Genomic DNA, 144,179 nt, shown 5'->3' on the forward strand with positions numbered 1-144,179 from the left:
TATATATATATATATATATATATATATATACATACATACATTGCTAGGATCCAGAAAGAAAGGATTCAAGTATCAACGGACAACAATTGGGATCACACATGATTTAGCAGCCATCATTATATAGGAATGGAATACTTAGAATATAATATTCCAGAAGACAAAGGATATGGGCTAACAGCCAAGAATTTTCCTAGCAACATAATGCTATATGGGGGGAAATGGATTTTTTTAATGAAATAAAGGAATTCTAAATATTCTTTAAAAAAAGATCAGATTTGTAGAGAAACCTCAGTGTTATAAACAACTAGTAAAGAGAAATATAAAAGAGAATGAGCAATGATAAAAAACTAAATCAGCTGCTTACATTCAACTGTGGAGAGATGTGTTTTTTTCTGGTCCCTAGCATCAGTATTTATAAAGGTAGTCCAATTAGTTAAGGCCATATAGCCATTCTGTTATATCTGGATGATTTTAGGAATGGAAAGAGGAAAAGGAGTATACTAGGGAGAAGAAAAAGGAAGGTGAAGGCAAAATTATCTCACATAATAGGATGCATAAGAAGAATGCATAAGTAGATATTTATACTAACAAGGAGGGAATCGGAAAACAAGTTAACATTAGAACCTTATTCTCACCTGAATGGATCAAAAGAAGAAAGAGTAAACACACATTTGGGTATAGAAATACATTTCACTCAAAAGTGGAATAAGGAAAGAGGATAAGGGAGAGGAGGAATGGAGGGGGAGTTAACTTAAGGATTAGTCCTAAGCAAAATGAATTCTAACAATGTAAAAAAATGACTCTTTTTGAGGTGAAAAAATAGGAATCTGAGAGGCCACCCCAAAATTGGGAATAGATGAACAAGTTATTGTATATAAATAAAGGAATTATGGCATACATAAATATATGACATATAAATATAAGAATAATGGCACATACATATAAGAATTTTCTATTATGCTGAACTCATCAGGATGATGAGCAACTAGGATTCTAAAGGACTAATGATGAAAAGTATATACATCAAAAATATCAAATGCTCATGGGAAGGCCAAGCAAATATAAAACAATACTACCTAAATTAATCTACTTATTTAGTGCCATACCAGTAAAACTCCCAAATTATTTTACATATCTAGAAAAAATAACAAAGTTCATCTGGAAGAACAAAAGATGAAAAATTTCAAGGGAATTAATGAAAAAAAAATTCCATTTAGGCCATTCTCCAATTGATGAATGGTCAAAGGATACGAATAGACAATTTTCAGATGAAGAAATTACAACCATTTCTAGTCATATGAAAAAGTCAAGTCTCCAAGTCATTATTGATTAAAGAAATGCAAATTAAGACAACTCGGAGAAACTACTACACACCTCTCAGATTGGCTAAAATGACAGGAAAAAATAATGATGAATGTTGGAGGGGATGTGGGAAAACTGGGACATTGATACATTGTTGGTGGAACTATGAACGGATGCAACCATTCTGGAGACCAAATTGGAACTATGCTCAAAGAGCTATCAAATTGTGCATATACCCTTTGATCTAGCAGTGTTTCTGCTGGGTTTATATAATCTTAAAAAAATCTTAAAGAAGGGAAAGATTCCCACATGTGCAAAATGTAGCCCTTTTTGTAGTGGCTAGAAAGTGGAAACTAAATGGATGTCCATCAATTGGAGAATGGTTGAATAAATTGTGGCATATGAATGTTATGGAATATTATTGTTCTGTAAGAAACCATCAGCAGGATGCTTTCAGAGAGGCCTGGAGAGACTTACATGAACTGATGCTGACTGAAATGAGCAGGACCAGGATATCATTATACCAGGAGATGATCAATTCTGATGGACATGACTCTTTCCAATAGTGAGATGATTGAGGCCAGTTCCAATGATCTTGTGATGGAGAGAGCCATCTACATATAGAGAGAGGACTATGGGAACTGTATTTTCGTTCTTTTTGTTGTTTGCTTGCATTTTTCTTATTTTTTTTTTCTTTTTAATCAGATTTTTCTTGTGCAGCAAGATAACTGTATAAAACATATATTGGATATAACATGTATTTTAACATATATTGGATTACCTGCCATCTAGGAGAAGGGCTGGGGGGGGGGGAGGAAGGGAAAATTTGGCACACAAGCTTTTAGCAAGGGTCAGTGTTGAAAGATTATCCATGCATAGGTTTTGAAAATAAAAAACTTTAATAAAAAAATAAAAAATATATCCTTGTCCTCAATGAGAAGTTAAAGATTCAGATTGGGGAATGCAATGGAGTATTTTTAAAGACGTAACCAATGTGAGAATTTTTTTTTTTATTGACTATGTGTATGATGGATTTTGTTTTGCTTGTTGTGTTCTCTTCAAAGCAGAGGAAGGATTGTTATTATAGGGTTACACAGTGGATCTTGGCTAATTAAAACAATACATAAATATTAAAACACATACATATATACAAACAAAGGCAATTGGTAATTCTCATCAAAATGATGACCAAAAATTCCTGAGGAATTTATGCTGGAGCATTTTTTCGATCATTGTTGATGAGTTTTGCCAGAGCCAAATGCTAATGCTTCCTCTCTGCCATCTTGATTCTATCCTGTCTCTCAGGATTTAGAGCAAGGTTTTAACTTGGGATCCATGAATGTGTTCTTTAAAAAAAAACCAACAACTATATTTTAATATTTATTCCTTTTGTAATCTTTGTAATCTTACACACACACACACACACACACACACACACACACACACACATTTAAAAACATTATTTTGAGAAGGGGAACAGATTGCCATACATACATAACATACAAAAAAAGTTAAGAAACTGAGAATTAAAACAATTAAAATTAAAACCTTAATTTGAAATTTTTTTTTAATTGGGTGGGGAGCAGATAAGACTTACACTTCAGGAAAAGCATGGCAGCTGATTGAAGGATGGATAGTAATTGGGGAGACATGAGGCAGATAGAGCAATTAGAAGGCTATTCCAAGAGTCCAGATGAGAAGTGAATTAGGATGATAGCTATGTGAAAAGATAGAACACATGCAAGAGGAGGGGTGAGGTTTGGCAGGAGATCGATTATCAAAGGTAAATTAAGAAAAAGGGCACCAAGATTGTGAGTGTGACCAAGCAGTTGGTTATCCAGGGCTGAAGCTCAGGAGAGGGATTAGAGATGACAAGTAGATTTAGAAATCATCTGCATAAAGGTAATAATTGAACTGAACTCATGGAAGTTGATGAGAGCATTTCCTCACCTGAGAATATATTAAAAAAAAAAAAAAAGACAATAACTCAGGATCGAGCATCCTTCCTGTTAAGAGTAGGTTGTCAATAATCCAATAATGCAGAAATGACAAAAAAGGATAAGGCTTGAGAAAAGACCACTAGATTTGGCAATTAAAAAATCGTTGGTAACTTGGTAAAGAACACTTAAGTTGAAGGATGAGATTAGAAGATAGGTTATAGAGGGTTTTAGATGAGAGTGGGAAGAGAGGAATTAGTTACTAATTATCAATAGGGTTTTTCAAGAAGTTATCTGAGGAGAGGAAAGAGGTCTACAACTTTTAGGCATGGTAGGGTCAAGTGAAGATTTGATTTTTTGTTTTTAAGAATAAGTATGATAGACATATTTGTAAGTTGCTGGAAAATAAGACAGGGAAGATTGAGGAATGTGAAAAGAGTGAGGATAATAGTGCAGGTAATCCAATGGAGATATCAGGAGGAGATGGCTTCGATACTACCTGAGGATGGGTTGTTTTAGTAAGCAGAAGGGTCAATTTAGAGACTGGATTAAAGGTTGGATAATCTTTTCCCGTCAGAGAATTAAAAGATGAAGCAGAAAGGGTAAATGACTTAAATTTGGTATTGTTGAAGAAAAAGAGTTGAGTAAGCAAATGTTAACAAGGAAACTTGAAAATGTTTCGAACAACTGTTGTGAGTAGGGGAATAGGTTTTTTGTTTTATTTTTTGAGTAATGGAATAGTAATATTGCCTTGTGAGGACCCAGTTGAGATTAATTATTATAAATTTATAGTTAAATTCAGTAAAAATAGTTTGATTCAATTCCATTCTGCAGCAGTTGAGTAGGATCAAAGAAAGAGAACACTAATTGGGTTTGGCAAGGTGTGATTAATGACAGGACAAGAGAGCATAAGATTAAAGAGCTGAAGACAGTGTTGAATCAAACAGTGTAGAGAGGGGTGATAGCCTGGGAAAATTGTGAGGGATAGAGACTTTGGAGATCATGATGATGATGAAGAGTCAATTTAGGAGAAGTGAGGTAAGGAAGAGATAAGATTAAGATCAGATAAAGGAAATCCAGAGTTCTTGGAAGCACAATATTTTTAAGTGATATCAAGACCAAGAGTATGAAGGGTTATAACCCTTTATACCTGTGTGTGTACACGCTGAGGTAAAGTGAAGGAATAATAGGACATGTGTGTTGAGTAGATGATTAAATAACTGGGAAGTTATACATGAACTGATGCTGTGTGAAATGAGCAGGACCAGGAGATCATTATGTACTTCAACAACAATACTATATGATGATCAGTTCTGATGGACGTGGCTCTCTTCAACAATGAGAGGAACCAAATCAGTTCCAATAGTTCGGTAATGAATAAAACCAGCTACATCCAGTGAAAAAACTCTGGGAGATGAGTATGAACCACTACATAGAATTCTCAATCCCTCTATTTTTGTCTGCCTGTGGTTTTGATTTCCTTCACAGGTAACTTGTACACTATTTCAAAGTCTGATTTTTCTTGTTCAGCAAAACAACTGTATGGACATATATACATATATTGTATTTAACATATACTTTAACATATTTAACATGTATTGGTCTACCTGCCATCTGGGGGAGAGGGTGAGGGGAAGGAGGTGAAAAGTTGAAACAAAAGGTTTTGCAAGTGTCAATGCTGAAAAATTACCCATACATATATTTTGTAAATAAAAAGCTATAATAAAAAAAAAAAACTGGGAAGTTAGGGTCTTTGAAGGAGCATTAATGATTTAGTCTCCTAGAATGAAGAAAGGATTTGTGGTTCAGAATGGGGTTTTTGAGCCAGCCATTGAATTCATTGAGAAAGGAAAATTTTCTAGGAATTCAGTAGATAACTACAAGAATCTTGATTGAGTGATATTTTGGGATTAATAAACTTCAAAAGAGGAGAGGTTGCTATAGAATGGAATAGTGGTGATAGGGATCAAGGACAATTCTGACACTACCACTATGATCAATGAAAGGAAAAGGGAGGGTGAATAAAACAAGGTTTTATTGAACAAGGGAAGCAAAGTTGAGAGGGCCATATCTCAATGAGTGCAAAAGATGAAAGGAGAGAGAAGGTTTAAGATGAAATCTGTCTGGATTTAAGTTTCCTATTCTGTGAAATGAGGAGATTGGATTGGATTATTTTTAAGGTCTCTTCTAATTCTAAGTTTACAATTTTATTATATATGAATCATTTAGTTTTTAATCTGTTGTGTATAGGGATTGTATAATTTTCAAGGAGTTATAAAGGGACAGTGAATCTATATAATGTTTAGAATTTTAGGATTAGTTATGATAACTCTTTACATTTCTCTAGCATTTTGAAGTACTTTACACAGATACTGTTGTAATGTGAAAAAACTTTAAAGATGGGTCCAAAATCAATCATTTGTTTTTCATGTGAGTCAGGTTTCTTATCCATAAATGAGAATAAAAATATTTTTCATGATCTGCCTTACTAGGTTACTTTAAAAAAAAAAAAAAAGTAGTGTGATATATATAAATGCTGGGACTTAAAGCTGGAAGAGATTGTAGGTTCAAGCCCTGATCCTACCAATAACTATGGAAAGTAAGGCAAGTCATAAAATCATAAGATTTAGATGGGGAATGGGAATTTTAGAGAATTTCGTTCAGGTTTTTAACCTATGGTTCTTGAACCTCCTCAAAGGGCAATGACCTCTTGGCAAATAACAACTACTTCTGGGAGGGAAAAGAAGTGTGATACTTTTAAGAGTAATTTACATTGCTGACATCCTTGAACTCTTGGGGCACAACCTCTTCTTCCATTATCTGGAAGTTTTCAATCAGCTTTTATATAAGCAATGGACACCCCCCCCCCAGTCTTGTTAATCTCAGCTGGAGTAGAATCAGCACCAGGTGCTTTGCCACATGAAATGAACCTAATGGTATTCAAAACCTCTTCTTCAATTGGAACTTCAGTTAGGAAGTGACTAATTTTAATCTGAAGTAAACAGTCAGTGGCTTCAGCACTAATGACAGTCTGCTGAGAACACTATGGAACTGTTCAGCCCATTATCTCTAGGATTATAGTTTTGTCACTAATCAGTGTGGCTCCATCAGCACTCAGTAGCTGCGATACACAATAGATCTTTGGCCCATACATTTCCTTCAGTGCATCATAAAGTGCTTTGGATTGTTACTATTAGCATAAAACTGAATTTTATCTGTCTTCTCACTGAGCCAAGAATCCTGCATCTCACTAAGTTTGGACAGCACTTTATATTTGATGGAATTCAAAGCTACTTTCTGTCCTAGTGGAGTTCTTGTTTTCCATTTAGCAGTTTCTGAATTTCCCCATCATTTTCATCATCATGTTGGTCAGTGTTCTGACCCAGATGAGCAAATGCAGTGCAGCAAATCTCTGAAAGTTGCCAACTCCTTTTCTGCTCCACTTTTGCCAATTGTGTGTGGATCAATTTATCCTCCAAGTTAGCCACAAATTGTTTCCTCTCAGAGAAGTGTTCTAATAGGTACTTTTCCTGGTAGTCTTCTTCCCCTACAAGGCAAAACTAAAATGAATAAAGTATTGGTGCATGATTTTTTTGTTTGCAGATGACTGTACACTCACTGCATCTGAGAGAATACTGACTGTACTCTCTGAAGCTGAGATACAACAAAGTAGAGATCAATTCTCTGTTGCTTGTGCTAATTTTGGCCTAACAATTAACATTAAAAAAAACACAGGAATTCCATCATTCAGCACCACAACAAGCATATGTGAAACCATTAGTTACAGCAAATGGAGAAGTATTGAATGCTGTGGTAAATTCACTTATCTTGGCAGTTTACAATGGAGAAATTGATAATCAGGTTGGTACATGCACTGCTAACTTGATGTTTGGGAGGCTCTGAAGGAAAATGTGGGACAGAAGAAGCATTAGATTGAATACTAAACTAAAGGCCTCCAGAGCCACGGGGCTGACTTCATTGATGAATGCCTGTGAAACCTGGACAGTATACCAGCGGCATTCCAGGAAACGGAATCACTTCCATATGAATTATTTTAGGAAGCTTCTGAAGATCTCCTGGCAGGATAAGATACCAGACACTGAGGGCCTTTCCTGAACTAAACTGCCAAGCATTTTAACTTCACTGAAGAGCACAACTCTGTTGGGCTGGCCCCATCGTCGGAATGCCAAATGTACACTTGCCAAAAAGATTATTTAATGGAGAACTCACACAGGGTAAGCACTCCCAAGGTGGTCAGAAAAAACCATACCAAGGATATTCTCAAGGTCTCTCTTTAAGAATTTTATAATTGATTGTATGATATGCGAGTCACTGGCACAAGACTGCCCTCATCAGAGAAGGTGCTGTACTCTATAAGGGAAGCAGAATTGAATTAGTTCAGAAGAAATGCAAGATGCGCCAAGTTAGAGAAGCCATCCCAAATATTCATAGGGACTCTTTGTGTCCAACCTGTGCCAGAGCATTCTGAGCTTGTATTGATCTGATCAACCAGTCATACACTCTATAATTCACCTCTAACCTAGTGATGTCATTTTGGTCCTCTTTGAGAATGATGGACAACGAACAACATTACTGACAATTTTTCCATCTTTTAAGTCTCAATAATCAAAACTAAAAACCATGACTTGTAGTTTGCCGATTCTGAAGTATAAATGTGAACATTTAAAATTTAATGATCCAACTAACCAATAAGAAATAGCTTCTGTACACCACTAAGTCTGTGGACAGATTTCAGAGGACTTGTGAATTTATTTTAAAATACTTTGATAAGTATTTCAGTATAATTGATTTCCTTTGTAATTCTATGTATTTTATTTTATCCTAGAGACCATCCAAAACTATATGGCACCCCAGGGCCTAGTCAAACTTTATTTTACAGATTAAAAAAAAAACACAAAAAAACCATGGAAAGGTTAGTGATTTGTCTGAGATTACTTGGTTTCTTAATCTGTAAAAAAAAGGTCATAAGAATACCTGTTTTACTTCTCAGGACCATTATGAAGATAAAATAAAATAATGTATGCAAAAAGATCTATTATTTAAAAATATAAAATTATAACTTGAAAAAGTTAAAAATCATATTTAGAAATTAAGCTTATTTTAAAATAATTGCATCATTTTGTTAAATTCAGCTTTGGATTTATTCAATACTTGATTCTAGGAAAAAATGCTTAGTATATAAAAAAACTGATAGAAAAGCAGAAGAAAAAAATTTATATAGTGTTAAACAATAACCTAGTTTCTTTTTTTCCCCCAATCTGTATTTGATGACTTCCCTTTTCATCTATATGTCTGAAACAGAACATACTTTAGAAAAAGAATTTAACATTTTTTATTTTTTAATACTTCAGAGAAAATGTCAGTAATGATGATAATATATTCAATTCCACTTTAAAAGGAAACAGTCCAAAAATAGACAAGTTTTTTTTAAATTTACATACATATTATATTTATATTTACAAAGACATTGTTTCTACTATCTGTCTCCCCTCCCACTCCAATTAAACAGTTAAAAAAAAATAAACAAAGCTGTTACAACAAACAGATATAGTCCAGCAAATTAAATTCCCAAGTTAGCTATGAACAAAAATGCATAGATCTTTTTAGGCAATCACTTCAACTTTCTCCTTGTGCATATGTGCAAATCTAAGTATCTAGCTCACCTGCTATTAGTAAGTACTTCATACACTACTGGATTTAATTACATCTACTCTTCCTCACCCTTACACCCTGATAAAAATGCCAATGACAGTGAATTAATTGGGGATGAAAGACCCTAGAGAGTCAACAAATTATTGATGCATAACAAAAAGCTGAATGTAGACTCAATTGTTTTTTGGAAAATGACAGGAACATATGGAAGAAAGTCAAGTCAGAGTGATAAAGAAATGGGAAACTGATTTGAGGGTTAAAGAAAACTGATTATTGTTATTTTTCATACTTTCATGTTACCAGCTAGAGTTAGACTATGCAATATTTACGGACATGATACTCAATATAGAAAGATAGTGAATAGTGAAAGCAAGCATGTATGATAGGTGATGCCTACCTATCCTTGGTCTATAGGAACTTTCCCTTCAACATAGATCTCAACTTTTCTACATTATTTTCAAATCCAAGAAATTGCTTGAGGCAAGCAAGGGGTTAAGTTACTTGCCTAGTCACACAGCTAAAAAGTTTCAGGGGCAGTATTTCAAACTGGGGCTTTGAGGCCAACCTCACCACTCTTATCCACTATTACCACAATGGTATTACTACATATATTATTACTACTATATTGTTGGCATAGGATTATATAGTAATCCTATTTTATTCCTAATTCTAAATTACTGTGTAATCAAATTTAGTAGTAAACTTTTAATTATTCAGAGGCAAGTAATCTAGTTTATCCACTCTGATAGTAGATTTCATTATGTCTCTCACATGTACCTTAGACATATATTGTATAATTAACTCAAATAATTCTCACTAATTAGAACAATATTATAATTAGACTTTTTAGTTTTCCCTGAGTCAACTCCAACAATATAACAAACTTCTCAGTGTGTGAGATTTTTTTCATAATTCTAAGTTAAGATAATTCTGGATCCAGAAAAACATTTGGATTAGGTGGTTATTAAGATTCAGGACTATGAGTGAAAACTTAATACTGGTGAGAAGCACACTGGGAAGCAAAAGAGCAGGAAGGGATTGAACCAGGTCATTGAAAATTATATAGTTTAATTACATAATTTAAAAAGCATTCATAAACTTCATTTTTTATAATGAAGAAAAATGAGCTGTGATGGATAATGGTTTAGTTGTTTAAAAGGAAGGCTCAGATTAGTTATACTTTTTCTAAATTCAAATTTGGAAAAAAAGGAATGACAGACACAAGTAAATGATGAAGTAAGAGACACAGGCTCCACTAACATGAATAGTACCTATCTCAACAATCTTTGTTGCAGAATTAACCATAACATGTGAGACAGGTTCTGAGATGGCCGTATAATGGTTCTAAGACTAATAGACTCTGTATGCTATTTTTTGATGAATTTTGTATCTTAGTGCTCATCTGTGTCAATTTGGAAAATAGATTTTCCAAATCTATTTTTTCCAAAAAAAGGGGGAGCATTTCAGTTCTTTGCTTCTTTTGGCTATCTCCTTGGTTTCATTGGTTCAAGAATACTTTTTTTGCAGGTGACTCTATAATATCCAACACTAAGACATCATAAACTTCCACCATTCATTAAGCACTATGCTTGACAGTGGGGGAGATAGAAAGATGATGTCCAGTAGGTGTTAAATCTCTCTCTCTCTCTCTTTCTCTCTCTCTCTCTCTCTCTCTCTCTCTCTCTCTCTCTCTCTCTCTCTCTCTCTCTCTCTCTCTCTCTCACACATACACACACACACACACACACACACACACACACACACACACACACCTAGTTAGTTGTACAAGGAAAAAATCTGAAGTCTAAGGAAAGCCCTATTTCAGCTTCTTTGTTAACCAGAGTTGGTTAACTTCATTTTTAAATTTCTCCAATCAATTTGATAAATTTATTAGAAACTTAAGACTAAGCCTTTGTCTGAAAGAAATATAGATGTACTCTTTGGAGCCTTGTTAAAATGACAAACAATAACTTGCTGATTCAGACCTAGTCATTGAGACTAAATATTTTATCATCTTATGAGACGCCAATGAACATAGCCTTAATCTTGCTAATGAACTCTAGTCATTTATTAGATTGCCTTCTGAATTTTACCTTGTTATTCTCAGTGTTTGAGGCCAAACTCATATTTAAAATGGGCTAATAATTTCCTTAAAATTTCATCTTTTTTCCAAATTTCCCTATTATTTACTGATAGGACCACCATCCTACCTTACATCTCTAGTCCTTCACCATCCCAAGCTAATCAGTTGCTACAATTTGTTAATCTTATAGCCACAAAAGTTTACCATTTACACATCCTCTGCTCTAGTTCAGGTCTTCATCACCTTTCATTTAGGTTATTTCAGTGGTCTCTTTAGTGTACTCCCTAATTGTAGTCTCTATTTCTCTGCTCTTTTACATCCTCATACAATTGGTAAAATGATATTCCTAAAACACATTTCTTGCCACTTTAATCCCTATCCCTCAATTCAGAACTTCAACAGTTTTTTTTAGGAATTTTATAGAATTTTAGTTGGCATTTATTAAAGAGCTCCACAGTTCAGATTCCACCTAACTTTCAAGTCTTATTTCATATGATTCTCTTTCATGCACTCTCCATTCGAACAGCTCTGCTAGCTATTTCTTAAATGCACACTTCATCTCTTTCCTCCATGATTTTATACAAGTGCTCCCTCAGGTATAGGATGTGCTCTCCTTTTCACCCTTTACATCTTAGAATTTCTAACTTTTTTCAAAGTATAGTTCAGATGCTACATCTTACACAAATCTATTCTTGCCCTTCTAGTTACTACCATCTCTTAAAATTACTTTGTCAATTTTAAATTTATTTATTAACTTTATAACTTACACTTATCTCTATATGCTTTGTAACTCCCTTTCCCTCAATAATAAAAGCTTTTGAAAGGCAGGGAAGGGTTTTTTTTTTTTATCTCCAGAACATTGTCTTTAGCATAGAATAAAGTGTTTTAACAAATCTTTTTTTAATTGAATTCATGCTTAAGTTTACTATGTTCATAAGAGCTCTCTTGGGACAATGGGGATGAGGTACTGTATATGCTGTTTTCTGACTTTTTTTTTTTTTGTTCTATGAGCCAGCTCCTTGGATGGGAGAGGGAAAGTAATACACTTAGAAATAAAGTTATCAATAAAAGAAAAATTTAAAGAGAACTCCCATCTGTCTACTAAGGATGTATACATCATGTATGCTATGATGTAAGTCATAGCATACATATTCAGCAACTACAACAAAAGCAAAAGCCTCCCTTCTCGAATCATATGTGGATCCCAGTCTGGCTAGAGCCGGAGTGAGCAAAATGCAGTTATGTTGAAGAAATAGCTAATGTTTATTGCAAAAGAGATCATAGTCCAGACAGATAACTCTGAAATAGATTTAAGAACAAAGTAGAGGAGAGAATATAAAATCTGGTATAATGAATGATTTCTGTAGGGGAAAAGTTGTGAAGAAATAAGCTTTTTAGAGAAATTGTAAAGTCAAAAGGGATGAAGAAACTTATATAGCAGAAAATTGTTAGAGGAAGGCCATTAAGGAAGAGCTAGGAAAAGTGGTTGTGTGCCAATTTAGAAATGACTAACAATCCAGAAGAATCACTTGTTGGACACTTCAATCGATTTGAAGAACAGCATTAAGCACTATGCTTGACAGTGGGGAGATAGAAAGATGTCCAGTAGGTGTTAAATCTCTCTCTCACACACACACACACACACACACACACACACACACACACACACACACACACACAACTAGTTATACAAGGAAAAAATCTGAAGTCTAAGGCAAGCCCTATTTCAGCTTCTTTGTTAACCAGAGTTGGTTAATCTTGTTTTTAAACTAGGGTTGAGTTGAGCCTAACTAGAGTGGGATGTTTAAGGGTCTTATACTAGAAGGGACTTTAGAAATTGCATTGTCTAATCCTTTCATTTACAAATTAAAACACTACTAATACCTTGAAAAAATGAAGTTATTTGTCCAAGACAACATTGGTTACTATGTGGTAGAGTCAGGATTCAAACCCAAGTCTTCTGACTCTAAATTCATTCTTTCCAATTAAAAAGGAAAACTATAAATGACTGTAAAAACTTCAATAATCTGTAAGAAAAGATGAAGATGGAGAAGTGCAAGGATTCCGATTTTAAAATTTTTGACTTTTTATTATAGCTTTTTATTGCCAAAATATATGCAAGGGTATTTTTTCAACATTGACCCTTGCAAACACTTCTGTTCCAACTTTTTCCCCTCCTTCCCCCCATCCCCTCCCCTAGATGGCAAATAGTCTCATACATGTTAAACATGTTAAATATATAAATATACAATATATGTATACATATTTATACAGTTCTCTTGTTGCACAAGAAAAATCGGATTTAGAAAGAAGGTAAAAATAACCTGGGAAGAAAAGCAAAAATGCAGGCAAACAACAGAAAGAGTGCAAATAGTGCAAGGATTCCTGAAGGAGAAACCCTGATTCTCTGAGTGATGGAAGTTGACATTTACCCAACTAATGGCAGAAAACGCTTGGGCCCAATTCTGTTTTAGAAGTGGTCACATTTGTCAGCTGTCAAGGACCTTGCCTCCTTCTATCACTCCAGCCATCCTGTTGGTGTCCCTCTTCCCCCACCCAACGAATAATATCCATTACAGAAACGGCTCTCCTCCCCCCCAAAAAAAACAAAAAACCCCAACCCCACAAAACAACCTATTTAGTTTGCTATATTAAGGCAACATCAGACAACGTTTTTTGAATAGTTTCCACCCTGCCCTTTTGTAATATAAATGCCATTCTCTCTTGCCCGCCACCCCCCCCCCCCTCCCGTTCATTCAAATCTTATTCCTAAAAGCCCGAAGTAGCGGTCCGCCCGGCGCAGCCCTCCTGCTGGGCATGCTCAGTACAAGGGTAAACTTCCTGCTAGAATAGTAACCCAATCTGGCATTCTTTGGGATTAGAACTATCTACAAGAGTTTAGGGCAGCGGGAACTTCATTGCTGCTACTGCGCAGACTCTTCTTTTCACGCAGGCTTATTGGGAAGAAAGTGGCTAAAACTGACGGTAGACACGTGAACTAGAGTGGATTACCCCTCCCCCGTCCCAGCCCTACTGCTTCGGATTCTCAAATGTACAATCACGAAAGTTCTATTGTTTTAGGATTGGCCCTCAGTGACACATGACATCATAGAACTTGATTCATAATTCGTCTTCCTATTCGCCCATCGCGCCATTGTGACGTCACAATCAGCCCACGTTTTATTGTAGGTACCCAACTCCCTCCTCTCCTCATCTTCGTGGTTCCTCCCTGCCTCGTCCCTCCCTCTTATATCCTTTTCGGCTCTAGCGTGACAGCCTGAGAGAGCCGGCTGTCCGCTCCAGCTTTTGCAGCTGCTGTAGCTGTTTTCGCAGAGCTGCTGCCACTCGGTCTAAGGAGGTAAGCTGTTAGCGCTAGGAAACTTCGTTCTAGAGCTCTGTTCTGCCATCGCAAGGGAGGCGGGGGGGATGGAGGAAGCAGAAGGGCTTGCCTTCCAGCGTTACATTTTCTGTCCCTAGTCTCTCAGGGCTGGACCAGGCTGAGTCGTTTCTCTTATGTATGCTGCTGCTGTTCCTATTCACCACTGGGGCTGGAAGAGCTCTATTTTATTTCAGCCGCCTTCTTGGGCAGAGAAAAGTATGCCTTTTGAAAGGTGGATGAGCAAGGGGTAGATGTTGTAGGTTCTCTCTTCTCCCCCCTCCTCAGCCCCCCACTCTCCCTCCTGCATTTTTACTTAAGTCTTATTTGGAACCTAAAGCTGAGGAGTGTTCCCCGCAGCTGCCCATCGCACCTGTTAGGGTAGTGGGAACGAGTGCTGGCTGCGTTTCTCCACCTAACTGGTTCTGTGTGGATGCACGGAGCTCTGGATGTGGGGCGGGATAGGGTTCTCTGTGGTAGGTCTCTATGCTCCTCGGCTGGCTGGCTCTGGATGGATTCGCAGGTCGGGGGAGCTGCGGCTTCCGTTTGGGTGGATTTAAAATACTGAAGAAGGGGGGACGCTTGGAGTAGGGTTTCCCTTGATGTTGTCAGAAGCTTTAAAAAAAAAAAAAAAAAAAAGGAAGGAAGAAATTAACTGAGTCCATTTCTCCTCCGGGCGGACGTTAGATCCTCGTCTCCTTTCGCCCGGGGACTTAACCTCCCTAACAAACCGAGCCGGGCTCTAACGGGAGGGGGGGGGGGGCTGTTTGTCCGTGTTACTGTTGGCGCGTGCCTGTGATGCCGCCCTTCCCCGAGGACCCGGGTGGAAAGACTGCTTTCCTAGGACTGCTTTGGCGTTATTAAAACCAGATAGGAACGCCTTTAAAATTCTGTGATGAGTGGCGAGAAGGCTAACACCGACCGCAAAGGCAGGGTGTCCCCGAGGAAGCGGCGGCGAAGGCAGCCGTGTGAGGGAGGTAGAGCGCGAAGGCTTTTAGCTGCCGACCCCGTCTACCCCCCAACATCAGCCCATGCGAGCGGCGGGAGCTGGTTGGCTGGGTGTGTGAGCCTAGAGCGGACTACCTCTAGGGAGAGAGGGAGGGGGGGAAGGAAGGACTGCTCGGAAACTTGAGTACAAGTGAGGGGGCTAGGGAGGGCAGAAGCGAGGGAAGCAAAGCCAGGAGGAGGAGCGTATCTTTCTTAACTTTGCCAGGAAAAGAGATTCCTCAGCATTTCATACAAACCCCTTCCTTCTCTGTTATTCCCTTCAAGCCCTCCCCCCCCAAATCCTGCACATCTTCGAGAGCTTGTCGTGTACATGTTGCGTGCGATTGCAAATTAAGGGTGAGAATTTCCCCCTTCAGTCTTGAGTTCACTTCGCCCCCACTCAGCTCCAGATAACAAATGGAATATAGGGTGTCCTGTCCACACCGGGTCACAGAAATTCGGTGAGAGATTTATTAGCATAGAAGCAAAACTGCTCGTTGGGGACGGTGGTGGTGGTGGTGGTGGTGGTGAAAAAACAGACTTAACTGAATCAGTTACAGGAAGGGCTGAGAGCTGCAACCTGGGCCCTCCAACTTTGCAGAGGCCGTGTTTCAAGATGTTTTCCTATGCACGCTTTCTTCGGTTAACCAAAAATTTAAGATTTAACCACAAATTTTTCATTGACTTGTACACGAGTTAATTTTCTTTTTATTTCTTAAATGGATCCTATTTTAAAAGATCTCTTGATTTTAGTTTATTGAGTCAACACTGACAAGAGAAAAAAAAAAAAACAACTTTAGAGGAAATAATGTTCACTTAATGGAAGATAAAAGTCCAGTTTATGCTTTGCCCTGTTCGGACCACATCTGGATTTTTGTGTTCAGTTCTGGGTACCACAGTTTAGGTAAAACGAGCAGGTTCGTTTTCAGTGGAAAACTAACACGATGATGAGGGAAAGAAATGGAAACCATGAATATAGGAAGATAATTAAAGGAACTGGAGATATTTAGCTTCGAGAAAAGGCTTTGAAGAGGACACAATAGTTGAGTCACTTTATAAGCCTTTCATGTAAAAAAACCAGACCCTTGCCTGACCCAAAACCAATCTAAAAGAAAAAAGTTAGTTTATCAAACACTACTGTATTCTTCAGCACCACCAGAATCTGTTAGGTGTTTGCTCTTCCTTTCTCTTGTGTGGAATTTTGGGTCTTTGTGGTTTCTTTTTTTTGGGGGGGGGTGTTCAGTCTAAAAGAAAACTGAGAGTTATTGATAAAGAAAATTGTGGGGGGTTTTTGCCTGAAGGTGAAAAACAAAAAAAAAATGCTGATTATAACTAATACTCTTGCAAAATATACATCTCTAGTGACTTAACAGACTTTTTCTCTCTTTCATAGAAATAAAATTCTAAGACATTTAATTTGGGGAGCAGGGGGTTAGAGGAAGAAAATTAGATGAAAAATTTTCCAGGCTACAGTTGGAGGTTCAAGATTCATTCAGAGTATATATTTCCTCACCTCTGTGAATCTACTTTGGCAGATAAGATTAAAAAGATTCACCTTTATGTTTTCTTTTTGATGTTTGTAGAAAGCGAGTCATTCATCTTCTCTAATGCTAAGAACACTAGACTTAGGTGGGTTTCTAATTCCAGCTATACCACTTAGTGTATCCTGAGCCTGGTCACTTCACTGTGCTAGGTCATTTTCTTCATATGTAAAATGAAGAGGTTGGAACAATTATCTCTTAAATCCCTTCTGATTCTGAGATTAACTTTTCTGGCACGGTTTCTCTCCTCATCCCCTTTTGCTTACTAGCTGGAATTAGCTCAAAGTAGAAATGTTTATCTCTTTCTTCGTATTGCAACGTGATTGGTTCTGAGAATAGATAAAATTTCACCCATCAACCTCAAAAGGCAAAACTTTGTCGTTAGCTATGTTCTTTATCCTTTGTGTTGTAATATTCACTGCAAATTAAGTTCTCCCCCTTTGGGCAGTTTGAATATCTTCGTTTCCTAAGCAGATCCCTTCAGTGACAATGACAAAATCTTTTTTTTTTTTTTTTTTTAAATAAATCATCTCGGATAGTTCTTATAAAATTATTTTCTTGCCTGTTATTTTGAGGCTTATGCTTCATGATGTGTTATTGCTTCCCCCCCCAAAATATCTTTTATCTAGGAATACTTTTTTTTTTTTTTTTGGTTTGCTGCAGAAATGGAATCCCCAACCAATAGTTCAGCTTTCACTTAAGAGACCTGAAATCCTTGAGTGAAGCCTACCTCCAGAGGGAGCCCATTGTACTTTTGGATAGTTCATATCATTGTAGGCTGGAAACGGGTTCAAATTCTCTTTCCCACACACTGTTGTTTGAGAAAGCTCCTTAATTTCAGCCTCACTTTTCTTTGCTGTAAAATGGGAGTAATTAATATGTTCATCATCTTAACTTATAGGATGATGTTAGGACATATTTTTTTTCAGACCTTAAAAATGTTATAAATCTGAGTTTTCCATTATTTCTTTAATTAGACCTAAATATGCTTCTTGAAACTTCTATCTGATGCATCTTGCTCTGTTATCGGTACCAGGCAAACTATGTTTGTCTTTTTTATGATGACAATTTTTAAAGTGCCTCAGTAACAATTTATCTTTGAGGCAGCTAGATGGTGCAGTGGATTAAAGCAATGGCCCTGGTGTCAGAAAGAATTCAAATCCAGCCTCACACACTGCCTAACTGTGTGACCCTGGGCAAGTCACTTAATTCTTTTTGTCTGTTTCCTCATCTGTATAATAACCAGAAGGAGAAATGGTAAACATTACCCCTTATAACTCTGAGAATCTAGTATGACTGAAAAGTTGTTCAAAAACAACATACTCTGTTCCCTTTGAATCTTTTCTCATTTCCTTAAAATCATCCTCCTATCGTGAATTCCATTTTTTGCACCATCCTACTTGTTTTCCACTAAACATTCTCCAGCTTGTCAGCACCCTATCCATGGTACCTGGAACTTAACACAAAATTCTAGAAATGGTCTGATCAGAACATAGTACAATGGCCTGTCATCTTCCATGATCTCAATACTAATCTCTAGTAAGAAAGTTTAAAACTATCTAAGCGTTCTCAGTTTCAGCAGTCTGTAACTTAGCATTAAGTACCCACAAACTCCATGTAAGGAGGGAACAGGTCTTATATCTCCTCAGACATCGCCATACTTCATACTCAGCTGCATTCATTTTGAGCTATTTTGACTTCTCCACCATGCCCCTAAGCCAGTTACCTTCCCTTTCTTTTCCATCCTTCCCTCTTTACAGCTTTTTTTTTGCATGTTGTTTTTTCTTATTAAATTGTTAGCTCCTTGACAACAGGCTTTCCCCTCCCCCCCCACATCAGTATCCCTAGCACTTAGCACAGTGGCTGACACAAAGTAGGCTACCTACTTAATAAATATTGAATATTATCAGAATAACTGGTGGAGGGACTTGAATGTACACTTTGTAAAGGATGGATTGTATAGGGGAAAAACTTTTGGTAGGGAGACCAATTTAGGTGCCTGTTGCAGAGATAATGAGGCCCTGAACTACAGTGCTGGCAATGAGTAGAGAGAAGGGGATAGATCCAAGAGATGGAAGTACAAATGACTTGATTTGGCAAATAAATGGATATGTGGGCGTCTGGATTTCAAGCATTATGCAGATTGTGAATACAAGCGATTTAGAGATTGTTTTGTGGTTGTTGTTTTAATCTTGTCTAACTCATTGTGATTCTTGGCTAAGATTTTGGAGTGATTTGCCATTTTCTTCCCCAGCTTATTTTACAGATGAGGAACTGAGGTAAACAGGGTTAAATTATGTCCAGAATCACACATCTAGTAAAATGTGTGAGTCCAGATTTGAACTCATGAAGGTGAGTCTTCCCAATTCCAAGCCCAGGGATCTATCCACTGTTGTCACCTATCTGCACAAAAAAGATGGTAATGTCTTTAATAGAAACAGGGAAGTTCAGAAGGAGGGTTGGGGTTTGGGGAAAAAAAGGAGTTCGTTACTTTTGAAAAGCTGAAGTTGAAATAGTGATCTTAGATAATGAAAATTTAATCATTCTGTCTCAAACACAACTGTGTGTATCTCTTATTCTCTGTCAGCCTCAATTTCCTTATCTGTATAACTGATAATGATTATAGAACTTACCTCAAAAGATTGTGAGGATCCAACCTCTAAGTACTAATATAAATGCTAGTTTATATTATATTACATATTATATAAATACTAGTTGATGGGTTATCTGGTTCAGAATACCAGTAGTCCAGAAATCTAAGTCTGAGTCTTAGTATAGAGAAAAATAATTAACCTGTATGAATCATGTGATTACCAAGAAAAAGGAAAAAAAGGGCCCAGGACAAAGCTTTGGAGTCCACCTCATAGCCAGGGAGCATGTTATAGATGATGATTCATTTATTGTAATGTTCCAGGCCATTCTGATGAAAGCCTTGAACTGGGATTGGAACAGAGAAAAGAATGTTATGTAGTAACGCCAAAGATATTGTGAAAAAATAATCCACAGCTGATTGAGAGTAAGAGTAAAAGGGACAGGGGAGGGAATAAAGAAAAATATCCAGAGTTTAAGCTTAATGAAGTAAGAGGATGATGGTGCTGTGTGCAGATATAAAGGCCAGAGAACTCTGTTGAGCTTATAGGAGATTGGAAGTCTGATGTGGAGGTGATCAGAGTTTTGAATTTGGTGAGTGAGAGTTGCTGGATGGACATACAGATGTAAATATTTGGCTGGCATGTTGGAAATATAAGTTTTAAATTCAGGAAAACATGTGTGAACTATCAAATCTTTTCTCTTTTTCTACCTAATAGTACCTCTTTGTCATGTCTCTACTGCCTTTGTTCTGTGAATATTTTATTTTTATTTCTGTCATTATCACCTTTAAAATCATAGTTAATTTTTTCTGTAGTTCCATGCTGTTTAGTTGGAAGAATCCCACAAGCCTCAGTTCTTGGCTTTGTTTTCTTCTACCCTCAGAGCCCTCTTTTCTCTTTGATATGTCCTCTGCCCTGGATTCTGTTGCCTGGGAAAATTTTCTTTTGAAATTAAAAGAAAAAAAATTGCTTGTCCAAACAATCCTGTAATTTAGTTCACTCCAAAATCCAAAACATGTTAGAATTGAAAGGGACTTTAAAAATCATCCATTCTTAACATCCCCCAACATCCTCTCCCATTGTAAATAGAGAAGTTTAATATCCATTAAAATATAAGACCCTTCAGGCCAGTTTCAAATTTAGCTTCCAAGTCACACTGCCTACGAGGGTTGAATCCACAGATTACACATGGGCGACTGCTATGTTTTCTTTCAAAATTCTTGGGGTAACCCTGAGAGGTTGAGGATAATTAACAATGTTACTTCACAAAAGTTCCCTTTCAGTTTGTTCCCTTATTATTTGGCCAATTGTTATCCTGCTAATATCAATTTGAACGTTCGGTTGATTACTTCTTAGTATATCAGTCAGTTCATATTAATTAGCTTTTACAAAGGAATGTTTGCTTAGAAAGTCTAGTAAGGGCGGGAGTACAGAGATATACCTGTAAACTAAGGCACACACTCTTTTGAATCCCAACTTTGTCTCTGGTGGACTTCCACCAAGTGGTGACTAGCAAACATAGGCCCATCATATTCACTTCTCAGTGCAGACAAAGGTATTTGGGGGGGGGGGTTGCCAGACTCATTGCTGGGGTAGGTCAAGCAAGTGGCTCTTCCAGGCCAACGTCTCAGCTGTTGGGGCTACTTGCAGATTCTGTCAAGAATATCAGTTGTTGGGCTTCTAGTGGTTTTTCTGAACTGTTGAAACTCAAAAGGTTGTAACCTGGCTAAAATCAAGAATGAATAAGTGCAAGAGATTAAAAAAAAAAAAAAAAGCAGTGATGTGTTCATAGACATATAGTGAGAGACTGAAAGAGGCCCAGCTCCATCCTCAACTCAGATGCCCACGAGGACTCTTGTTCACTACTGGGTAACCTTCCTTTAGAGGCCTCCTCAGTCTGGGCTCTGCAGCCAATTCGAAGCTTTTTATCACCACATTAAGATTTGCACTTTCATGTAGGGAAACAGCTTAAGTCCTGTTAAGGTCTTTTTCCTGTTCTCCTTGTAGAATGCTCCCAAACAGAAGATGCTATAAAAATGGGTAAGCCTTGGCTCCTCCTTGCTTCGGTACCACTACTGCCACCTCCCCAAACCCTGTTTAATTTTGGGCTTCAACTATCCTCGTAGCATATTGATGATTGCAGCCTTTGGCACTTAAAGAAAACACAGTTGTTACAGAACATGTCTGAACATTGTCATGGCTTCTGGTGGTACTGTTCTGTAATGCCATCCTTTTCCAAAGCAGATCATCATTTCTGCAGCAAAGCTGTAGGATAGCACCAAAAAAAGAGGCCAACTATATTTCTTGAAGGTTCTAGATTAGTAGTAAATAAGATGTAAGTTAAACACCCTTTCTGATAACAAAGGATAAATTTTAAAATTTCATTGATTGTTAGTTTTAAACTGTTTTGTTTAATAACTGAGAGAATATACTTATTGTATTCTATTTATTTATACTAGTCATCTAGTTTAAAAGCAAAATCAATCAAAAAGAAACAAAAGAAACATTCCTGGAAAAGTAAATAACACTAGTAGGCTTCTAACAGGTTTTTTGAAAAGAAAATTTTCTGTCTTTGTGAAGTGTATTGTACATGAAAATGAAAAAGATCTGACCTAATTCAAAGTTTCCATTCTATAGTAGAGCACACCACCTGACTAGTCTCTAAATGTTATCATTCCCAAGCTGTTCAACTCCTACTGAACTATGGCATGTTCCCACTGTGGGAACATTTTTAGTTGATTTGTGTCTATTTGTTTTTATAATTACATGGGCCTTGTATCAAAAAGTATCTGGCTAGTACATTTTTAGAAACATTAAATAGCCAACCAAATTCCATGCCTCCTCTAGTTGAGCTTTAGTTGAGTGCTTTGAAAAAGAGCCGTTGTTGCTAGAGAAGAATATAATTAAACACAATAAAGACCTTTGGTTCTTGTTTTTGTTTGTTTGGTTTTGTTTTTGGCAGAGTTCTAAGCAGTTAGATTTAGGGGATGTATTTAATTATTTTTCAGTTATGTTCAAGTCTTCATGACTCCTTTTGGAGTTGGGGGTTTTTTTGGGCAAAGATACTGTAGTGGTTTGCTATTTCTTTCTCTTGCTCATTTTATAAAGAAGTTCAGGCAAACAGGGTTAATTGACATTGCACAGTCACATAAATGGAGGAGGGGAGATAGCATTTCCTTTTAGAGTGATACATAGACCCTAAAGGACTCAAAGCAGAGCTGTAATTATTTATCTACCTATGGAATTAAACTCCACCCATCCAGTCTAGCATAGTATCAATTAATTGTTTTCTCCCTATCTTCATGAATTTCTTCTCTCCCTTGCCTTCATCCTCAACATCACCATTTGGTAAAAAGTTGGTCCTCATCTTAATGTCATAGGATTATAGATTAGTAAGGGACCTTATTGATCATTCTCCAGATATTACACATGGCGAAACTGAGGTTCAGAATGGTAAAAATGATTTGTTCAAGAACACATAGCTTTTAAGTAGCAGAGCTGGTATTATTTAAACTCGGTTCTCCTAGCTCTATCTAGATCTGGTGTTCCTTCCACTCTTTAATGCCAGGAATTATTCCTGTGAAGTGATTGTTAAGAAATTCTCCTTCTCCAAGGAATAGTCCTCAGGATACCAAATTCAGTAATTATTCATTTGCTTCCCTAGGGTGTGATAGTTGTCTGGTGTTCTTATCCCTATGGGTAGGGATTCAGAGCACCTCTGCTCCTATCTTTGGCACTCTTTTGCGGTGCTCTACTATAGACAAAATTACTTTAACCTTAAAACAAAAACTTGCAAATACTGCCTTCTCTTTATTTTAATTGAGCTCAACTTTTCGTAAATCTCAGTTTAATACAAATGGGTTCTCAGCTGTGCTTCCCATCTTTTTAAATGATAGTCTTTAGGATGGAAGTTTTGTGAAGGTAGGGCAGTTTTTATGGTGTCTTAGTAACCTCGTCAGTTACGTAGCAATATGATCTAGTAAGAGTAGGAAACCTTAATTCAAGGCTAGAGTCTACCACTTTATGTGAGCTTTTGTGGTTTTAAAAATCTCTCAGATTTCTTTCTCCATAAAATGAGGATAATTCTTTTTTTATAAGGCTCTTGAGGATCTAATGAAATTATGATTATGAATATGTTTTACATATATAGACTGCTAAATGTTGGTGGTGATAACATAATAATCCTAAAGTAGCTTTGCTTTTTCTATCCTACTTGTCTTAGGATGGCTCTTGGTCCTGGTCTGCAATTGGGGTCAATGGTGTTGACTGAGCCATGGGATAATTGATGGAGATTTACAGGTTACTGAAGATATCCATGCCCTTTAGACATTTAGGGAAAGTCTTGTAGTTGTAGAGGACAGAGTGGCCTAGGATAAGGTGTCCTGAACAGGTTGAGTCTTATACTATTTGTAGGAGGGAGTCTTCAAATTAAAGACCACACATATCCATGGAATTATTTAAGCATATTTTAATGCAAAATTTTGAAGTCTTTTCTGTTCCCCCCCCCCCCAAATCCTATACCCGTACATGCAAGGGGGAGGTTGCTTGATTTTTAAGTGTTCTAGTTGTAAATTTTTTGTTTTTAGAACTTTTTATCTGTTTTCTGTGTTGTGAATTTTGCATTTATTGTCTTTCTTATTTTTTCCTCTCTTTCCCTGTTGAATCTATATAAGAAATAGAGACTTTCAATTATCTTTGGATAGTGCTAACTTTTGGAGTAGCTAGATGGTGCAGTGGAGAAAGCAGCATCAAGGATCTGAGTTTAAATGTAGTCTCAGACTAGCTGTGTGACCCTGAGCAAGCCACGCAAGTCTAGTTGGTTTAAATGGTGGCCTCTGAATGCTTTTTGTACCTTCCAAATTTTTCCAGAACCCTGATTCTTTCTTTTTGATTATGAAAATAGGGAAAATTCTGCCCAAATTGTTAGTGACAATTTTGTGGAGAAGCTCTTATGTCTAAAAAGTTTGCGTTCTTGGCACTAAACCTCTGCATATTTATAGAATTTTAGATTCTAAAAATCCTTTCTATTCTACCACATGTGCGCGCGCACGCACACACGCACACACACACAACCTCAAGGCTGACAATATTGTTGTGATGTATAAGACTGTATTCACTCAATTAATTCATAATTTGCTACTTATTTAATGGCTTAAATTTTAAAAGTTTATTTTATCCAATTATCAGGCTTTTTTTTTTCCTCTTTTTTTTCCCATATTTTTTTCCTCTTTTTTCTAGTAATCTGCTATGTGTTGGGCACTATGCTAAGCACTTTAACAAAACCTTTCAACAAATTTGTGAATCAAAAGAAATTATCATATTGGTTATGTACAAAAAAGTAAGTCCTATTGTACATATTAACCAATTCCCTCCATGTCAGGAAGTAGGCAGGACTCATCTGTTCTCTGGAATCACAGTTAATAATTACTTGTCACTTTTACAGTGTTAATGTCATATAAATTGTTTAACTCATTTCAAACAAATCATCTTTTTCATGACTTTTTTCTTCTAGCACATTAGTAGTATTCTTTTATATTCTATGAATGTGCTATACTTTTTTAAAGCTATTCCTCAATTGTTATATATCTATATATACTCCTTTAGTTTCTACTACGAAGAGTTACTATGTTTTTCTCATAGTATATCCTAATACTTGAAGAAGCTAACAGTATTGTTAAAATGGCCAGACTCAAAAAATTAATTACATGACTTAAGCAGATTTTCTGTAAATTTGATATCTGACTGGATATTAAAACAGCTATTGCTAAAATTGTGAGAGATTATTATATCAACATTTGACCTTATTTCTGTTAAGAACCATACAGCTCTTAAAAGGAAAACCAGTACATATATTTGAACAGCATTTAGTAAGTGAAATTGTTTGAAGAAAGTGAATTGGTGCCCTCAGTTCAATACAATAACTCTCTCTCCCCAGCCTCTTTCACTTCTCCCTCTAAGTATGAAGTGAGATAATCTAACATTTCCTTCAGGGAAAGTTTAAATGTAACATATATGTGACTTTCCCTCTTGGAGTTGTATTTGTTTAATTTTTTAGGTTGCTTCTGTTTTGCACTCTTGAGATAGAGGAACATGACTAATTTAATTGCATATTCAAGTAATCTCATCAAGCTGTAATCAACAAAGACTTATAAGTGATTTAGGCACTGCATAAAATGTTGATTAAAAGCCTTTGGCACATCTACCTCTCCCAGTTATTATTATCTGTAGTTTGCTCATTTAAAAAATTCTAAATGACTTTTTTTTTTTTTTTTTTTTTTAAAGAGCCTAGGTTTCTTTAGTCTGGAAATATCTAACTTAAAATGAGGAGCTATTTTGGGCAGATTTCACTATAGATATATGAATGCTTTTTTTCCCCCCTTAATATGTTTCAGTATTGAAGATGATTGTACTGAAATCGAGAGTGGTATATTTCTCAGAAATTCTCATCCAGTATTGTGAGATAATAAAGACCAAAAAGTTGTAGGGACACTTTAATAACACCCAGATTTACATAGCACCTTACCTTCGATTTGATTTGGTCTTTTCTTGTTTGCCTACCAAGGGGACATAGTTTGACATAGGCTCAGCTGCCTAAAGGAGAAACTATCTAGGTGGCTCAGTGGACAAAATGCCCATCCTGGAGTCAAGAAGTTTCATCTTCTGAGTCTGGCCTTAGATACTTCTATTTGACATTTAATGTCACTTAAACCTGTTTGTTTCAGTTTCCTTATCTGTAAAATGAACTGGAGAAGAAAATGGCAAACAACTTCCATTATTTTTGCCAAGAAAATCCCAAATGTGGCCACAAAGAGTGAAACATAACTAAAATGATTGAACAACAACTGCTTAAAAGAAATTTACTATCTCACATAACAACTATCTAATTAATTCCCCTACCTCCAATATGCTCCATCTCCAATCCATCTTCTACAAAAAATACCTGGCTTCCTTGTTTTGATTCTTTTCAATTAACATTTATTTTCTTTCCTTCCTGTCTATTGGAAAAAAAGAAAAACAAAGTTCTTGTAACAAATATGCATAGTAAAAATAAATTTATACTATGCCCATGTAATCCCCAAAATGCATGTATCATTCTTTGTATTTTGTCTGTCACCTCCTTTTCAGAGGAGATAAGGTAGAATCCTTTATCATCATACCTCTGGTATCTTGATTGGTCATTGCATTGATTAAAGTTCTCAAGTTTTGTTCACTTTTGCAATGTTATTTGTTCCAATATTTTGTTCCAAAGTTGATTTTCCTGAAGCACAGGTCTGACCATATCACTCCAGTGACTCAGTAATCCTGTGGGTCCTGACTACATACAGAGTCAAATACAAACTCTCTCTTCTATTTGTCATTCAAGTTCATGATTTGGTTCCAGATGACTTTACCAGATTTATATAATTTTTCTCTTTATACATTTTACAATCTAATCAAACTGGCCTCCTTGCTGTTCCATATACTGTATAATACATACATGTCCAGCCCTTGAGTTTGTGCCCACCTTCCAAACTTCAAAAGGTAAGATTTGCAGACATAGCAGGGGATGACTTGAACAAAGAAAGTAAAAATTTAGGAATTTTAATACCACTGTTTAGGGAAGGGTAAACAGTCCAATTTGATTAGAATATAGGGTATAGAAATGTGTTATAAATTAATGTGCCCTTCTTGGTTTCAAAAAATTAATGATAATTATAACTTGGTATTACAGACCTTTCATTTTGTTTAAATCCATGACCATTGTCATGTGGTGAGAGTAGAAAATTTGTTATAAAAACCACAACTGAAATCAAGAATTTGTAGTTTTGTAGTGTTTCAGCTATTTTTCAGTCACGTCCAACTCTTTGTGACCCCATTTGGAGTTTTCTTGGTTAAGGTAATAGAGTTGTTTGCCATTTCCTTCTCCAGTTCATGTTAACAGATAAGGAATTGAGGCAAATAGGGTTAAGTGATTTGCTCAGAAATTATCTCCATGGGCAATAATATCTTGAGGCTAGATTTGAACTCTGAAAGATGAATCTTCTTGACCTTGGGCTTGGCACTCGATGCACTTCACCATTTACGTTTAAATCTGACCCTATTACGAATGATATTGGGTTATGTCCCAATAAAATACTCTCTGGGTTTTCGTCTTCTCATCTGTAAAATGAAAGATTTGGAGTAAATGATGTTCTATGTTCCTTTTCTGCTCTAAATCCTATGAGAAAAGGGCAGAGGATATCATTAAAAGAGTCTTTGCCTGTTCTCACATTTGTTATTAAAAAAAACAAACAGCCTATTGATGTGTTTCCTTTGTTATAATCTGATCTTTCTTTGAATAACTATGTTGTGAATAAAAGAACTATTTAATCACTTCTTGTATCCTTCAATATGAATATATTTGTAACAAAATAAAATAACAGCAGTTCTTTTTTTGTGTTTTAATTACATTTTTAAAAATAAGCATTTCTTTTGTTTACTTCTGTTAAAAAAAAGATTAAACCTTTGTAACATGTGCATAGTTGAGGCAGCTAGGTGGCGCAGTGGATAGAGCACCAGCCTTGAATTTAGGAGGACCTGAGTTCAAATGTGATCTCAGACACTTAACACTTCCTAGCTGTGTGACCCTGGGCAAGTCATTTAACCCCAGCCTCAGGGGAAAAAAAAAAAGGAACATGTGCATAGTAAAACAAAACAAATCTCCTTATTTATTATATCCAAAAAATATGTTAAGTTTTGTATATTGAGACCTCTGTGTCAATATCAGTCCTCTAGAATCATAGTGGTTGGTCTTTGCATTGATCAAAATTTTTTTGTCTTTTAAAGTTTGTTTTTATAGCATTTTATTGTATTGTACAATAATAATTTATCATATAACTAATTCTGTTTTTTAAACTTTAATTTTTCAGAAACTCATCATTGCTCATGGCACAATGGGTATTCCATTCATAATATATTTTAAGCAATGCATTTTCATAAATAATAATCTTTGGTACGAACCTTCCACCACTTGATTATTAATCATTTATGGGATTATATGTATGGCATCCCAACACTTTACTCCGTACTCCATAGTTTTTGTCAAATGTAACTTGTCTTAGTTTTTTTAGACTTGTAAGGGATCTTCAGAGACCTAGTCTACTCTCCTCCTTGTATAGAGGACAAGTCTCCTGATTACCAGTAGGGAGGTTTTTCTACTTTGTGATTGTTTACTATTCTGCAAAATTTTATTTTAAAAAGAGATAAAGAAGAAAAAGCTAATGTAGAACATTTCAGGGGAGAAAAATTAGAAATGAGATGAATAGTTTAAAAGACAGCACAGTGACACTAGCATTTGGTTACTGGAGTCTGTCATCTTCGGAACTATATTAATAATCATCTGGTACAATTAAAAATGAAAAGAAATGAGTAAGCTCTACTTTTCTTTCCTGTCTTTTTCAGCTAAGCTGTCTTCTCTTTTTTGCCCTTTGATTGTATTGATTAAAAATAGGCAAACCACTGTTTAAAGTGAATTGAAATGTAATGGGCTAAATCCTATGATAACCATAAAAGATGATTGTTTTAACTTGGTCCACCCACCAGCTTCTACTGTGTTTCCTTGAACTGTGTGCTGACCTAGAATTTAGAATGTTAATGAGTTCTTTCTTGGTATCAAAAGGTTTCCCTAGTGAGATATAATGTGTTTCTTTGTAATAATTTTCAGTACTAAAAAGTCAAAACAAGAACCTTTCTCAAAAAGGAAAAATGCAGGTGTGTGCTGGGTAGTAGCGGTCTGATTTGGTTTTTATTTTTCATTACTTCACGATATGTATAAAACTCAAAAGAATTACTGTTTTAAAGTAAGGCTTGTTTTCCTTGGTGATGGAAAGGATTTCTAGCTAGAAAGGTGAAATGTCTCTTTTTGTAAATTGGTGTGTGTTGTCTAATCATTTGAGGGATCATAAGAAAAAGATTACATTCTCATAATACTGCATGAACTCTAATAAATGATATATATTTAAGGTGCTTTTTACATTGAAATTTGTAATCATTCCTACTCCTGGGTGGTAGGGAGTGGGGAATGGGAATGAGCCCTGTAAGAAGGGAAAGTGGGTCTAATAAGCTATATATATATATATATATATATATATATATATATATATATATATATATATATATATATATATATATATATATATATATATATATATATATATTATCGATGCTCTTTTTGTTCACATCTTTGTCAGTCACTCTTCCCTTGAACCAAACATACCACACTCCCACCGACATTCTGGGTAGATCCCTCCTTTGTAACTATGAAGCAAGAACAAATTGACACTCCTAGCAGTGTGTCTGATAACTTCTGAGTCATTTCTCACTGTAAAGAGCAGGGCAGTCATGTTTCATAGTTCCAAGATCTTTTCACTGTTTTCTTTTGTTCAGTAAAAAGCAGCTTCAGGGTTTTTTCATTGATTGGCCCCAGATTATGTCTGTTATCCCAGTTCTATCACTGAGCTTGAAGTCTGAGAGTCAGTCTCAAGTAAACATTTTGTATGAGAGATGGAGAAGGAGCCACAAAGGGTTCCATTTTATTTCCCAGCATGAAATCTGGGATTTTATATGTAGATGAAATGAGGCCAGAGGTAAAGTGACTGGTCATAGAAGTCTAGAAAATAAGAGGCCCACGTTTCAGCCTAGAATAATGGGGTAAAGAAAGTTTATATTTTTGTTTAAATTTATATATTTTATCACGAACTTGACAAATATTTTAAAAACTGAATATTTCAATTCTCAAAGAATGAGGGAAGAATTATATATAAAACTGAATTTTTATATAGTTTGCATTTTTTCAAAAAAGTATATATTAAACTTAACAAAACTTTGCCTTCCTCCTTTCCCCCCCAAAAAAATCTCCACGGTGCACCCCTTTGGATGTTAATGCTACTAGGCAATCCATATGGAGAAGTTTTTAAAAGGAAGCAAAATATATTTTTAAAACTTAGTAAATTTTTAAAAAATTTTATTTATTTTTATTATTATAGCTTTTTATTTACAAGGTATATGCATGGGTAATTTTACAACACTGACAATTGCCAAGCCTTTTGTTCCAATTTTCCCTCTTCTTCCCCCCATGCCCCTCCCCCAGATGGCAGGTTGACCAATACATGTTACATATGTTAAAGTATAAGTTAAGTATATGTATGCATGTCCAAACAGTTATTTTGCTGTACAAAAAGAATCGGACTTTGAAATAGTGTATCATTAACCCGTGAAGGAAATAAAAAATGCAGGCAGACAAAATTAGAGGGATTGGGAATTCTTATGTAGTGCTTCATAGTCATCTCCCAGAGTTCTTTCTCGCTGGGTGTAGCTGGTTCTGTTCATTACTGCTCTGTTGGAACTGATTTGGTTCATCTCATTGTTGATCAGAATTGTTGTCCATCAGAATTGATCATCATATAATATTGTTGTTTAAGTATATAACTCAGCATCAGTTCATGCAAGTCTCTCCAGGCCTTTCTGAAATCATCCTGCTGGTCATTCCTTACCAGAACAATAATATTCATACAATATTCATATACCACAATTTATTCAGCCATTCTCCAATTGATGGGCATCCACTCAGTTTCCAGTTTCTGGCCACTACAAAGAGAGCTGCCACAAACATTCTTGCACATACAGGTCCCTTTCCCTTCTTTAAAATCTCTTTGGGATATAAGCCCAGTAGTAACATTGCTGGATCAAAGGGCATGCACAGTTTTACAACTTTTTGAGCATAAAAACTTAGTAAATTCTTAACAGTTAATCCTGGCCATATATAGAACTATATAGATAATATAATAGTTAATACTAGTGTTTTAAGAGAATTGTACTCTCATTTCTCCCTTCCTCACCTGATTTAACAATTATGTCATTGCCTCCTCCTAAATTGCTTTCTAACCAAAGGTTAAATTTTTTTTTTTTTTGATAAAAAGAATTGTTAACCCTCACTAGCTAGCAAAGAATCTATAGCAACTAAATCAATCAGACCTGAAAGAATAAATCTGAAATAAGAGAGAAAGCTTCCAGGAGCTATAATGATTCATCCTTCTATACAGGAAGAAGAAATAGATGACTGCTAGAGAGACTGAATATTGGGTAGCTAGATGGTGCCATGATACAGTGCCAGACCTGGAATCAGGAATTCAGACACTAGCTAAGTGACCTTGGGCAAGTCACTTAATTATGTTGGCCTCAGTTCCTCATCTGTCAGATGAGCCAGGAGAAGGAAATGGCAAACCAGTTTAGGTGTCTTTGCAAAAAAGCCCCAAATGAGCTCAGGCATTGCTGAATAAACAAGAAAGGCTGAAAGGTTGATGTGGGTGGGGAAGGAGTCTTTGGAGGCTGAGGTTGGCAAAGATCCTTTTGTCTAGGGGGATAGGGAGGGGCAGGTTTTGGAAAAGTTCCTTATAATCTGAAATTTAAGAAAAAGACTTAAGTAGAGATGGGGAATGGTAGTGGCAGGTAGTATCTGTCTTCTGAGCTCAGGAGATTGGTTCCAATACCTCAGGCTATGGATACACAGGGAAGGGCTGATCAGCCTTACCCAATCTCCATGAGTGAGGTCTGGATTTTGTCCCAATGTTTAATACTGACAGTTTGCACAGTGGATTCTCGAACTAGGTTGGGGAGAAGTGCATCAGGCAAGGAAGGGAGAAATGAGAATATTGTTCTCTTAGAACACTAGTGTTGGGGGGGGGGTTTCCAGGCTTTATGATGCGTGAGACAAGGCGTGGGTGAAGTAAAATAATTTACTTAATTAAAAGAAAGTTTATTTTAAATCATTGAGAGGTCTCAGTGAACCAGAAGTCTCTGTTGGAATTAGAGTTCTGTCCGTTCTGCCCATTCTGCCCACCCTCATATAGTCAGAGTAAATAGTTATTTGATTTGAGATAATACAGAGCTTTTGGATTTGAATAGGCTTCAGTGAGGCTATAGAAAGTTTGATTAGTGATAGTTTAAATTTTATAGAGCTTAAGTGGTGGTACTTAACATTAATTCTGTTCTATTGAAAGTTAAGTAGGGGTACTTAGCTTTAGTTCAGCTCTATAGAAAACTTGGGTAGTGTCTGCTGAACTAAATTAGTGGTACTTAACAGAGGTGGGGTTAGCTGACTTCTAGGTCATAAGGTTAAAGTCAAAATAACTTTGGGGTCTCCGACCTCAATTTCCCTAGTCACTAGGACTATTATGTAGCTAATTTATATAGTTTTATGTATGATCTGGATTAATTTAAGAATTTAGTAACTTTTAAAGATATTTTTGCTTCCTTTAAAAAATTTGTTATAATTTATTGCCAAGTAGCAATAACATCCAAGGGGAGGCCATATGGAGTTTTTTTTTTTGCGGGAGGGAAGGGAGGAAGGTAGGAAGGCAGGAAGGCGCAAAGAAGAGGGAAAAAACCCTATTTGGGGCTTAGCATTGTGCCTGGCACTTAAATGCTTGTTGACCTGGAAACTTGTGTGTGGTACGGAAATGGTGAGGGGTCACCATTTAATAAAAAAGCTGGAGAGAGCTCTAGAAAAAAATCAGTTTACTTTACATTCTTGAGAGAGGGGCGTCCCACCCTTCGAGCAGACAAAATGGAAGAGAGGAAGTGCCTCCTGTGGGCAGGACAGTACCTTTAATCCCTAACGCAAAATGCCCCCTCCCACCACTGACCTCATTGGCTGAGAGTCTTACATTCTAACCTCGAGATCTACCCACGAAATTGAACTTGACCAATAAGTACATAGTTGCCCATATTTGGCTGAAATAGGGAGGAGATATCATGAGAGGGCAACGCAGTTATGCCCTTGACTGAAGTAGATGAAACCTTACTTGATTTTCACGACTGTCTTGAAAGATCTCACCTCGTCTCATTCAGAAGGAATGAATTAAAAATTAGATCGAGTGTCATTTATTCATTTTTTTTTTAGTATAAATAGTTGAAAAGTTTGATTGTCTTAATGTTTGATATTGTTGGTAATCTTTTTTCCCCTATAAGAGAAAAAAAACAACTTTGTTATGGTAAAAGAATCCTGGTTCAGCTGTGTGAGAGGTGATTTAATTCAGGGAAAAATAAAAAAAGGGAAGGGAGACACTAATTGGCTAAGCTTTGACTTCTGCCAATGGAAGAGAAATTTGCATTCTTTTGGTATAGTAGCCTTCAATTAAATATTCACTTATACTTCATTGCTGTTATTACCTCCTCCAAACTAGCCTCACATTAGTGAGCATGACAGCAGTTGGGCACTTGTTCCTATTCTGTATCAGGAGCCCTCCTATGGTTGACTCTGTTCTTAGAGGAAAGCAGAGAGGAAGGCTTGAGTGCCCAACAATAATTCTGGAAGTAGAGATGATTTTGTCAGCTTTATCAATCTGTCCGGATTGTAGTCTGCTGGTAGAAAATGTTGATTTTTTTTTTTTTTTTAAAGGGAACATATATGTTGAGGTCAAATAAGATAATGTTCCTGATCCTCCTTTAGTTCTGGTGTCCTTACCACATTATCTGCCCTCTTTATTATTATCTCTAATTTGTCTTGTGTCTTATTTGTATATGTGTTTTCACGTTGACAGGTAGATGGCTCAGTGGATAGCCTGGAATCAGGAAGACTTGAGTTCTGTTTTGGCCATACCAGCTGTGTAACACTGCTTTCCATAAATATTTTAGTGTTTGCAGGACATTTCTTTCTGTCTCTGATTTTCTTGGGGTAGATGTCTAATAATGGAATTCCTCAGTCAATAGGAACAAATAATTTAGTAACTTTTATGCATAATTCCAATTTGTTATCCATCATGGTTAAAAAAACATCATGGTTACAAAACTTCACTAACTGTATGTTACTTCCCACAACCTCCTTAACACTTTATGACCTTTCCATCTTTTGTCACGTTTGTCAGTTTGCTGGATGTGAGGCAAAATCTCTGCCTTGCTTTTAATAAACATTTGCCAGAGGTAAGCAGCATTAACTTTTCTTGCCACATAGATGTCTCACTCAGTGAGTCAGGGTCTCATGATCTGCTGCTGTCTAGTTGCTCAGTGTCTTAGGACTTAAGCAAAGTCTGACACCATTGTGGAGAATACTGTGCATATGTACTTAACCTCAGGGTAAGGCTGTGCTGTGACACACTTTTCCTGTTTCTTCCCACATCTTGAAGGAGGCAATAGAAAGCACAGATGAATTGGCCTTGTTGTCTCTTACTTCACTCTGCTTTTCTTCCATTTTCTGATCTTTCTCAGAATGGCTTATTAGGCCTTGAGTTAATGGCATATGTTCAGTTCTAGAAGAGTTTGGTGAAGATGGAACATGCCCATAATGGGGTGAAGAGATGGTGATTGACTTCCCAATTTTGTCTTTTGAAAATCAGTAGAAGGAAATAAAAGTTTTAACCTGAAAGAGAAAATGTAACAATTTTTTCAAGTCTTTGAAGGATTATCTTATGGAAAAATAGTTAAACTTATTTTGTTTGACCTTGGAGGAGGAATAAAGCTATAGGTAGACGTTAGAGGTGCTGATTTAGATTTGATTGTTGTAAGAAAATTTGGTGACAATGGCAGTTGTTAAATGGCTTGCCTCAGGGGTGGTGGTTTCCCTTTCCTATAAATATTTTGACTAGAGATTGGATTCTTCATTCATGTAAAGTTTGGGCTAAATGATCTAAGAGGTACCTTGCAACTGGTGGTACAACTGTGTCTTCACGTTGTGACCTTTAATAAGCAATGTGTTACAGAATCTAGGGTCTCCTTAATAAGATAGGAATTGCAGAAGAGCCCATCATATTCCAAAGAGCGCTCTGAGACTGCAAAAATTAAATAGTTAAAACATAAATTAGAGTTGACTGTTAAAGAAAATTGAAATAAAAAAATTTGGTTGAGTAGAACATGTTAAATTAAAAGCAATATATATATATATATATATATATATATATATATATATATATATATATATATATATATATATATATATATATATATATTTTTTTTTTTTTTTTTTTTTTTTTTTTTTTTAAATCTCTTCAAAGTTTTTCTCCTAAAGAGGCTCAAACTGGGCTTTCTTAGATATTTTATCTAAAAGAGGTTAGCCCGTTATGGACCTCCATCTTAGGAAGATTGTAAGGGTATTTTGCTGTTATCTTCTCAGTTACCCATAAGTGACATCCAGGTGTCCTCCTGGACTTTATCCTTTCTTCACACCTATCTCCTATATCCAGCCTATGACAGTCTTACCAATTCTATTTTTGTAACATGCCTTGTTCCCTCTTCTCTTTGCTCTGTATTTACTTCTAATTTCTCCTGATACTGCCACCAGCCAGGTACAGGCCATCATCTCTTCTTATTTGACCATGCTCATGCCTGTTGATCTCGGGAAGGCCTGACCACACCCCCTCTTCACCTTGTCCAGGATCAAAACTTTTAGTAAGTTGATCTCTGCTCTGCTCCTCTTTCTTGTCTTCTTCCATCCATATCCTTCAGTCCAGTGACATTAGACTCCTTTTGCTGTTTCTGTAGCATGGCGCTCCATTTTCTGACTTCGCATTTTTCACTAGCTCTCTCCCAAGCTTGAAATTTCTCCCTCATCATCTTGCTCATTTGCTGACTTCCTTCAAATCCTAGCTAAGTTTCATCTTCTAAGAGACACCTCTCCCAATATTCTTTGATACAACTGCCTTATCTCTGAGATCTTCTCCAATTTATGCTGTATGTGTCTTGTTTAAGGCTGTTTGTCTACATGTCTCCTCTATTAAACTGTTGAGTTCCTTGAGAATGGGGGTGAATTTTTACCTCCCTTTATATTCCTGGGACACTTAGCATAATTGTACATAGTTAATAAACACTTGTTTATTGACTGGATGAAAAAGTACTCTATGACAACAGAGTAAACTTTTAAGTTTATAGAACACTTCACAAATATCTCCTTTGATCCTCAACCTTGGGGGGAGGATAAGTGTTGTTATTATTATACATACACACAGCTCCTTTACTGATGAGGAATCTAAGACAGAGATCGACATTTATCTGGGTTCCATAGCTAATTATAAACTTGCCTGGTTCTGTAGCTAATTAAGTATCTGAGGCTGTATTTGAACTCAATTCCCCTCTAGTTATTCCAACTCTAGTGCCATGTACAAGGAGAGCTGTGATACACTGAGGTAAAAGGTGTCAGTGTAAGAAATCAGTCCTGAAAATCTGGACTTGAACAGTGAATGATAATGAATCCTTTCTACATGCAGCAAACTCACCATGGAGTGGGTCAAATTTATTAGGCCACCTCATTCTCTTGCTTCTCAGCAGTCATGTAAATAACCCCAAACAGTGTAATACAGAACAGCTGTCTTAAGTGGTTATGATAAATTTTCATTAAAGGCCATAATGACCTTGATTTTAAAACTTCGCTGGTATTGCTAACATACTTTCTTTTAAGAATTGGCTTTAAAAATATGATATGGTTACATTAAAATCATTTCATTTCAACTGCCCTTCTCTCCCTTAAGATAGAGAAAAAGAAAAAGATCTATATATTGTGATCTACTTAAGTAATGTATATTTTCTGTCATCATACTCAGCTACAAGGTAGGAGGGATCCATGTTCTGCTATCTGATATTGGGAATTCACTGGTTTTTCATTTTACTCTGATTCTGAATTTCTAATATGATCATGGAACCAGGTTTTGATTTTCAAGTGTTTTTTACATTTTCACAACAGGAGTTGGATAGATGGAAGTAATGGAAAAAAAAACAAACTTTATCAACCAAGCAGAACGATTGACCATCTGTCTCCAAGATGGCTATTTTCTCTTTATAAGTCCATGGAATCTATAAGTTACAAACTCCGAACCCTCAAATGAGTTGCCAATCTAATTTAATCTAAATGTAAGGGCAAAAATTAAAAATTTTTAATTGGAAAAAAAATATGATGAATGTAAAATACCTTTCCTTTCACATGACTAGAAGTAAAGAATCCTGGGATGTGGGCTATTAAAATTCCACTTAGGGGTTGTTCATGCTTTTAGAACCTTTGCTTCTGTATATTTGAGGAGAAGGGAGGAGACAGGGCACACCCTTGAAATTCAGTCTTATAGTGCAAATTTAAGGCTCTTTTGCAATTTATAACTTCCTGAGGTTGTTATGGCCAGTCTTATTTCTAGTATTTAATTTAATCCAAGTCTTTCCTGACTGTAAAGCTACCTCTTGTTTCTGGGTGTACTTGGTGGAGGACCTTAGAATGCCCTCTTCCTTTGCCTTTGTTCCTTTCCCTTTTCCCCCTTTCTTTGTGAAGGTATCATCTTCTCCATCCCCTTCAGATCACCTTTGCCTTCTTCAGGTTCCCTTTATGTTCTATTCTCTCCCATTAGAATATCAGAACTTTGAAGACTGGACTGTCTTTTTACTTGTAGTTGTATTCCCAGTGCTTGGCACACAGTAAACACTCCATAAATGCTTGTTGACTTGTGAGGGAAATCAAAGCTTGTCTTTTCAGTACTGTTTTTCACATAATGCTATAATTGTAGTGGCAGCATAGCACTCTGCATTTAAAAAAGAAAGACAGATTACTGTGATTGCTGCTGAATGGGCTTAACTGTCATATAAAACAGGAACATTTCCTCCACCTGATGGATTTTAGACTTTCAAAATAGATGTCTGAGTGCGAGTTCTTCTCTAAAATCTATCTTTTGAATAACAAAAAGATGTGGCTCTTTTAAAAGAGTTCCACATCTCCTATTCGATCCTGTCACTAAGTTGGTCATAGGAAATGTTAGACACATGACATTTCCTGTGTGCGGGACCACACAACCTTTCTGGGGCTTTGGCTTTCAGATTGGCTGTGTGTGTGTGTGTGTGTGTGTGTGTGTGTGTGTGTGTGTGTGTAGGGTAAACCCCAGGAAAAGATAGGCATTCCAGACAAACTTATGAGAGTGAATTGAATGAGTGTCAATTCAAGGGGGCAGCTGGGTAGTGGATAAAGGTGCTGGGCCTGGAAGTCAGAAAGACTCATTTTTCTGAGTTCAAATCTGGCTTCAGATGTTAGATGTGTGACCCTGGGCAAGTCACTTCACCCTGTTTGTCTGTTACCTCATCTTTAAAATGAGCTGGAGAAGGACATGGCAAACCAGTAGAGTATCTTTGCCAAGGAAACTCCAAATGGATATGACTAAGATAAGTTTTCAAACTGAAAACAACTCAATGACTACAAACTCAAGATGTTTGGTTTTTGGCTACAGATTACAGAAACAAAAGTCCTTCTGCTTTAGTCCTGGTCCTTTAGCATTAGGACAATTAAGTCTATCTTTATCTCTTTTCTCCCTGAATTTATTTTGTTCACCTTTAGAATTGATGGTTCTTCAATTCTGGTTGTGTTTTCTTTGAATTTTGACTGACCAATGCTATACATAGCCCTAAAAAAGCTGTTTCTCTAGCCTTTAGATCTTTCCCTAGATTTAAGCTATTAGAGGGGTGAATAGGTCTTACTTAACTTAAATTTGATATACTTCCTAGCTCTTAGAATTGTGCTGTGCACAATGTGATAGGTTCTTTTTATTTAATATATTTATTTTAAACTTAAATAGAAAATAGAAAAAGGGAAAAAAAAAGAAAAATTGTGTGCACAGCATAACATGAGAGGATTCAAATTATGTAACAATAAATTTCCATTTCAAGAAAGCATATATACTAATAGAAGACATATTCAGAACTGTTTTGCTTCCTTGTAAATGTCCTTTTGTTGTCACTTGTGTACTTATTATTTGTTCCCCCTTTTCCTCCCTCCCCTTTCACCTCCCCCAAGCAAACTATAGCTAAGCTGCACACATACTTATACATATGTAACTCCCCCTCCCCCATATATAGATAGATAGCTACACATCTAAAACAATATTAATATGACTGACATAATGTAAATTTCTCTCTGGATGGAATCATTAAGTGTGATTGAGATAAATGATTACTAGTCTTACTTTTTTTCCCCCCTAATAAATTCTACATCAGATCATTATTGTGATAGTTGCATATATCTCATTTTGCTATCCCTTCCAACTCTTCTGCTTTACTTCTACCACCTAGATTGCCTTACTATTACTTTACTTCCCCATCTGTCCTTTATCCTGTTTCCTTGCCCTTTCCCTTTATCTTATCCCATTCCCACTAATCTACACTTTATCTCATTGCAGTTAATCTACACATCCTTCTATACTCCTATTCCTTCCCCTTCTTATTTCTTTATAAATTTAGAAGAGTTTCTACCCTTCTGCATATAAATGTTTTGTTCCTCCTTTAACCCATTGCTAATGTAATAGGATTACAGAACTGCCAACCCTCCTCCTCCATCTAGTTAGTTCCTCTATGTTGGTGCTTGCTGTCTGGCACCTCATGGGTGGGGCATTAATCCTTGTTTTTGCCTTTTCCTAAACAGTTTTGCTTTTTAGAGCCATGTGGCACTCTGCTCTATTCCAAACTTTCTTTTGGATTGCTCAGCTACTAGCAACAATCTTAGACATGCAGTATGCAGATAGGCTACTTATAATAACTTGTTGAAATGAATGGATGGACCTGCAGAAGTCTGGGGCTTGCCCAGGGGTTTCTTATCCCTGGCTCCTGTACTTAGCCAGGCCTTCTGCTTTGCCATCCTGGTGCCTGGTGGGAAGTCTTCTTTATATGGGGCCTGTAGTTACTCTTAGGTTGTTGCACCTCCTCCTAAGCTGGACTTCTCCAGACTCTCACTCCATCAGCAGCTACTTGTCTGTTGTCACTGTTTTTTGTTGTAACTAGAGGCCTGAAGCTAGATCTTTTGACCAATTCAAAGAAATACTTCTTCCACCTAGAATCATTTAGGCCTTGAGAGTTGAGGCCAAGGTTATTAGATTTTTCTGGAGCTTCTCTGTATCTTTCTTCATTGTCCCATAAAAAATTGTTCTCTACTTCTGAAATTTTGTGTGCCTGTATGCTCTTGGCCACACTGATACATTACAGGAGCTCACAGAGAGTGTTTTCTTCCCTTTTTTCTCAGCTAGTAAGTTGGCTATATCCTGTCCCAGGATCACAAGTCCACAGTTCTGTTCCCTATCCCCCACCCAGGACAGTGAGGTGAATCCTGCTAACTTCCTGGTGTAGTGAAATAACATGAAGTTTAGCTTAGTTACTCTGAAGCAAGAGTTGTAGTCATACATAATTGATATATTCTGCCCTCCTACCATCATTCTCCCCTCCCCCATTCCCACAAATACAAAACTGGGCAGGCTTATTTCACCAATGTCCCTTCAGATCTGCCCTTTTTTGTATCCCTCTGTCACTCCCTCTTCCCTTCTTCCTTATATAAAATGAAATTGTTAAGGGATGTCTTAATATAATGGAATGGGCTCTAGAATCAGAGATTCTGGATTTAATCTGCTTATTGCCTGTGTGAATTTGGTCACGTTACTTTCATCTATCAAATTAGGGGCTTGGACCATTATAGAAGACCTTGGACGCCTTTGTTACTGTTGTTCAATTTTTAAAAAAATTTACTTAGTACTTAATTTTTCAGAGGCAGCTAGATGGCACAAGGATAGAATAGCAGCCCTAAAATTAGGAGGGCCTCACTTTAAAAAAATTTAGCTCTAATTGCCTTGTAAAAACAAAAACAGCATTTTATTTTCCCCAGTTACATGTAAAAAATGGTTTAAAATATTCATTTTTAAAACTTTTTGAGTTCCAAATTCTCTCCCTAATTCCTTCCCTACCCCTCAGCCCCTATGGAGAAAACAATTCAATATAGATTATACATATGTAGTAAGGCAGAACATTTCCATATAAATTATGTTGTGAAAGAAAACACTGACCAAAAAAAAAAAAATCAAGAAAAAGTTTAAAAAGTGTGATTCAGTCTGCATTCAGACATCATCAGTACTTTTTCTGAGTATGGATAGCTTTTTTCATCATTAGTCCTTTAGAGTTGTCTTAGGTCATTGTATTTTTGAGTACAGCTGATCATCTAGGCTATCATCTATTGCTATTACTTTATACACAGTACATTTCACCTTGCATTAGTTCATGGAAATCTTGCCAGGTTTTTTCATTATTTCTTACAGCACAATAGCATCATCATAATGACATACATTTTCCCAGTTGATGGACATCCCCTCAATTTCTAATTCTTTGCCACTAGAAAAGAGTTGCTAATAAATTGGGAAAACATTTAAGGGTTCTGATAAAGGCCTCATTTCTAAAATATATAATTGACTCATATTTATTAAGAAAGCAAGCCATTCTCCAATTGATAAATGGTCAAAGGATATGAATAGACAATTTTCAGATGAAGAAATTGAAACCATTTCTTGTTGTATGAAAAGGTACTCAAACACTATTGCTCAGAGAAATGCAGATTAAGACAACTCTGAGATACTACTACACACCTGTCAGATTATCTAGAATGACAGGGAAAAATAATGCAGAATGCCAATTGGAGGGGATGTGGGAAAACTGGGACACTGATGCATTGTTGGTTAAACTGCAAGTACATCCAGTCATTCTGGAGAATGATTTAGAACTATGCTCAAAAAGTTATCAAACTTTGCATACCCTTTGATCCAGCAGTATTACTACTGGACTTATATCCCAAAGAGATCTTGGAGGAAGAAAAGAGACCTACATGTGCAAGAATGTTTGTGGCAGCCCTCTGTGTAGTGGCCAGAAACTGGAAACTGAGTGGATGCCCATCAATTGGAGAATGGCTGAATAAATTGTGGTATATGAATATTATGGAATATTATTGTTCTGTAAGAAATGACCAGCAGGATGATTTCAGAAAGACCTGGAGAGACTTACATGAACTGATGCTGAGTGAAATGAGCAGGACCAGGAGATCATTATATACTTCAACAATAATACTGTATGATGATCAGTTCTGATGGAAGAGGCCCTCTTCAACAATGAGATGATTCAAACTAGTTCCAATTGTTCAGTGTTGAAGAAAGCCACAATATAACATTCTCACTCTTTCTATTGCTGTTTGCTTGCATTTGATCAAATTTTCCTTGTGCAGCACAATAATTGTATATGTATGTGTACATTGGATTCAACATATTTCTACTGTGTTTAACATATATTTGATTACTTGCCATCTAGGTAGGGGGTAGGAGAAGAGGGGAATTGGAACACAAAGTTTTGCAAAGGTCAATGTTGAAAAATTATCTTTGAATATGTTTTGAAAATAAAAAGCTTCAATAAAAAAAATCCCAACTAAAGTTTCCCTTCCTACAGGAAGCCTTCCTCAACCCATCTTAATTTTACAGCCTTCTCCAAGTTAATAATTTCCTACATATACATCTATATCTCTATCTCTTGCTTTGTATATATTTGTTTGCATGTTGTCTTCCCTATTAGACTGTAAGTTCTATGATGACTTATACTTCTTTTGCCTCTTCTTGTATCTGTAGTGATAAGCATACTGTCTGGTACAAAGTAGATGCTTAATAAATAAACAAATAAATAAATAAATATAAATATAAATATGTATATGTATATATATGTATATATGTATGTATGTATATATATATTTTGGTCCTTTTCTTCAAAGGTCTTTTAAAAGAGAATCCTTTAAATGCCTCAGAGATCTGGATTCCCTTATGGGAACTTTGTTCACTAATGCAGAGTTTAAACAGTCTTTGACTTAGTATCTAGGTTTAGTGAGCTGAAGCATATAGAGGTAAAAAGACTTGACACCAGGATCATAAAGCTAGAGTCAAAGGTAGGATTTGAACTCAGATTTTCTGATTCCCAAGCCTATTTACTGCCTCCTAAATGAAGAAAAAGGTAAGTCAATGGGTAATTTACCTAAATCCAGATAATCAACCCAACTCCAATTTTGATATCTATTCACAGCTTCTATTTCAAAACAAAATAAAAAAACCCAATAAACTTTCTCAGACTATCTCAATAGCCAAAAGGAAAGAAAAATTCCAAGCTTAGTCACAAAACTCACAAGAAGTTGTTCAATCATTCAGTTGGGTCCCACTCTTCCATGGGATTTTGTCAAAGATATTGGGATGGTTTGCTATTGCTTTCTAACTTCTGTATTCTGCTCCCAGTAATATATCCTAGGGATCGCATTCGGTTTTTGGCAATATTGCCAACTCTTTTAGGTTGGTGCCTTCTATTCTTCTCTGGGTCTTTCTAGTTCCCCCTTTCGTTTCTTTTGAATGACTGATACTTCTCTTTTGTTTCAAGTTACTAACTCTGGGGAAAAAAATAAAATCAGAGGATTAGGTTTACTTGGTTGTTTAGGAGTACTTATAGTATGGTAATCAGTGTAGCTTATTGTCAATCTGATTGTGCATGTTTTTGGTTAATATTGCAGAATATTGACCTACTTTTTTGGTGTTTATTTGAGATCTGGACGAGAGGTGTGGGAAATGGAACCAATATCATGTTGAGTAAATTTGCAAATAACACCAAATTTGATGCTCCTGCTGATCTTATAGGAGTATTTAAAATGACTGTTTTTGTCACATACTTTTGGGAAGAACACTCTAGTCAAATAGGTCCACCTCATAATAATAAAGTTCAGATAATGAAAACTTATATTTATATAGCACTTTATATGTTTTGTCTCATAAAAAGAGCTCAAGTGAGATGATGCATATAATTATCATATCACTTTACAGATTAAAGAAAAGCCTGAATCTGGGTAAATGCCTTAATCTCTCTCTCAGAACTCATTTGTAAAAATGGAACTATTTATAGCACTTAACCTAATAGATTCATTAAAATGAGATGAGATGATATATATAAAACGTGGTAGAAATGGGAGTTATGATTTCAGATATTCTAGAGACAGGTGGGATTTGAATACAGGCCTTTCTAATTGTTAACTTGCTTTGAGTCCTGTGTCTGAAACATTAGCTAAAAATGGTCAAGTCCCTTGACCTCTCATGACCTCCAGGCAATTGTTTTAAGAATGGATGATCCATTGTCTGTGGACAGTTTTTGTCCCCTCAGAAGTCTCCTCAGACATAAAAATCTTTTGTAGGCTTCCCAACATGTTCAGAGTAATTCCTTAGTTGAATGACTTTGCATTTTTGAATTGTTTGTTTTTATGTTATATACCCAGTATTTAGTTTCTCTTTCATGGGTATTTGGGTCGTGTTGGATTACCTTGTTCTATTTTTGAAGATAGAACTTACATTTTTGAATAGTTCAGTACTTTTCCATTTAATCCAGAAAAAGAAAATTAGGGGGTGGAAGGGAAATAAACATTTATATAGTATCCATTGTGTACCAGGCACTATGCTGTGTTTTTACAAATATCCCATTTGATTCTATATCATATATCATATGATATATATGTGTCTATATATGTCCAGCTAATATATGTCTGTGAATATAAGTTTAGTATTTGTATTTTATTTTCTAGAAAATAGAAGATCCTATTAATGCATTAGTTAGATAAATTTAGTATGTTTAGATAATCTGAGATCCCTTTCAAATCTTAGAACTATGATCCTATATATGATCCTAAGCATGTGAAATGGAATATACTAGGAATTCATATTCTGATCAACTGATAATTTTCTTAAGCTTCTACTGTGTGCAGTGTACCAGAGTAGGGACCAGTACAAAATCCAGAAGATCCTGTTGTCTAGGAGATCACATTCTTCCAGAGGAATGTAACACATGAAGGTACAAGGGGATCAAGGATAACTTCACAGAGAAGGTAACAATTGAGCTAAGCCAGGAAAGATAAGGATTCTAAAATGCAGAGACAAGGAGGATGGCTTGTGCAAATGTGCCAAGGGAGGAATGCCAGGCTCAAGGCACTCATTCAATATTTGGTTGTCCAATATGACTGAAACAGAATAAATGGTGTGCTATCAGCCTTGGAAAGTTGGTGGGAGCCATATTGTTGGAGAATCTCAAATGACAGACTGAATTTATATTTATTTTATCCCAGATGCAACAAGGAGACACTGAATGGTACAGGGGAATGACATATTCAGATCTATGTCTTAGGAAAATGGTTTTTGTCATTTGGGAAGATGATGGATTGGAAAGAGGAAACACTAGAATTAGGAGATCCAATTAATAATTAATATTAGCCAAGGCCAAAAGTATAAGGGATGGCTTAAACTAAAGTGAAAGCTGTATAAGTAGAAGAAAAAATATACAAAACAATTTATATAGAGAGAAAGACTTGGAAACTAATGTGATGAAGTAAGGTAGATGGAAAAGTCAAGAATGATTCAGAAGTTGAAAACCTATGTGCCTGGGATGTTGTAGGAAAAATTCTGCTAATTCCTTTGATAGAAATTGAGAAGTTTGGAGGAGATACTGATATAGGGGAAAAGATGGATTTGTGCTTTAGACATTTTAATTTTTAAAACTTTTATTTTTATTCTGTAAAGAAAAACTGTCTCTATATAGTTTTCATTTTATTTAATTCACATTATGCAAATTTAACTGTATATAAAGAATACTAAAATAAATTCACATTCCAAAAAAATGAACTGTGTTAACTTTACTGCACTTTGTCTTCTCTCTGCTCTTGTCCCTTAGCTCCTCACTCAGTGACTTCAGTTTCCCCCTCCCACCTCTCCAAGAGAAAGCAGAAAGACGCACTAATCAAGCCCTCCCTCTGAGAAGAGACCTTTGCCATTTCCACCTCCCTCTATCCCTTTGTCTGTCTTTAGTTAGTCTGTGTTGGGGCCCACCCCAAGTGTCATCCTTTCCTGTCCTGTGCTTCTCTGCATACAACCCTTACATGTAGGGTCTTTGAACTGGGTACTGACCCTTCCTTCCATTTCCTCCCTGTGTTTTCTAATATAGCAATTCGGTATTAGGTTAAAATTTACTTAAGGAAGGTGAGAATTATCTGTGTATATACATATGCGCATATAATATTCATACACACAAATAAATCAAAAGACCTCTTCAATGTTAGCTTTTCTATAGGCATAGTAAGTTTAAAATGTAAGTAGGACATTTAGGAGATGCTCAGCAGACAGTTGGCATTTTAGGCTTGGGAGAGTTTAGTGATAGGTATGTAAATTTGGAAGCGATCTGCATAGAGATAAGTGAACCTGCTCCTCCAAATTTTCCTATTTCTGCCAAAAGCATTATCCCCATATCATCCCAGACCCACTCCGGGAGTGAATTTAGGACAAGAGTAGCCACATTCTTTTGCTGATTCGTGACCTATTTAGTATAATTTGCAAAGTAATATAACTACCTAAAGTCTGTACTTCATTCTGAGCCCATCTGGCTTAATGCTTGCTTAGGCTTATAGTGGAGAGAAGAACACATCCCTAAGAAAGTTGAGATACCTCAGAGGTTGAGTGACTGACTTGCTCAGTCACAGCTTCTACTTATCCAAGGCTGGATTTCAAAAGTGCTGGTGTTTGTGATGCCAAGTGCTGCCTTTTACTGCCTTTTATTTATTAACCCTTTGTTTCCTTCACATGGGCATATTACAAGTTGGTTATTGAGACTCAGGAGCAGTTTTTGATAAAGGGAAAAATCTGACATAGGAGCAAAGATTTAGAGGTGAGGACAGATCTTAAAGGCCATCAAATCCACCCTCACACTCCCATCTTGCACATGAGTAAATTGTAAACTGTCTGAAGGGGTCAGAGGCCATCAAATCTAGTCTTGTCATTCTGAAACCGAAGGATACTCGTTCAGTGACTGACTTGCCCACAGTAGTAAAGGCCCCCCAGACTCCTGCCTACATAAAATGTCACTCCCTTGCCCTACCACATACTTACAAGAGGGCTGTGGAGTCATATACTTGTTGAAAGAGTGTACAAAAGGTCAACAAATTTGACCACTTATTAATCTTCTACCTGTTTTAAGGAAGAGAAAGCGATTTCCATCTTACATGGGAGACATTCCTCACCTCTCTCATGGTCAGAACTTGGCCTGGGATTTGTGCTATTGATACAGAATGCCATTCCAGGTGAAGCCCCAAGTGCCTTGGCCTTTTGGAATGACTCCAGATGTACTTTGAAGTCTAGCATCAGCATAAATGAGAAGCTTTGTGTGGGATAGATCTGGCCACTGTTAATGAGAAGAAAACTCTGAGCTGCTCTCTAAATGTTTAACTAAGTAAAACTGTCACATAGTCCATGGTGTGTTTTGGCTGTCCTGTGTTAGGGCAGTGGTTTTTCATTTCATCTTCAGTGCAATAAGGTGAATTGTTAAAAGCACTGCCTTAGAAAGTAGCACTTTTTGTTTTTCAAGAAACAAATTTTTTATTCAGAATCCAAGCAACTAGAAAATTAAAAAGTAGTAGGCTTTCTCCCCACCCTCACTGGTTTCTACTTTCATTTTGTCTAATTACCCACATTTCCCCTATACACCCACTCACCCCACTACTGTCTATTCATTTTCTCTAGTTATGGGCAGTTTTGCCCCCATTGTTCTTCTATCATTTTGCCTAATGCCAGGTTTCCTTCCTTCCCATCCCTATCCGCACTGTTTTAGTCAATGTTCTATCATTTTATCTGATTATCAGGGGTTTAACTACTATGTTCTATTTTCGTTTTATCTAATTTTTACTTGGAAATTATGATTTCATTATTGTGAGAAGATTTCATTATTCCTAGGGTCTGCACATATGCAATCTTTAGAGTGTTATGATTATCTTAAACTTTCCTCAGAGCAGTTAAGTGGTCAGGTCTTGATTGCAAGGCCACCCAGACTCTACTATACCATTCTAGTTTTATAACAGAGCAGGGACAAGTCAATATACCGTTATAGAAAATGTAATTAAGAAAGACATTTTGAGGGCATAGGATGGGACAGTCTAGTCTTAACCATTTTCTTCTATACATAAATAGAATTCACACTTAATGGTAATAGTAATGACTCATTCTCTTAAACATCTTTTCCCAGACTTTCAAAGTAGTTCTATGGCACACAGATCTGCTGTAGTGCTTTGAAGGTACTCTGTGCTTTCCTCACAACAAACCTATAAGGTAGAAAATACAAATATTATCATCCCTGTTTCCTAAATGAGGAAACTGAGGCTCAGAAACAATTTTCCTAGCCAGTGTTAGAATTATTCTAAAGGCCTGTACTGTCCCGAAGTGCCACTTTTTGATCCTCAACTAAAGACTACATTAAGTACAATGTGGTGTCCTTGTATTCTATTTTGTCCTTTTGCAATTTTCTTATGTTTAGTGCTCCATGTATGGTTACCTATAACCATGTTCAGCTAACAAAAATGTTGACAAGTACATTGTTCCTTTAGTAGGGTACTGTGAGTTCGTAATACTTTTCGGTAAATAAAATAATTGACATCAGTTGGCAAGGGATGTAAAACAATTGCTTTTGTCATAGATTAATATTTTGATGCTCAAAAGGAGTAAGAAAAGAACTTTGGTTTAATAAAAACTGCTCAATCTCTATATGAAAACTTAAAAAATATATATATGTATATACACATTTTAGCAGTTTTGTTGTTTAGGTAAAGGAGGAATAATTCTATAAGAACTGGAGGGTTGACTGGCTTATTCCTGACAGAGCATTTTGAACTAAAACTTTCACACTATGAATATTTTACATTAGCTAATATTTTAACATATATACCCACTTGGTATATCTATATAGATAGAAAAACATGCAGATTATTTCAGAAGAACAGAATTTAGAAACAGGGACAAGAAGATAAAAAAAGAATGTATCTTAAGGGGGAAAAAACCCTAATGTTTGGGAGTGTCCTTTTAACCCCAAACTTTCATTCCTTTATAGACTACACTCTATCAGTCATCAAACTAATTGAAACTAATAACAAAAAGTGAGAGCTATTTGGATTTCCCTTTAATATTTGAAGCATTTTTGTGCTTCTGAGATCATGATAAAATTCAGAAACAAATAATAGACCTTTCCTCATTTAAAATTGGCTTCAATTGGAGCACAAACACTGATGTTTGGAGTCATGATCCAAGATAGTGGTGTCATTGTAGGTTCCCCACCTCCACTGAATAGGACAATCTTTTTTTCTTGCCATCCAGTTGTCCTTTTCAAGGAATTATGTTAAAGTACTTCTACCCACGTGAGGACTGCCTCTGTTCTCTTCTGACATTATTGCTATTTAAAAATATAGTTTGTTGAATTTTTTCATCCCAAGGTACATTCTGCTCCAAGGTTACCTTCCATCTATTCTGTACTTAACTTCTAAATTTACTAGTCAAGGACATCTCCTTCATTAGATTGTGTGAATTTCTTAGAGGGCAGGGAATGTCTTTTACCTTTCTATCTCATTTGATTTTTACATGAATTCCAGGAGGGAGAAAGGTGCCCATATTATCATTATCCCCATATTACAGTCAAGGAAATTAAGGCAGACAGAAATAAGATTACTTGTTAGTAAGTGTCTGAGGCCATATTTAAATTCAGGTTTTCCTGACCCTCAGTCTAGGACTCTTATCTACTGTGCCATTTAGTTATCTTGTGGCTTTGACTGTTTTTCAGATACAATTTTTAAAAATCTAGTCAGATGCTTTTTTGTTGTTTATTGTTCATAGTAATCATGCCTTTAAAGAATGAAAAGATGGCTATTTTCTTTAATTTTTATGATAATACCTTTCAGTTTTTCAAAATACATGCAAAGATAGTTTTCAACACTTGCCCCTGCAAAATCTTGTTCCAAATTTTTCTTCCTCTTTCCCCCTCCCCTAAACAGCAAGCAATCCAATATAGTTTAAACATGTTCAGTTCTTTAAAACATATTTCCACATAGATGGCTACTCTTCTAACTGTCTTTGTTATTTTTTTTGGGGGGGGGGAGATTGTTTTCATTTTTTGGACCAAACCTATTTCATCTGGATAGAGAACTCCCCATGAAAAAACATCCTCTACTGAGTTAGATCTGACCCTCTGTGTAACTTTTGTTCCTTGAGAGTTGCTGAGAGGTTTAAGTGATTTACCCAGTTATACAGTTAAGTGTTCAGAAGAGCAACTTTGAATCCAGGTCTTGACTTGAAGTCAGCTGTCTACTTTGCTAAAACTGCCTCTCTTCTCTTTTTAAAGGGTAACGTAAAATTCACTACAAATCCTATCCCTATCACAATGAAATGTGGTCTAGTAGAAATTCATTTGGTATGTTTAAGCCTTAGCCAATGACTCAAAGCAGAGTAATATCAGTATGATCTCTTTACAATGAAATTTTACATATAATTAATTAAATAAAAGGAAAAGCAAACTATAAAGGGGAAGAGGTTTTCAGGGAGCACATAAATTGAGTGAGGACGCTGAGAGAAGAAAACTCTAGTAGGTTGTATTAGGTTCTTGAAGCTGTGATAGGTAGAGATGGGTGTGGAGATGAAAGATTTGGAAGTCATCCAAAATCATTACAAGTGATATAATTGATTCCATGGAAGTGGATGAACTCATCAAGTAAAGGGAGCATAGAATAAAAGAGCCAGAGTATCAAAGATACATAACCTTGACTAGCATTCTCCATCTTAATGTAACAAAAACGAAAAGATTTAGTTTGTTTTTTAAAATTACTTTGAAAATATATCTATAGTTGGGCCCTTTTTGATAGGTAACCACTGAAAGAAATGACAAAGAATAAAATTCTTAGCTTGAGATATTTTATTTTTGATATTCTTCAATCTCTAGTCACTTATAACTCCTTCCTTCCCAAGCCAAAATCCTAGAATGTCAGGGATTTTCATCTCAGGATATATTTATAGTTTTAAAAATTATTAAAGACTCCAAAGAACCTTTGTTTATATGAATTATATCAATATTTATATCATTAGAAATGAAAACTGATGAAATGTCATCATTTATTCATTAAAATTCATAAAAATAATATTCAATAAAATTAACAATAAGCTCATAATCTAAACAACATATTTTAATTAAAAAACTCAAACAAAAAAATTAATGAGAAAAGTAGCATGGTTTCACAAATTTTTACAAATCTCTTTTTTAATTGTTTGGTTTAACAGTAAACAATTGGATTTTCACTTGCTTCTACATTCAGTCAGTTGTGATAAGTTTTTTGGTTGGAGAGTATGTGAAGATTATTCAACCTCACACACATACATAGTTAGAAAAGGGGGTGGATAAATGTTTTAGCATTATATAAAAATAGTTTTCACTTTGAGGATTCCAAGAAGTCTTGAGACCTTGCTTTGAGTATTCTTGTTCAGTTCTAACAGAGTAAGGAACATGGTCAATGAGAGAATTGCTACAACTTTGAGCAGCAGTGGTAATAACCATTGAGCATGTCTGGTACATCTGTAGAGCATTCTTGAGAACTCTGGAAAGTAAACACTTGACATTTTTTTTATTATTATTTTTTTAAATAAGCATTTATTTTTCTCTCTCACTCTTCCCATATTGGGGAAAAAAATTAAACTCTTAAATAGATTTCCACATTGGCTCTCATTCTGCATCATGGCTGTAGCACCTGTGTCAGGAAAGAGGTATAGGGAAAATACAATATCATCAGTCAGTCTTCTTCAGTCCTGATTGGCTCTTCCATTGATCAGAGTTTTTAAGTCTTTCAAAGTTTTTTTTGTCTTCACATTGTTATTGTATAAATTATTCTTCTGGAGCATCTAGATGGTACAGTGGATAGAGCACCAGCCCTGAAGTCAGAAGGACCTGAGTTCAAATCTGGAATCAGACACATAATATTTCCTGGCTGTGTGACCCTGAGCAAGTCACTTAATCCCAGTTGCCTTGGGGGGTGGGGTGGAGAATAAATAAATAAGTCTTCCCTTCACTTTACTTAACTTATTATTTTTTTTTATTTCTTTTTTTTTTTTAATTTAATTTTTATTTTATTTTATAATTATAATTTTTTTTGACAATACATATGCATGGGTAATTTTTTACAACATTATCCCTTGCACTTAACTTCTATTCAGATTTTTTTCCCTTCCTCCCCCAACCCCCTCCCCCAGATGGCAGGCAGTCTTATACATGTTAAATATATTACAGTATGTTCTAGATACAATATATGTGTGTAGAACTGAATTTCTTGTTGCACAGGAAGAATTGGATTCAGAAGGTAAAAATAACAGTTTACACTCATTTCCCAGTGTTCCTTTTCTGGATGTAGCTGATTCTGTCCATCATTAATCAATTGGAATTGGATTAGCTCTTCTCTATGTTGAAGATATCCACTTCCATCAGCATACATCCTCATACAATATCATTGTTGAAGTATATAATGATCTTCTGGTTCTGCTCGTTTCACTTAGCATCAGTTGATGTAAGTCTCTCCAAGCCTCTCTGTATTTCTCCTGTTGGTCATTTCTTACAGAACAATAATATTCCATAACATTCATATACCATAATTTACCCAACCATTCTCCAATTGATGGACATCCATTCATCTTCCAGCTTCTAGCCACTATGAAAAGGGCTGCCACAAACATTTTGGCACTATTTTTTTTAAAAAACAACCTTGATACTTAACTTAAGAAATGTCACTCAGTGAAGAGAGCACTCTTCCATATTTTCTGACCATGTTAGAGTTAGAGAACATCCAAAACTTTTATGTTTAATTCATCCTTGACAGGGCAAATAAGTATAACATGTGGTACAAAGTAAAAACTTACTTTAATCTCTAGGTGATAGCACTAGAGATTATTACATAAAGATGCTGTTTACATATTCTCAGTCTCCAAATGAAATATGTATGTTTCACCAAAAAGGGACACAAAAGAAGATCCTTTGAATGTGAGAAAATATTAGAACTTCTAAGTTGATTTATTTATCTGATTTTTATTTGATAAAAGAAAAAATTAACTATTAATATTTAATCAGACAGGTTGAGAATGACAGACACCCCATTCAGACACATTTATCATGAGGCATAAATTTCACATCAGGGCGCAGTTGACGCATGCTCATCTTACTTGCTCATTTGCTTTTACCATGTTAAATTCCCAAGTTTAGTGATTTAAATTTTTATATGTATGTATATATATATATATTTTTTCCTTTTTTATTATTATTAAAGCTTTTACAAGATATATGTGTGGGTAATTTTACAGCATTGACAATTGCCAAGCCTTTTGTTCCAATTTTCCCCCTACTTCCCCCCATCCCCTCCCCCAGATGGCAGGTTGACAATATATGTTACATATGTTAAAGTATAATAAATTTATATATTTTTAACCAAACTAACCTTTACAGCATAGACTAATGACTTAAAAAAAGATGCCTGAAAAGAGTTTAAATCTTGGCGACAAGATTAATAGTGCAATCATAAGCAAATATGAAAATGTCTGAGCTGACAGCACTTCCTGTTCCAAATCTAGGGTCTTTGCCAGCTATGATATTTGGCAAGGAGAGAGCAAAAAAAAAAAAGTTTAAATTATCAAAGTCATTTGAAATGCATTTAAATTCCCTGTCATTGATTCTGAACTCCATACTAAGTATTTAGAAGATATTAGTTGATAATATGAAGTCATCAATAGGCAGGATATTTTTGTCTTGAATTTGATAAACCAAATAAAAGGAGTATTTCCAAAAATGTCATAGGGCAGAAGTTAAGGTTTTTGCGTGAAACAAGCAAAACATTTAAACATTTGTTGCAAATTATGTATATTACCTCTAAAGAATCACATGTGCACATTTTTAAAAGGGACTAATTGAGTTTATAATTTCATTGGTATAGAAAATTCCTAGATGAGGAAGTTTCCTCTATTAATCCAGAAGTAGAGCACCTTCTTTACAACTTTATAGTTACCTAGAATATTTCAAGGTTAAGTGACTTGCCTGGAGTTACACAAGCGCCGCCCCCCCCCCCTTTTTTTTTTTTTCCTACACACACATCTGAAGTAAGACTTGAAATATATACATATACATATATATATATATATATATATATATATATATATATATATCTGAGGTAAGACTTGACCAAAGCTTTTTTGCCTTTGAGACCTATTGCTACCTCTAGGCTTTAAAACAAACCTATAAAGCAAATTTTATAACATGTTTAAAAGTCTTCTAAATGAAAGTTTTCAGAGGGCTTTGAATTTGTTAAAATACATACAACTGTACCATCTTCTGATTAGTTTGAAAGAACAGCTGATTGACATCAAGGAGAATGGAAATGTACTAGCTGAATTTCAACAAAAGCCATTGGATACAATTGAAAAGGGAGTATCATGATTTAATTTAGTTAAATACAACCAGTGATGCATTTCTTCTATTATCTTTGTGAAGGATCCTCTTCAGCTGAGACATCCATGAAAACCATGTATTAAAATAAATGAAACTTCAAATCACATTTTCCAACAGTGTATTCAGTCATGTTGCCTCCAATAAAAATATTTTAAATAATATTTTTCATGAGAGCAAAAAGTGTTTTTCTTTTACTGTTTATAAAGCTGAATTACTATTCATATATTGCTTATTTTATCTTTAGCTCATCCTTTTCTGTTATTTTTGGTATGTATTTTATAGCATAGTAGTATAACTATATAAGCTATATTCATGTAGTGGTGCCATGTGTTCATAAACTTTTTCACTCGGTGTATATGGTCCAAAATTTTAGGAGACTTCTATTTTAACTAACAGTCTGTACAGATTTTCTTTGCCAATATATATTTAGGCCATTATGTTATAGGTATTCTATGTAATTGAGATGTGTTCAAATCCCATTATTAATATATCATTTGGCATATATTTGACATGGCTGTTCTTATGCATGTACATATATATATATAGAGAGAGAGAGAGAGAGCGCCTTTGTTTTACTGCTATTTTATCTTTTTATTTGTAGTTTTATTTAATAAGTTCTTAGGATTTAGAGCTGAAAAGATTGAGATCCATTTAATAATAATCTGGTTCTCAATTTAATTTTTAAATTTTAGAAAGAATTTCACACTAGCGCTATTAGTACAACTTTATTTGCTTAGTAATCATTTGCATTTAAATGAATTTCAATGAATAAATTATCATAGTACTATTTAATTTACTCCCAGAATAACTTCATCAAGAACAGGTCATGCCAGACTAAACTTATTTCTTTTTCTGACAAGATCACTCAACTACTGAATGAGGGGGGCAATGCTATCTATATGTAGTGTGATCTAAATTTTAGCAAAACTTTGATAAAGTGTCTTATTTTCTTGTAGAGGGGATAAAGAAATGGATATACTGATAAAATAATTTTTTGGATTCAGACCTGGTTGGATGAACAGGTTCAAGAAGTAAATGTTAATTATGTTTAAAGTCTCCAATGGAGCGGTGTTTAGCATTTTTGTCAATAACTTCAGTAAACATAGAATAGGTATGCTTATCAATTTCCAGATGACATCAAACTGGGAGGGATATCTAACATACTAGATGACACAGTTAGGATCCGAAATTATCTTATCAGACTAGAATACTGAAAACACTAATATTTTATTAGTGATATTCTACGTGCTAGATATTGTGCTGCTGTAAGGATGAAGAATGAAATGAAAATAATGAGTTTACATTCTTGAGGGGAAAGTGACATTGAGTGGGAATGATAATCACCCATCACAAATCCAGGATGGTGGAACATAGAAGGTCAGTCAGTGGGCAAACTCTGGGCTAGGTATAAGTCCTTTCAGCAAAGAGGGAACCTGCTGACAATCTGGTTCGGCTCTCTATCTCCCCTGAGGGCTCTCAGCCTTCCTGAGAAGTCAGGGGCAGTGACAACCTATGTTGAGATCGAAGCAAAGTGATACCAGGTGGCAAACTATGTATAATAGCAAGTTGTTTATGTGATCCTATGTGCATAGTGGTGGTGGTGTTACATTATAAAAAGGGGAAAGTCCTTGAAATAAATGGACTCCATCTTTTCACCATCCTCCCGCGTCCCACCTCATCACTTTTCCACTAGGAAGGTATATTTTAATCACCCCGGTGTGGGGGCTCTAGAAAGTAATGATATGTTTTGTCACCCCAACTTGGGGGCTCTGGGAAGCAGGGCACAATAGTGGAAGGCATAGTTAGACAGCAATTCTGAATAAGTTCTGAGAAATTTACTGATTTAATGATGTATGTTAGTAGATGTTTCTTTCATTGATATGGAGAACTGCCAGATAAAGAAGTTACAATATATTAATTTATAGTATTAGAAAATTGTCTAGTGCACTGAAAGGTGAGTTAACTCAAGATCACCACACAGCCTTTTATCAGTTAGCAGCTTCAAGCCTTGTTGCCTCTGAGCATAACTTAAAATTACATTACAGTTTTTCATTAACAGTAATATATCACTAGTCATACTTCTATTTTTGGACATTTAGACCTCCCAATGTCCTTTTAAAAATTAACACATTTAATGCTTCTATGAAAATATTTGATAGAAAGTGTCTTCTTGATCCAACTCACTTCCAGCTGATCAATGATGGACAGAAATAACTACACCCAGAGAAGGAACACTGGGAAGTGAATGTAAATTATTAGCACTACTGTCTATCTACCCAGGTTACTTATACCTTCGGAATCCAATACTTAACGGGCAACAAGAAAATTGGATTTACACACATATATTGTATCTAGGTTATACTGTAACACATGTAAAATGTATGGGATTGCCTGTCATCTAGGGGAGGGAGTAGAGGGGAAGGAGGGGAAATTTTGGAAAAATGAATACAAGGGATAATGTTATAAAAAAATTACTCATGCATATATACTGTCAAAAATTTTATAATTATAAAATTAATAAAAAAAAAAAAAGAAAATGTCTTCTTTTTATAACAAGTTAGATATATTTCCAACAAGTACTTTATTGGGTCAGAAAGTATATATTTGTAACTTTTAGAGTATGCTGCCTGATTGCTCTCCTAAAAGATTCTCCTAGTTTGCAATTCTACCAGTAATTACTGAGTGTACTTGGGTTTTAGATTTGTTGATAGTTTTTGTTGTTGTTTTTTTAATTTTTAAAAATTTTTTTATTTTTTATTCTGAGGCTGGGGTTAAGTGACTTGCCCAGGGTCACACAGCTAGGAAGTGTTAAGTGTCTGAGACCAGATTTGAACTCAGGTCCTCCTGAATTCAAGGCTGGTACTCTATCCACTGCGCCACCTAGCTGCCCCCGTTTTTTTTTTTTTTTTTAATTAAAAAAAAAAATTAAACTTAAAAATACAAAGGGAGAAAAGGAAAAAAAAAATATTGCCATGTACACCGCAGACCATAAGAAGAGGAGTCAATATAAAATAATTTTTTTTCTGAGATCACACAGGTATTATGTAGCACAGTAAGGATGCAGAATAAAGGAAGTAAGCATTTATTAAGAACTTAGATGTAGCAGATACTATCTATCCCAAACACTTTCTATTTTTTTTCTATTTTTTTCTTTTTTGGGGGGGGTTTGTTTGACTGATTCTTGATGTCTCATTGAGTCATTCACTTCCATTTGTTCAGTTCTAATTTTTTAGTGAATTATTTTCTTCAGTTAGCTTTTATTTTTAATCTCCTTTTGTATTTGGCCAATTAAACTTTTAAATGAGTTGTTTTGTTCATTGGATTTGTTTTCCATTTTACAAATTCAATTTTCCAAGGAGTTGTTTTCTTTTTCCATTTCACCAAAACTATTTTTTAAGGAGTGATTTTCTTCAGACAATTTCTGCATTTTCTTTTCCAAAGCTCTCATTTCTTTTCCCCATTTTTTTTCTTTCTTTTAAGTTCCTTTTTGAATTCTTTCCAGAGACTTTTGAATTGGAGACCAACTTATATCATCATTTGGGGCTTCTTCTGGAGGTATTTTCCTTGTAGATTCTTCCCAGAAGGTTTGCCAGCTATTCTTCCCTGTCTCCACAAAGGCTATCTCTGGTCAGAGCTCTTTTTGCTCATTTTTTAAAAATCTGAACTTTGCTCCTAGGACAAAGGAAAGATTGTCCCAAGTTTCCTCTTCAATCCACAGCAACTTCACATTGCCCTAGGGCCAATGCTACCTGTTCTGTTCTTGTGCTGGGTGGATATAGCCAAGTCCTGCTCATTTTGCTGGTTTCAGGGCTTATTATTTGCCTTCTGTAGTTGTAGATCTCACCGGTAGTCTGCTGATTCCCTGGCTTCTAAACCAGCACAAAGTAGCCAACACTGCTGTAATTTTGCTAAGAGCGTCCCAATAAATTTCCTCCCCAACCCTCTCCCTGCACTGAGCTGCAACCCCCCTTCCTGCCCAGACATTCCTTTTCAGAAGTTCTTCCAAAATATCTTCTGCTGGAAATTTGTCATACTCCAGATATTGGTGGGTTCTGTCACTCTAAAGCCAGTTCAGAGGCTTCATCTGGTGTTGATCAAAGCTCAAAGACTTGTCTACTCTGCCATTTTGGCTCCTCTAATTACTCTAGGAAGGTAGGTGTTCTTTTTTTTTTTTTTTTTTAATGTTTTGAGGAAACTGAGGTCAGGTCTTAGGACTCCAAATCCAGTACACTATGAATAAGTATCTTTTTGATAGAATAGAATATAGATTCCTCAAAGAAAGGGAACTGTTTTCTTTTCTTTTTTTTTTTTTTTTTTTTTAATCTTTAATCCCTAGTAGCCTGACTAATTTATATCCCCCATTAAGCTGTGAACCCCTTGAGAGTAGTACAGACTGAACTGACTTTTTATTTCCTTGGTACCTGACACAATAGGTGCTTATTAAAGATCTGCTGACTGACAGGCTATTAGGTATTTGATAACTACTGATTGTTAATACATTTTTACTTTTTTATAAGGTTGGCTATATAGGCAGAGTATGATATTTTAGAGTGCTAGTCCTGGAGTGTGGAAGACTAGGACCTGCTTCACAATACATATTAATTATATGATTACTGATGGTATTTCTCTTATCCTCAAGCATCTGTTTAAGACAATAAGTTAAAGAAGGATTAAGATTTTTGTGGGATCCTATTGAAAGTAGAGATTCTTGATATATTGGATAGAGCTTCCCATTTTGACAGGGGATGTAAGTTTTAATCCAAATTCCCTTTGTGTCCTTGGACTCCCTTCCAGATCTGCATTTTTTAAAGTGGGATTTTACCTATAATATTAAATTGATACTTAAGAGAAGTAAGGCTTCCTGTCTTTTTACTTCCCAAGAACCTTATTCTTGATAAGAGATACTATGCAGAGGTCCAAAAAGGGGGGGAGGGGAATTTGTTGCTTTGCTGACTTCTATTCATAATCCTAATCCTAATCATATCCAAAAGACTGGAGGAGGAGGGGAAGCCAATTGTAGGAACTTCCTGCCTTTTATCACTTATAAGGTGACATTTTTCTGAAAGCCACAAATTTACCTTGGGTGTTGCATATCATCAGTAACCTCAACTCTTCTCTGATTTGAGGTCTCCACAATCCAAAATTGAATATTATTGATTAAAGAGTAGCCATGCTGCCTCTTAAGGTTAACTGTTGACATTTGTAAAGCACATTAGATTTTGAGAAGCAAGTTTTATTTACCATCTCATCTCCAACTTCTCCATGTCCAAATCTCTCTCACCTGGTCAAGTTGATGGTGCTACCTTTATTCTTTGATGTTCATGATCCTGTTTGGGATTTTTCTTGGAAGAGATCATGGAGTGGTTTGCCATTTCCTCATCCAGCTCATTTTATAGATGAGGAAATTGGGGGAGATTGGATTAAGTGATTTGCCCAGGGTCATATAACTAGGAAAGTAGCTGAGAACACATTTGAACTCAGATCTTCTTGAAGTCCCATCTACTCTCTTAAGGATTTATTCCCTATTTAAAATGTGTATCTCAAAAAGGAGAGGTAGTACTTGTAGGCCTTTTACACTTTAGTGGGAATGAGCTCCACAGCCTTCCTCTGCCCTCTTCTCCAAAAAAAAAGAAAGAATAGTAAGTTTTTAGGTGACCTAGTTGGTGACTGAAGCTGAAGCATGAAACAGATTTTACGTACTTCAGTTTTACCTAGAGCCAGGAATGGCAGTTGTACTCTGCATTATTATTTTCCTAGTTACAGATATAGACTTGCACAGACCTGTCCTGTCTCATTCACTGTTTCTTAAGCTTAACAGCATGTGTATGTTTTCTAGATGGCTCCTTAGGGTGTAGCTTGTGGCCTGGAAATATAGTAGTGAGCCACAAAGTAATCAGGCCTGTGATCCTGGACTTACTTGCACCTTGCACTTAGTCCAGAGCGCCTTAAAGTTTTTTCACTCATAACCTCTTTTCACCCAAGAAATTTTTTGTGACTGGGTATATATGTATATAAAATAGATATGTAGATCAAACATTTTACTGATAATAAATCATAATTTCAAGATCTCCACATTCAGTTATGAAGTTCCATATTGGGTTGCAAACCACAATCTAAAAAGTTGTGCTGTGATTTAAGATTGGGAGAGAAATTCATAATCAAACTCTCATAATACAACCGTTCTTTCCAGATACTCAGTCAAGGTCTTTAATATCTGATTGGAGTTTAAAACTTCTTTCTGCAGTCCACAAGACATGCAATAGACTATTTAATTATGTTTCAGATATTAACAAGGGACTTTAATTGGCTTATTATAAATTAGCCTGTGGGACTAAGGGGATAGAGGTTAAAATTACGGATGTTTAAAATAGGAATATGACAGTGTATCAGTGAGTTATCAAACTATGTAAATAAGTCTTTCCATGACTTCTTATAGCTTTTTTTTTTTCCTCATCTATAACCCAGATCCATAACCTCCATTTGATAATGATAACCTTCTATTTTTGAAGATGAGAGGAGAATGTGATTAATTCCTTTACACACACACACACACACACACACACACATACACACACACACACACACACACACACACACACACACACACACACACACACACACACACACACACACACACACACACACACCCTGCCTTCAGAAGCCCTTGTTTTTTATAAACCTGTTTTAAATTCAAGAACTTGTTTAATTTTTGTGGCGTTATTGGCAGCAGGGTTGAAGAATGTTCCTGTGCCTACTTGAAACAAAAGCAGACTGTTTTTAAAGGGAATGAATTTGAATGAGAACAGAGAAAACCAGAGAGAAATTTCATCCTTACCTCTCCCTCCTTCCTCCTTAGTTGTAAGATTAGTTCTGTCTCAGTTTTAACTTAACCATGTGAGATGCAAAAGTAACAAAGCAGGTTGTGATAAGAAAGGCCTAGTAAGGTTTTTTGAAGAGGCCTGTTTTTAAAGCCGTAGAAATGAGATTCTCTCTTCTTCACGGGAAAGGGGAGGTTTCTTAGAATAATTTATAATGAAAGTCTTGTCAGATAGACTACTCCAGAAAATTCTTTTAACTGGTTTGTTCCATCTCTTCTTTTCCTCCTCTACTGACAATAGCAATGATAATAACTCACATTTATATAGTGCTTTAATGCTGTAAAGTTCAGAACTATGTGAAATAAAATGCAGCAGATATACTCCTTTACCTATTCACTTATCATAAAAATGGCTATTGAAAGGGTTTTTATTAGCTGATATCCATAAATTTCTGCTTTTAATATTTTGGTAACTATTTTGATATAATTGGTTTCTTTTGTCATTCTGTGAATTTTGTTCTCTACATTTGAAAACTAAACTGCCAGTCATCTGTCTGTGTCAGAAAAAATGGTTAAGAATCCCTGCCATTCTGATGGCTTTTGACTTCATCTTTATTCCCAAATATATTTTCTCCCATATCCAGTGAGACCTCCTTTGAAACAAATGTTTTAAAAAATAAAAGGGAGTGGGGATAGAGACAAAAAAACTCAGTCTGGAAAAATAATATATAGAGATATCTATATCTATATATCTTGTATATCTATACGTGAGTGAATGTGTGTGTATGACAGTATATGTGATATTCTTCATCCTTCCTATTTCTCCAGTGACAAAGAGGTAGGGATGCATTTCCTCAATTTCTTGGGGCTAAGCTAAGGTCACTATAAGGTAGGGAATCATGTCTGAATCATTTCAGGTCTCCTGCTGGCAGCTTTCTTCCTTCTTTGATCTGTTTTCCTCTGTCTTTTATGTGGAGGAAGGGGCTTTTGTGCTTATTGGGCATTTTGAGTGGAAGGAAAGAGGGAGGCAAGCTAATAAGCAAGACACTTGTTGTGTTACTTCTCAAACATGTTACAGGGGTCTGTTTGGTGTTGGATGGGAGTGAAGGTAATGTGGCTCAAATAGCATAGAGATGAGTCACCTGGGAACATTATGCCAGGAGATACTGAACAAGAAGATAGATGGATTTTCCCACGTCAGCCAGCTGTTTTTGAAGAGCCGATTTTTTTTTTTTAACCATTTTTGTGTTCTGTTGGCATTACAGTATTTCCATGATTCTGCATTTTGTGGTGCGCTTTTAAATATGTTTTTTTCCTTTGGACTTATGATTAACACTTGATGTGTGCCTGTCAGTCTCTTGATGAATCCATTTATTCTGACAGACCATAGCAATAGAAATTCAGCTTTTAGAATCCCAGATATAAAGCCAAAAGGGGCCCAAAGGTCATCCAGCACAACCCCCTTATTTAATGATGAGGAAACAGCAGGCCTGGAGAGCTGTAGTGACTTAGCAAAGGCAGGTGAGCAATTAAATTCAGACTTCCTGACTCCAGATCCAGGTACTTTTCCCACTGCACATGCAGCGTGTTCCTGACCAACACAGTTCTGCTAGAAAAGAATACTCTGGTGGTAGAGCAAAACCAGTGCACTTCAGTCCGTTGCCCAAGGCACAGTTTGAGTAATGATAATGATTTGAGCTAGTGCTTAAAAACTATTGGTTTCCAGTCCTTTTGAGTCAGTCTTTTCAGCTGTTTGGTATGTGATGGGGCACCTAAGAACTCAAGATATTTGAGCTGTGGGGAGAAGAAATCTGTTGCAAGTAGTCCTGGGATCCCCCATGCAGAAGGAAGAAATGGGCTAAAGTTGCATCTGGTCTTCTTGAAAGGTGGGGGAGAGAGTGAACAGCTAGGTAAAATCTTTTTGTAGAGGAAGACGGAAAGACAGAGACATTGAATCCCTTGTGCTGCATGGGCTCTACTAGGTTGTGTTACAGGTTCCCGAGGCTGTAGGCACAGTGAACATGGAGTGGTTTGGCAGTTACCAAATCTGACACCTTTGGAGCCAGGGTTTCTCTCTTTTTTGGGTGTACCAGAGCGAAAGGATATGCTGCTCGGCAGAGGACAAGCTTCTGAGAGTAATAGCAATATTAACAGGACTATTCTCCCCTAACCCAGTTTTCCCAGGCAGTCTAATGGAATTTTTCCCAAAAAAAGGAGGAAAGAAGAGGCAAGGATAGTTACCTGAACAGCTGGAGTCCCATTGTTTTTGCTCAAGACCCTATTGAGAGGCAGTATAGTGTAGTGTAGATAAGGCACTGGATTTGACCCACCTCAAATATTACTTGGGGTGACCTTGGGAAAATATTTCACTATTTTGCTTGATAACATTGCTGAATGGAATTGACGTTTATTGGAGTATGTTTGTATTTTAAAAAAAAATACTGCATGTATTAAAATTTTATTATGATGGAATTAATTCATCCCTTATGCCAGTGTGTTGGATAAATCCTCTGAAGGCCTGGAAAGGCTTGAACAGGGATTCCACTGGATGAGAAGGCAGGGATATTTTGCATTAAGAAAGGAAGTAACCATCACATCCATGAACTCATGGGCATGATTTTAGGCTATAATGTGAATACTAATTGTGCCATTGGCATGCCAGGGCTCATGGCACTATTGAAGCAGGATTAGACTGTCAATCATGTTATTGTTATACCAGAGATATAAAACAGAATGTATAATTCTGATTTGATAGGGACAAAGTAGAAAAATAGAATATTTTCCCTTAAGTTATTTAAATGGAATATGCTCACAGCTTGTTGTACGTGTCTCAAGTGCTCTAATTTCAGGATAATTGCATGTTCCTTTCATTTTCGGTGTCAGACTGATGAGAGAGAGTTGTGAGGTGGTTTCTGAAGATTCTAGAATATTAGTCATATCTCAATATCAGCTGAATTCTGAAACCTAAGAATAAAGCTCTTGAATATTTGAAAAGCACTTTATATCCCTTATTTTCTTTGATTCTCAGAGCAAGCCTGTGAGATAAGTAAGACAGGTTTTAACCTCCCCATTTTACGGAAGAGGCAAAAGCACTTCCATGTCCCACAACTAGCAAATATCCTCAAGCATTTATTAAGTTACTATACTATGCTAGGTGCTAGAGATGAGAAGAAGAGAATCAAAGTCCTCTTAGGATAGGGATCTTACATTTCCTCTTGGAGAGACACACACTATATGTATATATGCAGCTAAGTAGACAGTGTCTAGTGTGGAGTCAGGAAGACTTCTCTTTCTGAGTTCAAATCTACTCTCATTCACTACTTAGCTCTGTGACCCTGGACAAGTGACTTAACCCTGTTTGCCTCAGTTTTTTCATCTGGAAAGGAAATGGCAAAACCACTCCAATATCTCTGCCAAGAAAACCCCAAATGGAGTCACAAAAAGTCTACTGAAAAACGACTGAACAGCAGCAGTTTTTGTGGAGATGTAGCCCTAGCAGCTAAGAATATCAGGAAAGATTTCTTGTAAGAGATACTTGAACTGAATTTTTGTTTTAGTAATTTTTTGGCAGTCAACACACTTATTGTCAATATCACCACATACAAAGATACAAATTACATAGAAAATCATGAATCTACCAAGAATTTTAAAGCATATGTCAACTTTTAACATGATAATATCAGCCCTGCCTTTCTTGTCTGTCTCCTTCTGAATGTCTCTCTGTTCTCAATATTTTTTGTGTGTTTTATTGACACAGCACTTAGTGTAGTATCTGGTATGTGATAGGTGCTTTATAAATGTTTATTGAAAGAATTAAATGATATATATATTTTTAAAGCCAGATTCCCTCCCACAACTGTCTTCTCTTTCCCGAAAATTTTGAGCTAAACTCTGACAGAAACTAGGAATTCCAAAAGACAAAGATCAGCAGAGAGTACAAATATCTAACCTACCAAACCCATCCCTCTTTGAACCATAGGATATTGCTTCTGTAGTGCAAGTGCATCCCATCTTAAAGAATTAATAGGTTAGAAGCTGTAAGGGATCTTAAATGCCCGTTAGTTAAATTTCCTCATTTTTACAGATGAGGAAACTAGCCTTAGTCAAGAGGTCTACCAGAATAACAAAAGCTGAAATTTGAATTCAGGTTGTCTGATTCCAAATCCTAATTATTTTTCATTGTATAAGTCTGCTTCTGAGAAGTTGTATAAATTAAAATTTTTGAAATTCATGTTCTAGTCTAATATACTAAATGAGCCTTCTAAAACTGGGTCAGGTACTCAGATAGCCTAAGTCTTCTTTGAAAGAAGAAACAAGTTTTATTTTTTCCCAGTAGGATTTGAGCAGTGTTTCCATTCTATGATAGTGATTTGACTGTTCTTCTAGGCCCTATTATAGACCAGGATGTTTGCTGAAATTCCATGGGTGTGACATGTTGGTAAATGGTAGACTAGTACTTATTGAAATAGAAAAAAATGACTTGTCTTTATGTCAGTGTTGAAAGGGAAATAATTGTCCTTTTGCAATAAAGGCAGCAAAAGAGTAGAGCACTAGGGACTTGCCAAACACTTCTTGGCTTGCAAAAACATAACAATTGCCTTTAAAAAACAAAACAAAACAAAACTTGATACTTTTCATTTTTATGTCACCTTCATTTTCTAATATCTATTCTCCTTCACCTAAATATCCTTCTCCTATAACAAAGAAAGGGGGAGCCTCAGGGTATGCAGTGTTTTACACATATAGTCCCCTTCTTCAAAGAAGAGAGGGAGATGCATTCACATGTCTCTTCAGTATCAAATTTGGTTGTTCTAATTTCAGTGTTAAGTTTCTTTTTCTTTTTAATTAAACTTTACTTTATTTAGTTATCGAGTTTTTATCTTTTTTCTCCTTCACAACTCCTTTCCCCACATTGAGAGAGAAAAAGAGAACAAATTTCTATATTGGCCATCCCTAAAACCCCGTGACTCACACAGTCTGTCACCTCTATGTCAGGAGAATTCATCATCATTGGTTGTCATTGTACTGATCACATTTCTTAAGCCTTTCAAAATTGTTCATTTTTACAGTGTGGATGTTTAGGAATAATTTTTTTTTGTTCTATTTATTTCAGTCTGTATTAGTTTATACAAATCTTCCAAGGCATCTCTGAAAATCATTTTCTTCATTTCTTACAGCAAATAGTTTTCTATTAAATTAATTCATCATGATTTGTTTAGCCACTCTCCAATTGATGGGCATCTCCTTGGGTTCCTGTATTTTCCCATTATCTCTGGATCAAAAAATCATGGTATTGAATTGATTCAGTTCTCTCTATGGATAAGTTGTAAACTGGTGGCTTTGAATGATTAAAACCCAAATATTGATGTTAAATGGCTTAATGTCAATCTGCAGGGATCTCTCGAAGAGACTGCAAAATGCTAGATTTAGCACATAAAGGAACCTTAGATTAGCCAGACCAATGTCCTCAATTTATAGTTGAGGGAACAGAAGCATAGCAAGTGACTTGCCCAGAGTCACACAAGGGATTACTATAAGGTTTCATTTATACCCTTGTTCTGTTCATTTTTACCACTGACTTGAAAGAAGGGATAAATAACATACTCAGAAAATTTTCAGCTGCAATAAAGCATTGGAACTACATCTGATATGCTGGATAACTAAATTAGATTCTAAAATATATATAGACAGGTTAAACCAGAAAGCTGACTCATAAAATGAAATTTAATGAGGATAAATGCAAAGCATTTGATTTATTGGTTGGTTTGATTTTTGTTTTTTTTAAAGTCAACTACAGAAGTTTAGGACAAGGAGGAGAGACTTATCTTGACAGATTTGGTAGAGCTAGTATCAGTCATCCAGAAAAAACAGGAGTCTGGAGTTGGGATTCTATAAACAGAGAGTGGGGGTTAGTAAGATAGATCAGGATCTGAGGAGAAACAGGCACAGCAAACAGGAAGCCAGGTCCCACACTCAGGAGGTTAGATTGGTCAAGGTTTGCCAGGCTTAAGTCAGGAATACCAAAGTCAGAACTGGAAAAGATTTAAAAAAAAAAAAAAAGGGTGCATTGGTAAGTTTTGTATTAAGGTGAGATTCAGTGCAAACAAAAAGGATTCATCTTTTAGTAAAGTATAAAGCTCCTTGATTGGGGGAGAGGGGAATCCAAAAGAATAATGCCCAGGATATAACACATTTTTAATAGATGCTTGCTGAATTTAATTGCTTGAGAAAATACAGTGAATTCAGCATCCTTTGGTCTGGCTGTGAATTTCTTTTCGGGCAGCATTTCTCTATAGAGAGAAGACATATAAAATGAAGTTTGTACATATAATTACAAATCCTTTAATAAGGCTTAATCCTTAAGCTAAGAAAGGGAACATAAAGACAAGAATAATAAATATGACAACTCACACATAAACCAACCTCATCTTCATCAGTATCTGGGTGAGACCCTAGGAGGAGCATATAAGGGAAGAAAACCCATAATAAATAACTTACTTTTTTAAAAATGTATTTTCATTTTGTTAGTTTTTAATTACTTTTTATTTTAACATTCACTTTTAATGATTTTTGAGTTCCAAGATCTCTTACCTTTAGTCCCTCCCCAGACCCTTGAGAAGGCAAGTAATATGAATATATAACTTTAAACATTGTCCTGTGTTTGTTTCATTCAGATTTTCCTTCTGCATTAAAAACACAACACTAACCCTTTGGAGGCACCATTAGCCCTACTTCCTTCCTATCTTCCCTCAAAATTGGAGAAAAAAAAAAACCCAAAAAACACAATCAAACAATATCTGCTCTTCTTGTAAACATATGCAAAATAAAACACAGACTCTTGCATTGTCTGTATCCAAAAGTATGTCTCTCACTTTGCATTGAATCTGTCATCTCTCTGTCAGGAGGGTGGGTATCATGCTCCATCATAGAGTCCTCTGGAATCCTGCTTGCTGACCCTTACTTTAATAGCTTTCACTAGTCAGTTTAGTATAAATTGTGAACCTCATGGTCATAAAATAATTCTTGTTTATTCTCTGCATACTTGTCAGAATGGTAAAGCATTTTTAAAAAATTGAACAACAGATTAATCAAATGAGGTAGTTATATAATCAAGTTACAGAAAAGTTATCTATTCTTGCTGTCTCTCTTATTTCCTTCTGGTAATTCTGCCTTTTCATTAGTTTTTGTTTAATACAGCAGTCCCTGAAAGGGTGAAAAACATGAGTAGTATGATCATATTTAGTAAATCCTGAAGCTGTGTATATGTATATAGGAGAGAAGCTTCCTTTTTCCCTTCCTCCCTACTTCTCTCCTCTCTCCTCCTTCCTTTCCTTTTGTTGCATTTTTAATTATCTTCCTCTCTTCCTCCCAATACATGTATGTGCACATGTATATACATCCGGATAGCAGTTTTTTCTCTGGAGGTGGCTAAGTCCTTCATAGTTGATTTTCATGATCATATTATTAGGATAGCTTAGTCATTCACAGTAACTTCAATCAGTGTTCTCTTGGTTCTGCTCATTTCATTTCATTTGCATTATTTCAATGCAAGTTTTTCCAAAACCAATCTATTGTCGTTTCTTATTGCATAGTAATGTTCCAGATTGATTTACTTTAAAAATAAAATGGAAGTTTGAGAGGAAACTTGAAGGCCTTTATGAACTGATGCAGAATAAAGTGAATGAATAAGGAGAACAATTTATGCTATGAGAACTTTGTAGAGAAAATTAACTTGAAAAGCTTTTAGTATTCTGACCAATGTAACACAGTGCCACAAACTGAATGTAGTACAGAAAGAACAGGCAGTTTCATCCCTACCTCTGGTCACAGAGGTGACAGACTTGAAAATGCAGAATGAGACATACATTTTTATACATCATTATGTGTGGGAATTTGTTTTGCTGGATTATGCATATTTGTTTTGTTCTAATTTTGCTGTGGGGGAAGCAGTAAGAGGAAATGAATACATTTTTGTGAGGATTAAGTAAATAGACACATTTATTTTTTTTAAAAAAAGTTTTGGTCATTACAAAAGTCCCATTTTTTAGACAAGTCTCTCTCTTCTGTTCTTTTGTCCACCATGTTTGCTGCTCTGAATGATTATTTATTCTTGTTATATTCCCCTTTCTCCAAAGAGATTTCAGGAAAAGAGTTCTCAAGGAACTAGAAAATTTGGAAAGCTGACATTTTATTTAAATCGGGATTGTGTCTTTTTGGCATTTATAAATAGAACTGTATTTAAGTTGCTTTTTGTAACGAGCTGTCGTCTCCAGAAGCTGCTGGATCGCTCTCTGGGAAGAGATCTGCTGTGTCTACTCAAATCTCTCAGACAGATTCTTCTTCCTGTAATGAACCGTTGTCTCCAGGCAGTTGCTGTTAACTCTTGTCCAAAGAAGTGACTTCCCTTCCTGCAGAGAGCTCCGTCAAGCCTGATGCAATTCAGAGTCTTTCTCTTGAATCCTGGCTCTGAATCTCCTCCAGCTCTTATCCTTCTCCAGGCCGATCTGCTCTCTGCGCCCAGTGCTGTCTCTTTTTATCCTCCCAGAGAATGGGCGTGGGATAATGCAAGGGCTTTTGGGAAGAACCACCCCAGCCAATGAGCTTGCCCCCTCTATCAAGTCAACCTGAGTTCTCACCTTGTAATTGTCCAGAAAACCTGAATTCTCACCTTGTCACTATCCAGACAACCTCAGTTCTCACCTAGTAATCCCAACATCTCCCCCTTTCTTTTGATTTAGAACATAGGACAGTCATGACCTTGAAACATAAATCCATCAATATGGGAAGTATTACAGATAATTACATAAATTACATAAACACATAGTAACATAGTAACATAACACATGCTAGAAGTATATAACATAATCATAATCATAAATTGAAAATTTATAAATGTCCATAAGTCCATTGTCCATTATTCTCATCTTGTGTGAGGAAGTCCAATGATTCCTGCTGGTTTTTAAGTTCTTTAACAGTCTTCTTATTATCCATGCTCTTTCAGTGTCAGATGTTTCTTAGATCTTCTCCTTTATTTTGAGGTCTTTCTCTTTTTCTGTCTCTCTCTGATGGACAAGGCGAATATGACTTGTTGGCACCCATCTGATTCCTTCTCCTGCTGAAGAAATACAAGCAAACCCTCTCCCCCAGGCAGTTAACCTATCTGGTCCCTTCCATTCACCACTTTCTGGATCTCTCCACATCACCTGGCGATTATCTAAGGACAGTGGAGATGCTCTCACTGGACACTGCCCTTCTGGTGGGTTATAAAACCTGTCTGCTGGAGCCAGCGCATCTTTGTCAAAAATTAGAAAATTAATGGTATAGAGAACTAAATTTAGAAGTTCCCTAGGGCTACCTGTGGCTCCCCCTTTCTTTTGTTTTTGGAGGAGTGTCTTAATATCTCTGTTTCTTCTCTCTACTATTGCCTGCCCTTGAGGATTAAAGGGTATGCCCGTGGTATGTAAAATCTTATACTGTGCACAAAAGTGTGTAAAATGTTTGGACGTATATGCAGGTCCATTGTCTGTTTTTATTGCTTGTGGCACACCCATAATTGCAAAAGCTTGTATAAGGAATTCAGTGACCACTCGGGCTGTCTCTTTTGCTGCTGGCATTGCAAATGTGAATCCTGAAAAGGTGTCTACCACGACATGAATAAAAGATAGACGACCAAAAGATTTATAATGGGTCACATCCATTTGCCAGATTTCATTGGGTCTCAAACCACGAGGATTCTTCCCTGGAGGGAGTGTAGGAGCATGGAAAGGAAGACAAGCTGTACAGCTTTTTACTATGCTCCTAGCTTCCTCTCTTGTGATTCCAAATTGTAAACGTAAAGCTCGAGCAGCCTGATGATATTTAGAATGAGATTCTTGTGCTTCCTGAAATAAAGGACTACTGGCTAACATGGTTAGAAGGCTATCTGCCTTTGAATTTCCATCAAAAATGGACCTCGTTCAATTTCTGCAGAAGTATTTTATATCTACAACATAGTTCAATTAGCCTTAAACTATCAAGCAAGTTGTAGGAGAAGGAAAAGTTCTAAAAATGAACAGAGGAGGAAGTGTGAGGAAAAAAGGAAAGATCAAGATCTTTCCCTAGAGCAAGAGGATTTAAATGAGGAATTATGGTATGATTCTCTTGAAGAAGCTTCAACCCTGCCTAGAGAACAGATTATTGACAGGCCCACATCAACCCCACCTTCAGAGATGGAGGAAGAAAGAGGGGAAGAGGCAGAAACACAAACAGAATTGCCTGTGAAGAACCCTAAGCCTATGACAAGATTAGAAAAAGCATTGGTTAAAGCTAAGAGAGAAGGACAGGATATAAGTGATTTTATACATGCATATCCTGTGATTGAAAATACTGACTCTGTAGGTAAAAAAAGGAGAAGATATGCACCTTTAGATTTGAATAAAATTAAGGATTTGAAAAAAGGTTGTACCCTTTATGGGGCTACATCAGCTTATGTCAAAATGTTACTAGATGGTTTGTCTTATGAAGTCCTAACCCCGAATGATTGGAAATCCATAGCAAGGACATGTCTGGAACCTGGAGAAAATTTATTATGGCTTGCGGAATTTCATGAATTATGTAAAATTCAAGTCAGATGCAATTTGGAAATAGGAGTTAACACACAATTCACTTTTGAGCACTTAGCTGGTGAAGGTCAATATGGAGAGAATTCGGAACAGATTAATTATACCATGACAATATATGAACAAATTGCTAAGGCTGCAATAAAAGCTTGGGGTGTCCTTCCTGGACAGAAAGATCGTGGAGAGGCTTTCACTAAAATACAGCAAGGTCCCAATGAACCTTTTGCAGATTTTGTGGGACGTTTGCAAATTTTTTTAATATATTGAAGAGAAATTATAAGACTAAGGTATGAGATTTATTTTTGTTTTGTTTTCAGATAAATGGTTTTCAATTCTCCTAATATGCTTTCAATGGAGAAAAGGCATTTTGAGTGAAAAATAATCAGTCTATTTTGTTTCTTTTAATAGATTAAAAAATGGAAGCCTTTGATGCATCACTTAATAGTTACATGCAGACATGGCTTGGACCAAGAGGTAAGTTGTTAAAATTTTTGTTTCCTTTTTAGACATTTGTATAGTTATGTTTAAGGAGCCATTTGGATACATGAGTTGCTCTGACTTGAAAAGGGCATGTTCATTTCTGTATTCAGAATGAAACAGTGGTCATGAGCCTTTGAAAATCCTTATGATTTAGTAAGTTATATTTATTACATGGTTGTCAAAATAAGGAAGAATCCACAGCAATTGCTGACTTTAGCTAAAAACCAATATTAGGTCCCTAAGCTTTTTTGACAACTTTACTTTTTTACCACTGGAATTGTAGATTCCAAGTTCAGTCCAAAGAGTTATTTTTAAAATTGTTGAATGCTCTGGCCAGATGAGGTAGAATTTAAGTGAAAGCTTTGCCTACTTTATTCTTTTACTATTTTATTTTTTAAAATAACCTTTGTGAGATCATTGTAAAGGTAAATGTGGGTATAGAATGTCGACTCTCATTCCATTACTCTTTTCTTCTATCTAGCATTTTATTTGTTTCTATGTGTATGTATATTTGAGTACATGAATTCAGAATTTATACTCACACACATGTATAAACATTTTTCCAACAATTACACATATAAACATTATATGTTAATCCTAATTAAGAGAAACAGTATCCATTGGTAGAGCGTGTTCCTGATTTTGAATAATTTTATTAAAAATTTCTTAAAATAAGATCAGATCTAGATCTGGAAAGAACCTCAAAGAAAATCTAATCCAAACTTCTCATTTATTGATGCCAAAGCAATTAAGTGCTTTGCTCAAAGTCACACAAGTAATAGAGGGAATCAGAGTCTGAATTGTACCCTAAGTCCTCTCATCATAGAGTTAATTATTCCTTCTGTTGTATCATACTAATATCTGATTTATTTTCCAACCCCTCCTTCCATTTTGGGGAAATCTTACCAAAATTACTTAAGTAGAGGAGAAAATATGCAATTTCATTTTAAGTGGAAAAATCTTAAGAGAGCAATTTGGTATCAATCAGATTTAAATTAGGTTTTCCTTTGAGCTGCAGAAAATGAAAGAATAGCTGAGGTGATTAAAATAGCTTCTAAACTCAGAAAGATACAGAAAGATACTTTTGATATCCTTAACAGAATAACTATTTTGTATCTCAAGCCAAATCTCATCACCTTTTGAATTTCTTATTTTGTCTCAGTTTTAAAGACAAGAACACGAATAAACTAATTTGATATTTTAAAAATGACAAGGAAGAGTGATATTCCTGATCATGGCTGCAACTGCACCTTTGTCTCCTCTCCTATACATTCAACTCACCAATTTAGATCATTGCTTTTTAGAATTTTAGAGTTGGAAAGGACCTTAGAGATGATCCAATTATCATTTAACTGAGTCTGCAGAAAGGGAAGTGACATCTCCAGCAGAAGTCTGGATGAGGACCAGGTCTTCAGGCATCAGTAGAGGGCCTTTTCCATCAAGCCACATTGCCTTCTCTGCCTCAGTCCAGTATCTCCTCTATCACTTTCAGTCATTCAATTCTGCCATTTTAAATATTTTACTTATTTTGCTGCTGTGTTCTTTTGAGTTTCTTTACTGAGTATCTCCATAATAGCTGCTTCTCATCTACTAAACACTTCACTAGTCCAACAGCATCTTTTCTTCTTGGCTTTGCCTGCCAGAAGACAGAGGCAGGGCTGGCAAGATTAATTTCTAAATTCCAAAGGCTGCCACTTTTTGGTTTTGTCTTCCTTTCCTATATGCAGTTTTAAAGACCTAGTTTAAATGTAGTATTTGACCTCTTAATTTCCTTAAAAAAATTTCTTTGGAAAGGAATGTTTTGATGAATTCTTTCACTTCGCAACAAGTTTAAATAAAATCTCCATTCCCATATGTTTTAGAACCCATTCCCAGGAAGTTTACTAACTACAAAAATTGTTGGAAATTCTTCTGGGGAAGTATACTCCAGGTGTTGTATTTGTTTGTTTGAATTGAAATGACCACCTGCTAAAGGGACCAATCTTTTAAAAAAAAAAAAAAAAAGGGTAAAAAACATTCCTTTCTGAAGAAATATTTAATGTTTCCACTATTTTAATATCTGTACTGTTTGTTTCCATTCACTAAATATTTTTCTTTTTTTTTTTTTATTCTATTTCAGATTCCCGTGTAAAAGGGTGGTTTCTTCTGGATAACTATATACCTACTTTTGTCTTCTCTGTCTTATACTTATTAATCGTATGGCTAGGACCAAAATACATGCAGAATAAACAGCCAGTCTCCTGCAGGGGCATTCTAGTGGTTTATAACCTTGGACTTACGCTGCTGTCCCTATATATGTTTTATGAGGTAGGAGATGGGTTGAGATTTTATTTTTATTTCTGACTGTTACTCTTGACTTCCTCTTCCTGTCTGCCTACGTATTGCTGACCTGAAAATGATAAAGAAAAGGAAGCAGAGGGAAGGGGTCATGCTAATGAAATATTTGTTTTCAATGATGTTTTTATATAAACATCCCTTACAGAAAGAGGGATATAAAGGCAATTTTCTGCTTTCAGTATTGCTGTTTATTATTATTTTTAATGGAAACAAGTTTGAACTTTTAGTTAATGATTAACATAGCACATTTTTAGAGTTCAGAATCTTATAATGAATTGTTCTAAGAGTTTGTATTGCCAGCAGAATTCATGGGGGAAATTTAGGCCAAACACAAGAAAAAGGGGGGGGGGGGACTGAGAACTTTATTAATAATAAAGAAGCACCAAATAAGTTATTGTTACTTGCTGATTTCATTTTGATTGGGTTTTGGGTTTGGGAATTTATTTGTTGTTGGTTTTTTTTGGTTATGGGGAAGAGGTATTTTTTGATTTGGCTTGGTTTGGTGAATGTAAGCATACTTTTCCTTGAGTAGATGAAAGTAAATAACTTGTGACTTGACTATTAAGATTAATGTCCTTTTTTTAAAGCTTGGGGAAAAGCCTAGCTTTAGGTTTTGCATTTACTGGATATTTGGACTGAGTTCAGTTCAGATCAGGTTGTTTCTGAGACAGTGCTATAACCTAATGAAAAGAACCAGTCCAATCTAAACCCACGTTATCTCTCCTATTCCCTTGTTTTATGAGTTGTATCTATATGCTTCTGAGCCTCAGGGGCTGAATAATTTGCTCTTTCAGACTCCTAGGACAAGAGTAAATAGTCTTCCACTTTCTTGGAAACTTTCAGAACTCTGTTCCCTGTAGGTTTATGAAAGACTGATCTCTGGCCACCATTTTGCAATGGAGTATAATGTATTCAGTACTTCCATTCCTCATATTTACATTTTTCACCGCTTTTGTAATATATTAACTCTTGAAGTTAAGAGTTTGAAGGAGAGGGTCAGAGTTTTAATGAGATTTATTCTGGTGGAAAATGGAAATCACTATAATTCATCTAAGATGGGTAGATAAAATCCTTCCCATTTATAGATAGATTTTTTTTTTTTTTATTGAGTCCCAGTGTAAAAGATTCTATTTAATTAAGAAATCACATTCTTCCACAGCTAATTTCACAGACCAATCTAACCTGTATGATTAGATTGGGAATAGATATGTTCTTATCCTTTTAAAAAGAATCATTACATAGAATAGATTTCTTTATTGAAGCAGCTCAGCTTAATCAAACACTAAGTAAATATAAAAAAGTAATGACTTTATAGTCGCAAACAACTAAAGTAAAGTATTATAGTTTTAAATTAAAAGACAGATAAGTCTTTATTTTACTATACTCTCATTTTGTTAGTATTTGTTATAACCCCATAAAACCTTAAATTGTATTTTAATATTATCTGTTAATATCATGTAAAGCCCTCACCTTTTTTTGCCTTTTTCCTTTTTTTTGTCCTGTTCTAGAACAAAGGAAGTTTAATTAGCCTCTGTGATGGATGTTGGAGGATTGGAGGCAGGGGCTATTCACAGAAATGAAGTTCAGGGACTTCCTGGCCTCAGCAATGTGTGCAGAACATTGATCAGTATACAAGTGACTTAACAACAATACAGTCAGATTCTTTTGAGTAAATGCTTTATTTTTCCCATTTACATTCATAGATGATAGAGCCATCTACTTAAGGAAACTTTTGGTTATATATTTCAAAAGATAGTGTTCTGGTTTTTTTTTGTTTTTGTTTTTGTTTTTGTCTATAAAACAATATTCTGCAACTTTTAAAAATACATAGCCAAATTAAGAAACAAAAAAATCAAGATATTACTTGGCATATTTTTTCTTAGTATAAAATCTGGAATTTTTTTCTCTTCTTAGACATTTAGCATTTTTTATATTTTTCCAGTATATTTTAAAAGAGGCTTCAGATCTCTGATCTAATGATTTTAAATCATTAACACATTAGCACAAAAAATATAAGGTGGCAGGCAGGTAAAAATATGTTTGAAAACTTTATAGCTCTTCAATTCTTTTCTTAACACAGAATTTCAGAGTCAGGCTCCAGAGACCAACTAGTTCAGCCCATATCTGAACCCTTAAGGATCCTGTAACATATCCAACAAATGTTCATCCATCCAGCTTTTGCTTATAGCTTTAGGTGGAGATCATCCACTGTCTTTCAGGGCAGCGCAGCTTATTCTTCACTTGGGTCACTGTAATTGTGAGGAAATTTTTCCTTAACATTAGCCAAAATTTGTGTCTGCAGCTTCTACCTATCAGATATTAGCTCTTGCCTCCAGACAGCAAAAAGAACAAGTATGATCCTTTTTCCATGTGACTGGCCTTCAGATATGTGAAAATAGCTCTCAGATCAGTAGTTCTAAACCTTATCCATGTATCTCCCAAGATGGAATCTGGACAAATTTAAGGGAAATACATTTGAATTTTTTCTAACTTCTAACCAAAATTCAGCATTTCCTTCAGTTATGAACCTAGTCAACAAAATTATTCTGAGAAGAGGTCCATAGACTTCAGAGTCCATGACACAAAAAAGCTTCAAGATCTCTTGATCAAGTCTTGTCTTCTAAACCTCAAGTTCCTTCCACACAGTCTAGGTCTCTATCTTGTGATTGCCTTTCTGCACAATATCCACCTTGTTTTTTGTTTTTAAATTCAACATCTTTTTAGCAGGTATACTACTATTATAAAGAGAAAAGAGAATTGTATATCAATTATTACCTGACTAGGTGAATCAGGGGCATTATAAGACCTATATGACCAGAAGTAGAATTTCCTTCCTGTGCCCTGCTAGATAATAACACTTAGAACTCCTGATCAACTCTTTAAGTATCTTGGAATTTTAGGAGCTGGAAGAAACTTCAGATTCTAGTCTGATCTATTATGTTGAATAGTCTGATCTAAAATATTGAAATTATGTCCCTTGGGACAACATAATTTTCTCACTGTTGATTTTCTGAAAGGCTATTTACCCATCCTTTGATGTTCTTACCCTTCATTTTAAAAATTGGGGAAGAGGATAGAAGATTAGAATTTATCTGAAAGGAGAAAACACACTATATTGTCTTGTTCAGTTTTGTATAGGGCATAGGGGAGGAGGGATCAGGGATACACTCAGGAAAAAGAATAAGGAAAAAGAACAAAGAGAAAAAAGTACTTGAGTAAATGCAATAGGCTATGTTCTCAGTCTTAAGTAGATTTGAGGTCAAAGACTATTATTTGGTGTGCCAGGTGATATCTGATTCTATTTGACCCCTGACAATAATCAAGTCACTTTACCACCTTATACTAGTCACTGTCAGGTTAGGGTTTTTATTTTTCTCTTGACTATTAGGGAACAGAGCAGAATTATCTTGGCTTCTTGCTAATTTGTCATGAAGATTTTTATTTTCTTAATTCTGTATTAAGAACCCATACAAGCCTTAAAGAGTTTAAAGTCAGTCAATCAGCTTTCAGTCAATATGCAGGAGAGATTTAGTAGGGAAAAGAAGGAAGGGTAAAATAGTCTTGGGAGATGCTGCAAGACTCAAGCACCAAGAAAAAAGGAGGTAAGGGCAATAAGATAAAGGGGAAAATGCTAAAGTAACATTTGAAGATCATGAAATTAAATTTTAAAATGTAGACTATAATCTAGTTCATTATATAAGTATGGTTTTCCTAATGCAGTTATTACCAAGAAAAAAAGAGAAAAGAACAAGGTTATAGTAAATTTGGAATTTAGAAAAGTACCTTAGAACTCATCTAATTCATCTCCAGTATTTTATAGATGAGGAAACAGAGGGGTTAAGTGGATTGGGCACAATTGTAGCCAATGTAGCCCCCTTTGACTCAAACTCTGATATTCTTTTCACTTTGTTATCTGTAATCAAAGCTTCCTAAAGTGGGTTGTGATCCCATATGGAGTCACAAAGCTGAATGTGGGGGTTGCAAAAACAGTAAAAGGTTTCTGAACTCAACCAAAAATTCATTTGAAATCAGACATACATGAATCTGAGGTGTTTCTGGAAGCATTTGCCAGCATTGTACAACTTCACTGTGGCCTTGGTTCTAGGCAAAAAGGGGTCACAAGCAGAAAAATTTTAAGAAGCCCTGCTTTATAAATTGCATCAGAATAAGGGCTGCTGCTTTCAGGTGAATACTCTTGTCTATTATTTTAGACTCTGTTCCTGAGAAGTAATATATAAATATCAGAAAATAGATTCAGTATGTTTGCCCTGATTTTTAAAAAAATCTTAAAAATTTTATCTAAACTGAATTAATTTAAGGTCAATTATTGGTTGAACCAAGAAGGGAAATCAGAACTGCAGATTAAGATACAATATAGTCTGCAAGATGTTTGTATTTAGAAATATTTCTTCTGTGACTATTTTCCCCTTACTGTTTCTGAACTGAATTATTCCACCAAGAGTACACAGAGCAGCCAGGGGAAAGGGGAGAAAAAAAAAAATATATATATATACACACACACACACACACACACACATAGAAGTATCCAAACCTCATTTTTTTTTAATCCTATCTGGCACTGTTATTCCAAAGAATTTATGAATAAAAAACACTAAACTATGCATGTTCTCTTACTTTTAGTCAAGTAATTGTTGAATAGCATATCTTTTTGTGCCAAGTCCTAAAGATACAATTATAACTGGGATACTCCTGCCCTCAAGAAGCTTATACTCTCTTAATTACTCTCCACTGGGGCTAAGGAGTGTACATTTCCATGGGTGGAGTGGTACAATTAATTCTCAAGATTGGTAAATATAAGGGGTGTGGGTGTGTGTGTGTGTGTGTGTGTGTGTGTGTGTGTGTGTGTGTGTATAAAATTACTTTATGAGGTACTATCAAGTAGGGGAATTAGGAAAATCTCTCTTGAAGGGAGTGGACCTTAGATAATCCATAACTATTTATGAGTAGAGGTGAGAAAGAACATTACAGATTTGGGGGTGGGGGGTTAGCCCTTGTAAAAGCACAAAAGTAGGAAATGAAAATATTTGCATGGGAAATGGCAAGTAAGTCTGTTTGGCTGCAAGATAAAAAATATGAGGACTGCAATTGCCAAGCAAATGGGTTTGTATTTTATCCAGAAGAAAATAAGATTTTTTTGCCTCCCAAAATGTCAGAAATTCATAAGTGCTAAAATTTTAAATGGAAAGCTTTGAGCATTTGTGTATATATAGTTAAATCAAATGACTTTCTTTTGTACCTTTTTTGAAGAGTTGTGAAGTAATTTTGTTTATTGTAAAACATGCAAATAATTGGAACGTTTGATGGTATACATATTTAATGAGCTCATTGGCCTATGTTCTCTGTACTCTCAAGCACATACAGGGATATTAATAGTATCCCATTAGTTCTTGCACAAAAACTCTTGGACCAAGCTGACAGGCTATCCTTTTTATTGCACATTTTGAAAGGTGGTATGATAAAATTGAATAACAGTAGCTTCAAAAGCTCATTGCTCTCTAAATTGACTTGTTGGTTTTCTGGCCTTTCCTTTTGGTGTTCTTAAAATAGCTACAGCAATTTCAGGAAATTCAAAACTATGTATTTAAAGTATTTGGCATATAATGCATTTCTTGCATATATCACTGATTACTTTGCTGTGGCAGAAACACATCCAAACATACCCAATTTATCACAGTTCCCTTTGTTCTTCAGACACCTTAAAAGGCAGCTACTCAGGCTTTCCCGTTTTTATGGGTTGCAAAGAATGCATGGCTGTGAGTTGCATATCTTGTAGAAGAATTCTAGTTCGGGTATGGGTAGGTCCTAGTGATCTCTTTCTCAACTTTTTGATTATCTGATTTCATAGGAACATAGATTTAAAAGTCCAAGGGACTTACTTTAAAGGTTACTTAATCCAAACTGGTAAAGAAGTTTCTCACTCTGACATGTCCCTTGTCTCTTATTAGTTTGGAGTCCTGAGACTCAGTAAAATAGGAAGTTACTCCCAGACTGCCAGGGTAGTTATTTTTTGTTACTCACCATGACAGATGAGGAGGATGCTAAAAGAATGGAACTTTTTCCCCTTTTGATCTGATTTTTTTTGCATAACATGAGGAATATGGAAATATGTTTAGAAGAATTGCACATGTTTAACCTATATAAGATTGCTTGCTGTCTTGGGGAAGAGAAACAGGGGAGGAGAAAAATTTGGAACACAAAAGTTTTGCAGAAGTGAATGTTGAAAACTCATGCATTTGAAAAAATATATTAAAATTTTAAAAATATAAATATAAAAAAGATTACTTAGTCCAACTCCAAAAGGAACTGAAAAACCCACAGAGAAATAGTTACATAGTGAGGGTAACAACTCAGTCTTCTGTAACTCCAAATCTTTTTGATCACACTACAGTATCTCTAACAAAAAAATTTTTTTTTGAAAAATATATTTGTTACACTTTTTGACAGATTCTTATTTCTCATTTATGTGGAAACAGAAGGTACAGAAAGGTTTTAAAGGTCAGGGGATAGTATTATGTCTGGTAAAGGCTCTTCAGAGGTGGTGTGATCTTGTGGAAAAGGTACCGAATTGGAAGTCAGAAGACCTTGGTTCAAATTTTGCTATCATTCAATAAGTATGACCATAGGCCAGCCACTTAATTTCAGATTACTCATTTATAAAATAAAGGTGTTAGACTAGATGAACTTTAAGTTCCCTTCTAGCTCTAAATCTTGTCCATTATGATACCAATTTATGTCCTTAATCTTCATTCATTACTTTACCTTGAAAGTCCAGCAAGGTTAGTCTTAGCGTTTTTTAAAAATAACTCATCGTAATTAATGAAGTTGGGGTTCTTCTCCTCCTCTTCCTCCAATTTCTTTTTAAAGAGATTTTTGATAGAAAAATAGAAAGGCTAAGTGAGTGTATTGCATTCCTGAGTATGGGTAAGGAGAAAAGGCTCTATCAGAAAGAGAGGAGGGCCAGCAACTAAGTATATATATTCCACAGTCTTAGATCTGATGTTAGTCTTCTTACTATCTTTACAATCTTCTTAATTGTTATTCCCTGCCAAGTACTTGCCAGTCCAGGGACAACAGGCTTCCTGGCTGTTCCATGCATAAGACACTCCATCTTTCCACTGTGGGGTATTTCCTGTCCCCCACACTTCAACTTCACCCACTGACTTCCTTGGTTTCCTTGAAGTCCAAGCTAAAATCCTTTTATGGTCTCTCGTATGTCTAGCATTTTTTTTTCTTAATTCTTTGCTAATTATTTTGAATGTAGCTTACTTTGTTTGCATATTGTCTCCATCATTAAATTGTAAGCTTCTTGAGGGCCAACACTGTCTTTTGCCTCTTTTGTACCCTCAGTGCTTAGCACAGTGCCTGCCATATGTAGACATCTAATAGATGTCAATTTTATCAAACTTATCTATATAACTTTGAAAGATGCAAGAAAAATAGACAGGATCCCTCTCAGTCACTTGTTTATCCTTGCTACTTTTAACGACAAGAGAGAATAGGTAGACAGGGTCTTCTCTTGTTTTTTTTTTGTTTTTTGTTTTTTTTTGTTTTTTGTTTTTTTTTGTTTTTTTTGCAGAGGAATGCTTTTAATGGCAACTGTAGTGAATGCTGCTTCAGATCCTCAGGAGGCAAGGAAGCCATAAGAGCTGTTCACTGGTAGTAAAGAAACTCGGGAAATTAGGAGGGCCCCAAAGGGAAAGACCCGAATATTGCAACCTGAACTTTGGTTATTTATCAAAATGCCACATATTCCTGATTTATGTTGGGCCTAGAATACTTGTTTCTCTATGCCGGCTTCTCACATCCAAAACCAGGCCTTGTGACCTAGCTGAAATCACTTTCAAATATGAGTTCCTGCTAACAGAAAATAAGCCCTCCATTTGGCCACTAGTCCAAAAGTATGTTAGCAAACATCCTTGTATATCTTGACAAGTTACAATTGTGATCCAGAATCTCATACCACGTCATTCTTCAGTGACACCACCAAAGTCTGCTTTAAAGGAAAATTTGTATCAGTGATTTGATGTGACTGATAAGCAGCCCCAAACAAGATTTCTACTGAAGATATTGGCTCCTGGTACTTCTACTGGTATTGGGCAGCATGGGTAAAGATGTTTGTGAGGGAGGAGTTGTTAAGACCACGTTTTACAGAAAAAGCTGAGATCAACTCTAGGTCTGTCCAAGTCAAGGTGATCAGTATCTGATTTTCACTTTGAAACTGAAGAGAGACCTGGATTACCTTTCTAGGCCTGCCATTAGTGGTCTCTCATTTATTTGCAAATCCCTTCCTCTCCCTACATCTTGGTTTCCCTTTTGTAAAATGGGAAGAGGGGGGGTTTAGCTAAGATCCCTTCTAAACTCTGCCTTTCTAGGAACCAGGAAATGGAACAATACCTGGTAGTTTGCCAGCTCTTTATCCCTGTCACTACATTTCTACCTCTCACTCATGGTTCTCTTTAGGTTCTGCTTTGTCTGTCTTATAACATAAGTCTCTAGAACTAGAGGCCACAGACAAAATTTTGTCTGCTCACTCATTCAGTCCTTGGTAGCAGTGGTGATGGGGCTGGAAAACTTTGTCCTGCAATGTTTTTTCACCTCTATCATTCTGCGTTCTTAAAATGACCTTGCTTCCTAAGATGTTTTTGTTTGGTTCGATTTTTTGGTAGCATTTCAAGAAGTTCTGTGTGTTTTTTTAAGTGTCTGTAGCTCTTGAGCTTGAAAGATCCATTTGATTTGTCCAGATGCCAAGTAAAGAATCTTAAGACAGAGTGAATACCCGAATACCCAATGACTTCATTTATGGAGAAATGAAATGTTAGCTTCAAAATGCCTAGATCTCACTGTAGCAGATGTTCAAATGGCAAGGTTCAGTTCTGATCGTCAGACTGGTCACAGGCAGCTGTTGTCAGGGGGTGCAATCCTTGTCTTCTAAATGCTAGGATGCACCAAACGGATTGGTGCCTTGGTGATTTAATTTGACACTTCACAACAGAAGAGCTGTATGTCAGATTTAATTAGAGGTTCATCACATCCACTGGTACCAATTAAAACAGGCTTTACTTTGATAAGATTGATATATATTGACATAGATGAAAAAAAATCTTGGTTTATTGGAAGGAACAGAATAAATAACAATTACTGGATTTATGTATTCATTCATTTATATTTGGAGTCAGTTCTGCAGCCCTGGGAAATAACATGGAATAATGGGAGAACTGTTCTACCTGTTTTGGGAGCACAATGGTGCTTTAACCTTACTCCCTGAAAAACTAAGCCTATAGAATCTTTCCACATTCTGAGGAAGGTGAGAAGTTATGGCACTAAATCCAGACTGCCCACCCTGCAAAGTAAGGCCATATTTATTATTTACTCTAAAGAAGCTAAAAGGACAGTCTGAATTTGGACCACCTTATTGCATTTCTTTTACTTCAGCAACTCTTGCTGACCTGTGGACCATATCGTCCATGGGGTTTTCTTGGCAAAGGTAGTGGAGTAGTTTGCTATTTCCTTCTCTTGTGAATTAAGGCAAACAAGTTAAGTGACTTACTAAGGTCACCCAGCTAGTGTCTCGAGGCTGGATTTGAACTCTGCCTCCCTGACTCCAAACCCACTGAGTCACCCAGCTATCTCCTTAATCTTACTTAATGTCTTACTTAACCCACTCAATTCAGTTCACATTGGCACCTGGTGCAAATACTTTTGGAGTGTATACAGAGTAAATAAAATCTGTTATTGTTTGTCCTTCTCAAAGAAGACCTTATTGGAGGCAGTGAATTGGATTTAAATGTGGTGAGGGCAGCCTCACTTCAGGACAGCTGGAGATGGCCCTGATGAGTGGGAGATCTTGGTCTTTTTAAGCTAAATTTAGTCTTCAATAGGTCTCACTATAATTATTGACTAGGGGTGAAATGAGGCAGGGAATGGTCTCAAGTCAGAAAACAGACTTCTGGGAGGGGAAGACCCTCGGGGTTTCTGGCCCACACAGAGTTTACATTTATTCTGAGCCAATCTGGGCCCAAACTATGACCCACATGGGGCTTGGCCTGGGATCTATTGTGGGTTGGTCAATGAGAGCCAGAGTGATTTGAGTTTAAGGGATAGGTCTAGCCTTTAAACCCCAAGATAATTTGCCAAATTACAGAAATCAAAATTTATATTCCTTTGTGGAAAGTCTCTGCAGGGAAGAATATATGTGGACCAGAGGGAAAGGAAGAGAAGAAAAAGGAACTATATTTCCCAATTAGCCAGTCCTTGTTGAGTCCTCAGTGGTGCAGCTCACGGGCAAAGAGGACCATGTCAGCTGGGAGCCATGACCTGTGCGGGAGTTGGATTAAAGCAAGAGAGGGCTGGGCAAGGGCACCTGCCTGGCTCTCTCCTCCAAAGCCTTCAGGGCCAGTGGCCAAATCCTGATTTGTAAGTAGAATCTAGGTAATCTGAGAAAGGGGAGTCCAGAGGGTCAGGAAAGCCTTCTTCCCGGATGTCACCTTGGTGGAGGTCCAGGGCAAGTCTGGATAGCTGCCTTAGTTTAAAAATGAAGGAGCTGAACCAGATGACTTCCAAAGTTCTCTCTCCAGTCATAGGTGTGTGAGGTGTGTGTGTGTGTTGTGTGTATACACGCTTATATGCCTAATTGTATCTATCATTAAGTATTTCATGGCTCACCTTTTGGGATTGGAAACAAACTTTCTGAACCAGAAAGCAGTTCCTAACTTGAAGCTAGAAGTCAGATATCTTGGTGGCATCTTCTCTAATTGGTTTGCCTAATGATCTAGGTTGGTTTTCAGCATTTCCTAGGTGATTTGTTGTCTCTACTGGCAAAGAAAACCCTTAACATGCCTCATAGAAAACGGTTTTTCTTTGTGGGAAATTCATAGTAGCTAATGTTACTTGGAAAAGTAGGACAAGTACAAATGTTAAGCAATAGTCTTGGTGTAGTCTTTGAACTAATATTATAATTTGCAGGCTGTGTTTCATTTCCTTAAAATAAAACCAAACCAAGTCATTTATTCAGTGAATATTGGTGCCTCTCCTGCTCTCCAAGATTTTGGGGGTGATGCCTTGTAAAAGTGGCTCCACCATCAATCTCACATCTACCATTTTCTTTTAAACCCTGTGGTTCATCTGGGCAAGATGGTTAGAATTCGACAGGGACAACTAGATGCTTTCTTAATATCTTCTTAATCTTAGGTAACTATATGATAACCGCTTAATAAAATCCTTATCACATAGGCTTCCTATTTGCTATTTTTGTCATCAGCAAAAAAAAAGAATGAGTAGCTCTGCTTTCTCAGTTATCATTGCCTTACCCCCAGCATTGCAGACATTATTCCTGTCTATTTTTTTTAGCCTTTCTTGTTTCTTTTTTAAATTTGGAATATCCATCTAGAATCATTAATTTTCATTGAGACCTTTAAGGTAAAATATATGTCCATGCATTATGATTAAAGATCCTTCTTGCATAAACAGAGCATAGCCATGTTGAGGTCTTTATTACCACTTTCTTTTGTGTGTTTTGTCCCTTCTGAACTTACATGTATCTCACATAGTGGTGATCTTATTTATTGAGGTATTCTTTATGGTATATAAGCTTGCTGAGGGGTAGAGGAAGAGAAAGTCAGTTTTTCTCCTTTGGAGCAGCTGGTGGTGTGGTGGATAGAGCTGTGGAAGACCTAAATTCAAATTCAACCTTAGATACTTAGCTGTGTGACCCTGGGCAAGTCACTTAACTTTGCCTTAGTTTCTTCATCTGTAAAATGGAGGTTGTAAAGCACCTATTTCCCAGGATTGTTGTAAGGATCAAATGAGATTAATAATTGTAATAATAGATTCTACTTAGAAATTATAATGCTAATTATTAATAGTGTTATAATTCCTCAGCCTTTTATCTTATTTTAAAAAATTTTTGTTTTAACTCTTTTTGATTAGGTTTATAAGATATCAAGCAAGCACTTTCTTATCAGCCTTTGTTAGACTACCTTTCATCCTAAATTTAATTCTTAAACTTGTCCAGAAATCGAGTCCTATTCTCAGATACTACCTTCCTAGCCAACTGCTTACTTCTCAAAGCAACGTTTCTGTTCTGTATCCTTTCAGTGAACAGCAAAGAGGAGAAATCAGCCCCTATGATCATGAGTTTCTGGCTCAAGCTAACTCTAGCAGCATCACCAGAAATTGAGAGTCTTCATCTGTTTTGACAAATCTTGGAAAGTTCCCTATTTAACGTCTTGGGTTACATGCCCTAGGAAGAAAAGAGGCCTCTCTATTGTTTTCTGGTCTGAAAACAAAGTTTCAGTCACCCCTTAATTTCTGTCATCTACTTCCCCTAACTACTACTGGATAATCTCTCACTGGATCGCTCCTTGGCTGTACCTTGGAGAATGAATAACTGAGTCCTCCTAAGAACATCCAGCTCCTCCTCTGGGAGAAGATTCACATTTGTTTTTTACTTTCCATTAACTTTACAGTTATTTTGATTATCTTCCTCTATCAGACATCTTTCTACTCTCCGACTTGTCTTTTTTTTTTTTTTTCTTTCTTTCTTTTGAAATCCCATTAAGGATTTTAGTTTGTTTCTAATAAAACAGATTTATAGTACAAGTGAACTTTCCAGATCCTACTCTACGTAGCTTGTATTCTTCTTCTTGTTTTGGTCGTATCCCATTCTTTATGATCCCATTTGAGGTTTTCTTGGTAAAGAATTCAGCAAACTAAGGCAAACTGGGTTGAGTGACTTTCCCAAAGTCACCCAGCTACAAAAGTGTCTGAGGCCTAATTTGATCTCAAGAAGATAAGTCTTTTTGACTTCTGTGCCACCTAGCTGCCCAGTCTTGTTTTCAGTTTACCTCAACTTTATCACAGAACCTATAGGCATCTAGATATGCAGTGGATAACAGCTGTGAAACCTGTCAGGAAGTTCAAATTCAAAGCTTCTCTTGCCTTTGCCATCTGTAAAATGATGCTAATAACAGCTTCTACCTCCCTGAGTGTTTGTGAGAATTAAATAAGATGACATAAATAAAGTGCTTTGCAAACCATAAACACTATATAAATGCTCAGTGTCATGACTACCTCTTCTATTACTACTAATACCATCATTGCTACCATTACAATCTTAAAATTCACGCCCATTTCAACTCTTAATTTATAGTGGAGGAAATTGAGAGGTGGAAAAATCAAATAATGGATCCAGACTAATTAGGGGCAGAAATGGGCCAAGAATTAATGTCTTATGCCTCTAGATTCTGTAGTCTTCCTACAACACCATAATGCTTTTCTTTTAGGTTATAATCTTGAGTCATACAGCCATGCTAATTAATTCTGGCTACTCCTTTACAGCATAGATGTCAAACAAGAGGGAGATCAAAGAGCCAAAATCAGCTAATTTTAAGTTCTTCTAAAACAACTTGGGTTAAAACATCATCTTTGAGCTGTAGGATCCTTATTAAGTTCTCAGTGACCTAGGCAACTTGAAAGATCTAAGTTATAGGCCAAGCTATATTAGCAAAGGGAATTTTCTCACCGAGAAACCCTTTCTGCATTAGTAAAAATCATAACTATAGACCACTGTGCACTATTGTGTGAAAGGCATTTCAGGAGACATGCAGAAGGAAATAAGATTTTGCCCTTTCCTGATCACCTTAACCCAAGTGCCTTCCTTCTGTTGATTCTCTCCAATTTATCCTGTAGATATCTTTCTTTGTACATAGTTGTTTTTATATTGGTCCCCACCTTAGATTATGAAGCTCCTTAGGAGTAAGCACTGTCTTTTGCCACCCTTTGTATTGCTAGCACAAGTAATAAACACTAAAGAAATGGCAACTATTGACTAGTAGAGATAAGGTCAGCCAAAAACCTCACCATAATATCAGATAGAGTATAATCGAGTCAGGCTCTCTTTTAATTATGATTCATGTCCTGGCATTGTACATTCCCCCATGATGGGATATGGTTTCTGGAATCTGTGGAGTGCAATGTCCCTGGGGAACCTCAGACCTATGAATCAGGAATAATATCTCCAGCACCAATCTTACAGGGGTATTGTGATGTTGATTGAGATCATGTTTGTAAAGTGTTTGCAAATCTTAAAGCATTTATAGACAAGCGTCACTATATTTTTACTCATAAGCTAATGGTCTGTTTGTTTGTTTTTAGTTAGTTACAGGAGTATGGGAAGGAGAGTACAATTTCTTCTGTCAGGACACAAGGAGTGGAGGAGAAGCAGACATGAAGGTAATTTATCATTTTGTTCTTGTTTTTAACCTTTTAATTCAAAGTACTATGCAAGTCCCACCTTAGCAGGAGGCCTTTCCTGATCCACCCCCACCTATTCTCCTTCCTTTGCTAGTGCCTTCCTTCTGAGATTTCTTCTGTTTCTGCTATAAATATCTTGTGTGTACCTTTAGAACTTCTTTAGTATAGGAGCTGTTGTTTTTGTTTTTTGGTCATGTCCAACTCCTTTGGGATTTTTTTTTTTTTTTTTTTTGACAATGATACTGGAATAGTTTTCCATTTCCTTCTGCAGCTCATTTTACAGATGAGGAAACTGAGGCAAACAGGGTTAAGTAACTTACCCAGGATCACACAAATGTCTGAGGTCAAATTTGAATTGGTGTTTCCATTTCCAAGCCTGGCACTCTGTTCACTGTACTCTTTAAGCACTTACTAAATGCTTTTTGAGTAAATTGACATTGAATAGGGGTGATTAATAGTGGTGAGTGAATGATGCCAAGATTTCAGTAGAATATATTCTGCTTCTTGAGGCTATATAGGGACTGCTTCCCTTTCAAAAAAAAAAAAATCTCCAGAGACCTAGCACCATGCTTGGAACAGAGTGGTTATTTAATAAATACTGGTTGATTGATTGATTACCCTGATAATTTGTTTTTCTAGCAGAGAGAAAGCTGACCTTAGAGTCAGACTGTTGGCTTTGAGATTCTTGGCAAGTCCCTAAACTCTTTAGTGCCCCAGCCATTTCTCTAAGCTAGACATGGACCAGCCTACATTAGCCAAGAGAATTTCTTCCCTGGGAAATTTCTTATACTGGTGAAATAATAAGGGTGGATTGTTGAGCACCACTGCATAGAGTGTTATGGGAGGAATACAAAGGTAAATAAGATCCTGTGCCTGTCCTCAAGAAGCTTATAATCTTAGTAAGAATAAGATAGGTGGAAATAGCCTCATACTATAAGGTAGAATGTGAAGAGTCCATAAATGTTTTCTAAGCCTTTATGGAAGAAATGTCATTTGAACTGTTTGGGGTCTTATTTTATTTTACTTTTTATATTCTTTCTTCAGAGAGGATAAGCTCTTAGAGGGCAGGGACTGTTACTTTTTTTTGGTATATTTTTGTCCTAGCACAGTATCTGGTATGTAATAAGCATTTAATAAATGCTTATTGATTGAAAGATGAGTTAGACCAGAAAAGTTTGAGCTGGAGAGGGAAACATTCAAAACAGAAGTCTACTAGAAAAGTTAAGTTGGAATCAAATTGTGGGAGACCTTAAATGTTATGCAGAAGAGTTAGGTCTTTTTGATAGTCTTCTGGGGATACCCCCTTCCTCTTAAAAGAAATCAGTTCCAAGTTCAGAATCAAACTGAAATCAAACTTTTTTCCCCCAAAAAAAATGAAACATAATTTTAAAATATATTTATTGATTCATTTAAAAGTAACACACATTTTAAAAATGAAAAACAGCTATTTTCTAAAGCAAAAACAAACAAGAATAGAATTGTTTTATATATTTTTGTAAATTTCTTTAATGCCTGGCATAAGAGAAAACAGCTGGATTTTCATCAGCTTTTGCATTCAACCTATTGCAACATTATTTGGTTGACATATATAAAGATAATCTGGCCTCCCACAGACATATGGTTGAAAATAGAAAGCATATTTTAATAGTCAAATAATTTTAATATTTTGATCTTGGAGACTTTCTGGAAGTGTTTTGAGAGCCACTACCCCTTTCCCAGAAGTCTGCCATATGCATTTTGGGAACCACTGATACAATGGAAAAAGCACCAGATTTGGCCTCAGAGGACCCAAGTTCAAATCCCAACTATACCACTTGTAGATTATCTGTGTGACTGTAAGCAAATCATTTATTTTCTCTTTGAAATGAGAGAGTCTGTCTGGGTGCCTTCTGAGGTTCCTTCCCTATATCTTATGATATTTTTTCAGCGCAGAGAACAATGGAACCATCAGAACCTTGGGGTCTTATTGGATTTTGGCAGCTGTATCACACTTTGTTAATTCACATTGAACTGATGGTTAATTCCCTTTCACATGGTCACCTTACTCCTGTAATTTTGAAATTGTTCCCCTCCTCTAAACTCCCAGTACAGACTTTAAGATCACAGTAGAATATATTGAACTCTTTTGTGTCTTTGCTAGATGTTAATAGATACTATATGATTCTTTGGGGAGTTAAAATAAATTGAGGGTGTCCCAAAAGCCCTAGTGTGGTTTTAAGCCAAAAATTCAAAGCTAAAACTAAGCTAGGAAATAGCTAGATAAAAACTTAAGAGATTCAAGGTGTCCCAAAAGTCATAAGCTTTAGCTTAAAACTGCACTAGGACTTTTGAGACACCCTGTATGCAGGACAACATTGGAAAAACACCCCCAATCACCACCAGGCAATCATCCTCTTCTCCTGGGGGTTGGGGGTGATTAGAGCACTGGACCCGAGTCAGTAGGTTTTGGTGCTCTTTGATAGTTTTTAGTTAATAATGACTTTTGTGTGACCTCATTTGGGGTTTTCTTCTCTAGCTCATTTTATAGATAAGGAAACTGAGGCATACACACTTAAGGGGTTTGCCCAGTCATACAGCTAGTAATTGTCTGAAAGACACTTCCTGACTCTGAGTCCAGCACCTCTTCTCAACTGACCAGATTCCCAAAGTCAGGGAGACAAGAGTTCAAATCAAGCCTCAAAACAGTTACCAGTTGGCAAGTCATTTAACCTCTACCTGCCTTAGTTTCCTCATCTGTGAAATGAGAGATAATTAAAAACTACCTCTCAAGAGTAGTTGTGAAGATCAAGTGAGTTAATATATGTAAATTACTTCATAAACATCAAAAGATCTATATAAATTAGAATTGTTGATTGTAATTTTTGTTATTATTATTCCTATTAGATCATCCGGGTCCTCTGGTGGTACTACTTCTCCAAACTCATTGAGTTTATGGACACCTTCTTCTTTATTTTACGAAAGAATAACCATCAGATCACCGTCCTGCATGTGTACCACCACGCCTCCATGCTGAATATCTGGTGGTTTGTCATGAACTGGGTGCCCTGTGGTCACTGTAAGTATTATTTAGACTGAAGGGACTTCATCTGATACATGTACAAAGATGGCAGGTTGAATCTTGGGGCACTGAGTGGAGACTATGTGACTCGAGACTTTGGACTTTGATGTCATCTTTGGTTAGTGCATTTTGGTGTAACCTAGGTGAAACTGAAATATACACTTTTTTCCCTTCTCCATAATAATGAATCTATGCTAATATGATAAATAGGATAAGACCTTCCAGGGAAATTTAAGAGAAAGGGGGAATGATGACAGTAGAACTTATGAGAGGCCCAGTCTTCACCTAAGCCAACTAATTAGCTGTGTACCTGCTGGCCCAGTATCCCTTGACCATCTTATTTCTCTTCCCCCGTTTTTTTCCTCTCTCCCTCTTTTTCCCCCCTCTTCCCCTTATTAAATCCCTCAAATCTTCTTCAAGTCGATTTGATGAATTTCCTTTCCTTCCTAAACTGCTTTTGGGACTTTCTTAAAGGAATATACCAACTAGCACAGTGGAAATATCGCTAGATTTGAAGTTAGAGGACCTGGATTCAATTATTTTCTCTCAGAATTACTAATTTTCACCATTAAATCCGAGATCATATGAGCCTAAGTCACTGGACCTCAATTTCTCTATCTATAAAATAAGGTAATTGGACTTGATGTCCTCCAAGGTCCCTTCCACCCCCAAATCTGTGCTCCTATGAGCGTATGTCATGGATGTTACTGCCCTGGATGTTAAATAATGATATTTAAACAGTCATTAAGATTCTTTCTCCTCTAAATCTAAATCTATGAACTCCTGAGTAAGTCAAGTATAAGATTAATCTAGGTTCAGAATTCACATTTCAATAAGCATAATTTTAAAAGAAGGTAGGTACAAGTTTAATTCTGCTCAGAACTATGATTTAAATAAGACAGAAGAAGAAACTCAGCACAAAAGTAATACATTATTAACAAACAAAAAACATACAGCATGCATCATCACCACTCCAAGGAAGCACCAATATCTGAATTCCTTGGCTGAGAGGACTCATGGTCACAATTATTCAGAGTCATTGCTAAGCAAGATTGTACAAGACTCCCTAGCCCAAATCTTCAAAGTCCCTTTCTACTAAGGGGTTTTTATAAGCTGAGAACAAAGAAGACATTACACTAAGTATTCTCATTTGATACATGACTCTTGAGATGAAGCAATTTTCCAGGTATAGGATGCTCCATCACAAGAGGCAAGGTTTCTGGGGTAAACTTAGGCTTGCAATAAAGGATACTCATTGATTAATGCACAAGAAAAGAATGGCCTTCCTTTCTTTGTGCTTTCCTGGCATTCCATCACATAACTGCAAACACATTCTCATGTTCTCATGAGAATTCTAAAAAGTTACACAAAAGACATGGCTGAGACTTATTTAAGATTCCTTATTAGGATTACTTAGGTTAGCAGTAGCATGGTAGGTAGAGCAGTGGACTTGTGGAAAAGATGAGTTCAAATTCTGCCCCATGTATTTAGTAATCTCTACTAGTCTCTGTTTTCTCATATGTAAAAATACATTAATAACATCTGCCTCACTGGGTTGTCTTGGGAATTAAATGAGATAACCTGTGTTAAGTGCTTTGCAAATCTTAAAGCACTACATGTAAATGCTGTTGTTATTATATATGTTGTTTTTTGAAAATCCTTCTCACATATATTGATATAATCCATTTCATTTTCCATTAGCAGGTATATAGTTTTGGCAAAACCTGGAAATGAGAAATGATTTGTAAAGGAGAAGATTTGGGAGCCTTTTGCTGTCCTTCATCTGAGAGGGCTTCTATTTTTACTATTTAAAATGTCACCCTTGAATTCAGCCAGTTCTCCTAGCCCAGAACAGTTATTCCTCTAGATAGGAATCTCATTATGCATTTAAAAAAAAAAAAAAGTTTAACAAATGACTTCAATTAAAATTCTTGCCTGACAGACCTCCAGATGTTTTAATGGATATCTTCTGGCCCATTCAGTCCTGCTGGTTTTTTAGGTTTTACTTTTTTACAGACAAGGAAACTGAGACACCTAGAAGGTTAAAAGATTTATTTCATCAAGACTAAGTAGCAGGACTGGGATTGAATGTGGGTCCTCTGACTCCATATTCATTGCCTTTCCCATGCTTTCTCCTCTCCACATTAGAGCTTCTTTGACAGAGCTATCCCTTTATTAATTCTGCTTATTAGAGTTCAGAGATGGTAATCATTTGCATTTCTCCAGCAATTCAGGATTGGCAAAGCTAGTCCCTGGAAGCAACCACATAAGTAGATCACTGAAAGGTTATCCCTTATTTTTTCAGTTAAGGACACCGAAACTCTGAGAAGTTACCTTGAGTTTCCCATAGTCATACTTAATTTCCATTGAGAATCAAAGTTGGAATTGAAATCCAAGTCTTCTAATTTCATGCCCATAACTCTTTTGACCGTTAATGCTACTTTGAGATCACCGATCTAATTAGTAGCAGGTTTGGGACCAGAATTGAAGTCTCTCAACTCCTAAGTTTATCATTGGTTCTACTACACCAAGGCTGGCTTTTGCACATAACTTAGTGCTTTAAGTTCCTAATATAGCAATAATAACATCTTGCAGATTTTTCAAAGAAATTCTGTCTGTTCAGTTCCAATAGACTTGGTATGGAAAATGCCATCCCCCTCCAGAGAGAGAACTTGCTTTTTTTTTTCTTGTGGTTTTTCTCTTTTGTTCTCATTTTTTCTTTCACATGACTAACATGAAAATATGTTTAAAATGATTATACATGTAGAACCTATATCAGATTGTTCTCTTGGGGAGAGGAGAGGTTTGAGGAGGGAGAAAAAAATTTAGAACTCTAAATCTTGTAAAAGGGAATGTTGAAAACTGTCTTCACATGTAATTGGAAACATAAAATATTGTCAAAATTTAAAAAAAAAAGGAAATGTTGTCTGTTACGGCCCTTGATTCTCTCAGAAATGCTGTGAAGAATAGGGGCTGGCAAAGATGAGTCTTCCCATTTGACACGTGAGGAGGCTGAAGCACGATGACTTTGTGACTTCCCTGAGTTGTCTTGGGAGTAGGACCAAACCTGAGCTCCCTGCTGTGTAGCGGCCTCCTGCTTTCTACCAGTTTGGTTGTGCCCATTTCCTAAGATTTGTAACTTAGTTGCTTGGGGGACGTAGGGCCAGTTGCTGAGCTTCTCTTTGTAGGCCTTGGTTTCCACATCTTTAGGATGAAGAGGTCAGACCAGCCCATTTCTGGGGCATCTTGATCAATGACTGTGCAGAGAAACAGTGAGCATCTGCTGTCTTTTCTCAGGCCTCGGGATATAGCTTAAGGCTGTATGGGATGTAGCAGGGCACAAAGGGCCTAGATTATGGCATCTGTTTCCCATTAGAGAACACCGGGCCAGAGAAGTGGCCTTAGCCGCTCAGATAGGTGGTGTAGCCTGTCGGAGGAGAAACTGAGTTCTCATTTGGGACGTGTTTATGCTGAGGAGATAGACAAGGCACTCGCCTAGATGGGAGTAATAGATTTACTCCCTTTTCAGTATAAAAGAAACCATTTTCTGTTGTTTTTAAAGTTTCCCTAGCTTTGTGAACTTCTAAAACTGGGATGTAGAAAACCGATGACAAGTCCTTCCCTTTTCTCTACAGCTTACTTTGGTGCCACCCTTAACAGCTTTATTCACGTCCTCATGTATTCTTACTACGGTCTGTCAGCGGTCCCGTCCATGCGCCCGTATTTGTGGTGGAAGAAGTACATCACTCAGGGCCAACTGGTGAGTGATTTTGCCTCTGCTCCTGGAGGTGACTGACAGCCAGGACGGAGATAGTTGCTGTCTGGCTGCTCTTCTTGCTGTGGCATTGGTGGGGAAGGGGGTGTTCATACATCTGGTGCCAAAATCCAAGACTGGGCTTCAGCTTCCTCCTCTGTAAAAGGAGTTGGTCTCTCTGAGCTCTCCCACTCTTAGCGTATGGTCCTGCCTACTCTCCATGCCTGTATAGAGACTGAAAGAAGGGCCACATTTCAGAACATCTCTTAGGGCAGCTGAGAGCTCTCTGCTCAGCCTAAAAGCAGAAGAGCAAACGGCTCTTCAGTCAGCAAACATCTTTTGGAGGGCCCCATGACATACAAGGGTGTGGGGTTGGGTAGAGCAGGCCTTTGTTGAAAGGCTGACCTGCTGCCAAAGTCGATAATGTAATAAAACCCTCCAAGCATCTGTTAGCTTCAGACTCCCATTAAATTGATGGTAACTATATTATTCCAGTGGCTTATGAGCAAATCCCACTCTCGGGGGGTATATCCCTTCCAAGTAGTGGTTAGCTGTGTGATGCCTGGCGTGCTTCAACATTTGAGAGTCTGAGTGTTCACATAAGAAGCGAGGGAGAGAAGTGTGTGACCTTTAGAAGTCTCCCATAGTCTTCAATCCTTTTTCCTATTTGGCTCCAAACAGGCTTATCGTACGTGACTGCACTCCTCAAGCACTCTACGTTCCAGCCAAATGTCCCTGTTCGTTCTTTCCCATACCTGACATTCCATCTTTTATCTCCTTGCTCTGGCCTGCATGTACTTTCTCATGACTGGCATGTACTCCTCCCTTTAGGATCCCAGCCTCCTTCAGAGTTCAACTTGAGGACCACCTCTCTCCTAATACAAGGTCTTTCCTGATCCCTCTAGCTGTTAGTGTGAGATGAAAAAGACTTGTGTTCCCTTTGAATATATTCTACTTCAAATTCTATTCTTGACCTCAAGTAACCCAACAGTGTAAAAAAAAAGGGAAAGTATGCACCATTGATAGCTATTCATAATATTACAAGTGCTGCCCTAGAGATGAAACAAGAAAAAAACAATAGCAATGTACTTTAAATAAACAAAGCTAATACAGAGCTCTCCAAATAAATCTTTGTCATTGTTAAAAGAATTTTCTTAGATAGAATTTTTATTCAGGGTAGGTCTTTATCATAGGCCTCCTAGATTTCTCATTTCTTTTCTGTGGCTTACAGCACTGTGTTAGGCATTATTTGAACCTCAAAGACAAAAAATGGTTACAACTCCTGCCCTCGAGGACTGAGGACTGAGGGGAAATAATTTGTATGCAAGAAAATATGAAATATGTGAGGGGAAAGCACCTCTGATGTGAGACCCCCAGATAATAGTACCTCTTCCTCTCCCAAATTATTTTGTCTATATTTTAGATACATTTATTTATGTATCTTTCTATGTGATCTTTCCCAAAAGAATGTAAGCTTCTTGAGGGCAGCATTTGTGTTCTCAATGCCTGGCACAAAGTTGAATTGTTCATTATCAGTGCTTGTTTTTTATGTTTGATCACCTAAAGGATAAAAATAGACTTATTTGTGCAATATCACCCAGCAGAACAGAGATCAGAATAACTAGCTCTCAGATTAAAGAATCCCAATGACTTATTGAGAAATGGATCTATTGAGGGCTCTTTATTGTTGGGTTTGGGAAAGGCCTGCCCCTAATTTCCTTTTTTTTTTTTTTTTTTTTGCTGAGGCATTTGGGGTTAAGTGACTTGCCCAGGATCACACAGCTAGGAAGTATTAAGTGTCTGAGACCAGATTTGAATTCCCGTCCTGACTTCAGGGCTGGTGCTCTATCCACTGTGCCACCTAGCTGCCCCTGTTTCTCCCCCTCCCCCCCCTTTTAAATTTCCTTTTAAAGTTCAGGGCTATTTGTAGTGGATTCACTTGTATATTATTTTTTAAATTAGTTTTCAACAAAATAACCTCTTGTCAAATCTCAACCCACTGCACACACCACCATTATTAATTTGACCGAGGCTCTCTGTAGCAGCAAATCAGTGTTTCCAACAGTTTAACTTTTTCTAAGAGCTGCTCCATGTGATTTGCCTTTGTTTTATTTATCAGAAGTGGTACATAGATTTAGCTTAATTTCCCTCCCCATCAAATCTTCGAACCAGAGGGTGTCTTTTCCCAAAAGAAATATATACTTAGGAGAAATAAGAAACATTCTATGATCTGTTTTTCACATTTCCTGCTATATAGCACATCTTCCAATTCTGGATCACATTCATGCCCTTTCTCCTTCAATTATGTACTAAATTCAGCAAATATGTGTTACTTTCCTACTATAAACTAAGAATACCCCCTCATAGGATTGTTATGTGAATCAGTTGAGATTATGTTTGTGTGTATAGAGAGACATACATATATACATATGTCTGCGCCACTCTGCAAACCTCCATATAAATTTTAGTTTTTTCTTTCCTACTACTCTTGCTGTTACTACTATCAGCTGAGGATAATATAGATTCCTAATGAAATATAACCCTACCCTGAAGGAACTTACATATCCTCCTAAGTTACAGAGGGTTTGCTCCATTTGTCAGTGGATTTCCCAAAGACTTTTTATTGAGTTTTCTAGAGATTCATAGAAAGAACTCTCATGTATATTCCAAATCATGTTATGATGCTACTTTTTTCTCCTTTTTTTTTTTTTTGTCTCAACAGCTTCAGTTCGTGTTGACAATCATTCAGACTAGCTGTGGTGTGGTATGGCCTTGTGCATTCCCTCTGGGCTGGTTGTATTTTCAAATTGGCTACATGATTTCATTGATTACCCTCTTCACAAATTTCTACATTCAGGTAAAATCACTTTATTAAAAATAACAACTAGTGTAATAACAATTAGTGTAATTTAGGCCTGGTTTGATTGCAAATCCAAGATGATTTTAAAGCATCTGAAATTAGATACTTTATAGGTAGCTAGCCTTAGAATCCATATTAGAAACTTAAAAAGAAAAAGTCATGACAATTATGTAATGATTGGCTTTATAAGTTAGCATTCCTCTAAAGCAATTTCCACCCAACCTTTATGACCCAGAATTCTCAGTACTCCCACTCTAGGACTATCAGTGGAAGATTTTCATGTTTTCAATGATTAATGGGAAATGATCTTTGGTGTTCTAACCTTTAATATATGAATCCTTATAAAGTCCCAGATCTTGCTGTGTATAACATTTACTGCACTTTCATTTGGAGGAGATAATGATGAGAGCCAGTTTCAGAGCAGGAAAACCTAGCATGCATTGCTGTGGAATGCTGAACAAGTCACTCGGTATCCCGAGCAGTTCCCCTATGACTTTTAAATTGTAAAACAGGACAGGTACCCTCTGTTAAAGGGAGTTTGCATCTTGTGTATTTCCTACCAAATCTCTGATAGTGCAAGATTCCTTTGACATAGGTACCACAGGTATTTTAGAACTCATACTCTTAAGGAGCCTCTTGTTACACTTAAGAAATTAAGTCAGTATTTTACAGATAGGAAAGCTGAAGTTCAAAAGACAAGTGACTCATTTTATAGATATTAGAAACAATTTGAAAGCCAGATCTTCCATAATCCAAAGCCCCATATCCTTACTACAACACCATCTACCTCTCAATGTGTTCATTGTCTCGTTCATCTTGATACTTGAAGATCTCTTTGGCTAATTTATTTAAGGTCAGAGTGTATTATTAAGAACAGAATTAAACTTTGACCCATGGATGAGTAAATGAAACTAGAAGATGGAACCTCAAATTTGGTTACTGACCACAAAGGTTATTTTATACTACAATTTAAAAAGCAAAGAAGCTAGCCTCCTCACTCCCCCAATGGATTTTTATATCAACATCTTTAACATCAAGGAGTTTATGCTGGAAAGTAGCCTTACCGTTCTCCTCCATAAGGCTATTTTGACCACCATATTAAAATCCCATTTATCCTTGTACTCCTCAGACTTACAACAAGAAGGCATCTGCCCGAAGGAAAGACTATCAGAATGGGTCCATGGCTGCAGTGAACGGTCACACAAATAGCTTTTCTTCTCTGGAAAACAATGTGAAACCAAGAAAACAAAGGAAGGATTGAAGACCAAACATTTAGACACCCCAGACAACAAAATCATCTGATTGTAAGCACAATGTGAGTTGTGCACTGATACTCCTAACAGCTACTGTAACTATTCCTGCCTGCAATAGTGTGATTTATGTAGGACTTAACCAGTGCAAACTAGAAAAATTATATAAAGATTATTAAAGTAGGCATAAGACTTTTTAACAATTCTGGGCTCTTACTGACCCTGCTCTATAGACTGTGGAAGGGAGTATTATTATAGTAAATGACACTGCTATTGCCTTATTAGTCAATATGATAGGTGCTGAATTGTGATTCACAATTTCCAAACACTGTAATCGTCTCATTTTTTTTTTTTTTTTTACTGTAGATCATGCATGTGATTGTAAATGTAAATTTATATGTTGTTTTAGGAGAGATGAACACACATGCCTTAAAAATTTAACAGAAAAAAAAAAAAAAAAAGCAGGGCCCAAAGCTTTTCAGTTTAAAATTAAGGTTAAGTTTTGAGGAGGTTTTTGGTTTTGTTTTTTGTTTTTTAGTTTGATTTTCTTAATATATTCCATTTAAAAAGATCAAAGACCACAATTCATTAGATGAATGATGTCTGAAGTATAATTTTAAGTGACTTATGCAAGTTTCCGTGAAATCAGCGATGGCACCTCCGGTTTTATAATATTGGCTTTCTTTAAGCAGGCCTAGATTCTAATGGAGCAATCAGTTTAACTTTTTAACAGATCGTATTTTTTTATTTTGAGTGCCGCTATTAATGTAAAAAAATTAAAATGTGCGCTAAAGCAACCATGACAGATATATATATGTGTGTGTGTGTGTGTGTGTGTGTATGTATGTGTGTGAGTGTGAGAGAGAAAGTGTGTGTGTATGTGTGTGTGTGTATATGAATGTGTGTGTATGAATGTGTGTGTGTGTATATATATATATATAACTTGTCTTTAAGGTTTAAAGAAGCGTGTATGGTGGAACTGACTTTTTTTAATTTCTCAACTCCAAATTGCTAAGTGGCTTTTATACAGGGGAATAATGCTGGTTTTGTTTCACATACATAGGTAGGGGTAGACACCTTTCCAAAAAGACAACTGAGTACTTTTGACGTAGCAGAGTCCTACAAATGATCTATGATTGGTTGGCAGGGGTCATATTTTGATTGGTTTCTGTACTGCTATCTGTTCAGATGCAAAGTTTTTTAAATGTGCCTAGATTACTGAAAAGAGAGAACATGTTCCCAAATTTTGGGTTTGTTTTTGTTTTTTTTAAAAGGTAAAATTTAAACAGATAGCTACAGTAGAAGAGAGAAATTTCGGGGAAATTTGGAGATGATTATTTCATGTAAGTCTTATATATCACCTGTAATTTTCTGCTTGGTATCTAAAGATTTGTTTAGAACTGCTTATTTAAAAAAAATGATATACTGCTTACCGTAAAATCTTGTCTTGAGTGGCAAAAAAGAGACAAGAGCTACTATATATGTCTTTTAAAGTGTTGGAACTTAGCCTATAAATAAATACCTTACTCACTGAGCAGCAATTACATTTAACCACTCATGCAGTATGTCTTAGAGAATCATTGATCTAAATGTATAGACTGTTGGTTTGATATTTATGTAAATATCAGTTTACCATGCTTTAATTTTGCACATCCATATCTTGGGAGAACTAATGAGTTCTCATTATTAGTCTTGTGGATTTTCTTTACTTGTTTTGAAGAAGTCATGGCATCTGTTTACATTTACCTTATCAAAACTAGAGAGTATATGTGTCTGTATGTGTATGTCTTCATTCCTAGGTACCAGTTTGCAAAAGTCTTTACATATTTCAGTACAGAAGCTATAATACTCAATAGTGCTAAGTGTGCTAGAAATAAATCCTTAGCTCATCTGGATATATCCACATTGTTAAACAATGTCAAAACGTTAATCATTAAAACATTTTTGATTATCTGTGCTTGGACTCCTTGATGTTTGCGCGATCTCAAATTGGTGGAGGGGGTCCCATGTCGTTTTAACCAGCTGTATTAAGTCAGTGGATGCCTGGGCCACAAGAGTTGCTGATACCCCTGGAATGCAAAGGACACGGCGAGGGGAAAGGGGAAGGGTAAGAATTAAGTCAAAGGAGATTTAGGAGTGCTACATGGGGTAGACCAGACAATGAGAGTGGACAGAGGATAGAACTAATGATCTCCTATTTTGCTTGTTTTCCTTGACACAAGAGAATGATCTTTGGACTGGGAAGGCTAGCGGTTAACTGTATGTTGAAATCCAAGATAAGTGAGACTGCTATTGGAGGAAATTGCAAAAACAAACAAACAAACAAAAAACAAGCTTTGGCTTAATCTAAGGAAAAACTTCCTAACAATTAAGAGTCCAAAGGCAGAATGGACTGCTTTAGGGAAGAGTGATAACTAAGATGAAAAAACCAAGGAAGTAAAAAACTCCTGTCTCTATCCCAGGGCACTAACCACTTACAGGGTATAAGAAATTGTTTTTTCATTTAATAAACTATATTATTTTAAAATTGCTTATATTTACATGTTAATAGTATATGTATATCTTCAATAGAAACAACTGAATGTAGTACCTTGTATAGGAAGAATTATTCAAACTAGAAAGCTCTCAAAACAAATGCTTCCTCCCTTTGTTCCTGATGTATGGTACCTTGGCTCACACCCCCTGAGCTGCTCCTTTCCTAGGAAGTAGCCTTCTCAGAAAATGTTGCTTGGTGCCCTGGTGTGTCTTTGCCTCATCATTTATTTTCTCCCCTCCCCTTCCATTGGAAAGCAAAACAAAAACAAACAAAAAACCAAAAACAACTCTTGGAATTAATAATGAATAATGAAACATTTCCAAAATCAGTGACATCAGAACATCTTCTGGAGTAAATTCTATTCTCCAATTTTTTTTCCATTTTTTTTATTTAAGCTTTTTGGAGACTTCCTAAGTAGAAGATTATAGTAGTTTTACTTATACTCCATGTTTTTAACCAGAATTTCTTCTCTGATAGGATTTTTGGCTTGGGAGATAAAAAATGTCCTTCACTTGTGGAGTGTTTATTTGCTAACCATCTTCACCATGCTGCAGGCTTTCTCATAGTACCTCTATCTCTACATCCAGCCTTTGGAACTTGGGTTGATAAGCTCTAGCAGGTGAAATTTTGTCTTACCTTGCCCAGATCCAGGCCTTAATACTCCTTCCTGATGACTATATACCCCTCACCTTTTCCAGCTCTCCTTTCTGTTAGGAATATAAATTTGCGTCAGAATGTAAATTCTTTGCTTACTAGTGTTTGTGTACTCAGAGCTTAGCAGGTGCCTGTGTATTAGGCAATCATCTATCCATTCAACCATCCTTTCATCCATCTCTTCCCCTGTCTCTTCCTATCCATATCTATCTCTTCCTATTTGTCCAACTATCTATATTTATCATCTATATCCCTATCTATGATAGATAGCTTTATCTTTATTTTTATTTTTCTTCCTATCTGTGTCACCAGCCATATCAATCATCTCTCCATATCTTTCTTCCTATTTATCCATTTTTCCTTATCTCTTTCCCATTATCTAATATTACCTACCACTTGGAATAAGAGAGAATACAGTGGGAAAAAAAACCCACTAACTTTGTCTGGAGTCAGAGGACCTGGACTTAAATCTCACTCGATGTCTACCATCTGTGTGACATTGAACAGATCACTGTGACCTCCCTGAGCTGCTTTCTGTTCATCTGTAAAATAAGGGATTTAACAAAATCTCTGTATTTTATAAAAATAAAGGATTTACATGGATTGGTAAATGACCTCTAGGCTCCTTTCCAAGCTTTTGTTCTGTTAATCTATGAATGATACTAGACTTTGCACCATTAATTATTCCATGTAACTGTCTAGATTGATTTCATTTGCTGTCTTAAAACTGACAAATTATAGCATACAAGAATAGCAGCAGCTAATGCATTCAATCCTTCCCAAGGACAAGCACCCATTCTATCAAAGGCATGAAGCCTTGAAATTTTGAGGTAGGCCATTTCCCTGAGATGACTTTACCACTTCAGAATGACAGCTCTCCACTTAGTCAACAAGCATGTCTACTATGTACCACGTACCCCATTAAGTTCTGGAGGATGTAAAGAAAGGCAAAAATGCATATTAGTCTCTGTGTGTGTCTCATACATACACACATACATACACTCCACATTTGTGTGAGTATGATAAGTTGGAGATAATCAACACCAAGGTAATCAGTCCCTTCTAAAGGCTTCTGGTAGAAAGTGGGATTCCCTCTGGAACTAAAAGGAAGCCAGGAGGAGAGAGGAGGAAGGAGAGGATTTTGGGCCAAAACAGAATAGCCAATGAAAGGGCAAAGTTGGAGATATCTTGGTATCTTGGTAAAGAACAGGAAGAAAGTCAAGGTTACTGGATAACAGAGGGTCTGATTGAGGTGTAAAAGGCGGGAAAGGTATGAGGGTACCAGGTTATGAAATGCTTTTTAAGGTCACACAGAATTTTATATTTACTTTTGGAGATAATAGAGAACTCTTGTATTTATTAAAATAGAGGCTTATTTCTATTAAGTATTCCTAGGTGCCAGGCACTGGGAGAATAAGTGCAAAGAAGGAAGCAATCCCTACTTACAAGCAACTAGTATATTATTCTAACGGCATTGATGGTGAAGATACCTACACGGACCCTTGCACTGAAGTATTCATGGTGTATCTGTCCTGCAAGCACAGAGTTCCCATTTCAAGCTACTCAGCGTCTTGTTATATAGTACATCTGCCCTAGGGTCTCTTAAATTGGGATTAAGTCTATACAATGGGCCAAGGACAAAAGCCAAATTCTTCCCTTGCCTATCCCAGAGCAAATATCCAGAAGTTAGTCCCCAAACTCAGAGTTTATTCCTGCTAAAGGCAATTGAAGTAAGAACAGGTCAAGGATCTCTAAGCAAATCTCCATTATACCTTTCCATATTATGCCTTTCCCTTGAACAACTGGATAGTAGCTGAATGGTGTGTGCTTTATTAATTCCAGGCTCCCTGCATAACTTTTAAAGCCTACATATTAGTCTTCAGATTCATATGGCAGCTGGATAGAGCGTTGGAATCAAGAAGACCTGACTTCAAATCCATCCTCAGACTGTGTGACTCTTGACTTGGACCTTGGTTTTCTCATGTGTAAAGTAAGGATAATGACCTATCCCCCCCCACCTCCCAGGCTTGTTTTAATAAAATGAGATGATATTTGTAAAGCGCTTCATTGTTTTTATTTAAAATACTATATAAATTCCAACAGGCCACCTAGTTGGCACAGTGGATAGAGCAGCGCTGGTCCTGGAGTCAGACTCATCTTCCTCCGTTCAAATCCAGCCTCAGACACCACCTGTGAAATCACTTCATCCTATTTGCCTCAGTTTCCTCATCTGTCAAATAAACTGGAGAAGGAAATGACAAGCCACTCTGATATCTTTGCCAAGAAAACTCCCCAAAGGAGTCGGTCAGACACAACTAAAGAACAAAAATAAATAAAAAATAACATGATTACACTTTACTTTCACAATCACATACATACAGAATAGTTATAGTTAAGGACAAGATAAGCAGTTAGATTGCTCAGTGGATAGAGCACCAGAGCTGGTATCAGCCTAGAGTTCAAATCCAGTCTCAGACACTGAGGTTCAGAGGTTAAATAATTTGCCTATAGTCACATGTCAGAAGTGTCATTTAAACTGCTCTTTCAGTTTCTTCTCCACTATTGAATAGAATTCCCTTTTTTAAAAAATTAAATTTCAATCTGAGGTTTCATTGGTGTACGGAGCGCTTCCTGTCAGGAGCTCCTCAACCAATTCAGGTCATCTCTGCAGCTTGCAGGGCCTCTAGCAATGGCAGAAGGGCTTTTGTTCTGCACCGTATGGTCTTAGACATCTGCCAAAGGTTAGTTAACTAACCAAAGGTTAATTTGCCTGGGTTCACATAGTTAATATGTCTCTTAGGACTTGGGACTTGAATTAAGCTAGGCCTTCAGAACATCCAAGCCAGCTAGCTCTCTCTGCACCATGTCATGCTGCATGGTCACTGGTTCAGATCCTTATATAAGCCTATGGGAGCTGAAAGGGATAATGGATAAAGAGTTAGACTTGGAGGAAAGAGGGCCTTAAATCAAATTTAATCTTTATCTCCATTTTCTTTATCTATAAGGAGATAATAGCCTCTACCTTCCAGAGCTTTTGTGACAATCTAAGGAGATAATGTTTGTAAAGTAGACCAGGAATGGAGGAATGCTGATCTGGATGCAAATCTAGCCTTACTTAATTAGCCTATCAAATTACTAGTTAATTAGCTAATTAGACACTTGATTTACTGTGTGGTTCTGTTGCTTAATCCTGGTTATCTTAATTTCCTCATCTGTAAAAAGAACAGGAGAGGAAATGGCAAACCACTCCAGTATCTGTGCCAAGAAAACCCCAAATGTGGTAGTGAAGAGTCAGATACTGATCAACAAATTTGTAAAGCATTTTGCAAACCATCAAGCTTTATATTTCCCTTTTTAAAAAAAATTTCAATGGTATTTTATTTCCCTAATATTTATTTTTCCAAGACAGTTTTCAACATTCATTTTTTAAAGATCTTGAGTTCCAATTTTTTTTCTTTCCTTCCCTTATTGCCTCCTTCCCTAAGACAGCTTTGTAAGTGGTTTGACATTATACATATACAATCATTTTAAACATGTTGCCATATTAGTCATTTTAGTCCTGGAAAAAAAAAACCCAGAACAAAAGAGAAAATCCATAAGGAAAAAAGAGCAAATTTTTTAAAAAGTTGAAAATAGTGTGCTTTAATCTGCATTCAGTTTCTAGAGTTCTCTCTTTGTATGCAGATTCTAGCCCTAAATCTATTGGAATTATCTTGAATCATCATATTGCTGAAAAGAGCCAGGTTCATCACAGTTGATCATCATATAGTCGCGCTGTTACTGTGCACAATGTTCTTTTGGATCTGTTCTCTTCACTCAACATCAGTTCATGTAAGACTTTCTAGGCTTTTCTGAAGTTATTCTGCACATTTTTATCGAATAACAATATTCCATTACATTTCACATACTGTAACTTATTCAATCATTCCTCAATTGATGAGCATTCACTCAAATTTCTAATTCCTTGCCACCATAAAAAGAGTTGCTACAAACATTTTTACACATATGGGTCCTTTTTTCTCTTTTATGATCCCTTTGGGATTCAGACCCAGTAGTGTCACTGCTGGATCAAAAGATATGCTCGGTTTTATAGCCCTTTGGACATAGTTCCAAATTGCTCTCCAGAATGGTTAGATCAATTCACAACTTCACTAATAATTTATTAGTATTCCAGTTTTCCCCCATCCCTTTCAACATTTATCATTATATTTTTCTGTTATCTTAGGTTTGTGGTGGTATCTCGAGTCATTTTGATTTGCATTTCTCTAATCAATAGTGATTTTGAGAAATTTTTCATATGACTATAGATAGTTTTAATTTATTCATCTGAAAATTTTCTGTTCATATCCTTTGACCATTTTGATTTTCATTTCTCTAATCAATAGTGATTTAGAGAAGTCTTTCATATGACTATAAATAGCTTTAATTTATTCATCTGAAAATTTTCTGTTCATATCCTTTGACCCTTTATAAATTGGGGAATGATTGCTCTCTCTTTCCCCTTGCATTCCTTTCTTTCGGTTTCTATTTCTTTCCTACTTCCTTCCTTTTTCTTTCTCCCTCCCTCCCTTCCTTCCTTTCCTTTGTTCCTTCCTTTTTTCTTTTTCTTTTTTCTCCTTTTCTTTCTTTCCTTTTCTCTCTCTATTTATGTTTGTATATGTTTGTAACAAGTATATATACTTGTGAAGCATGTGCTTATTCATATATCTGTATGAACATATTTATATACAGATGCAAAATCTTTTTTCACATAAATATGCCTTTATATATTACTTCTAAGCTCTAATTGGAGTTAGTTTACAGAAAATAAGCATTAGCAAATTCATTAAGCACAGGTTGCTTTAAAATTTCAATTGTCAATCTATTGTGTACTTATTTAAACAGAGACTTATTATAGTTATTATTAGCTGTTAGAAATACAGACTTTCCTTAAGTAACTCAAACTGGCTCAGATCTATGCATATTTTAAACTGAGCAGCTTGGGACTAGCCTCACCCCAAGAATTTTATATGACAGTTCACAGATAAATCCTAACAGTAGTTATCCAATTTCAAGATCTTAAACTAAAAAATAATTCTCTGTAGGCATTAGCCATCTGCTTGACTCTACAGTTTGGGTTTATTTTTCCAGGTCCCTTTTAGCTTTTGGAGTCTCTGATTACTCTTCACAGTGGAAACAGCCTCAATTTGCTTATTTTAGCCATTTTCTTTTAGGAACATTCTCACAAAGCTAAATGATACATTTTTCATGCTGATAAGTTTTAATATATACACACATATGCTTATTTATCATCAGCAAATATTTATTAAATTTTTATTATGAGCCAGCCACTTTGCTAAGCTTTGGATTTCAACAAGACTTTCAGGATATTAATAGGATTGATATCTTCCTGATTTTGACTATTTTTCCAAATGTATTCTTCAGGCCTGTGCTACCACAAAAGGGCCACTATAAATTATCTCATTTTTTCTACTCCCTTTCTTATTTTAAGAACCCTATCATAGAGTAAATCTAAAAGCTCTCTCTCCTTTAGAAAAATCTTAGAAAAACTGGTACATAAATAATGTTACCTTTGGGGGATATTCAAATGTTTGTTTTGATTTTATTTTTTATAAGAATGTACCTAATACCTGAGCTTGGAAATTGGCAAAGTGGCAGTTTTATATGAGAGAATGACCAAGCTATTCGAGTCAGTGTGGAATTGTGGGAAGACCCCTGGATAGTCTCGGTGTTCACATCTGTCAATGGAAATTATAATTACCAATGCCATTTCCTAAGATTGGGGGGGAGGGTAAAGTGCTCCACAAACCTTAAAGCCCTGTAGAAATGTGAGTTTGTTGTTTTGTTGTTTTATTAAAAGTCATGTGCACTTCTTCCTTAATATTTTCTATGCCACATAATTTGTGTTGTATCAAGATTAGCCTTTTGCTTTGAAGATGGAAAGTGGGGAAATGGATTTTTAGTAGGCTATTTCATGACTGTCACAGCTGATATTGATTTCACTTTATTTTTAAAAATAGGATAGATTGATTAAATCTGGAGTAATTGAAATGTGGTCTTGGTCTAAATTAGAACAGATGACTAAAAATAACTTCAAGGTCTTTAACATGCCCTAGGAGTCAGACATAAAACCAGTATGTAATGTGCATATAGAAATGTGTGTACATATTATATATACATATATATGTATATATATATAATATGCACACATATACTATATACAAAAATATATATATATGTATATATACTCACATATATATGTGTGTGTGACTAGAGCACTAAGCCTAGAGTCAGGAAGACTTCCTGAATTCAAATTTGGCTTCAGACATGTACTAGTGTGACTCTGAACAAGTCACTTAATCTTGTTTGCCTCAGTTTCCTCGTCTGTAAAAATGAGCTAGAGAAGGAAATGGCAAACCACTCAAGTATTTTTGCCAAGAAAACCCCAAATGGACACAAAGGGTTGGGTATGGCAGAAATAACAGCCATATATGCATGTCATATATGTGAAGGTGCATGTGTGTATATATACCACATCCCAAAGTCTTAATACCATTTTAGCTGTTAATTTTTATACCAATGTATACACAATACATGTGTGTTTGTTGTGTGCATATTTGTAGATATATATTTTTTCCATCACCTTCAGTATCAAAAAATAAAATCCTCTGTCTGGCATTTAAAGCCTTTTAAAATCTGTCCTTCTCTGTACCTTGTTAGTTTTCTTAAATCTTAGACTCTGATCCACTGGCTGTTGTATGTGTGTGATCCGGTATTACTGTTACTCACGCAAGACCCTACAGCTCCAGCTCCACCTGGGCACTTTCTCTGGTTGTACCCTACTTCTGGAATGCTCTTCCTCCTCATCTCTGCTTCCTGGCTTCTCTGGTTTCCTTCAGCTCCCATCTAATATCCAAATTCTGGAGGAAACAATTAATTCTTAATTCTAGTTTCTTTGCTCTATTGATTATTTCCTATTTGTGCAGCTTCTTTTGTACATAGTTGTTTCTGTGTTGCCATTAAGAATATGAGCAACTTGAGAGCAGATACTGTATTTTGCTTTTCTTTGTAACCCTATTGCTTAGCGTAAGTGTTTAATAAATGCTTATGACTGTATTTACATATAGCATATACATATATACACACAAACAGTCACAATACACAATGAATGTCTGTGTGTATGTCTGTATACTTATAAATATCACACATGCATATACAATATTTTCACAAACTCCAGTGTACATATATACACTTTCATGCATACATATACACACAAACACAATATATTTCTATACCTGCAGCCTGTACAATAGCTGCCTTGCACATGCATATATATATATATATATATATATATATATGCATACAAAAGCCTTTGGGGAGGGGCTCTTCAAAGGTGTTTGCAGAAGGCCTTGGGGCAGGGAAAGAATGAAAGAAGGTCCAAGGTGTGAAATAAAGGTGAAAGTGAAATTTTAGAAGCTCAAAATTCAGGAAGGAGAGGATCAAAGACTATGAGCTAGAAAGAACCTATAAGGACTTTGCCAAAAGGCGTAATCCCTTTATTTTTATAGAGACCAAAACAAAGCTGACAAAGAGGAAATTATTTTCCCAACACCACACGGGTACTAAGTGGCAGAGCCAGGATTCCAGCTTTATGATATTTCTACAAATATGGACAAGGTTATTTCTCTCTCTCTCTCTCTCTCTCTCTCTCTCTCTCTCTCTCTCTCTCTCTCTCTCTCTGTCTGTCTGTTTCTGTCTCTCTGTCTCTCTCTCTGTCTCTCTCTCTCTCTCTCTCTCTCTTTCTCTCTCTCTGTCTCTGTCTCTCTCTCCTCTCTCTGTCTCTCTCTGTCTCTGTCTCTTTCTGTCTCTGTCTCTGTCTCTCTCTCTCTGTCTCTGTCTCTCTGTCTCTCTGTCTCTCTCTGTCTCTCTTTCTGTCTCTGTCTCTGTCTCTGTCTGTCTCTGTCTCTCTCTCTCTGTCTCTCTCTTTCTCTCTCTCTCTCTCTCTCTCTCTCTCTCTCTCTCTCTCTCTCTCTCTCTCTCTCCTCTTTCTCTCAGATTGAAGAAAAAAGAAAAGAAAAACAAACACTTAATATCTCTCCAAAAAGAACATGGGTTAAGTATTGGGATGATAAACGCCAGTCAGAAATTACAGTTTCTGTCCTCAGAGATTATATTCTAGTAGTCGATGAATTGAAGGCAGGAGAGTAGTGGTCAAGAGAGGCATTCAGGGCTGGGAAGCCAAGGGACGATTGATTGACAAGTCCTTCCCAGGAATGTTAATATTGATTTGATTATTGTTTCCAGTCTTACAAATTCTGAGGACTGCTCTCTATCCATGGCAGCACATGGCCCTTACAACATGCTATGAATTATAAAATTCTGTGATGTTAAAATATGTTTATACATAAAAACTTCTGCCTTTCTCATGCACTAGTTATTTATGGGAGTGAACAATTTAGCTATGCTCTAAGCATCTCTGACAACTCTCTGGTTCAGGAGGGAGAAGGAAAGGAGGGAACAAACATACATTAAGCATTTAATGGTGCGTCCAGATATTTTATTGCTGCCACTGCTTCTCTTATCATTCATTTTTTCTTCTCAAAAAGACTACCCATGGCATCACAAGGGTGATGTTTTAACTTACCCTTGAACTGTATTTAAATGAAGCAGAGCTGCCACAAAGTCTCCTTCAGTTTTTTTACAGATTTCTCACTGATGTATGAAGTATGCTTCTAGTCCATTTGTCGTAAACAAAACCAAAATTAAAATAGGGAAATATGAATTTTAGTCATTACCTACCTCCACTGCTGATGTCACACCTGCCTATTCTGTCTACCCTAGATCCAGCTCTGCTACAAAAAGCACGTCACAGTGGAGAGTCAATTCCAAACCAACACTGTTCAAAAATTAATGAGCTTCCCATCCTCCTCTATGCTTAATTTATCAAAACTGGTATGCTATGACATGCTGACTTCAAAGCAAAGACTAAAATAATTTAAAGTGAAGGACAGCACTAGGAAAATTATTATTTTTAGACTCCTAGGGCAAATGAAGTTTAACAAGAAAACTCCCAGGTTAGGTTTTATTGGACTTAATCACTTTCCAGCATCTCAAATTCTTCATGTATAGTATGGAAATGATAAATGACAGCTTTTAAGAATAATAGAATAATGGTTCTTGGTAAGGAGTAAACTTAAGAAACATTAATTTGATCTTTAATGTTAAATTTTTAAAAAATCCACAAGCCACAAGCTCATAAAAGGTTCAACCACATCCAATGTCAGAGACGATACACATTTTACTGCTGGTTGAAGTGTCAGCTGACACATCAGCTAGTAAATCTACTAGAATAAATTTTTTTTCATTTTTTTGCCTTTGTATCTTCAGTGCCTTGTACCTAGTACTTAAGGTAACAAACGAGCGTTGAATTTAATTGCTGAATACCTAAATGGAAGTGTTACTCCACCCATGGCAGATAAACAAACCTAATTTGATCATTTAGTCTCTAATTATGTTTTTAAGTATGAAAGAGAAACCTAGAAGATGGCGACTCAAAAACTAGTGCAACGTAGCAAGTGTTAAAGAATGGAGCTTGGCTGGTTGTATATTTAAGCATTTGTTCTGAACTTAAAGGTCCTCAATTGGAGCTAGTGATAGTCAATGAAATAGCATTTCACTGGATAGTTCAATTGGAGTAACACTAAAAATATATATCATAAAAAAATCATATATATCATATGTCATAAAAATATAAATATCAAATAGTGTTGTTTCTTGACTTTGTAAGGAAATGAGAATGAAAGACTACAATAAATATCTACTAAATGTCTACTAAGTACTTAGCACTACACTAAGCACTGGGAATAAAAATAAGAAAAAGAAAACCTTGTCATTAAGGAGTTTACAATCTAATGGAGGAAATCAGCACACAAAAGGTGAAATGAGGTGAGGGGGAGAAAGGAGCAAAAAGCATACGTCTTGGGGGTATGATAATGGTGGAGTAAAACCAGACCATGCAGTTGTTTGGAAATGAAGAGCTGGTGTACACTTCAATGCTGTATGAAGATGTATTCTGATGGAAGTGGAAATCTTCAACATAAAGAAGATCCAACTCACTTCCAGCTGATCAATGATGGACAGAAACAACTACTCCCAGAGAAGGAACACTGGGAAGTGAATGTAAATTGTTAGCACTACTGACTATCTACCCAGGTTACTTATACCTTCGGAATCTAATACTTAATGTGCAACAAGAGAATGGGATTTACACACATATATTGTATCTAGGTTATATTGTAACACATGTAAAATGTATCAAGGGGAGGGAGTAGAGGGAGGGAGGGGATAATTTGGAAAAATGAATACAAGGGATAATGTTATAAAAAATTACTCATGCATATATACAAAAAATTATAAATAAATAAAAATTTTTAAAAATTTAAAAAAAAAAAAGGAAATGAAGAGCTGGTTGAGCTTCTGAACTTTCTTTAAAAGAGAGGGTATGGGAGAAGTTGTATGTTCCACTCTTCAACACTCCAATCAGGAGGGCAGAAGCTACTGAACTTATTGATTAGGCATGAGTTACTAAAGCTGAAGCAATTTATATGATGAGTTTCTTGGTGAAACTGATCATGAAAATAGGAAAAAGTAAATCCTATTATTGCGTTTTTTGAGTAAGATAATTATTGTTAAATTATGACTGATGAAAACTATCCATTCATTTATTGAGCATCTCCTAGAATAAAGAGTGACAAGAATAAGAAGAAAACTTGCTTTCAAATCCTCTTTCTTGGAAAAATTCATTTCATCTCTGTGGGCTTCATTTCCTCATTTATAAAATAGGGACATCTCACAATATGTTGAAAAGAAATATAATATATGGCACAGTGCTCATAAGCACAATTTTAAAAAAATGTATTTGGGGCAGCTAGGTGGTACAACAGGTAGTGCACTGGCCCTGAAGTCATGAAAATTCTGAGTTCAAATCCAGCCTCAGAAGCTGACTAGCTGTGTGACCCTGGGCAAATCACTTAACCCTGATTACCTCAACAACAACAAAAAAAAATATTTTATTTTGGCAGCAAAGTGATTAAATGAATAGAGTACTGCCCCTGGAAGTACAAAAATGTGAGTTTAAATTCAGCTTCAGATATTTCTTACCCAGGGCAAATCATTTAATCTTTGCCTTAATTTCTTATCTATAAAATAGGGATTTAGTGTTATGGGCCAGAACTCTGAATCTGCAACAAAGGATTCTTACAAGGTACTATGTGGAATTGGTGATACAATGGTTATATAGTTTAGCATGGTTCAGTATGATTGATTTAGTCTTACAACAAATAATGGTTACCTAGTGATATAATGATTGGTTTACACTCAGTGTAGATCATATAAACTAGGAACCTCAGCCAGGATTCATTTAGAGAGATTCACAGAGCCAGAAAAGACAAACACTAGAAGGCTGGAGGCTCAGACATCCTTGGCTATTCTGCTTGGTTTTATCTGTATCTCCTATAGTCTATCAATACTCTTCTTCCCTATAAAGTTGTCATAGCATGAATGTAATGCATTGCAATTCAGTGCATGATGACCACACAATTCATGTTGTCAAAGTCCTTCATTATTCCAGCTCTTCCTGCATGATCTAGAACCTATCATTGCTCTTCCTAAAATGTTATAATATTTCAGATATTGTCTCTCCAGATTAAATGCTGATGTTCTGGGTTCAAGCTCAGGGACATTTTACCAACCTGGAAAGGCATAGAGACTTTGCATTAAGTTTTTTGTTTGTTTTTTCATTGGAATTTAAAAAAAAAACCTTTATTTGCTTTATTTTCAATTTATGGAATAAAACAAAACATTTCCATAACATAGTATAGTAAAAATAGATGATTGCACATGAAACTTGTAAATCTATTATGCACAATTTGCTATTCCTTTTAAATATATAATAAAGTAATCATGTAAATTTTGGTTTTTTTCCCTTTTTCCCCCTGTTCTTCTCTTCCCTCCCCTCAGAGATGGCTATCATCAGACACAATCATTCTACACATACTCAATTTATAATTTCTTTCTCTGCATGCAGATAGCATCTTTTTTCATATGTCCTTTGTAATTAATTTGGGTATTTGTAATAGTCAAAATGACATTCACTTAAAGTTGTTCTTAAAACAATATTGCTATTACTGTATACAAAATTCTCTTGGTTCTGCTCATTTTGTTCTTCATTATTTCATGCCAGTCTATCCATGTTTTTCTTTTTATTTATTTAGCTTTTTATTTTCAAAATATAAGCATAGTTTTAAAACATTAATCCTTGCAAAACCTTGTGTTTCAAATTTTTTCTCCCTCCCTTCCCCCAACCTCCTCCCTTCCACAGCAAGTAATCTAACATGTTAAACATGTGCAATTCTCCTATGCATATTTCCACAATTATCATGCTGCACAAGAAAAATCAGATCATAAAGGAAAGAAAATGAGAAAGAAAACAAAAAGCAAGCAAACAATAATAAAAAATCCATACTTTTCTAAGATTATTGAGCTCATCATTTCTTATAGCACAGATCACAATCACATACCACAATTTGTTCAGAAATTCCCCAATTGATGGACATGCCTGAAATTTACAGTTCTTTGCTACCACAAAGAAAGCTGCTATAGAAATTAGATATGGATCCACACTTAACACCATATACCAAGATAAGATCAAAATGGGTCCATGATTTAGGCCTAAAGAATGAGATCATAAATAGATTAGAGGAACAGAGGATAGTCTACCTCTTAGACCTGTGGAGGAGGAAGGAATTTATGACCAGAGGAGAACTAGAGATCATTATTGATCACAAAATAGAAGATTTTGATTACATCAAACTAAAAAGTTTCTGTACAAACAATACTAATGCAAACAAGATTAGAAGGGAAGTAACAAATTGGGAAAATATTTTTAAAGTTAAAGGTTCTGATAAAGGTCTCATTTCCAAAATATATAGAGAACTAACCCTAATTTATAGGAAACCAAACCATTCTCCAATTGATAAATGGTCAAAGGATATGAACAGACAATTCTCAGATGATGAAATTGAAACTATAGCCACTCATATGAAAGAGTGTTCCAAATCACTACTGATCAGAGAAATGCAAATTAAGACAACTCTGAGATACCACTACACACCTGTGAGATTGGCTAAAATGACAGGAACAAATAATGATGAATGTTGGAGGGGATGTGGGAAAACTGGGACACTGATACATTGTTGGTGGAGTTGTGAAAGAATCCAGCCATTCTGGAGAGCAATTTGGAACTATGCCCAAAAAGTTATCAAAATGTGCATACCCTTTGACCCAGCATTGCTGTTATTGGGCTTATATCCCAAAGAAATACTAAAGAGCGGAAAGGGACCTGTATGTGCCAAAATGTTTGTGGCAGCTCTTTTTGTTGTAGCTAGAAACTGGAAGATGAATGGATGTCTATCAATTGGAGAATGGTTGGGTAAATTATGGCATATGAATGTTATGGAATATTATTGCTCTGTAAGAAATGACCAGCAGGAGGAATACAGAGAGGCTTGGAGAGACTTTCATGAACTGATGCTGAGTGAAATGAACAGAACCAGAAGATCTCTATACACTTCAATGCTGTATGAAGATGTATTCTGATGGAAGTGGATATCTTCAACATAAAGAAGATCCAACTCACTTCCAGTTGATCAATGATGGACAGAAATAACTATACCCAGAGAAGAAACACTGGGAAGTGAATGTAAATTGTTAGCACTACTGTCTATCTACCCAGGTTACTTATACCTTCGGAATCTAATACTTAATGTGCAACAAGAAAATGGTATTTACACACATATATTGTATCTAGGTTATATTGTAACACATGTAAAATGTATGGGATTGCCTGTCATCAGGGGGAGGGTGTGGAGGGAGGGAGGGGATAATTTGGAAAAATGAATACAAGGGATAATATTATAAAAAAAATTACTCATGCATATATACTGTGGAAAAAAAATTCTAAATTAAAAAAAAAGAAAGCTGCTATAAACATTTTAGAACACATAGTTTCTTTTCCTTTTTCCCTAATTATTTTTGGAAATAAATCTGATAGTGATATTAAGTTTGAAAAAAGAAAAAGAAAGAAAAGTAAATGTTTGTAATTCTCCTCCCACTCTTGAAAAAAGATATCCTTAAACTCTACTTTAACTGGAGCAGAGGAGAAGCAAAAGCAAGGAATATAATTTAATCTGAGTGGGATGAATTTTTGTCCCAAGTGCGAAGAACCAAATCTATTTCAAAATGTTCCCTTCTCCTAAAATGAGTCTTTGCCTATAGTCAATGGAAGGCATCTCCAGCAATCTGAAGACTTACAATCCTAGTGATTAGTCTAAGTCATTTAAATTTTTTCCCTTTCTTGGCTTCTCTTTTCCTTCCAAATTCCCTTCTCTTTCTTGTTCTGCTCTCCTTTTCCTCCCTTCTCCAGCCCTAATAGGAACTTATACTCAGAAGATATCTTAAAGATCATCTATTCCACTTTCCTTATTTTACCACATAAGAATAAGATTAGGGTTAGGAGAAAGGACCACAGAAAATTGTGATTTAAGGTTTCAGCATCTCCTCCACAATTTATAGTTTTAGAAGAAGATTGAAAATTTAAGCAATTTGTTCAGGATTACATCTCCTTCTTCTCCTTCTCTTTCTCCTTTTTCCCTCCTCCTCCTCCTTCTCCTTCTCCTCCTTCTCCTTTTTCTCTTTCTTTGCTTCTTCTCCTTTTTCTCAATTAGTTTTAAGTAACTTGCCCAAGGTTTAACAGCTTGTAAATGTCTGAAGGCAACTTGAACTCAACTCCTTCTAATTTCTAAACTCCTAAAATCCAGTGCTCTATCCATTGTACCCCTTAGTTTTCCCTTTACCACATTTCTTCTTTTCTTTCCCTCCTTTTTCTTTTTTAACTTTTTCATTGTATTTTAGCTCTTATTATCTCCAGCCTAGGAAATTGCCCTCCCTGTACTTAGTTTTCTTGTTCCTTTTCTAACCCTTACCCTTGGATAAGGAGACACATTTTACTTATTTTAGGCCATGACTTCTAGCTGAGTCTGTTCTTCAGCAAGGTGGGAACATTATAGTTACATTTTTTTCCACCCAATATAGTCAAATGTTTTTCCCTAGACATTTTGTCATGATATTCTTTAACAATGACAATAAAAAAATTTATTAAAGTCTCTTATTCTTACAATTACAATTGCTACCCTGTTCCTACTAAAACTTTTTTCGTGACAAACATACAACCCTAAATCAAATGATAGGAGGGAATGAATTTAACATAGTAATACTCCTCATCTGCACTCATTACTTCTTTACCAAGAGGAAGTATGTTATCATCACCATGATAAAGATTAGCCATTAATAACGGATCCTTATTCAGTCAAAGTTGATGCTCTTCTCCAAAGCAGCTCATGGCATGAAGGCAAGGCAAGTGATGAACGTATCTGCTCCCTCCTTACAGTTTCCTCAGCTCCCTTTTATCAAGATACATTGGCTAATCTTGTTTGAATGGCATAAGGGCTTAATGTAGAGACAGTGTGATTTTTTCTTACTTTTTAAAAGTAAGAATTTTTAAAGTTTTTAAATAAGGAAAGCCTGCTCCCAACCCAGGCTTGTATGGGCTGAGACCTAAAATAAGGAAGTGAAAAAGCAGATATTTTCAGCTTTTCCTTCTATTCCTTTCCCCTCATTTTCCTTCTCTACATTGAATTCTATATCCTATCTAAAGATGCCAGTCAAATATACAAAATTAAAGTTTATGAGATTTTCAATATCTCATTCTCTAATTTTTAATTGTCATAAATTTTGAGAGGATAACCATACACAAAAATATAAAGTTCACTTTCCAGAAGAGGAAATGAAGGTCCAGAAGTATTAAGTGATACACCTAAAGTCATACAGATAGGAACATCCCTTTGTCAGAGGCAGAATTTGAACCCAGGTGACAGAAATGATATTTTTTCCATCCTACCACACTGACCTCCTGTTCAGGGAAATCCCCTTACAGTGAAGTATCTGCCACTATCTCCTTGAATTATCTCACACTCTTTGTCCTTGAGAAATAATAATAACAAAACTATATCACATGAATGATTCATTCTATTAATGTTTAGATAAGAGGAATTGGGGCAGGAAGAAGGGAAGGACAATACCAGAGCTAGAGGAAGCATCAACAAGGTTATCTGTTTAGTGAGCCTAGGGAAGGGCAGTCCCTACTAGTCTCCTCCTACCTCCTCTACAAAGAGCATCTCTCTTGGGCACAGGGCATCCATCTTGCCCCAAAGGCCAAGGCCCAGTTGAGAAGGACAAATCCCCCCTGAAGGAAAACTTTCTCTATACAAGAACATAGTTTCCATGCTTATTTGAACCTAGATTTTGGCCAAGGAGTACAGAGACAGCAGAAAATTTTATCAATTCGGTAGCCTGCAAGGTCTATGGCAAGATTTCAAATCTGGCATCTTATAAAACAAGAATGAGCATTGTTGGTAAATATTTTGATCATCATGCCTTTTGGAGGTCTGAATAACTCGTCTGGTGCTCAGATTTTCCTCCTTAGGAAGCTGGCTGCTATCTCCTCACAGAAAAAAATAACTGAAGGGTCTCTTTACTGGTCTACTCAGAAGGCTTTATTAGCATAAAGGGCCACAATCAAAACAAAATTTGTGAAATTTTATTTCCACACTCCCAAATTCCATTTCCCCTCTTCTTTGCCTCTATTCCTTAGCTGACCAAAGTCTTCATTCCCTCTCTTCTGCTTAAGAGAGATCTCAAGTCATTCATTTATTATTTTATTGTATTGTTTTGTAACTCAGTCTTAACAATTGAGTCAGAACTTTCCTGACCCCATTTGGTGTTTTCTTGGCAGAAATGGTTTGCCATTTTGTTCTGCAGGTTATTTTACAGATAAGAAAACTGAGGCAAACAGAATTAAGTGACTTGCCTAGGGGCACACAACTAGTAAGTCTCTGAGGTCAAATTTGAATTCAGGTCTTCCTGACCACAAGCCTAGCACTCTGTCCTCTGTGCCATATAGCAGCCCTTTACTCATGTGAGCAAACAACCATTAAGTACCTAATGTCACTATATTAGTCACTATGTCAGTCACTATATTGTATTAGAAGCTGAGGATCCTGCCTTCAGGAGCTTATATTCTATCAGGAGAAATAAGTCATATCTGGATCAATCAGAGGGGAATGAAGTTTGGGGCAGAAAAAGCATGGCCCCCAATTTCCTTGATAGTGTTAAACTCTTTTATAGTCCCTCAGGGCCAAAGGGATCACAAAATCATAAGGAGCATGAGAGAGAGAGAGAGAGAGAGAGAGAGAGAGAGAGAGAGAGAGAGAGAGAGAGAGAGAGAGAGAAGGTTATGGGCCAGAACTCTGAACTTGAAACAAAGGATTCTTACAAGGTACTAGGTCAGTGGAATTAATAGAGACAATAGTTACCTAATTTAACATGGTTCAGTATGATTGATTTAATCCTACAAGGAGATGTTATGGGCTAGAACTTGAAACAAAGTACTAAGTAGAATTGAGGAGACAAAGGTTAAATCTAGTTTAGCATTGATTTCATCCTATAACAAATATTGGTTTCCTAGTGATGTAATGATTTGTACTCAGTGTGGGGCATATAAGTGAGAAGCTAGGGCCAGAAAAGACAAGCACACTAGAAGCTCTTGGAGGCTGAGACAAATTCATTCAATCATCCACCTTTGTGGTAGCTGCAGGCTGAAGTATAAACCTTTGTAATCGGGGTGATTAAGAAGCCAGAGAAGGCAGGTAGGAGCTCAAGCTCTCCGAACCAAGGAGAGAGAAAGGCCTCCAGAAAAACTAGCTGAGCCCTAAACGAAGGAGAAAAGACTTTGAAGGAGACAATAAAGGATTTGGACTTTAACCCCTGGCTAACTGGTGTGGTGATTCCTGAACTGAAATGAAGGCTGCTCCCAGAGAGCCCAAGAAAACCTCAACAGGGAACATTACATTTTGGAGAGAACACTGAGAGAGAGAGAGAGAGAGAGAGAGAGAGAGAGAGAGAGAGAGAGAGAGAGAGAGAGAGAGAGAGAGACAGAGACAGAGAGAGAGAGAGACACAGAGAGAGAGAGACAGAGAGAGAGAGAGACACAGAGAGAGAGACAGAGAGAGAGAGAGAGAGAGACAGAGAGACAGAGAGGGAGAGAGAGACAGAGAGACAGAGAGACAGAGAGACAGAGAGAGACAGAGAGAGAGAGACAGACAGACAGAGAGGGAGAGAGAGACAGAAAGAGAGAGAGAGAGAGAGAGCTGGAAAGGCCTTTGAGATTAGTTAGTCCAACACTCTCATTTTTACAGATGAGAAAACCAAGACTGATAGAGTTGCCCAAACTCAATGCTGCCTCTCTAGATGCCCTTGCCCTTGCTCCTTTCCCTTGTATATTTTCCTTGTATACGTAAGATATATTTTAAATCTAATTGTGGAAGGAAAGTCTGTATTCCTTTTTAAGGAATTTGGTATTCCAGTGAATCTATGATCATGTTATTTCAGATACTTCTTTAGTGGTACAGATTTCCACCCATCCATTCCTGATTATTTTGTGGAAAGAATGTCCACAGATTACCTCCCACTATGCTAGAGATCATGCCTTAGTTGCCTTGAAACCCAGAGCTCAATTCTTCTTTATCTTCCCCGTTACTGGTCTTCTTCTTCTTCTTCTTTTCTTTTTTTTAAGTCATAACCTATCCAAAAATTAATTCAAGACATCTGTTAAAAAAAAAAAAGTAATGTTATTTTACATTGGAAAGTAATCTAGAATCAGTAGATTAGGGGAAAAGCCCAAGTTCTTCTAGCAGTAAGATGGCTCAGTATATAGAGTGCTAGGTCGAAGTTCGGAAAACCCAAGTTCAAAGCTGGACTTGGATACTTCCTAGCAATGTGAATCTGGATACACTATTTAACTTCTGCCTGCCTCAGTTTCTTCAACTGTAAAAGAGGAATAAAAAATAGTATCTATCCACCAGGATTGTTGTGAGGATCAAATGAGAAAATAATATTTTAAAGTACTTAGCATAATGCCTGGTACATAGTAGGTATTTAATAACAGACAAATTGTGATCTTAGGTGAATTACTTCACCATTGAACCTGCCTTTTCTCATTTACAAAACCCAAAAGAAAGAAAGGAACAGAGTGATTTCTGTGTTTTTTTTTTTTCCAATTCTCTGATCTAATAGGATTGCTCAATACCAATCAATAAATATTAATTAAATGTCTATCATACCACTTCACATAGGAAAAGATAATGTAAACTGGAGGGTATGTGGGAAAATTGGGACACTAATATATTGTTGATGGAGCTGAGAATTACTCTAACCATCCTGAAGAGCAATTTGGAATTATGACTAAAGGGCTATCAAAACTGTGCATACTTTTTGATCCATCAGTGTCTATGGGGTCTGTAACCCAAAGAGATCGTAAAAAAGGGAAAAAGGATCTACATGTGCAAAAATGTTTGTAGCAGCCCTGATAATTTATGGTATATGAATGTTATGGAATATTATTGTTCTGTAAGAAATGACCAGCAGGATGAATACAGAGAGGCCTGGAGAAACTTACATCAACTGATGCTGAGTGAAACAAGCAGAACCAGGAGATCATGGTACACAGCAACAACAAGATTATATGAAGATCAATTCTAATGGACATGACTCTTTTCAATAATAAGGTGATTCAAGGCAATGCCAATAGACTTGTAAGGAGAGAGACATCTGCCTCCAGAGAGAGAACAATGAAGACTGAATATGAATCACAACACAATATTTTCACCTTTGTTGTTATTGTTTGCTTGTTTTCTTTTTTTCCTTTTTTTTTTCTTTTTGATCTGATTTTTCTTGTGTAGCATGATAAATGTGAACATATGTTTAGAAGAATTGCACATATTTAACCTACTTGTTGTCTAGGGGAGGGGGAAGGGAGGGAAAGGAGGGGGGAAAATATGGAACACAAGGTTTTGCAAGGGTGAATGTTTGCTTGTATTTTGAAAAAATAAAAAGCTATCACAAAAAATTGCCTATCATGTTCTGAGTTCTGTGCTAGGTCTCAACTCCAAAGGCAAGATTGAAATAATTCCTATCCTATTTGGCATTTAAAGCCTTCATAACTTATACCCCTTCAATCTCCCCTTATTCCTTATTCCCCCTACATTTACTCTAAAACCCAGTGACACTATCCCCTTGGCTGTATGTCACACCAGCTCTCAGCTCTAGGTATTTTTGTTGACTGTCCCTCATATTTGGAATACTCTCCATCCTCATTTCTGCTTCCCTCAGATCCCATCTTCTGAGGAAAGCTATACCCAAACCTTTTTAATTCTAGTGACTTTCTTCTTTTAATTTCTTTAAAAATTTTTCTGATATATAGCTTGTCTGTACATATTTGTTTTCTTATTGTCTCTTCTATTACATCCTAAGCCCCTTGAGGGCAAGAACGATCTTTTGCCTCTTTTTGTATGCCTGCTAGTTAGTACAGTACCTGAGCATAAAGTAGGTATTTAAAAATATTTATTTATTTTGGCGAGGCAATGAGTTTAAGTGACTTGCTTAGGGTCAAACAGCTAGGAAGTGTCTTGAGGTCTGATTTAAAACTCAGTCCTCTTGACTTAGAGCTAGTTCTCTAACCAGTGTGCCACATGGTAGGCATCTAATGTTTATTTATTGCACAGCTAGATATTACACATATATATGCAATAGATTATAAAATCCTCAAGGATAGTCAGTCAAAAAAACATTTATTAAAACCCTGGAAAGACCTTAATTTGAAAGACCAAGTTCACCTATTGCCTCCTGGGCTGCCACCAGTTGTCTTGACTTTTCTTTACCAATGAATTTTGATAGCTCTAGAGGAGAAAGAGAGGCTAATGATTTTGTGTAACTCTGCCCCACTTAAATCCAACTCATACTAGTCAAGACATTACACTTCCAATGTCACTGGTCCTCTTTGAGAAAAAAGGAGGAAAAACAACAGCAAACATTTATTAAGCCCGTAGTATGTGTCAGGCACTGTGCTGAGCACTGGGAATACAAAGAAAGACAAAAAAGATAATTCCTGCTCTCAAGAAGCTCATATAGGGAGAACAATATTCAACAAATGTGTGGATTTGAGATAATCAGAGATGGAAAAGTGTTAGAATTAAGGGGGATGTCCCCAAAATCTTTGTGCTGTTTTAAGTTATTATTTTCCTTATTAATTTTTTGAATTTAATTTAATTTTTATTTTTAGTTCCAAATTCTTTTTCTCTCTTCATTCCCTTCTCTACCCAGTTAGAAGGCAAGAATTATCCATTATATGCATGAAGTCATGCAAATATATCATGTTCTGAAAAAAAAGAGAAAAAAATGATTCAATCTGTACTCTAAGCCTATCAGTTCGTTTTCAGGAAGTAGATAACATTTTCCATCATGAGTCCTTTGGAATAACGGTGAATCATTGTATTGATCAATTACTAAGTCTTTTGCAATTATCTTTATAATAGGTGATAAAGTAGGTAGAATACCCAGGAATACTCATTTTCCTAAGTTCAAAGTTGGCTGCAGACATGTGTGTGTGTGTGTGTGTATGTGTGTGTGTGTGTGTGTGACTCTGGGAAAGTCACTTAATTTTGTTTGCCTCAGTTTTCTCATCTGCAAAATGAACTGGAAAAGGAAATGGCAAACCACCCCAGTATCTTTGCCAAGAAAACCCCAAATGGGGTCAAAAAGAGTGGAACATGACTGAAACAACTAAACAACAACACTGATATTTCAATATAATTGTTTTCTTTTGTAATTGTATGCATTTTATTTTATGAACTTAAAATTACTGAGTTTTGCATTAAAAATTCTTAAGAATTTACAAGAAGAAGAAAAGAAGTAATATTCTTCTCTAAAATTTAATATTCTCTGGGAACAGATTTCTTAGGGGGCTTCTGGAGGCAGCCTTCCTTTCAATTCAGTGTAATCACCCCAAATGCAGCCAGGAGTTAAAGTCCAAATCTTTTATGGTCTCTTTCCAAGTCTTGTCTCCTTCCTGGGGCCCAGTTAGCTTTCTTAGAGGCTTAACTCTCTCCTTGGTACTGAGAGCTTCTCTGCTAGTCCTTTGCCTCTGCCAGCTTCAGCCCCCAGCCAGCACAAAGATGGAAGATGGAATGAATCTGTCTCAGCCTCAGAAAGCTCCTCTCTGGCCCTGACAGCTCCTCCTTATATATCCCACACTGAGTATACACCAATCATTATATCACTAGGAAACCATTATTTGTTGTAGGATTAAATCAATGCTAAACTAGATTTAACCACTAGCTCCTCAATTCCACTTAGCATCTTTTAAGAATCCTAACATCTCCTGCTTTCTTTTGTTTTTAGAACATAGGTGATCATGACCTCCCTGACTTCTCAAGGAGGTGAGAACCCCAAAAATGAAAATAATCATGCCTTCCCTGACTGTTCAAAAAAGGGGCAAAAACACCATAAAGAGGAGGTGATCACGCTCTCCCTAACATCTTAGGAAGGGAGATGAAAATACCAAAGAAAATGGGAAATCAAATCAGATTAGTGAGTTTCTGAAGGGTCATACTCTTAAAACAGGTATACATAAATCCATCAATATGGGAGGTATTACACATAATTGCATAAATTACATAAATACAAAGTAACATAACACAGATTAAAAGTGATGTAACAAATAGCATGAATCAACATGAGGAATTATACATGTCCATAAGTCCTAGAAATAGTACAAAAGTAATCAATTGTCCATTAGTTCATGTCCCAGGAATCCAATAATTCCTGCAAGTTTTGAAGTCCTGCAATAGTCTTGTCAACAATTTTTCATCTCAAGGAATCCAATGATTCCTGCTGGTTTTCAAGTCCTGCAACAGTCTCATTATCAGCCATGTTCTTTCAGTGTCAGATGTTTTTTAGGTCTTCTATGTTTTAAGGTTTTTCTCTTTTTTCTGTCCCCCTCTCTGATTGGCAAGGTGAATACAGCTCATCGCCACCCATCTGATTCCTTATCCATCTGTAGAAATACAAGCAAACCCTTTCTCCCAAGCAGTTAACCTATCTGGTCCCTTCTATTTACCACTTTCTAAATCTCTCCTCATCATCTGGTAATTACATTGGAGCTATTCACACTGGACACTGCCCTTCTGTTGGGTTAAAAAAAAGCCTGTATTCTCCCCAGCTGTAATCCCTTTCTGCCATCTGATTGCTTTTCTGTTGGTTGATCATATAATCTCTTTCTGCCATGTAATTGCTTTTTGGCTGATAGATCACATCAGAATGCTGATCTTCTAAAGACTCTCAGGGTGTAAACACAGCTGCCATCATGCCCCACTTGTCTTTTGTATGATATCTTGGGGTTGGGATCCACTTCTCATTTCCCTAGGCCAATCTACATTCTGAGGCCCAGTGAAAGCCCTTGTGGCATTTTGGACATGGAGTTTTGGGTTTTCTCTCACCCTGTCTTCTCACTCTATCTCCATACCTACACTGGGCTCTCAGATGTCCTCTTTTTCCACACTAAAAACATCGATGGGTTTCTCTAGAAGTCCCTTGCCAAGAGGGACCCTGTCTCTCCATGTTCATCATAGTCTGGGTATAATAAGCATTTGTGTCCACTGTGGCACAGTGTCTTATGATCTCCTTAAAGGAGCATCTTTGGGTAGTCCTCATATAATTCTTCTGCAAACCTCATTGACATTTTCCTTAGCCAGATGTCTGGTCATTATTTCTGTAGCTGCATTTTCTCCAATGGTTCTTGTGACCCCTATTTGCAAACGTCCACAAAATCTGCAAAGGGTTCATTGGGACCTTGCTCTATTTTTGTGAAGGCTTCCCCTTGATCTTTCCCTGGAAGAGAACCCCAAGATTTTATAGCAGCAGTGGCAATCTGCTCATAAGCTATTGTGGGGTAATTAATCCATGCTGAATTCTCTGCATACTGACCTTCACCTGCTAGTTGGTTGAAACTCCAGTTTGCTTATTGTGTTGGGCTTGTATCCTGCATAATTCATGATACTCCAAAAGTCACAATAAGGTTTGACCAGGTTCTAAACATGTCCTTGCTCTGGATTTCCAATCACTCAGGGTTAAAATTTCATAAGTCAAATTATCTAGTAACATCTTAACATAAGACGACGTAGCCCCATAAAGAGTGCAATCTTTTTTCAAATCCTTAATTTTTTCCAAATCGAAAGGAGTGTATCTTCTCCTTTTTTGACCTGAAGAGTCAAGCTCTTCAATCACAGGATATGCATTTATTTTTAAATAAGATATATCCTGTCCTTCATTTTTTGCCTAAACCAGTGCCTTTTGTAATCTTGTCATAGGTTGCTTCATAGGTAGTTGTGTCACTGCCTCTCCCCCTCCTCCTTTTCCCTCCACCCATGAAGGATTAATTGAGAGAAATAGGTCAGGGGATGGGGAATGACCCAATTTCTTCTGCTGTGAAATATAACACTTAAAATTGTACTTAAATCCATTCTTATCTGATTCTTCATCCTTTTCATCTAGTTTATTTGGATCCTCCCCCTCCTCTCTTCTTCTTATAACTTATATAATTTTCTAAAGCCAGTTGCATTAAATTGTATGTATAAAGTATATCTTTGGAAATTGAATTAGGTCCATTATCATTGTAGAACTGACAAATTGACATAGTTGCTCTCCTACTAATTTCCATTCCTCTCGATCCAATTCTTTTTCCATAGAAAGCCAAAGAGATGTGTGCTCAGTTTCTAAAAGTTCAGTGATCTGCTCCCAAATTATAATCAAACGTTGGTTTTTCATAAGTCTGGCAATGATCTCTATACAATTTCCTTGAATTGGAAAAGAGGGCTGTTTTCTAAGCATCTGTCCCCTTTTAGCTGAAATACTAGTTTATCCCTATAACAAAGTTTCCTTATTGTACTCACCCTAATTTCTGGGTCGAGGAGACTTTTCCAATGAAATCAGGATCGTGTCTGTTCCACGTTCGGGCGTCAAATGTAATGTTCTTCTCTAAAATGTAATGTTATCTAGGAGCAGGTTTCTTGGGGGACTTCTGGAGGCAGCCTTTCTTTCAGTTCAGTGTAATCACCCCAAATGCAGCCAGGAGTTAAAGTCCAAATCCTTTATTGTCTCTTTCCAAGTCTTGTCTTCTTCCTGGGGCTCAGTTAGCTTTCTTAAGAAACCTATTTCTTTCCTTGGTTCTGAGAGCTCCTGCCACTAGTCCTTTGCCTGTGCCAGCTTCAGCCCCCAGCCAGCACAAAAGTGGAAGATGGAATGAATCTGTCTCAGCCTCAGAAAGCTCCTCCCTGGCCCTGACAGCTCCTCCTTATATATCCCACACTGAGTATACACCAATCATTATATCATTAGGAAACCATTATTTGTTGTAGGATTAAATCAATGCTAAACTAGATTTAGCCATTGTCTTCTCAATTCCACTTACTTAGTATCTTGTAAGAATCCTAACAAAAAGGAGAGAGAAAATATTTGAACTAGTACAGTTCTCTTCCTCTTTTTCCTGATATATTTTTTTTATCCCAACACAAGTTGAGGTAATATGTATAAAGATCATGAATATACAGTAAAAAATACAGTTTGGGGTCAACATTTCAGAGCAGTAATCCCTGCTCAATTCCTTCTGAAACTGGTCCCCTCCAGGATTGAAAAAGATTCCTTCCCTGATCAATGTATTGATCCTGAATGCAAAAAGAGTCTCTGTCCTTTGGTGAAAGTCACAGCAGGAATCTCTTCTGGCGAGTTGAATCTAGGAGACAATGATTTATCTAGACCAGAGTTAAATTTGGTTATTATCTTTTTTTCCAATTCCATTTTTTAAGAAAAAGCAACCTTTAGTTCTATCACTTTTTTTTTGAAAGAAAAAGTGGAAAGGATTTTAGGCAAGAGAAAATGTTAGCTTAATATATTTAATCATATTATAAAGGTTTCTAATATGCTTTTGTATTAAAATGTATCAGAATCAAAGTCAATTGGCTTTGAATCCAGTTCTCCTTTCCCTTTGCCACATTGCCTGTTGGTGCATACAAAGAATATAAGATAATTTGATGGTTGAAACGGTGAGAAGAGATTGCATTAGCAGGTTTGGGGGATCATGGGGGACATTATGTACAAGGTGACACTTTTTCTGATCCTGGAAAGAAATGAGGGGCACATATTTAAGAATTTTTTTACTGATAGAGGTAGCTATCAATAGTTTAAAGAACACTGCCCTTCACAAGAGAATTCCTCTATTCATGTAGCTTTTATTTTGTGAATGAGGCTGAATTCTAAATTATTATGACCATCTACTTATGACTTTTAGTTAGTTCTTTTTGTTATTGTTTGATCATTTCAATCACATCTAATTCTTCATTATTCCATTTGGAGTCTTTTTGACAAAGATACTGGATTGGTTTGCTATTTCCTTCTTCAGATAATTTTACAGATGAGGAAACTGAGGCAAAGCTAAGTGATTTGTCCATATCATATAGCTAGTAAGTGTCTGAGGCCACATTTAACTTCAGGTCTTTCTGACTCCAGGTCTGATGCTCTATCTATTGCACCCACTTAGCTGCCTCTTTATTTAGTCTTAGTGCTTGCATTTTAATAATGTAAATCAACCCCAAAATGATATTTGAGTTATAGAAATCTATTTTAACATCATCTTTTAAAGAACATTTTTATTCTATAAATAGTACCGAATTTTTCCCTTCACCAATGGCCAATAAGGTACTTATACTGTGACCTACAAATTTTGTCTCAGAATTTCTATCCAACTATCTGAGCTTGGACATTAACGTAACTGCATTCTTTCCTTTTTCAGATGTATCTCACTTTCAGTTAATGGTAGATTGTACCAGTAATGTTTCCTTAAAAATCTGGGGTTTTTTTCTTAAATTTTTCTTAAATAATGTGAACTCACAATGTTGGAACTAGCTTCTACAAGTGATTAAGATTAACTCCCCAGCAACAAGAAAATCTTTACCTTATATCTGAGAAAGAGTAGGTAGCTATCTACACTGAATTATTTCAGAGATCTGGGAAACTATTGGGATCTCCAAATTACCTTTCCCTTCCCAATTTTATGATACTTAAAATTCACAAATTACCTTTCCCTTCCCAAATCTGTGATATTTAAAATTCAGAATTAGAGGTTAATTTTTTTTTATTCAAACTTTTTCAGTCACTTAAACTTTTGTGTGAGTATATTTATGAGATTCTTTTCTAAGAGCAGGTCTCAACACAGATCTAAGAGATGTTGCAAAAATAAAATTGATAGACCTTGGCAACACATTGGATATGGGGAGTAAGGGATAGCAATGAGTAGAGAATAATACTTAGGTTGTGAGTCTGGAAGACTGAGAGGATGATGGGAAATTTGGAAAAAGGTAAGGTTTAGAAGGAAAGAGAATGAATACAAGTTTTAAGGTATCTATTGGACATCCAGTTGAAGATAGCTGAATAGCAGCTGGAGAATGGAGACTGGAGGTCAGCAGAATAGTTACCCATTTTTTGCAGAGCAAGAAACTATCTTCTTAAGTCTTAATTTCCATCTCTGTAAAATGAGGAAAAGTCAAAGTCAAATAAGGTCAAAGGCTTCTAGTATCCAATGGTGGAAAAGATTGTCATAGAAGACAGAGGTTTCTAAACATTGTTTTCAGAGGCCTCCTATGGACAAATTTTAACATGGATTTAGGTCAAGAAGCCCTGTAAATGCTAATTCATTGTTTGACCCTTTTTCAGATTATCCTGGGACTCTTTCTAGTTTCTCATTCAAAATTCATATATATATATATATAATGGTAAAGCTTAGACGTGGGTATTGGGAAGATCTGAGTTAAAATCCTAATTTAGACACTTACTAGATGTGTGTGTGTGACCATCAAATACTTAGCAAGTAGTTATGAAGAACTGATTATGTGGCAGGTGCTGTGCTAAGCATTGGGGATGCAAAGACAGGAAAGACACTGAGCTCACAGTCTAATGGGAGAGACAAGAAGCAAAAAACTATGTAACCACAAAATATATACAGGATAAATTAGAGGTGTCACCAGAGGGAAAACACCAGAATGAAGAGGGATAAGGAAAAGTTTCCTACAGAAAATGGAATTTTAGCTAGGACTTGACAGAAGCCGGGAAGTGAGGGAGAGCATTCCAAAGATAGAGGACAGCCAGTGAAAATGATTACAATGGAAGGATGAAATATCTTGTTCTTGGAATTACAAGGAGGTCAGTATTAGTAGACAGAAGAGTGGAGGGAGAAGGTGCAAGCTAAAGAATAACAGAGAAGAGGGATTGGTTATGAAGGTTTTTGAAAGCCAAGAGTATTTTGTATTTAATTCTGGAAGTGATGAGAAGACTCTGATGTTTGATTATGGGAGTGATGTGATTGGAACTGTTAAGTGAATAAAGGATGCACCTGAGTGGAGTAGGAGTACAATCTTGAAGCACTAAAATCTTGCACCAGGGTAGTGACAGTATCACATGAGAGAGGGGACATATTGGAGAGATGTTGTAAAGGAGAAATTGACCTTGACAGCAGATTGGATGGCGGTGGAGGTGTGAGAGATAGCAATAAGTGAAGGATGGTACCCAGGTTGTAAGTCGGGAGGTTAGAATGATGATGGTGTCCTTGAAAGCAATATGGAAGTTTGGAAAAGGGCAAGGTTTAGAGGGAAAGAGAATGAGTTCAGTTTTAGATAGGAGTTTAAGATGTCTAGTGGACATCTATGTGGATAACTGGAGAATGGAGACTGCTACTATTTTTTCCTTTGTTTCTTAAATTCATTTGTTCTTAACTAGCCTTAGGAAAGGACAATTGTTTCAGAAAATAGTGCAGTCTTCCTCAGGCTTTTTTTTTTCCCCTTAAAGAATTTATTGCTCTATTCTATAGGAGGTTAAACATAAAAGATTAAAATAGCAAAGGGAAAAATTTCAGCTTTATAGGAGTCAATCTGTTTAATCCTGGTTGCTCACACTCATGTATTAGGAGCTGGGACTTAATTGTGATATTGTTTGACCTGAAATGAAGCAACTCCCATCTGAATACACTTTTAGATACTCTAACTGTGTTATCATGGGTAAATTATTTGACCTTCAAAATTTTCAGATAAAGAAATTAAAACCGTTCCTAGTCATATGAAAAGGTGCTCTAAATCATTATTGATTAGAGAAATGCAAATTAAGACAACATTGAGGTACCACTACACAGCTCTCAGATTGGCTAAAATCACAGTAAAAGATAATGATGAATGTTGGAGAAGATGTAGGAAAACTGGGACACTGATACATTGTTGATGGAGTTGTGAACTGATACAACAATTCTGGAGAGCACTTTGGAACTATGCTCAAAGGGTTATCAAACTGTGCATACCCTTTGACCCAGCAGTGTTTCTACTGGGCTTATATCCCAAAGAGATCTCAAAGAAGGGAAAGGAACCTATATGTGCAAAAAAGTTTGTGACAGTTCTTTTTGTAATGGCTAGAAACTAGAATCTGAGTGGCTGTCCATCACTTGGAGAATAACTAAACAAGTTATGGTAAATGAATGCTGTGGAATATTATTGTTCTGTAAGAAATGATCGCAGGATGATTTCAGAGAGATCTGGAGAGATTTACATGAATTGATGCTAAATGAAATGAGCAGAATCAGGAGATCATTATACACAGCAACAAGACTATATGATGATCAATTCTGATGGACATGGCTCTCTTCAAAAATGAGATGATTTAGGCCAGTTCCAATGGTCTTATTGATGAGGGCAATAGCCCCTTTGAGATTCCTTGTCTGATCTCCAACTTCCTTTGGGACTGATCTTTGATTACAAGATCTTGTCAAGCCAGTTTGGGTTGTATCCAGCCCCCCTACCGGATCTGAGCTGGCTTGGATTTTCTCAACTCCCAACTATCTGCTCAGGTTTCCCCAAAACAGTTTCTTCCTTATCTGAAAAGCCTGCCAAGAATCTGACATTCTAGGAATCAACCCGGGCTCCACCCATATGCCCCTTCAAGCAGATAAAAACATCCAAAGTGGAATCATCCTTTGGCAGAGAGTTGAAAGATGCCAGCAAACATGCTTTGCATCAGAGACTTTCTGTCCCACCATTTTCGGAGTGTATCTTCCTCTATCTAATGCCTTTTACTAACCAGACTTTAACCTTGCTTCCAAACCTTGCACTCGGTTCATACCAGCCTTGTGCCCACCTACTGGCATCCCCTTGCTGGCAGTTTGGTCTTCCTGGAGGCCAAACATCTGTCTATCCCTTTACTATCAATAAAGACTTTGTTTCCACACAGCATTGAGTAGCGAATTCATTTGCTACTGAACCCGCCCAGTGGTTACTTTGGAAAGGAGAGAGATAATTCAGACCCAGGAGGAAAGGAACTGACCTATCTCGGTTTAGAACCTCAGTTTACTCCTCATCATTATGATGAAGAAAGCCATCTGCTCCCAGAGAGAGGGCTATGGGGACTGAATGTGGACCACAACATAATATTTTCACTCTTTTTGTTATTTGCTTGCATTTAATTTTCTTTCTCATTTTTTTTTCCTTTTTTGATCTGATTTTTCTTGTGCAGCATGATATTTGTGGAAATATGTACAGAGGAATTGCACATATTTAACATATATTGGATCACTTGCTGACTTGGGGAGGGGGTGAGAGGAAGGAAGAGAAAAAAATAGAACACAGAGTTTTGTAGGAATGAATATGGCAAATCATCCATGTATATATTTTGAAGATAAAAAACTTTATTTAAAAAAAAAGATTGTATCTTCTCTAAAAGAAAAATTATTTGATCTCTTAAGTTACCAGTTTCTTCATTTTGAAGATGGGGATAATTATATTCGCACTACCTAATTTGCAGTGAAATTCTGAGGGAAAGCACTTAGCAAACCTTTCAACATGCTTTTTTGTAACTGCCAGTATAGTGAAAAGAGCATTGAGGTGGAGCCTGAGTTAAAATCCTATCTCTGAAATACCTTCTGCTTAGGTGATCTTCCATAAGTCACTTTATTTCTTTTCAGTTTCCTCATTTGTAAAATTAGGGACTCTGAAGTCCTAACCACATCTGGATAAATACTATTGTTCTTTCTTAGTTTATCCCTTTCTTCATCCCATTCCAGCTGTTCCCTGTTTTCCCTTCTTTTAGGACTCTGTATCAGCCTAAACCAAATCTTATATCCTAGCTTAGCTTCCTTTTAGCTTTTAGGTAGGTATCTTTGGGTAGCCAAGTGGTACAGTAGATAGAGTTCAGGGCTGGTGTGAGGAAGACTCATCTTCCTGAATTCAAATCTGACGGCAGATATTGTGACCCTGGGAAAGTTAGTTAACTCTGTTTATCTCAGTTTCCTCATCTGTAAAATGAACTGGAGAAGGAAAAGGTAAATCACTACAGTAACTTTGCCAAAAAAACTCAACAACAACAAAAAAAAATTGGGTCACCAAGAGTCATACACAACTGAAAAATTACCAAATAGTAAAATCTTTGGAGTCCTCTTCTTCCTTTCTCTTATAGCACGAAGGATACTTTCCTGTTTTTTCTTCCTGACAATCTAAAAGTAAGCGTTCTTTTTTTAAAATAGTATTTTATTTTTTCCAAATATATGTAAAAATAGTTTTCAATATTCATTTTAATAAAACTTTGTATTCCAAATTTTTTCCCTCCCTTACCCCTGCCCTTCCCTAAGACAGTAAGCAATTTGATAAAGGTTAAGTATGTACGGTTTTCTAAAACATATTTGTCACGGTATGCAAGAAAATCAGATAAACCACAAGAAAGAAAAAAATAAGCAAACAAACAACAATAACAAAAAAAAGGTAAAAACACTATTAAAAGCAGGAGTTTTTAATGATTTTTGTAATCATGGAACCCTTTGGCAGTTTGGTAATGTCTATGGATTCCTTCTAAGAAAAATGTTTTTGTAAATGGATAGAGCAAAATATACCAGATTTTAGAGGAAATTGAACAGCTATCAAAATATTTTTAAAAACAAGTTCATGGATCCCAAGTTAAAAAGCCCTCCTAGAGCTCCAGGCCAAGGTGGGAATGAGACTCAAGTAGATGCTCTTTATATTTCAGAAGGTCTTCCAAACACTGGGTCTCTGTATTATATGTCCCCCCTCCACTCAGAAAGGGTTCATCCCAGGCCATTTCCACCCCCATCTTAGGAGATAACTCACTTTAAACTTAGACACTAATACTAACTTAAGCCAATAGATCCATCTTGTGTTCAGGAAAAAAAAAAAAAAAATGGGAAGATGAATCCAGAATTCTAAATAGATCTGTGAGATCTCAAGAGAAGCTTCTTTCCCTAGCCAAATTTTGGTATTCACACATATAAACTGAGCTTGACTTTTGCAAAAATATTCTTAGGAAACCATAAGTGAAAAGCATCAAATCATAAGGGTGATTTGGCATCCTTGTACAAGCAAATGAATTAACCAACAGTTAAAAAACAGCACCCTCTGGTTCCTGAAGGGAAGGACCAAAGGAAAGAAAGTGACATTTGTTTTCCAGGCTACAATTTTATGAAAAAAAAATTTAGGTAAATTCAGTTAGTGTCTTTTTAATCTGCTTGTGTATATTTGGGTAAGACCAGTGATTTCATTGATGTTTAAAGCTACCTCTAAGGAACTCCCTCTAATAATATATATGGGCAGCTTCTCTTCAACTCATAGTCTATGAGAGTTTCCTAAAGCATTGGAGGTTAAATGACTTGTGTAGGGTATCACACAGAGGAAAGAATTTGAACCCAGTTCTTCCTAGGTCTGAAGCCTAATAGGATAGATGGTCCGCAAGGATTTGTTGTTTATTCCATGTTAGGCATTGTACTGAGCTCTGGGGTCACAAAGAAAAATGAATCAATCACTGCTATCAAGGAGTTTACGTTATAATGGAGGGGAACAACAGGTAGATGAACAGGGACATATAAGAGAACATGCAGGGTATTCTGAATATCTTAGTGCAACTTTAATCTTTACTAACCTCTTAAAGCTTTTTAAAGTTTTAATACTGTTCAATCTATTTTTTAGTCAGGTTCAACTCTTTATGACTCTATTTGAGATTTTGATGGCAAAGATACTAGTGTGATTTGCCATTTCCTTCTCCACCTCATTTGATAGATGAGGAAACTGAGGCAAACAGGATTAAATGGTGTTCCCAAGACCATATAACTAGTAAATGTTTGAGGTTCTATTTGAACTCAGGAAGGTGACTCCAGGCCTGGTATTTTATGTACTGTGTCACTTTGCTGCCCCTAAACTTTAATAGATAAAGTTATAGATGGAAGGAAATCTTTGAGGAAAAGGTTTTAGCAGCATGTATGGACCAGGAAAAAGCTTTTGTAGAAGGGGACACTTCAGAGAGAGAGAGAGAGATAGTGATGGATAGATAGATGATAGCTAAATAGATATAGAAATGATGGAAAAGAAGGAAGGAAGGAAGGAAGGAAGGAAGGAAGGAAGGAAGGAAGGAAGGAAGGAAGGAAGGAAGGAAGGAAGGAAGGAAGGAAGGAAGGAAGGAAGGAAGGAAGGAAGGGAGGAGAGGGAGGAAAGGAGGGAGGAAGGAAGAAAGGAAGGAAGGAAGGCAGGGAGGGATGAATGGTAAAAAAAAAAAGAGAGAAAGAGAGAAGGGAGAGAGTGATGCGGGCGTAGCCCCCTTTAAGATTCCTTGTCTGAGGGGCAGCTATGTGGCACAGTGGTTAGAGCACCAGCCCTGAATGGAGAAGGACCCGAATTCAAATCTGGTCTCAGACACTTAACACTTCCTAGCTGTGTGACCCTGGGCAAGTCACTTAACCCCAGCCTCAGGGGTGTGTGTGTGGGGGGAAGGTTCCTTGTCTGACCTACAAATTCCTTTGGGACTGACCTTTGATTACAAGATCTGGTCAAAACCACCCTTTTGTATCCCAGGGGAGAGATCCTACCTGAGCCAGTTTGGGGCTTGTACCCAGCCCCCATCCTAATGATCTGCTCAGCTAGGCCAAATACCAGCAGGAAATTCCTTTTTGGGAGAGGCGGAAGGAGATAACAACAGAGAATTCCTGTCTTATTTACAAATATCTCAGGAACCTCTTGGATAACATCTCTGTGCAAATGTTGTTTTGATGACCCTAGTTATGTATAACAGGAAGGTTGAAAAATGGAATCTTTGCACTCAGTGTACACCAGCCTAATGCCCACCAACTGGCGTCCCCTTGCCAGGCAGCTTGGTCTTCCTGGAGGCCAAATGCCTGTCTATCCCTTTACTATCAATAAAGACTTTGTTTCCATACAGCATTGAGTAGCGAATTCATTTGCTACTGAACCCGCCCTTTGGTTACTTTGGGAAGGAGAGAGATAATCAGACCCAGGAGGAAAGGAACTGACCCATCTTGGTTTAGAACCTCAGTTTACTCCTCATCAAGAGGAAGAATGGGATAGAGGAAGGGTGAACAGACATTTTTCTTGGACCAATGAGATTTTTTTCATATGCAAAATAAAATCATCCTAAATCCTTCCTTTATATTAAACACTGTCCCTTGAATCATCTTTGAAGCAATCTATGTCTGCAAGAGGGATAGAAGGTAGGAGGGGAAAGGGGAATATAGACAAACTACTTGCCATACCAGTGATATGGTTAAAATATTTCCTTACAAGGAATAATTTTGTCTCTTGCCGAGTAATGTTAAGTATTCCTTATATTTCCTGCTTCAAATAATATTTAGTTTCTTTTAAGCAGGTGGCAGTGAATGGAAAGGTGAAGCAGGGAAAGGAGATGGGAGAAATGGAGAAAACTGCAGACTGCTCATTACTTCTCTCTTAAAGCATCATGAGCCGGTATACCAGCCTGGGACTATCACTGAGTCTGCATTTCAAGCTCTCACTCTGCAGCAGTTTAACTCTATGACTTTGGGCAAAGTAATTTAATCACCTGTGATTGAATTTCCTCATCAGTAAAGTCAATGGGAAAGCACAGGCAGAAATCCTTGAAGGCCTATTACTTCTGTCTTTCTGTCCCTCAGATACTTCATCAGTCAGAGGCCAAATTCTCATCTTGCCTTTGACATCTACTACATTGGTCAAGTCTCTTAAACTTTTTAGGGCCACAATTTTCTATGGAAAATGAAGGTACTGCTTGAAGCTTAATACCAAAAAACCTAAGATATTGGTAACTTATCCGGTCACTTCCTGACAAATAGAAGAAAAAGAAATTGGAACAGTGTCAGATTTTATATTCTTGGGCTCAAAGATGATTGTAGACAGTGACTACAGCCATGAAATTAAAAGACCCTTGCTGCTCCTTGGAATGGAAAATTATGGCAAATCTGGACAATCAGTGAAGAAAGTTTCTTTATCAATGAAATCTGGCCCAGTTAAAATAGCAGTTATTAAGAGTCATAGGAAATTATATGACTCAGTGGATAGAGTGCTGGTACAGGACTATCAAGAAGACCTGAGTTCAAATCCAACCCAGACCCTTACTAATTGTATGACCTTGGGTAAGTCACTTAACCCTGTTTCCCTCAGTTTCCTCATCTGTAAAATAAGCTGGAGATGAAATAACAAATCCTTCCAGTATCTTTGCCAAGAAAACCCCAAATGGAGTCACAAAAAGTAGGACATCACTAAAACAATTGAACAAACACAATTAATATATAGTAACAATAATCATTTTCTTTGGAAATTCTGATATGTTTCTATGTCTAGTTATTATAGATGCTGTATCGATGTATGTGGTTTATTCCCTCAGGCTGTGGTACAGTCCTACACTCATCCCTAAGAAACCTTTTGATTTGACAGAACTGAATTGATTATAATCTAAACTTGCCTCCAACGAAGTTACCTCCTTCTCCTATATTTTTTTTTATCCATTTCTTCTAGTGAAACATTTCTTCTCCATGAGCATTCATAGAACTTCCCTGGGGGAGAAAGTTGGTAGTCTGTCAATAAACATTCATTATTATATGTCAGTCATCTTGCTAGAACTATATGATAATGCAAAAGATAATTTCTTCTTTCAAGGTGTTCACAATCTAATGGGGGCAGAAATATGAAAACAATTGGGTCCATTAAAATATATGCAGGATTAATTGAAGATCCTCAATAGAGGGAGGGAACTAGAATTAAGGAAGGACCAGGAAAAACCTTTTTTTTTTTTTTTTTAATTCCAGAAGGTCACATTTTAGGAAACTAGGGAAGCAGAAATGAGGAAAAGCAGGAGTAACAGCTAGTGAAATTGTCTAGACAGGAGATGGATTGTTTTGGAGAAGAGCAAGAAAGTCATTATCACTGGATTGCAGAGGACAGGAAGTAGAGAGTAAAATGTAAGAAGACTACAAAGGGGAACAAGATATAAAAGGTTTTGAATACCAAGTAGAGGATATTCTATTTGATACTGTAAGTAATATGGAGCCACCAGTGTTTATGAAATAGGGGTAGTAGATATTCAGTAAATCTATCTTTAGGATAGATTTGATGTTATCCATATCCAGAGAAGGAATTGATGGAGTTTGAATGCAGATGGGAGTATACTATTTTCACTTTTTGTGTGTGTGTTTTTCCCCTTTTATTCTATTTATTTACCTAAAAAAGCAGGTATATGGCACAATAGATAGAATGCCGACCCTGTAATCAGATAGATTTATTTTCCTGAATTCAAATCTGGATTCAGATACTTACTAGCTGTGTGACCCTGAGTCACTTAACCCTACTTGCTTCAGTTTCAGGAAATGGCAAAACTCCACTATTTTTTGCCAGAAAAACCTCAACAGATTTCTCATGAAGAGTTGGACTTAACTAAAACAATTAAACAGTAACAAAACTACATACATCAAGGGTTTGGATCTATATTCAGATCAGCAACTAATAATGTTTGCATCTGGGACAAATAGTGCAAAATGTATATGAATGCTACTAAGTAAGCAGGGGTTGAAAAGGTGTGTATTAAGAAAAGTTATATGTTCGGATTCACTCCTATAAATAACGTTCTCAGACTTAATTGAAAACGAAAGTAAGGTTTTAATCAAATAGGACAAGGTATAGATAGTTTAGATTTGCATAAAAAACAAATAGAAATAAAAACAATTAACAATATGACAATTATAGCAGATAGAGGAAGAGAATACATCACCAATTCAAGGGAACCTCAAAAACTCAAATGGCTGGGAGCCCCGTTTCAGCCTCAATCAACTTGAATTGTGTAAAGATTTTCCTGGGCGAAGCGTCTTTCCTGCAGGTGAAGCTCGATGGTGATTTTAAAGCACGGGCTTTTTATATGTTTTCAGATAAAGAAGGCTCGCGGCCAAAACTAGCTATGTAAGGTTTTTTGACAAGGACTTGCAACATGTGCAGTTTGGGTGACAAAGCTCAATATATTTTTGGGGACATATTCATGTTGACTCATCCCAAACCTCTGAGGCTTGACATATGTCCTTATTACATATGATCAGGGAGGAAGCCACCCAGCCCTAAGCATAAGCATTTTCCAAAAATGGCTAGTTCCTGGTATCTATTGTCAAGAACATGCAGAGTTCATGGAAAAGTCAAGTTCCTATAATTTAGAAGCTCAGGCCTGTTAGATTTGAGTGAGCTTATAATTCTCATATGAAATCTTAATTTCTTATTCAAGGTGTCAGGACAGAGAAGAATACATCTGAGCTTTGGTAAACATAAAAAAAAAATGAGGGCCACCTGGTGGCTTTTTATTTTACCAATTGTTCTTGCTGATCAAGCACTAAGCTCAACTGTTTCTAAATTGCTTAAGTTCTATAAGTACTGTCAATACTCTATAAATTTCAATGCCCTAGGGCATAGCCCCAGTCACTTTATCCTAGTTATAAGTTCAGCCTATGTTTAATTTAGTCTCTAAAACTTCCTTTATAATCTCCATTCTTATCAATGAGCTCCCTTTCTATCCTCAAATATTTTAGCCTACATTATTTCCACCTTTTCACTACTCTCATTCTCCTTCCATACAGAGTTGGGGTCAGAGGACCTGGGTTCAAATGCTAGATCTGATCTCTACCATATATGTGATCATATGGGCAAGTCATTTTAATGCCTTGGGCGTCATTCTTTTGTAAAAAGAGAGGGCTACACAAAATTATCAATAAGGTACAATTTATGGTCCAATGATATTTGATTCTCTCTGATCTTCCATTTCTGACACAAAATTCTTATCCTTAAGGGTCATCCTGACCATTTGTTGCCTTTTCTCCTGTTCCAGCAAAACAGAGAAAAACAATCACAAAATCAAACTTGTTTCACCACTACAAATTAAATGGTATATAATTTCACCAGAATCCTTATTGTTGCTCAACAATCATTATAGCCTATATTTATGAGACTTCTATCATATTTTCCATAGTAATCATTCTAAATCATTTTCTAGGTGATAGTTCCACTCTGCTATGCCCTTACAAGATTTCATTTTAAATATTGCATTCAGTTCTATATGTCTCACTTTAAGAAAGACATTAATCATCTGAAGACTATCCAGAGGTGAAGAACAGCTTTGAGTATAGGAGAATAATTGGAAGGAATTAGGAATGTTTAGCCTGAAGAAAAGACAAGTCACGGAAACATATCTTCAAGTATTTGAAGGATGATCATATGAAAGAGGGAGCAGACTTACTCTGACTATCTGGTCAGAACCAGCAACAGTGGGTGGAAGCTGTAAAAAAGGCAAATTTAGGTTTCTGGTGTCAGAAAAAAATTACCCTCTGAAGAAGGGTTGGATTGCCTTGCATGTTCTTAGTTCTTGCATCTTGGTGGCTTCAAGTAGAAACTGGGAAATCACTTTTTAAAAAAAAATCCTTTTTTTATTAATTTTTATAATTATAACTTTTTTTTGACAGTACACATGCATAGGTAAAATTTTTTTTTTTTACACCATTATCCCTTGTACTCCCTTCTGTTCCGAGTTTTTCCCCTCCTTCCCTCCACCCCCTCCCCTAGATGGCAGGCATTCTCATACATATTAAATATCTTATAGTATATCCCAGGTACAATATATATGTGCAGAACCGAATTTTGTTGTTGTTGCTGTTGCAAAGGAAGGATTGTATTCACAAGGTAAAACTAATCTGGGAAGAAAAACAAAAAATGCTCACAGTTTACACTCATTTCCCAGTGTTCCTTTTCTGGGTGTAGCTGATTCTGTCCATCATTGATCAATTGGAATTGGGTTAGCTCTTCTCTATGTTGAAGATATCCACTTCCATCAGAATACATCCTCATACAGTATTGTTGTTGAAGTGTATAATGATCTTCTAGTTCTGCTCGTTGCACTCAGCATCAGTTGATGTAAGTCTCTCCAAGACTCTCTGTATTCCTCCTGTTGGTCAGGGAAATTACTTATTAATGTTATAGAAGAGGTTCCTTTTGTGGATAGATTGTGGAAGTTCTGTCCAACTATCAGATTCTGTTATTGCGATTCTTTAATACATCTTCTAGCGTCCTTTAGAATTTCCAATATTTGTCTTTAAAAATGTTCATTTTCCCATTCCTTTAAAAAAAATAAAAATAAAAAAGCCTTTCTCTGTATCATTGCAACCCATCTTACAATCATCTCATTTATCTCTTTACTTCATTGCTAAACATCTTGAAAATCTATTTATATTAAATAACTCCATTTTCTTACTTGCCCCTTTCTCTCTTCAAGTCCTTACAAGCTGACTTTTTTCTCCAATGACTTGACTGAAACTACTAAAGGGAAATCCCCAAATGTTACATTGCTTTAATTGCCAAATTCAAGGTCCTTACTCCCCTTCCCTCTACCCTCTAATCTTTGATCTTTCTGAAATTTTACTGCTGCTTATACATGGGGGAAATTCCCACATTAAAGATTTAAGACACAAATTACTCCTACTGATCACACATCCTTCCCTTGATTTCACATTCTGCTGGTTTTACTTCTATCCCTCTAAAGTGTTCCAGCCTTGTTTCTTCTGCTGCTGGCTCTAGATCTAGAAAGGACTTCAGAGGTCATATTATCCCCCCTTTGTGAGTTCAAATATGGCCTCAGAAAATTATTAGAGATGTGATCCTGTTCAAGTCACTTAACCTGATTTGCCTCAGTTTCCTCATCTGAGAAAATAAAATAAATGGTAGATCATTCCAGTTTCTTTGCCAAGAAAACACCAAAAGAGGGCTCAATTGAAAGGCACAATTGAAAAGCAACTAAACAAACAACAAACAAAACATAAAATGTCCTGGCAAATTTACTTCATCCTGTCCCATATTAAACTTATTATCTTTACCCTTAAATCTACTGTTCTTCTGATTTCATAATTTCCTCAACAAAAAAATCATTTATCCTATACATTATATATTCTTACAAGCTTTGCTATGTTTAGAAAAGCTAAGAGATATAATAGTGCAGAAAGCCTTAAGTCAAGAGGTCTGAGTTTGAATTCCAACTCAGAAACAATAAATGAATTGTCTATGGTCACAAATCCAGTAAATGTTAGAGTTGGAATTCTGACCTAGGGATCCCAGATTTAGAGGTAGAAGAGACCTTTGATGTCATATAGTCCAGCCCTCTCAATTTACAAATAAGGAAATCAAGACTCAGAGAATTTAAGTGTGCTCAGTACAGTGCCTGACACATAGTAGGTATTTAATAAATGTTTGATGATGTAATAAATTACTATTTAATATATTAATACATAATATTAATTAATTAAATATGTATATTTTAATATAATATAGTAAATAAAATTTGTATAGTATATTAAGTAAAATTAATAGAATAAATAGAATAAAAAATCACTTGGTTGTATAAGGTCACTCAGGTAAAAAAAGAGGCAAAACCAGAATTTCAATCCAGATCCTTTGATTTTTAAAAAAATGAATGGACAAATGCAGAAAGAAAGAAAAAAAAATAGAAGTCTTTTTATTATGCAATATTTACTTTTTTTTCCCCAACATCATGTCATATACTTCATACTTA

The 144,179-nt window shown here is 36.3% G+C and overlaps 1 protein-coding gene across 2 annotated transcripts; it reads left to right on the forward strand.

Annotated features, from left to right (window-relative positions):
• Window positions 1-14,154: 14,154 nt before the first annotated feature.
• On the forward strand, window positions 14,155-101,975 carry ELOVL5 (ELOVL fatty acid elongase 5). 2 transcript variants are annotated; one of them, XM_074310641.1, is made up of 8 exons: window positions 14,155-14,353; window positions 72,423-72,488; window positions 74,614-74,801; window positions 89,004-89,081; window positions 91,986-92,157; window positions 95,796-95,920; window positions 98,637-98,771; window positions 99,904-101,975. In XM_074310641.1, the coding sequence occupies exons 2-8, from the start codon at window positions 72,431-72,433 to the stop codon at window positions 100,033-100,035; spliced, it is 888 nt and encodes a 295-aa protein (XP_074166742.1). In that variant the 5' UTR covers window positions 14,155-14,353; window positions 72,423-72,430; the 3' UTR covers window positions 100,036-101,975. The 2 variants fall into 2 exon arrangements, with proteins under 2 accessions (XP_074166742.1, XP_074166744.1); XM_074310643.1 differs by lacking the exon at window positions 14,155-14,353 and adding an exon at window positions 15,798-15,819.
• Window positions 101,976-144,179: the final 42,204 nt, after the last annotated feature.

Source organism: Sminthopsis crassicaudata, chromosome 4, assembly GCF_048593235.1.
Source record: "Sminthopsis crassicaudata isolate SCR6 chromosome 4, ASM4859323v1, whole genome shotgun sequence".
Classification (NCBI taxonomy): Eukaryota; Metazoa; Chordata; class Mammalia; order Dasyuromorphia; family Dasyuridae; genus Sminthopsis; species Sminthopsis crassicaudata.

What these genes read in the sequence shown, in the direction of transcription:
- ELOVL5 (XM_074310641.1), top strand. Translation starts at nt 72,431, where the DNA reads ATGGAAGCCTTTGATGCATCACTTAATAGTTACATGCAGACATGGCTT. An exon ending in ACATCACTCAGGGCCAACTG is followed by an intron (nt 95,921 to 98,636) that starts GTGAGTGATTTT and finishes TTGTCTCAACAG; the next exon opens with CTTCAGTTCGTGTTGACAAT. An exon ending in TCACAAATTTCTACATTCAG is followed by an intron (nt 98,772 to 99,903) that starts GTAAAATCACTT and finishes TGTACTCCTCAG; the next exon opens with ACTTACAACAAGAAGGCATC.